Source organism: Pristiophorus japonicus, chromosome 4 (assembly GCF_044704955.1).
Source record: "Pristiophorus japonicus isolate sPriJap1 chromosome 4, sPriJap1.hap1, whole genome shotgun sequence".
NCBI classification, from domain to species: domain Eukaryota; kingdom Metazoa; phylum Chordata; class Chondrichthyes; family Pristiophoridae; genus Pristiophorus; species Pristiophorus japonicus.
In genome coordinates, this window is record NC_091980.1 from 26,090,576 (window position 1) to 26,234,754 (window position 144,179).

The following is a 144,179-nucleotide window of genomic DNA, read 5'->3' on the forward strand; positions in this document are numbered from 1 at the left end:
TCGTGTACGGGGTAGGGAATTCCTCGGAGTGGGTCACCACATACATTACGGCAGACAGTTCAGCATGCTGGGCACTCATGGTGCTAGGGAGCTTGATTGCCAGGGCAATACCTGCCCTTGGGTCGTAGACTCCACACCCAGTGAGTCGTTCGCCAGCAGATACCGTGCTGGACCCGTCCACGTAGATGTCCCGGTCTGTAGGGTGTAACCCCGCCCGAAGGCCAATGTTCACCTCCCATACCCCTTCTATGGAGCACCTGTGGGCTTTCCCTGGATAGATTAGTTTGGCTGCGACTCTGAGGTCCATCTGGGAGAGGAGCAGGGTCCAGCGAGCAATGCGGGCACTGCTCACCGTCCCGCCCTTAATCCTCCCATCTAGGAGCATCTGAGTCGGTGTGTGGTGGGTTAGGAGTGTTAGAGGCGACCCTCCCGTGAAGATCAAGGATCTTTTCACTGCCCAATGTGTGGCTAGGAGGTGTCTCTCACAGTTGGAGTGCCCCTTCTCCACATCTGTGAGGATCCTGGAGGAGTAAACCACCGGCCTCAGCTGGCCGTGCCGCTCTTGAAGCAGCACTGAGCTCAAACTGTCCCCGCTGACTGCCACCTCCAGGAAAAACTCCTTCCCTACATCTATCGCTCCTAAGGCTGGCGCGATCTGCAAGTCCTTCTTGAGCTGATTAAATGCTGCCTCGCAACCCTCATCCCAGTCCCACTCTACCCCCTTGTGTAGGAGCCTGAGCAGAGGGGCTGCGGTGGCTGCATAATCCTCAATCAAGTCTCTGCAGTACCCGGTGAGCCCTAGAAAGGATCTTACCGCTGTCACTGTGTTGGGGGCTGGTAACTCCTGTACTGCCTCCCTTCTAGCCTTGTCTATGACCCTTTCCCCAGCGCGCACAGTCAGCCCCAGGAATTTGACTTCCTTCTGGCCGATCTGTGCCTTCTTGGGGTTTACTTTAAACCCTTCTCCTTTTAGCAGCTCCAGCAGCTCAGCCAGCAGTGGGCCATGCTCCTCCCCCTGATCGGTGAACAGGAGCAGGTCATCCACAGACTGCACCAACTGCTGGGGTCTGCTAAAGCCCTTTAAACAGTTCGCCATGCATTGGTGAAAAATGCTGGGACTATTGTGGAAGCCTTGGGGAAGACAGTTCCACGTGTATTGTTGGCCCTTAAAGGTAAAGGCGAACTTGTACTGGTCCTCCCGTTTTAAAGGAATGGACCAGAACCCATTTGAAATGTCCAGCACCGTGAAAGTGGTCGCGGATGCTGGAATACTCCCTATGAGATCCGCTACGGCTGCTACAGTGGGTGCACAGGCAGGGATATTCTTATTTAGTACTCGATAGTCCACGGTGGCCCTCCACGAGTTGTCCGGTTTCTTAACCGGCCACAGTGGAGAGTTCACATGGGTTGCTATCGGTCTTAACACCCCTTGCTCTACCAGTGATCCCAGCGCCGTTGTCAGGTCTGCCTCTGCCTCCCTGGGGAAGTTATATTGCTTTTGTGGTCGGGTCATGGGGTCCCCTTCTATACTAACTTCTACCCCCGTTACCCTACCACAGTCATGTTTGTGGGTGGCAAATGCTGCAAGGTGTGCCCGTACATATGCCTGGTACTCCACTGGGGTGTTACTGACCAGTAATTCCAAGTCATAACCCTCCTTTGGCTTCACGGTACACAATGTTCCCTTGGCCCCTTTTTCTGGGATCACCGCCACCTCACCTTCCCTGTCAGTCACTATGGCTCCCCATAGACAGTGGTTCCTGAGATCCACTAGGATCTGGTGGCCAATGATAAAATCAGATCCCAGGATCCCTTTTCCCTTCTGCTCCCATTTCATCAGGACACACTTCCATTTGGTTTTGAGTGTCCCTAACTGAATGGTGAGCGGGATGGAAAATGAACCAGTTTGCTCATTGCCTGTGAACCCCACTAGACTGTACGGGACCCCGTTCGATAGAGGTGAGGTAGTTGGGTTATCTGCAAATACAAGGGTGCTGGAAGCACCAGTATCTAGCAGGTAGGTCCCTTTCACTTTCTCCACCTCCATCATAACGCACGGTCTCTTCCAGGCATCGTACTCTAGGGAACACAGGTACACAGGCTGCGCTGGCTCTAGTCATGCATTTGGGTAGGTTGGAGCAGAGGGTTTTACCGTACTGGCTACTTGACCGGTTGCGATGGCTACTGCTCCCTGTCCGTTTATGAGTGTCTGTAGGGCAGCTGCGAGTGTCTCATATGAGTCGGGTGTTCCTGCCCCGGCCTTACGGGCTGGGGCTGGAGTGGCCTTTCCCTTAGTCTCTTTTCACGTGTTCCTACAGTCCTTCGTCCAGTGCCCACTTTTCCCACGCCCAAAACACTCGCCCCCTTTGTGGGGAGGGTTCCCACCTTCCTGATGCCACTCTCTCTTGCCTTGGCTGGGTTTAATCTCATGGACCCTCCCTTTAGAGGAGGGCTCCTCTGTCCCTCTACCGTTCCAGTAAGCCAGTGTCAACTGTCTGACCACTGTCTCCTCGGTGGTTCTGGGATCTTTTGGATCAAACCAGACCTGGGCTTTTGCCTTTACTCCAGGTAAGCTGTTTGCCACCAGGCTGCGGAGCCAGTGAGCAGCTCGTTAGGGTTCAGGTGGGCCCAATGAAGAACCCCACTACCTGTCAGCGAAAGCCTGTGGAGTCTCCCCATAGAGCTGTACTGTCTTCTCCACTCGGGAGAAAGGACTCCCGTCGTTCATACCCATGGCCTCTAGAACCTCCTCCTTAACCGTAGTGTACGTGTTTTGCCCCTTTCTGCTGTCTGCAGAGAGGGAATGGCACAGCTTGGTGTCTAGCGAGAAGAGCAACAGCTTAGCCTGCTCTGAATCATAGCACCCGTTAATATCCCCTGTGTGTTCCACTTCCAGCAAGTGTACCGAGGGATCCCCCTGTTGGGTGAGCTTACTTCGGTGGCCTATCATTGCCCTCAATTTTTGGGTGTCGTGGGGGACTACGAAGTTGCTTTCTAGGGGTCCTGCTGCCCCATTGGCATCAGGCGGGCCAAACTTCTGCTGCCGGACCGGGTGCATTGGCCCTGGTTCCGGCCCTTCTTGTTTTGGCTCGCCCTCTTCCCCCTGCTGCCAAACAGAGTTAAAACTCGGAGCTGCCGGTGTTGGTAGTTCGCAATCCTTGCCTGCCCCGCACTCTGGCTGACACCCCTGCTGCCCCGGACCATTCCTGGGAGCTGCAGGCAGTGACTGAGGGGTTTCTCCTTGCCCAACCAGGTGTTCCTGGGCTAAACCCGGGTTTATCAGGCACACCATGCCTTTAGCCTGGGATAGAGCAATATTCAAGCTTTGGATCTGCTGTTGGCAGGGGCCATGGTCTCCTGACTCAAATTCCCTGGTACTGGCTACGTTATAGGCTACCTGAATGTCTCTCACCCTCTCCCCATACTCTTTAACATGCTTGGCGAGGCGGGAATTCTCTTACCGCAATGCCAGTTCGCTATTCTTGGCTTCAATAATCTGACACTGTAAAAGGTCCAATTGGGATTTGTGCCTTTCTTTAGTGAGCTCTCTACTTTCCTTTAACTGTCCCACCTCTGTCCACAGCCTTTCCCCGACTGTGGCCCTTGCGCTGGACCTCTCTTCTGCCTGTCTCAATACTTCCTTTAATTTCTCATTCTCCTCATCTAGAAGCCGGATCTGTTGCTGAAGGCAAATTAGCCAAATGGCCTTCTCTATCGACCTTTTATGGACCTTGCTCTCGGTCCATTGAGCTGCAGCATCTTCTGGATGCTCAGCATACAATAGATCGAGCACCCACTCCTTAGCCACATTTACCCTCTTAAACACATACGAGGAAATCCCCTCTTCCATTTTGCTTCATTTCCTGAAACCAGTCTCTCTCTTATCACGTCCCTTGTACCAGTGTCCCATCTGGGTCGCCATTATGTAAGGGGTGGTTTTCAGGGGGTCAGCTTTCCTTTCTGACCTTATATGAGCAGCTCTGAATCGCTCCCACACCCTTGGTTCTAGACACTGGAATTATGAAGGGACTGTGACAGACAATCGGTTTCAAGGTAGGAAGCAGGTATGGCTTTATTGTGTTTAAAAAGTAAAAGGCACACCTTTAATAACACACACAGACCAATACACACTGAAGGGTACAACACATTGAATAAATTGTCCAATTACAGTCTGTGGGGAAAATAATACAGCTTAAACTCTAAATGGGGTAAAGAGGCGAATGCAGATACATTTACACAAGTTATCCCAGCCTCCCCCCTCCCAATTCCCCTAACTAACTAACATGCGCCTCGTGCTCGGTCGGTCCTTGACGATTTCTTGTAGTTTCCTTCACTACTCCATTTCTTCACTCCCCAGCTCCAGCTGCTTGTTTCTGTCTGTGTTCAAGTCTGTGCGAGTTACAGTCTGTGTTCTGCTAGCTTTCCTTGTTCTGCTAGTCTGTGTGCTGCTCCTTTCCTTGTAAAAACTGGGGGATAGATATATCCCAAAAAAAGGCTCCGTTATCTCCCATCAAATCTCTTGGGCTCTGTTTAAACTGTCTGTCCATTGATTTTCAAATGTCTCCTTTGTCAGCAGTAACTCGATTAGGGTGTGAGAATGTGCTATCACTGATTTTGCATTGTTTTAGGATTGTCCAGTTTCTTGACCATGATTTTTATTGTGCTTGATTGGGTAATTCAATTATCTCTTAGAGGGTGAATAGTTCCCCAGACAGTCTGGGGTCTTTAATACACAAATTTGCTTCAGACGTTGGCTCCACCTCCTGTATTTGGTAATTCTTTTTCGCAGCCAAAATGTTGTAGAATCTTAAAATTGATATGCTCCTTCCCATAGATGTTGAGGGGATCTCAAGCTTCTGTAATTTAGGTCCATTTTGAATTCCCTTTCTTATGAGTCCAAACACTGATGGGGGGGGGTCTCCATGAATGCATCCCCTTTTATCCCCCGCAGGGTTCGTCTGCCCCTTTAAACTCATTTTAAAAGCCCAGAAAGGGATTTTTCTCCTCTGTAGGGGAAAGGTACCTGGAATCTTTGTGAGATATTGGTAAATTCTACAAAAGGATAGATCTGAGTATGTTTAAACGGTGACAATTTAGGTCAGGGAGGTCCAAAGAGATTTAGGGGTCCATGCACAAAGATCACTAAAGTATAGTGGTCAGGTACAAAAAGTAATCAAAAAGGTTAATAGAGAGACTGAATGGCCTGCTCCTGTTCCTATGTTCCTAACCCGTGTGATTCTGAAATGCAGACAGTCTAATTCTGCTAATTCGGGACATTTTATGCAGATTCCAGAGGATGCAGCAGGGCTTGATCCTAAACAGGAGCAATAAGACAATAACCTTCTAATACTGACCCATCATGTGACCTGTCCTGGACAGTAAAAGCAGCCCATGATGAAGTCTGCGTTACCCTCCCTGTGGGAAAGAACCTTTATTTATATAGTGCCTGTCACTGCTCGGGATGGTCACAGCACTTTACAGCCAATGATTTATTTTTGAAGTGGGTTCACTTGATCCTTTTTGTGGGCACATGTGACAGCTGATTTTCCCACAGTGAGGTCCCACACACACAATCAGATAAATATCCAGTTAACCTGTTGTTGTTGGTGTTGGTTGAGAGATAAATATTGGCCAGGTCACTGGGAGAACTCCTCTGTTCTGCTTCAACTCAAAACTTTTACATCATCTGACAGATGGAAACTCCAACAATGCTGTATTCCTTCAGTATTGTACGGAAGTATAAGCTTAGATGATGTGTACAAGCAGCGGAGGGAGTCTTGAACCTACGACCATCTAACTCAGAAGTGGGAGTGCCACCACTGAGCCCAGGTGGTAACTTAATGGTCCTTATATGAAATATTTTAGCCCAGATATCAGAATTTAATTTGGTAAGTTTTAATTATAACTCAGGATACACAAATGAATAGTCACTAACTCAAATTGAAGATAGGAACAGGGGTAGGTTATTCAGCCCCTTGAGCCTATTAACTGCCATTCAATTAGATTATAACTGATCTCTACATCAGCTCCATTTACCCACCATTGCTCCATATCCGTTGATACACTTACGCAACAAAGATCTTCCATCCTCAGCCTCGAACATTACAATTGAACCAACGTCCGCAAACTATTGGCAGAGTGAGTTGCACATTTCCACTACCCTTTGTGTAAAAAAGGGTTTGCTTGCAGTAACATATGTTTTATAAATGATGCCTCTTTAGCAGAGGAAGTGCTCCTGACAGGTTTCAGAGAAAAGCCAGCACATTGTGGTTGAGAACTCAGCATTGCCACAAACAGAAGACCACATTAGTTATTTTCAAAGATTGTGAAAGTCTTGGTGTATTCTGTAACATCAGGGTCGAAGTACAATGGAAGATGCACGAGGAAAGTGGATCCTTTTAAACATGAATAATTTCCCCAATTTCCCACTTGTGAACTCGTCGTCATGAAGTGACTGACCTCCCCCTCCCTTCCCCCACCTCTTCCCACACCCTCCCCCACCCCCTCTCTCCCTCTCCCCTCCCCCACCTCTCCTCTACTCAACCGCTCCCCCACCCCACCCTCTCCCCTCGCCTACTCCTGACCCCACCAGTCCCCACCCCCTAACCCACACCCTCCGCCACGCCCACCCCACCCATTTTCCCCACACCCTCCCTCACCTGACCCCAGCACCTACCCTCCCCACCCTCTTCCCACCGCTAAACCCTCATCCTCCCCACCCCATCTGCACCCCACCCCCTCCTAATCCCCCATCTCACTGCCTCTCCCACCCTAACCCCACTGCTTCCCCTCTGCCTCCCGCATCCGCTCCCCCACCCCACCCCAATAACCTCCCCAACCTTCATCCCCTCCCCAACCCCCACCCCACTGCTCCTCGTGTTACTGCCCGCCATTACATCTGATTGGCAGCTCCTTCTCCACACACACTCTTTGGTGTTGTCATGTATTTAACCATCTTGCAATGACATAGTCATGTAACTGTAACTCATGTACACTGTACCTGTACCCTAGAAATGCACACCCTGACCACAGGGGGTGAACTTGCGGGGGACACTCCTCACCTGGGTTTCCAGGTGTAAAAGAGGAGGTCCCACCCAGGGTCAGCACTCCTTGGTCCTGGCAATAAAGGTGAAGGTCACAGAGTGACCGTGTCAGATATATCTATGCCTCGTGTGAGTTTGTGGTTAGGTGCAGGGATACTACAAGTGTCAGTCTAATGTAACTGGCAATTGGTGCCTGAGACCAGGTGTACTGATGTTCCTGGTGTTTTTTTTTTGTATCTGCTTCTTAATTAATCCAATTTAAAGGAAATTAGACCCACAGCAATGTGGTTGACTCTTAACTGCCCTCTGAAATGGCCTAGCAATCCATTCAGTTGTACACAACAGCTACAAAAAACAATAATAAGAATAAAACTGGATGAACCACCAGGCATCGATCTCGGCACTGGCTATGGACGACAATGGCACACCCAGCCTAATCGACATCTGGGGACTTGCGCCAATATTGGGAGAGCTGTCCCACAGAATTGTCAAGCAACCGCCTGACATAGTCATACTCACAGAATCATACCTTTCAGCCAATGTCCCAGACTCCTCCATCACAATCCCTGGGTATGTCCTGTCCCATCGGCAGGACAGTCCCACCAGGGGTGGCAGCACAGGGGTATACAGTCGGGAGGGAGTGGCCTTCGGACTCCTCAACATTGACTCCGGACACCCAATTAGGTCTCATGGCTTCAGGTGAAGAACGTGCAAGGAAACCTCCTGCTGATTGTTACCTACCGTCCTCCCTCCTCCCTGTTGAACACCACTTGGAAGAAGCACTGAGAGTAACAAGGGCACAGAATGTACTCTGGGTTGGGGACTTCAATGTCCCTCAAGATTGGCTCAGAAGCACCAATACAGACCGAGCTGGTGGAGTCCTGAAGGACATAGCTGCCAGACTGGGTCTGTAGCAGGTGGTGAAAGAGCCAACACGAGCGAAAAACCTACTTGGCCTTGTCCTCACCAAACTACCTGTCGCAGATACATTTGTCCACGACAGCATTGGCAGCAGGAACCACCGCACATTCATTGTGGAGATGAAGTCCCATCTTCACACTGAGGATAGCCTCCATCATGTTGTGTGTCACTACCACCGTGCTAAAAGGGATAGATTCAGAACAGATCTAGCAGTTCAAATCCGGGCATTCATGAGGCGCTGTGGGCCATCAGCAGCAGCAGAATTGTATTCCACCACAATCTATAACTAGCATATCCCCTCACTCTACCATTACCATCAAGCCTGGGGACCAACTCTGGTTCAATGAAGAGTGTGGAAGAGCATGCCAGGAGCAGCACCAGGCATACCTGAAAATGAGGTGCCAATGTGGGGAAGCTGCAACACAGGACTACATGCATGATAAAAAGTAGAAAGACCATGCTATAGACAAGACTAAACGATGCCTCAACAACAGATCAAATTAAAGCTCTGTAGTCCTGCCACATCCAGTCATGAATGGTGGTGGACCATTAAACAATTAACGGGAGGAAGGGCTCCATGAATACCCCCTCCTCAATGATGGCGGAGCCAACACGTGAGTATGAAAGAAAAGACTGAAGTGTTTACAACCATCTTCAGCCAGAAGTGCCGAGTGGATGATAAATATCGGCCTCCTGCTGAGGTCCCCACCATCACAAAAGCCAGTCTTCAGTCAATTCGATTTACTCCAAGTGATATCAAGAAACGGTTGAACGCACTGCATACAGCAAAGGCTATGGGCCCCGACAATATCCCAGCTGTTGTGCTGAAGATTTGTGCTCCAGAACTACCCGTGCCTCTTCCCAAGCTGTTCCAGTACAGTTACAACACTGGCAGCTATCCGACAATGTGGAAAACTGCCCAGCTATGTCCTGTCCATATAAGGCAGGACAAATCCAATCCAACCAATTATTGCCACGTCAGTCGACTCTCAATCATCAGCAAAGTGATAGAAAGTTTCATCAACAGTGCTATCAAATTCTGGTCTTGCCAGCGATGTGCACATCCTGTGAACGAATAAAAAAAACATTATTTCATGTAGATGAGATAAATTTTTTGCTAATTTTCTTTTCATTTTAACAATAAATAGCAATATGAGCAAAAAGTCTTAAGATTGACAATAACAGCTATGTGCAGGGAATGAAGTTAAACTAGTATTTTCTGTCCCGGCCCCACACCAGCCATTCTGGACAGCAGCCTGGCTACCATGAACGTGAGAGCTGGGCTCAGGATTCCCTCAGATCCATTCCACTGCCTGTTGTTCCTTCTTCCCCTTTGTTTTACTTTCTCAATCCCTCCTCTCCCTAGGAATGTTTCCAATTCTCTCTTCATCCCGTGTTTACCATCTGTATTCAATGGTCTTCCCTGGTATCTGATCCCACCGCTAATATCATTTCAGTGAAAACATTCTCCCTGCTCTCCCTTCCTATGCAAATTTGTGCCACCTGGTATGTCACCCTCATCATACGGAGCAACTTGTACAGATCAATTCTGTCTGCTCTCTTATGATCTTGAATATTTCCGTCTGACAACCTCCAGGTGTGACTTCCTTAACCTTTCCTGATAAATTACACTCCTGATCTCCAAATCATCTTTCTTGCTCATCTCTGTAATCTTCTGTGGGTAATAATATCCTTCCTATAATTGGGTGACCAAAGATGTGCACAGTAGTGCAGAAAGGGTCTTATAGATTTGTGTCCGTATGATTTAAGTCCTTCTGAATTTGATTATAATGTTCCTGATTTTCCCTCTCTCATCTTCTGCTATCTGGAGCCGTCGTCTCCCGATCCTTATCTCCTGGAGTGGATCAAGGGGGAATCATATATTAACCTTACAGGTGTGATGTAATTACCCAAATGTGCAAATGGACCCATCCCCGTGATTTGGGACGGGGTCAGCGCTTATGTCTAGAGATGGCCGGGAGTTCTGTCCCTATATGTAGTGGAGCTGGAACCCCAGAATTCCGACTCCGGCACCTCATGGTACAACACTCCTTTCATTATAACACAGCAGATTCTCTGATTTACAATGAGCTCTGTCATTTGAGATCCTCCAGTAACATTTAAATTACCAAGACTGAACACTTTGCCTCCCACCCTGAAATGTTTTTGAGCTTGATAAGTTCCCATTTTGAGCTACCCTCTGTTTTATTTATTGAGCCAATATCAGCTCGAACGTGCACAACACCAATGATGTCCGAACCCTGAGCTGGAAGGGAAGAGGAAGCTCGCCTGTCCTGTGGTTTCACAAGAGACAAGATCAGTTACTTTGTTCAGAGTAATGCCTGAGAACCTCAGGGTGTTGTGTATCGCTGTGCTGGGAGCTTTGCTGCTCAGTCTCCGGACTCCTTCACTAGTCTCTTCCTACAAGGTAGGCAATCTTACTGCAATCATACTTCTTTTCAAAGGATTGATGTAAATGTGGTTTTAATAACTGATCACATTTGGACATTGCTCAAAGATCTTGTCCCTTTTTGATATTTCACTCTTTCACTGTTGCATCCTGTTCCTCTTTCGACTAAACAAGGGCATCAAGTGCTTATTTATTTGGTTTTGTTTCATTTTTCATAAAGCTCCAAGAAAGAGGTTTCTTACAACTAAATGACTGTCAACTTTTGTCCAAAACTCATGTCTTAAATCTGAACAAAGCAAATTACAATGGAATGAGGGGCGAGTTGACTGAGGTAAACAGGGAACTACATTAAAAGATTTGATGGTAGTTAAGCAATGGCAAACATTTAAAGAAATAATTCACAATGAATATAAATTCGCTTAAGGAATAAAAACCCTACAGGAAATGAGGCCCAACCGTGGCTAACCAGAGAATTTAAAGATAGTATTAGATTAAAGGAAGAGGCTTATAACGTTGCCAAAAGGAGAAGTAAGCTTGAGGTTTGGGAGAATTTTAAAACTCAGTAAAGAACACCAAGAAAAAAAAACAAGAATTTTAGGCGTTGCTTAACTGGGAGGCAATGTAGGTCAGCGAACACAGGGGTGATCGGTGAGCAGGACTTGGTGCGAGTTGGGACACTGCAGCAGACTTTTGGATGACCTCAAGTTTACGGAGCATAGAACGTGAGAGGCTAGCCAGGAGTGCGTTGAATTAATCATGTCTAGAGGTAACAAAGGCATGGATTAGGGTTTCAGCAGTGGATGAGCTGAGGTAGGGGTGGAGTTGGGTGATGTTCTGTAGGTGGAAATAGGTGGACTTAGTGATAGCACGTTCAACTATATGAAGGACACCACCACTAGCGCTATTTAAAATGATCATAAAATACTTGCAGGTTAGTTGCTGAATTATTTCTCCTATCTTGCTGAAATTCTATGGTTTGGATGTTTTTCATACTGGTTAAAAGCTTCAATATTCGACATGGAGTGGTCTGTCTGGTGCTGAATTACTTTTTGGTGACTTAAAGGCTTGTGCACAAACCAGTTGCTTCCAGGCATGAGTGGCCCAGTAGGGCTTCCTCTTGGCATTGAGCATGACTAGGAGAGTGAGCAGAGGCCACGCAGAGCAGGACGTCTGCTGGAAGAGGGTGGAGGGTGGAGGGAGGGAGAAGTGCGCTCAGCAGGAAGCCATATCTGCAGAGAGGCATTAGGGTGTAGGTCTGTTGATGAACAAACTTCTGGAGTGCAGTGATGCCCTGGAAGGCTCTTTGAACCTTGGTATCTATGGCCACGATGGCAGCAGTCTGAGCTTCCATGAGAGCAAGCTGAGATTGCATGACAGCAGTCTGAACCTCCACTGCAGCACTCAGACGTTGGGTGGATGCTGTTTGTGCTGCAATGGAAGCTGAGACATCGGCCATCAGATGTTGCATCCTGGTTGGTTCCACAGGTGTTCTACCACCCGTTCTATGTAGGAAATGATGGGCCCCAAGCTCTGCGCAAAACCCTGTGCCAAGTTAGTGCCTGAGTCGTCCATGCTCCTTAACATTGAATGTCGGCTTACTGGCAGGCTTTCCAGTGCACCAAGCATTTTGTGTGTCCACCTATCAGCCTCTTGTGTAGCCTGGCCCATCAAAGTCATTAGCTGAGTCCTCTGCATCAGAACTAGTGAGTGACCTCAACCTCCGGCGAGCTGGTACCAGAGCTCTCGTTTCCCCCTGCCCTGGCTGCAGCGCACTTGTGCCCGATGTCTCACCGCTTTCAGATCCCGCCTCTTTCCCATCGAAATTACATACAATGTCAGTATGTGAGCTGGTAGCTATGACTGTGAAATCGAGTGATGGTGTGTCTTCATCTTCACGGTCTTCCTGCTCTTCCTCCACTGTCAGGGCAGGTTGTAGTTCTTGGGTATTTGAAATGAAAAGGGACACGCGTCGGGTTGTGGTGAGGGGAGAGGAGAAAGTAAGAAGTGCTTGCTTACACCATCTGCAGCGTCTCAGTCAAAAAGGATTGTGGGATGGGGCAGAAGTGGGACAAGAGAAGGAGGATTAGGTATGCGGATACCCTTATCTTCAATGGCCAGCATCGTACCGCCATAGAGGTTCGAACATGCAGGCGCGCCTCACCCCATCCGGTTAGTTCCTGCTTCGTCCAGTTGTGCATTATCTTCTCCGGCATGAAAGAGGGAAGTGTGTCAGTGAGTAATGTGCAATCTATTCAGGTGATGTGGCTGTCATGGTTGAATAGCTGTCCAACTGCAGTTGTTGGGACATGGCATTTGAAGATGCATTCACTAGCCTTGAACATTCGTGTGAGATCATTAAACTAGTTCCTGCAATGTTCCGCTAATTTGTTAGGTGATTGATAGGGATGTGGTGAATTGAGCAGTGTCTGAGGCTAGTGCATGCTATAAGTAAGGACACACTGCAGTTGGTAGGTTATGGCATTTGAAGATGCATTCGCTGATGTTGAACACACAAGTGAGGTCATTAAACTTCTTCCTATACTACAATCATTTTCTTGGAGCTATACACCTGGCATTGACCTCTGCGGCTATCTCTTGCCACTGCCTTTTGAACAAGTGCCTGAAGGATCTCCTGCCCCCCTGAAGATAAAAGACATTCTCCTCTGCTCCACCTCTTCAACCACAACCACCAGTGCAGTGACTGAAAACCTTGGTACACGCTCTCTCCCATGGATTGTTGATTGTTGCACATAGCACTGTTCGGAGTTTAAGTATTCAGTCTATTGAATTACTGCATACACAACATTTGGCGACGAGGTAACAAGAACCTTCGCATGCAAAAATGAGCATAATTGGAATTCTGGAGCAATTCATGGAGGGAGAAGATTGGGCAGACTTTGTAGCCCGCTTGAACCAGTACTTTGTGGCCAACAAAATGGAGAAAGAGGCAGGCGCAGTTTAGTGCCGGGCGGTCCTCCTCACGGTTTGCGGTCCGAAAATCTATGGACTCATAAAGAATCTCCTCTCACCCTTAAGTCCAACGGACAAGGACGATAAAACATTGTGTGCTCTGGTACGTGACCATCTCAAACCAGATGAAGGCATCATCATCTCAAGATATCGATTCTCGACGCACGTTCCTTCTGAGGGCCAGGATGCAGCAGAATTCGTTGCTGACCTAAGATATCTAGCTGGACCATGTAAGTTTGAAACTGTGTTGGTAGACATGCTGTGGGACTTCTTTGCAATCGGCATCATGCGTAAGCTACTGGCGGCGGAGACTCTGGACTTGAACAAGGCCATCATGAGCAAGGCTGGAAGGGCCGAATGGTCTACTCCTGCACCTATTTTCTATGATTACCCAATGATGCATGATGACGGACAAACGCTTAAAGCAGATATCATTGAAAAATCGGAACTCGGCAAGTACTGTAAACAAGATAGTATCGTGGTTTGGCAGAGCTGCATATGGCAGAGCCTATCTGTCTGCGTATGCGAAACCTGTGACTGCTAAAAGTCTGCCAACGGGAAAGAATCCGATATCAGCATGTTGGCGTTGTGGGGGAAATCATCTGCATCATCAGTGTCGGTTTAAACAGTATATTTGTAAAGGCTGTTCGAGAGTGGGGCATCTCCAGCGCATGTGTCCGCAACTGAGCAAGTGTGCTGCGACACACCATGTGGAGGATGATGACCAGTCTAGCCCGGATCCGGATATGCAATCCGAGATACCAGAGGAGGAAGTGTATGGACTGCATTCGTTCCTAACAAAGAGCCAACCGATAATGATTCATGTAAAACTTAATGGTGTGCTGGTATCGATGGAATTGGACACGGGAGTGAGTCAATCAATAATGAGCCAGAGGGCATTCGACAGGCTGTGGGATACTAATGATGTGATGCCTAAGCTGAGTCCAGTCAATGCCAAGTTGCATACGTACACGAAAGAACTCATAACGGTGATGAGCAGTGCAAGAATCAAGGTGTCGTATGATAGTACGGTTCACGATTTACCATTATGGATTGTTCCAGTCAATGGTCCAACACTGTTTGGCAGGAACTGGTTAGAAAAAATCAAATGCAACTGGAATAAGATCAAAGCGTTGTCATCGGAGGAGGATACTCCATGTGCTCAAGTGCTGAGCAAGTTCCCCTCGCTGTTTGAACCAGGCATTGGCAATTTCACGGGAGCCAAGGTGCAGATCCACGTGAACTTGGATGCAAGACCTGTCCATCATAAAGCTTGGGCAGTTACATACATGATGAGGGAGAAGATCGAAATTGAACTGGACAGACTCCAGTGTGGAGGGATCATATCACCGATCGAATTTAATGAATGGGCCAGCCCCATTATTCCAGTGTTGAAAATTGATGGCACTGCCAGGATTTGTGGAGACTACAAGATTACAATCAACTGAGTTTTGAAACAGGATCAATACCCGTTACTGAAGGCTGATGACCTGTTTGCAACGCTAGCTGGGGGGAAGTCGTTCACAAAACTGGATCTGACATTGGCCTACATGACACAGGAGCTGGTCGACACGTCAAAGAAACTTACATGCATCAACACTCATAAAGGACGGTTTATCTACAACAGGTGCCCTTTTGGAATTCGCTCGGCTGCAGCCATATTTCAGAGGAATATGAAGAGTCTACTGAAGTCGGTTCCCAGAACCGTCGTGTTCCAAGATGACATACTGATCACAGGTCATGACTCTGCCGAACATTTCAACAACCTGGAAGAGGTTCTACATCATCTGCACAAAGTGGGATTCAGACTGAAACGCTCGAAGTGCGTCTTCATGGCACCGGAAGTCGAATTCCTGGGGAGGAAAATTGTTGCTGACGGTATCAGGCCTACAGATTCGAAAACCAAGGCCATCAAAAATGCACCCAAGCCTCAGAATGTGACAGAGCTGCAGCCGTTCCTTGGTCGACTCAACGACTTTGGTAATTTATTACCTAGATTGAGCATCTTATTAGAGTCACTGCACATGCTGCTAAGAAAAGGCGACAACTGGGTTTGGGGTGCATCTCAAGATAGAGCTTTTGAAAAAGCTACTAAGCTGCTTTGCTCTAATAAGCTGCTGGTACATTATGATCCATGTAAGCGTCTAGTATTGGCCTGTGATGCTTTGTCATATGGAGATGGTTGCGTGCTCCAACAAGCTAATGAGTCAGGCAAATTACAACCTGTTGCATATGCTTCAAAAAGTTTGTCAAAGGCAGAAAGAGCCAACAACATGGTAGAGAAAGAAGCATTAGCCTGTGTGTATGGGGTTAAAAAGATACATCAGTACCTGTTTGGTCTTCGGTTTGAACATGAAACAGATCAGAAGCCACTCATTTCATTGTTTTCGGAAAACAAAGGTATCAATACCGATGCATCGTCCCGCATCCAGAGGTGGGTGCTGACATTATCTACCAATGATTATGTCATTTGCCATAGACCTGGCACTGAGAATTGTGCCGATGCATTGAGCCGTCTTCCGTTGCCCACACCGGAGGTGGAAACGCCACAACCGGCAGACCTACTGTCAGTCATGGATGCGTTTGAAAGTGAAAGAACCCCTGTCACGGCCCAACAAGTTAAGACCAGGATCAGCCAGGACCCCATATTATCGGTTGTGAAACGTTGTATCCTTAGTGGTGATTATTCTGCCATATCCAAGCAAATGAGTGAGGAAACCAAACCTTACATCTGTCGCAAAGACGAACTATCCATTCAATCAGATTGTATACTGTGGGGTAATCGTGCTGTTATGCCCAAGTAAGGCAGGAGAAATTTGTGCATGATCTACATAGCACGCTTCCCGGTATTGTCATGATGAAAGCCATTGTCAGGTCTCAACTATGGTGGCTTGGAATTGACTCTGATCTGGAATCATGTGTGCATTAGTGCAACACTGCATGCAGCTTAGTAAAGCATAGAAACATAGAAAATAGGTGCAGGAGTAGGCCATTTGGCCCCTCGAGCCTGCACCACCATTCTATAAGATCATGGCTGATTATTCCCTCAGTACCCCTTTCCTGCTTTCTCCCCATACCCCTCGATCCCTTTAGCCGTAAGGGCCATATCTAACTCCTTCTTGAATATATCCAATGAACTGGCATCAACAACTCTCTGCGGACGGAATCCACAGGATAACAACTCTCTGAGTGAAGGTGTTTCTCCTCATCTCAGTCCTAAATGTATGTATGAATATGTATGAATATAAAGGGGCTGCAGGAGGGGTCAAAACTAAAAATCATGGTTTAAAAACTAGTATTAAAACAATTTACCTAAACGCACGCAGCATTCGAAAAAAAGTAAATGAGTTGACGGCATAAATCATTACAAATGGGTATGATTTGGTGGCCATTACTGAAACGTGGTTGCAGGGTGGCCAAGACTGGGAATTAAACATACAGGGGTATCTGACAATTCGGAAAGATAGACAAGAAGGGAAAGGAGGTGGGGTAGCCCTGTTAATAAAGGATGATATCAGGGCAGTTGTGAGAAATGATATTGGCTCCAATGAACAAAATGTTGAATCATTGTGGGTGGAGATTAGAGATAGTAAGGGGTAAAAGTCACGGGTGGGCTTAGTTTACAGGCCCCCAAATAATAATTTCATGGTGCGGCGGACAATAATCAAGGGAATAATGGAGGCATGTGAAAAAGGAACGGCAGTAATCATGGGGGATTTTAACCTACATATCGATTGGTCAAATCAAATCGCACGGGGTAGCCTGGAGGCGAAATTCATAGAATGCATGCGGGATTGTTTCTTAGAACAGTATGTTACAGAACCTAAAAGGGAGCAAGCTATCTTAGATCTGGTCCTGTGTAATGAGACAGGAATAGTAAACGATCTCCTAGTAAAAGATTCTCTCGGAATGAGTGATCACAGTATGGTTGAATTTGTAATACAGATTGAGGGGGAGGAAGTAGTGTCTCAAACGAGCGTACTATGCTTAAACAAAGGGGACTACAGTGGGATGAGGGCAGAGTTGGCTAAAGTAGACTGGGAACACAAGCTAAACGGTGGCACAATTGAGGAACAGTGGAGGACTTTTAAGGAGCTCTCTCATAGTGCTCAACAAAAATATATTCCAGTGAAAAAGAAGGGATAACCAGCCGTGGATAACCAAGGAAATAAAGGAGAGTATCAAAGTAAAAACCAATGCGTATAAGGTGGCCAAGGTTAGTGGGAAACTAGAAGATTGGGAAAATTTTAAACGACAGCAAAGAATGACTAAGAAAGCAAGAAAGAAAATAAGATAGTTGCGGAAGTAAACTTGCGCAAAACATAAAAACAGATAGTAAAAGCTTTTACCGATATATAAAACGGAAGAGAGTGACTAAAGTAAATGCTGCTCCCTTAGAAGATGAGAAGGGGGATTTAATAATGGGAAATGTGGAAATGGCTGAGACCTTAAACAATTATTTTGCTTCGGTCTTCACAGTGGAAGACACAAAAACCATGCCAAAAATTGCTGGTCACGGGAATGTGGGAAGGGAGGACCTTGAGATAATCACTATCACTAGTGGGGTACTTTTGGACAGGCTAATGGAACTCAAGGTAGACAAGTCCCCTGGTCCTGATGAAATGCATCCCAGGGTATTAAAAGAGATGGCGAAAGTTATAGCAGATGCATTCGTTATAATCTACCAAAATTCTCTGGACACTGGGGAGGTACCATCAGATTGGAAAGCAGCTATTGGAAGACCTCTGTTTAAAAAAGGGGGCAGACAAAATGCAGGTAACTGTAGGCGAGTTAGTTTAACATCTGTCGTGGGGAAAATGCTTGAAGCTATCATTAAGGAAGAAATAGCGGGACATCTAGATAGGAAGATTGCAATCAAGCAGACGCAACATGGATTCATGAAGGGGAAATCATGTTTAACTAATTTACTGGAATTCTTTGAGGATATAACGAGCATGGTGGATAGAGGTGTACCGATGGATGTGGTGTATTTAGATTTCCAAAAGGCATTCGATAAGGTGCCACACAAAAGATTACTGCAGAAGATAAAGTTACGTGGAGTCAGAGGAAATTTATTAGCATGGATAGAGAATTGGCTGACTAACAGAAAGCAGAGAGTCGTGATAAATGGGTCCTTTTCATGTTGGAAATCGGTGGTTCGTGGTGTGTCACAGGGATCGGTGCTGGGACCACAACTGTTTACAATATACATAGATGACCTGGAAGAGGGGACAGAGTGTAGTGTAACAAAATTTGCATATGACACAAAGATTAGTGGGAAAGCGGGTTGTGTAGAGGACACAGAGAGGCTGCAAAGAGATTTAGATAGGTTAAGCGAATGGCTAAGGTTTGGCAGATGGAATAGAATGTCGGAAAATGTGAGGTCATCCACCTTGGGATAAAAACAGTAAAAGGGAATATTATTTGAATGGGGAGAAATTACAACATACTGCGGTGCAGAGGGACCGGGGGGTCCTTGTGCATGAATCCCAAAAAGTTAGTTTGCAGGTGCAGCAGGTAATCAGGAAGGCGAATGGAATGTTGGCCTTCATTGCAAGAGGGATGGAGTACAAAAGCAGGGAGGTCCTTCTGCAACTGTATAGGGTATTGGTGAGGCCGCACCTGGAGTACTGCGTGCAGTTTTGGTCACCTTACTAAGGAAGGATATACTAGCCTTGGAAGGGGTACAGAGACGATTCACTAGGCTGATTCCGGAGATGAGGGGGTTACCTTATGATGATAGATTGAGTAGACTGGGTCTTTACTCGTTGGAGTTCAGAAGGTTGAAGGGTGATCTTATAGAAACATTTAAAATAATGAAAGAGATAGACAAGATAGAGGCAGAGAGGTTGTTTCCACTGGTTGGGGAGACTAGAACTAGGGGGCACAGCCTCAAAATACGGGGGAGCCAATTTAAAACCGAGTTGAGAAGGAATTTCTTCTCCCAGAGGGTTGTGAATCTGTGGAATTCTCTGCCCAGGGAAGCAGTTGAGGCTAGCTCAGTGAATGTATTCAAATCACAGATAGATAGATTTTTAACCAATAAGGGAATTAAGGGTTATGGGGAGCGGGCCGGTAAGTGGAGCTGAGTCCACAGCCAGATCAGCCATGTTGAGTGGCGGAGCAGGCTCGAGGGGCTAGATGGCCTACTCCTGTTCCTAATTCTTAAGTTCTTATGTTCTTATGTAAATGGCCTACCCCTTAGCCTAAGACTGTGTCTCCTGGTTCTGGACTTCCCCATCATCAGGAACATTCTTTCCGCATCTAACCTGTCCAATCCTGACAGAATCTTATAAGTTTCTATGAGATTCCTTCACATTCTTCTAAACTCCAGTGTATAATGAGCCAGTTGATCCAGTCTCTCCTCATATGTCAGTCCTGCCATCCCGGGAATCAGTCTGGTGAACCTTCGCTGCACTCCCTCAATAGCAAAAACATCCTTCCTCAGATTAGGATACCATAACTGAACATTATATATGAGGTGAGGCCTCACCAAGGCCCTCTACAATGCAATAAGACCTCCCTGCTCCTATACTCAAATCCCCTAGCTATGAAGGCCAACATACCATTTGCCTTCTTCACCGCTTACTGTACCTGCATGCCAACTTTCAATGACTGATGGACCATGACACCCAGGTCTCATTGCACCTCCCCCTTTCCTAATCTGCCACCATTCAGATAATATTCTGCTTTCGTGTTTTTGCCCCCAGAGTGAATAACCTCACATTTATCCACATTATCCTGCATCTGCCATGCATTTGCCCACTCACCTAACCTGCCCAAGTCACCCTGCAGCCTTTTAGCATCCTCCTTACAGCTCATACCACCACCCAGTTTAGTGTCATCTGCAAACTTGGAGATATTACACTCAATTCTTTCATCTAAATCATTGATGTAAGTTGTAAAGAACTGGGGTCCCAGCACTGAGCCCTGCGGCACCCCACTAATCACTGCCTGCCATTCTGAAAAGGACCCATTTATCCCGACTCTCTGCTTCCTGGCTGCCAACCAGTTCTCTATCCACGTCAGTACATTACCCCCAATACCATGTGCTTTGATTTTGCACACCAATCTCTTGTGTGGGACCTTGTCAAAATCGCTGCTGAGTCTGTGGTCGTGGCCATCTAAACCATGATCCTGGATCCACATCGACTTTGCAGGTACCCTTCCTGGGAAAGATGTTCTTAGTTGTGGTGGATGCTTATTCCAAGTGGATAGAGTGTATAATCATGTCACCCTGAAACATTCACAGCTACCATTGAGAGCCTTCGTGTCATGTTTGCTACGCATGGTCTGCCTGACATTGTTGTAAGCGACAACGGATCTTGCTTCACCAGTATGAAGTTTCAAGAGTTCATGAATCTCAATGGTATCAAACATGTGAGGTCAGCACTATTCAAACCCACATCCAATGGACAAGCAGAGCGTGCGGTCCAAACCATCAAGCAGAGTATGAAACATGTCACTCAAGTTTCACTGCAAACTCGCTTGTCACGCATATTGCTTAATTACAGGACCAGATACCATACGCTTACCGGGATCTCCCCTGCTAAACTATTGATGAAGAGAGGTCTCAAGACCAGGCTCTCGCTTGTCCATCCTGACTTGAATAATTGTGTTGAATACAGACGTCAAAATCAGCAAGGGTATCATGATCGCACTACTGTGTCACGCAATATTTCTATCAAAGATCATGTGTACGTACTGAATGATGTTCAAGGTCCTAACTGTTACGGCCAAGGAGGGTAACAGAGTGTTTATCGTTAAGCTCATGAATAGGCAGACATGCAGAAAACATGTCGATCAGATAAAGCTGTGGCACACTGATGAACCGGAACATTCTGAGGAAGGCACAATCAGTGACCAACCAACCTACCCTCAGTCATCAGAGGACTCCGCTGTCATCAATGAATCTGGACTTTCAATCCCTGACATGGTCATTGCCAGTCCCATCAGATCAGCTACCCAGCCCCCAGTCATAACAGACTCAGAACACTCGCCCAAGGCTGGAGTTGAACTGAGACGTTCAACTCGAGAGCGGAAAGCCCCGGAGCGTCTCAATTTGTAAAAAGACAGTTACGAATATCTTAAAGGGGGATATTGTCATGTATGTATGCTTGGGTTTACTAGCCACCAGCTGGCGCCACTGTCGAAGATCATTGGGCTGTGCGCACGTGTGTGTGGCCCAGGTATAAAAGGCCAGCCATCTTGTAATGCAGGCACTTTGGGCCCTAATAAAGTAGAGCCAGGTTTGTACCTGTTCGGAGTTTACAGTATTCAGTCTATTGAGTTATTGCATACACAACACGCACATTCTCAGGGGTTATTCAATTTAACTCCTACTAACTTTAAGGAATTCTGTTTGGGAATCTATAAACAGAAGGATTACTTCCCATTTACAGTTATCTGGGCCTTGGCAGTTCAGTGAAGGATGTAAATGTGGTTAATCCGAAACAGTGACACTGAGATAACTATCTGTTGCTTTGGGTCGCTCACATGACTAAGGTCAGGACCAATTAAACAGGCCCACGAACATTTCATTATTGTCCGACTTTTTAAAGATTCATAAGAAAAAAATGTAGCTTGTGTTTCGGAGTTGGTATTATATGTTCTATTTGTAACGCTAAATATAAAAATGATTTGTTTCACATAACTTTCAGACACAGGTAAAGGGTTGGAATTTGGTCGTGCCTCTGTTGCAGCATTAAACCAGGCGGAGGGGAAATTTTAGCGCCTTGAAAAAGTTTGCGCCTCCTGCTGAGAAATTTGTCGGAATTGGAAGAAGAGCTGAAATGGGGCGCTAAATCAGCTGTTACACACCTCACCTGGGGGGATGGGGGGGGGTGGGGGGCGCGAGCAAAAACGCTGGTGGTAACTTTTGCTGAATGATTGCCCGTGCTCCATCATGCGTAGCGCTGATGACGTCATGACGCATGTGCGTCACCACATCTCTCCCCTTCACCAAGGGGAGAGCTGCTGCGAGCTCTGCAATTAATTTACTTAGGTCCGCTGGACCACCAGGGAGGGTTTCGGCTGGGCCAGCGGCCTGGCACCCAAGAAGGGATGCCAGGCTGTCTGTTGGTGGCCAGGCCAAACCCGGGGCTATAATTGTCCACCTGATCTGGCAGTCGGCCGACAATAAAAATAAAATGATGTCCACGGCAGTGCGCCCTCCCCTTTAATGACGGCCGAACAGCCTTGTCGTAAACACTGCAAACACCGACAGAAAAAGCTGTCGGGGGCACTACTCGGCAGCCTGAAAATGTTTTCCCCAGAATTTAGCTGAAGGTGCGGGAGATTGGCAGTGCACGCTTTGATGACGCCCTTAGGAAGGGTCACCAGCAGCGGGGTGTGAAGTGGGGACCACCAGTAAATGCACCTAGGAGAATTTCACGAGCCGCGTCCATTCGACTCCACCGCGTGGCCGCCGCTTTCTGGCATTAAAAGGCATTTTCGGGAGGTGGAATTTCAGCCCCCAGTGTCTCTTCAACCTTATTCCATCCTAGTTCCACACACGCACTCCACATACACATTAGAAAGAAACTTATACTGCGCTTGATATCAAGACAGCATTTAACCAAGGGCAGCAACATGTCGCCCCAGTTAAATTGACATCAATGGGGATGAGCAGGGACGATGGTTGTGGCAATTTCAAGCCAATCATCTCAATCCTATGACATCGCTGCCCACCAAATTGGATGATTAGGAATGCATTTTGTGCCGAAAAAATGGGCACTGCACGATTGAATTTCTCGGCCTATGAGTTTCAGCCTCAAGATAACTTCCAACTCCAGGCTATTTCCGGTATATTGATGAATGTATCAATGTCGTTTCCTGCTCTCACCCTGAACTTGAAAATTTCATTCACTTTGCATCCAATTTCCACCCTTCTCTCACCTCCACATAGTCCATCTCCGACTCTTCACTTCCCTTCCTCTTATTCTGTCTCCATCTCTGGGCATAGGCTTTCGAACAGTATCCCCATAAGCCCACTGACTCCCACAGTTACCTGGACTACACTTCCTCCCACCCGGCATCCTGTAGGACTCCATTCCATTCTCCCAGTTTCTCCATCTCCATCGCAGCTACTCTCACAATGCCACCTTAGACACTAGTGTCTCTGACATGTCTTCCTTTTTCCTCAACCAAGGATTCCCCTCCAGCATGGTTAACATGGCCCTCGAATGTGTTTGTTCTATTTCCCACACCTCTGCTCTCAACCCTTCCCCTTACTCTAAGAGCCATGACAGGGTTCCCCTTGTCCTCACATTTCACCCCACCAACTTCCACATTCAAGAAATCATCCTCCGCCATTTCCACCACGTCCAGCATTATCCCACCACCAATCACATCTTCCCCTTTGCTCTCAGCATTCCGAAGGGACTGCTCCCTCCACGACACCCTGGTCCACTCTGCAGTCACCCACACGACCCCCTCCTCTTCCCACGGTGCCTTTCCATGCAAGCGCAGGAGATGCAACACCTGCCCTTCTCCCTCCTCCCTTCCCACTATCCAGGGCCCCAAATACTCCTTCCAGGTGAAACAGCAATTTACTTGTACTTCTTTCAATTTAATATACTGTATTCGCTGCCCACGATGTGGTCTCCTCTACATTTGGGAGGCCAAGTGTAGATTTGGTAACCGCTTTGCTGAACACCTCTGTTCAGTCCATAAATGTGACCCAGGAGCTTCCTTTCGCCTGTCACTTTAATTCTCCGCTCCACTCCCACTCTGAGATCTCTGTCCTCGGACTCCTGCATTGTTCCAATGAAGCTCAACACAAGCTCGAGGAACGGAACCTCATCTTTCGTTTCGGCACTTTACAGCCTTCTGGACTCAACATCGAGTTCAACAATTTCAGAGCTTAAACTCTGGCCATCTTTGGCTCCCTTCTGCCCCCTCCTCCCTCCAACTTATGTTTTTTTTACTTCTTTTCTTTGTCTTTAATAGCAGCTGGTCATTACTCGGCCATTCACACCCTATCCAGATTAACCTTTTTCTAAATTCTGTCATTACCAGTTCAATTCGGCACATCATCACTTTTGTCTCTCTAATCTCTCCTGCCTTCCACCCTATCACAGACATTCCCTTTGTTCTTTCTTCCCCTCCCCCTTTCAGTGTTTCTTAAGAATATGCTCTTTTCGAACGTTCGCCAGTTCTGACGAAGGGTCATTGACCCAAAACTTTAACTTTGCTTTTCTCTCCACAAGTGCTGCCTGACCCGCTGAGATTTCCAACTCCAGAATGTTTATTTGATACAATCTCATTTACAAAGAGTTTCATTGGTCACTGCGGAGAGCACCAATCTGAGGGACGGCTGCCAAATAGATCACACAACTGAGATGCAAAATGTAGCAGTGGACAGGTGTGATGGAACTCAGTTGACTCTGATTTGGCTCAGTGTTAGTGGTGATCACACTCAGGGCTAGAAATTTGGTTCTCAGCAAAAACGGTATTTTTTTCACCAAAATTACCGTTATCACTTCACTTTCGCTATCAGGCCGTAAATTCAAGCTTTATTTTGCGCAGCGGTAAAGTTTTGCCGTCGAATGAGGATTCTCGGCGCAAACTGCAATCCTTGCCAACTTTAGTCCGAGTTGGGCCTTGGGAGGGTAGAAAAACACCAAAAAATAAATTGGAAAAAAGAGACACTCACAAAACAATTACAAGACACTTATCTATCGAATCGCTGAAAAAGAATTACAAAATAAAAACCTGAACTGACCTTTTTGCGGGTCTTCATACTTACTGCTGGCAGGGCTGCTACGACAGGTTTTTCCCTGTTGGAGCGCAGAATACGGGTGCGGGGGGATAAAAAATGTTAGCGAAAGCGCCATTTCGGCTCCTGCATGGCGGCGCTTCTCTTTCCAGCAGTACGTGTAAAACATCACCGAGTTTCCCACTGACCAGGTTTTTGCCAAATGTGGTAAAATATCGGCAAAAGCACGGTCGCAAAGTCGCGAATTTCTAGCCCAAGTCTTTCCTTTTGCGAACTACTTTTTATAACGCTCATCCTGACCAGTAGTTTATGTTATATTACAGCAGTTTGTGAGATGGTATCCTGCAATAACTTTTCACTGGGGTGCATAACAGTCTGGTAAAGGTCTTTCAAAAAGGCACAATAAACTTTTTTATTCATCATTTATTCTCGGGATATGGGCGTCGCTGGTAAGGCTGGCATTTTTGCCCAACTCTAGTTGCCCTTGAGAAGGTGGTGATGGGCCTTCTTCTTGAACCGCTGCAGTCCATGTGGCAAAGATATTCCTACAATGCTCTGAGGTAGGGAGTTCAAGAATATAGACAGGATGACACGAGACTCGGAGGGGAACTTGGGGGTGATGGTGTTCCCATGCATGAGGAAATAATTTGGTCAGCAGTTTTATCTTGTTTCTTTTCTTCACAGTCTGAAGTGTTAAACATATTGAAGAAATGTGCCTCATTTTTACTTCTGGAGGTTTTCTGGTACTATATCTATGTGTATATTTCTTATAGGGAAAGAGAATGAATCTGTGAAATGTGTCGACGATTTTTCTGCAGCAAAATGCCAGCTGGTTTGATGTTCAGTTTCTTTGTGTTTCTACTTCCGTCTGTTCTCACACAAAGTAAGTGCCTTATTTCCACCAATCACAGTCATATTGTTTTATTTTATCAGAGTGTTTAATGAATTCATGCACTTTGTGTTCAGGACGTACCTAAGGTTTTTATTTTCATGTCCCTACTCCATTAGATTCAGAGAATCATAGAGGGTGAAATTGGCGAGTGCCCCGTTTGGAGGGCTAACTTTCAAAAGTTTGAAAATTTAGTGCCAGGCGCTAATGATTTCAAACTTTTACAACATTCGGCATTGCCCAGTGTGCAGCACTGCTCCACTTCCTTCCTGGAGTGCAATCGGCAGCAGATGGGGCGGTGAGTGGAGCAGCGTACACACCGGGCGGTGCAGCGCTGCCGTGTTGAAATGCTCCTTCCCTCCCTTAAAGGCAACGGTCATCACTGCAGGCTCTGCAAAGAAAAAACTTACCTTCTCCACGATGGCAGCCGTGATCCCGCCCAATCAGCCCGGCACTCAAGCAGACTATATATATCAAAGAAGCATTGGTCCTAGTACCGACCCTGGGGAACACCACTGTGTACCTTCCTCCAGTCTGATAAACAACTGTTCAGTTGAACTTCTCCCTTCAGCCGGTCGGTTAGTGCTTAAGGCCCCATTTATCGCCCCCCAGAGGTAATAACGGGAGGCGCTAAGGTGGCCAATTTCGAGACCGATGTGTTTAAACTTCACCGTGTGTACATTGAGCATGGAGCCCTTTTATTTTTGGTAACTGTGATTTAATCTAGAGTCTCAGATAAATGGAATTTATCACTTTAGCTAAGTTCATTTATGAAAAAGTAAATTTAAAAAATGGTGACAATGAGGATTTTACGGGAAACGGACACGGAGGCACATCAGGGCTCACTGGAAGGAGCACTTCAAAGATCTCCTCAATCGAGACTCTGCTTTTGACTCGAGTGTCCTTGTCATGTATGTATGCTTGGATTTACTAGCTACCAGGTGGCGCCACTGTCAGAGGTCGTTGGGCTGTGCGCACATGTGTGCGGCCCAGGTATAAAAGGCCAGCCATCTTGGTAACGTACCCACTTTGGGCCTTAATAAAGTAGAGCCAATTTTGTACCTGTTCGAAGTTTACAGTATTCAGTCTATTTAGTTATTGCATACACAACATTTGGCGACGAGGTAACAAGAACCTTCGCATGCAAAAATGAGCATAATTGGAATTCTGGAGCGACTTGTGGAGGGAGAAGATTGGGCAGACTTTGTAACCCACTTGAACCAGTACTTCATGGCCAACAAAATGGAGAAAGAGGCAGACGCAGATCGGTGCCGGGTGCTCTTCCTCACGGTTTGCGGTCCGAAAATCTATGGACTCATAAAGAATCTCCTCTCGCCCTTATGTCCAACGGACAAGGACTATGAAACATTGTGTGCTCTGGTACGCGACCATCTCAAACCAATGAAGGCATCATCATCTCAAGATATCGATTCGATACGCACATTCGTTCTGAGGACCAGTATGTATCGGAATTCATTGCCGACCTAAGACATCTAGCTGGACCGTGTAAGTTCGAAACTGCATTGCCAGACGTCCTGCGGGAATTCTTTGTAATCGGCATTAGCCACGAAGTGATCCTGTGTAAGCTACTGGTGGCGGAGACGCTGGATTTGAGCAAGGCCATCGCGATTGTCCAATCATGCATGACGACGGATAAAAGCTTAAAGCAGATATCATTGAAAAATCGTAAACAAGATAGTATCGTCGTTTGGCAGAGCTGCATATGGCAGAGCCTACCCGACTGCGTACGCAAAACCTGTGGCTGCTCAAAGTCCGCCAACGGGAATGAATCCGATATCACCGTGTTGGCTTTGTGGGGAAAATCATCAGCATCATCAGTGTTGGTTCAAACAGTGTATTTGTAAAGGCTAATCGAGAGTGGGGCATCTCCAGCACATGAGTCCGCAACTGAGCAAGTGTGCTGCGACATACCACGTGAAGGATGATGACCAGTCTAGCCCGGATCCGGATAAGCAAACCGAGATACCAGAGTTGGAAGTGTATGGACTGTATTCATTCCTAACAAAGAGCCAACCGATAATGATTCATGTAAAACTTAATGGTGCACCAGTATCGATGGAATTGAACATGGATGCAAGTCAATCAATCACGAGCCAGAGGACATTCGACAGGCTGTGGGATACTAAGGCTGTGAGACCTAAGGTGAGTCCAGTCAACGCCAAGTTGCATACATACACTGAAGAATTCATTATGGTGATTGGCAGTGCAGTAGTCAAGGTGTCGCATGATGGTGTGGTTCACGATTTACCATTATGAATTTTTCCAGGCAATGGTCAAACGCTGTTCGGTAGGAACTGGTTAGAAAAAATCAAATGGAACTGGAATGAGATCAAGATGTTGTCGTCGGAGGAGGATACTCCATGTGCTCAAGTGCTGAGCAAGTTCCCCTCACTGTTTGAACCAGGCATCTGCAATTTCACGGGAGCCAAGGGGAATCGGATGCAAGACCCGTCCATCATAAAGCTCGGGCGGTTCCATACATGATGATGGAGAAGCTCGAAATCGAACTGGAGAGACTCCAACGTGAAGGGATCATATCGCAGGTCGAATTTAACGAATGGGCCAGCCGCATTTTTCCCGCGTTGAAAAGTGATGGCACTGTCAGGATTTGTGGAGACTGCAAGGTTACGATTAACCGAGTTTCGAAACAGGATCAATACCTGTAAAGTCCTGTCCCCTCAGTACAGATTCACACAAGGCATGTAGTGAAGTCAAGGTCACTCTGGACCTGCACCTTTATTTCACAGCTCTGGAATGCTGCACTTGTCCTGAGACCTGTCCTTATATACCTGTCTCTTGCAAGTGCACCCCTGGTGGTAAGGTATACTGGTGGTTACAGGTCATATCTTATTACAGTCATGTATAGCATGTTAGGATAGAGTTATAAATAATAATGTAAGATACATGACAATACCTGTTATCGAAGGCTGATGACGTGTTTGCAACGCTAGCCGGGGGGGACGTCGCTCACAAAACTGTATCTGACGTTGGCCTACATGACACAGGAGCTGGTCGACACGTCGAAGAAACTTACGTGCATCGACACTCATAAAGGACTGTTTATCTACAACAGGTGCCCTTTTGGAATTCGCTCGGCTGCAGCCATATTTCAAAGGAACATGGAGAGTTTACTGAAGTCCGTCCCTAGAACCGTTGTGTTCCAAGATGACATACTGGTCACAGGTCGTGACTCAGCCGATCATCTGAACAACCTGGAAGAGGTCCTACATCGTCTGGACAAAGTGGGACTCAGACTGAAACGCTCAAAGTGCGTCTTTATGTCATCGGAAGTCGAATTCCTGGGGAGGAGAATTGCTGCTCACGGTAGCAGGCCTACGGACTCGAAAACAAAGCACATCAAAAATGGACCCAAGCCTCAGAATGTGACGGAGCTGCATTTGTTCCTTGGGCAACTCAACTACTTTGGTAATTTATTACCTAGATTGAGCACTTCATTAGAGCCACTGCACATGCTGCTATGAAAAGGCGACAACTAGATTTGGGGTGCGTCTTAAGGTAGACCTTTTGAGAAACCTACCGCTCTACTTTGCTCTAACAAGCTGCTGGTACATTATGATCCATGTAAGTGTCTAGTATTGGCCTATGATGCTTCGTCATTTGGAGTTGGTTGCCTGCTCCAACAAGCTAATGAGTCGGGCAAATTACAAACTGTTGCATATGCTTCAAAAGTTTGTCAAAGGCGGAACGAGCCTACAGAATGATAGAGAAGGAAGCACTAGCCTGTGTATATGGGGTTAAAAAGATGCATCAGTACCTGTTTGGTCTTCGGTTTGAACTGGAAACAGATCACAAGCTACTCATTTCATTGTTTTTGGAAAACAAAGTTATCAATACCAATGCATCGTCCCGCTTCCAGAGGTGGGCGCTGACGTTATCTGCCTATGATTGTGTCATTTGTCATAGAACTGGCACTAAGAATTGTGCCGATGCATTTAGCCATCTGCCATTGCCCAATTCGGAGGTGGAAACGCCACAACCTACAGACCTACTGTTAGTCATGGATGCTTTTGAAAGTGAAGGAATCCCTGTCACGGCCCAACAAGTTAAGACCTGGATCAGCCAGGACCCCATATTATCGGTTGTGAAACATTGTATCCTTAGTGGTGATTGGTCTGCCATACCCAAGCAAATGTGTGAAGAGATCAAACCTTAAATCTGTCGCAAAGACGAACTATCCATTCAATCAGATTGTATACTGTGGGGTAATCGTGTTATTATGCCCAAGAAAATCAGAGAGAAATTTGTGCATGATCTACATAGCACACATCCCTGTATTGTCATGATGAAAGCCATTGCCAGGTCTCATGTATGGTGGCCTAGAATTTAAACTGATCTGGAATCATGTGTGCATCAGTGCAACACTTGCATGCAGCTTAGTAAAGCACCAGCAGAATTGCTGCTGATTCTGTGGTCGTGGCCATCTAAACCATGGTCCAGGATCCACATCAACTTTGGAGGTCCCTTCCTGGGAAAGATGTTTTTATTTGTGGTGGATGCATATTCCAAGTGGATAGAATGTACAATCATGTCATCCAGCATATCCACAGCTACCATTGATAGCCTTCGTGTCATGTTTGCTACGCATGGTTTGCCTGACATCATTGTAAGCGACAACAGATCTTGCTTCACCAGTATGGAGTTTCAAGAGTTCATGAAACTTAATGGTATCAAACATGTGAGGTCAGCACCATTCAAAGCCACATCCAATGGACAAGCAGAGCGTGTGGCCCAAACCATCAAGGAGAGTATGAAACATGTAACTCAAGGTTCACCGCAAACTCGCTTGTCACGCATATTGCTTAGTTACAGGACAAGACCCCATCCGCTTCCCGGGATCTCCCATGCTGAATAATGATGAAAAGAGCTCTTAAGTCCAGGCTCTCTCTTTCCACTCTGAGTTGAATAATCGTGTCAAATACAGACGTCAGAGTCAGCAAGTGTATCATGATCGCAGTACTGTGTCACGCGACCTTTCTATCCATGATCCCGTGTATGTACAGAATTATGGTCAAGGTCCCAAATGGATTACTGGTACTGTTTGGCCAAGGATGGTAACAGAGTGTTTATTGTTAAGCTCAAGAATGGGCAAACATGCAGGAAACATGTCGATCAGATAAAGCTGCGGCACACGGATGAACCGGAATAGTCTGAGGAAGACACAATCAGTGACCAACTAACCTACCCTCAGCCATCAGAGGATTCCACTGTCATCAAGGAATCTGGACTTTTAATCACTGACATGGTGAATGAATCTGGACTTTCAATCACTGACGTGGCCTTTGCCACACACATCTGATCGGCTACCCACCCACCAGTCATAACAGACTCACAACGCTTGCCCAAGGCTGGAGTTGAACTGAGACGTTCAATTCAGGAGCACAAAGCCCTAGACCGTCTCAATTTGTAAAAAGACCGTTACTAATATCTTAAAGGGGGATATTGTCATGTATGTATGCTTGGGTTTACTAGCCACCAGTTGGCGCCACTGTCGGAGGTCATTGGGCTGTGCTCACGTGTGTGCGGCCCAGATATAAAAGGCCAGCCATCTTGTCATGTAAGCACATTGGACCCTAATAAAGTAGAGCCAGGTTTGTACCTGTTCGGAGTTTACAGTATTCAGTCTAATGAGTTATTGCATACACAACAGTTCTCGACTCCATTCTACAGCATGCTACCTGCCACGACCTCAGTGAGATCCCAACACTGTACGAGGTAGAAAAAGCCAAAAGGCAGCTAAAAAACAACAAGGCTATGGGAGCAGATAGAATCTCTGCTGAGGCACTGAAGTATGGTGGAGAGGCACTGCTGGGGTGAATACATGACCTTATCTCTCGTGGCTGGAGGAAGGAGAGCATGCTGGGAGATTTTAGAGATGCAGTGATCGTGACCATCTTTAAAAAAGGCGACATGTCCGACTGCGCCAACTACAGAGGAATCTCCCTGCTATCAGCCACTGGGAAAGTCATCGCTGGAGTCCTCCTCAACCGTCTTCTCCCCGTGGCCAAGGAGCTCCTCCCGGAGTCACAGTGCAGATTTCGTCCGCTCTGGAGCACAACAGACATGATTTTTTCAGCGCGACAGCTGCAGAAAAAATGCAGGGAACAGCGCCAGCCCTTATACATGGCCTTCTTCGACCTTACAAAGCCCTTTGATACTGTCAATCGCGAGGGTCTATGGAGTGTGCTCCTCCATTTCGGATGCCCGCAAAAGTACGTCACCATCCTCCGCCTGCTCCATGACGACATGCAGGCCGTGAACCTTACCAACGGATCCATCACAGACCCAATCCACGTCTGGACCGGGGCCAAGCAGGGCTGCGTCATCGCCCCAACCCTCTTCTTAATCTTCCTCGCTGCCATGCTCCACCTCACAGTTGACAAGCTCCCAGCTGGAGTGGAGCTAAACTACAGAAACAGAGAGAAGCTTTTCAACCTTCGCTGTCTCCAGGCCAGGTCCAAGATCACCCCAGCCTCTGTCATCAAGCTATAGTACACAGACGACGCCTGCGTCTGTGCATGCACAGAGGCTGAAATCCAGGACATAGTTGACGTATTTACTGAGGCGTACGAAAGCATGGGCCTTACGCCAAAGATCAGTAAGACAAAGGTCCTCCACCAGCCTGTCCTCGCCGCACAGCACTGCCTCCCGAGACATCAAGATCCATGGCGCAGCCCTGGACAACGTGGACCACTTCCACTGTCTCGGGAGCCTCCTATCAACAAAAGCAGGCATTGACGATGAGATCCAACACCGCCTCCAATGCGCCAGTGCAGCCTTCGGCCACCTGAGCAAAAGAGTGTTTGAAGACCAGGTCCTCAAAACTGTCACCGATCTCATGGTGTACAGGGTCGTAGTAATACCTGCCCTACTGTAGAGCTCAGGGATGTGGACCATGTACAGTAGACACCACAAATAGCTGGAGAAATACCACCAATGATTTCACCGCAAGATCCTACAAATCCCCTGGGAGGACAGACGCACCAACCTTACCATCCTCGTCCAGGCCAACAACCCCAGCTTTTAAGCACAGACCACACTTCATCAGCTCCACTGGGCAAGCCACATAGTTCGCATGCTAGACACAAACCTCCCAAAGCAAGTGCTCTACTCGGAACTCATCCACGGCAAACGAGCCAAAGGTGGGCAGCGGAAACATTACAAGTGTCATGTATTCAACCAGCATTGTAACCCATGTATAATCTGACCTAAGTTGTACACTGTGAGAACAATGACCATAAGGTGGTGAACTTGTGGGAGACACTCCTAACCTGGACCTTCAGGTATAAAAGGGGAAGCTCTACCCACTTCCATCACTTGAGTGCTAAGGAATAAAGGACAGGTCACAGACTGACCTTCTCTCAAGCATGGGCCTCGTATGCATTTATACTGTATAGTAAGGACGTATCAATGGCGACAAGAAACTTGGATTTAAACCACGCGAGCATGGTCACTAGCAGAACAGACGAGAGGTACTGTGTTAAGGAATGGTTGGGACAGAGATTCAACATTGTTAAAGCAGCACACAGTTCTCCAGGCAGACAAGGGCAATCAGGCATGCCCCAACATGTAGTCGAACCCAGAGGGGGAGTTCAACAGAGACAATGGCAAGCTGAATGGCGATTCACGCCATTGCAAGGGACAATGCGGCCAGTAATGGGGCCATCAACACCTGTTAATGGCACACGCAAGGACAGTCACAGGGGCAGTCAGGGACGATCGACTGACAAGGGACCTTTTGTTTCCAACAACAGCTCATGTTGGAGGCGTGGAAGCACACACACAGACGAAGGTTGCAGAGATGAGCAAAATACCTGCAGAAATTGCAGAAATGAACGCTGGGGGAAATTGCTGGAAGCTGAAGTTCAGCGAGTTCATGTGGAGCACGTATACAGTTCATACACCAGGATGCCACCGATAATGATGAAAGTGCTCCTCAATGGCATCCCAGTATCAATGGAGCTAGACATGGGGGCCAGCCAGTCCCTGATGGGTATCAAACAGTTCAAAATGTTGTGGGCGTCCAAGGCCAGGAGGCCAAAATTATCGCCGATTGATGCACAGCTACGGACATACACAAAGGAGATCATTCCGGTGCTAGGCAGCGCCACGGTAGTCATGACCCACAAAGATTCGGAGAACAGTTTGCCACTCTGGGTTGTCCCAGGGTACGGTCCTACACTACTGGAGAGGAGTTGGCTTGCTGTCATGAACTGGAAATGGGGCGATGTCAATGCAATTTCCTCTGGAGCGAGTATCATGCTCAGAGATCCTGGACAAATTTGACTCATTATTTCAACCCGGCATTGGCACTTTCATGGGGGCCAAGGTAGTGATTCACATAAACCCGGACGCCAGGCCAGTACACCACAAGGCCAGAGCGATGCCGTACGTGATGCGGGAAAAGATAGAAGGCGAATTGGACCGCCTGCTGAGGGAAGGCATCATCTCGCCAGTCGAATTCAGTGACTGGGCGAGCCCAATTGTGCCGATGCTCAAGACGGATGTGTCGGTCAGGATATGTGGCGATTACAAGGCCACCATCAATCGGGTGTCACTCCAAGACCAGTACCCGCTACCGAGAGCAGAGGAACTCTTTGCGACGCTATCCGGTGGCAAACCTTTTTCAAAACTGGACCTGACCTCAGCTTACATGACCCAGGAGCTGGCGAGTGAGTCAAAGAAGCTGACCACCATCACAACACACAAGGGGTTGTTTGAGTACAACAGATGTCCGTATAGGATTCGCTCGGCCACCTCGATCTTCCAACGAAATGTGGAAAGCCTCCTCAAGTCGATTCCAAGGACGGTGGTTTTTCAGGACGACATCCTCATCACAGGTTACGATACTGAAGAACACCTCCACAACCTGAAGGAGGTGCTACGCAGACTGGACCGGGTAGGTCTGCGACTTAAAAAGGCGAAGTGCATCTTCCTAGCTCCAGAGGTAGAACTCCTGGGGATGAGGGTAGCAGCAGATGGGATCAGCCCTATTGTGTCCAAGATGGAAGCGATCCAGAGAGCACCGAGACCCCGTAACACGACGGAGCTGCATTCGTTCCTGGGGCTCCTGAACTATTTTGGTAACTTTCTTCCCAAATTGAGCACACTGCTAGAGCCGCTACACGTGCTCCTACGCAAAGGTCGTGAATGGGTCTGGGGGGGCAGCCAGGAAAGGGCTTTTAATAGAGCACGCAATTTGTTATGTTCCAACAATCTGTTAACGCTATATGACCCATGTAAGAAACTTGTGTTAACGTGCGATGCGTCGTCCTATGGTGTCGGGTGTGTGTTGCAGCATGTCAATTCCAAGGGTCAGCTTATGCCTCCAGAAGTCTGTCCCAGGCAGAAAGGGGCTACGGGATGGTAGAAAAGGAGGCGCTCGCATGTGTATATGCTGTAAAGAAAATGCACCAGTACTTGTTTGGCAGGAAATTTGAGCTGGAGACAGATCACAAACCCCTAACGTTCCTTTTGGCCGACAACAAGGCCATAAATGCAAACGCATCGGCCCGCATACAGAGGTGGGCACTCACGTTAGCCGCGTATGACTATACAATTCGGCACAGACCAGGCACCGAAAACTGCGCCGATGCACTCAGCAGGCTCCCACTAGCCACCACTGAGGGGGCTACCGAGCATGCTACTAAGATGGTCATTGCCGTTGAAGCTTTCGGAAGCGAAGGCTCACCCGTGACAGCCCGTCAGATTAAAGTCTGGACAAATAGAGACCCGCTATTGTCTCTAGTCAAGAAATGTGTCCTGAATGGGGACTGGGCAGCCACATACAGGGCATGCCCTGAGGAATTTAAACCATTTCACAAGCGCAGGGATGAACTCTCGATTCAGGCTGATTGCCTATTGTGGGGAAACCGCGTAGTCGTGTCCCAGATGGGCAGAGAGATGTCCATCAGATAAGCCCACAATGAGCACCCGGGCATTGTCATGATGAAGGCAATTGCCAGGTCACAAGTTTGATGGCCAGGGATAGACGCAGATCTGGAACTTTGTATTCGCAGTTGCAACACGTGTGCCCAGCTCGGCAATGCGCCCAGGGAAGCCCCCCTTAGCCCCTGGTCCTGGTCCGCCAAGCCTTGGTCATGCATCCATGAGGACTACGCAGATCCTTTCATGGGAAAAATGTTTTTGGTTGTGGTAGACGCCTACTCCAAATGGATCGAGTGTGACATTTTAAATTCAAGCACATCCTCTGCCACGGTAGAAAGTCTACGTGCAATGTTCGCCACCCTCGGTCTACCGGACATCTTGGTCAATGACAATGGCCCGTGCTTCACAAGCACTGAATTCCAGGACTTCATGGCAGGCAATGGAATCAACCATGTCAGAACGGCACCGTTCAAGCCGGCCTCAAACGGGCAGGCAGAACGAGCAGTGCAGATAATCAAACAGGGGATGCTCAGAATCCAAGGGGGTTCCCTACAAAGCCGCTTATCACACTTCCTGATTGCCTACAGATCCCGACCACACTCGCTCACAGGGGTTCCACCCGCAGAGCTGCTAATGAAAAGGACACTCAAAACCCGGTTATCCCTTATACACCCCACCATGAGAGAAATTGTCGAGAGCAGGCGCCAGTCACAATATGACTACCATGACAGGAATGCAAGGGCGCGATGTATTGATGTAAATGATCCTGTTTTTGTCCTCAGCTATGCTGCAGGGCCCAAATGGCTTGCAGGCACTGTGATTGCCAAAGAGGGAAATAGGATTCTGGTAGTTAAACTTACCAATGGACAAATCTGCCGCAAACACGTGGATCAAACAAAAAGGAGGTTCAGAAACTCCATAGAAGAAGCAGAGGAAGAACACGACATAGAGTTGACTCCACCACAGGAGAGCCCAGTCACTGTGGGCAGTCCGGATAGGCCTGAGGCACCGCAAACAGCAGACACTCAGGCCAGCGCCCAACAACCGGAGCCCCAACTCAGGCGCTCTACAAGGGAGCGTAAACCACCAGAGAGACTCAACCTGTGATCCCAATAAGACTTTGAGGGGAGGTGATGACATGTATTCAACCAGCATTGTAACCCATGTATAATGTGACCGAAGTTGTACACTGTGAGAACAATGAGCACTAGGTGATGAACTTGTGGGAGACACTCCTAACCTGGACCTTCAGGTATAAAAAGGGAAGCTCCACCCACTTCCATCACTTGAGTGCTAAGGAATAAAGGACAGGTCACAGACTGACCTTCTCTCAAGCATGGGCCTCGTGTGCATTTATACTGTTTGTAAGGACGTATCAATGGACACCCTCAAAGCTTCCCTGATAAAGTGCGACATCTCCACTGACACTTGGGAGGCCCTTACTAAAAACCGCCCTAAGTGGAGGCTCCTCAAGTATCGTCGCCGAGAGCATGCAGAAATCAAGTGCAGGCAGCGGAAGGAGCATGCGGCAAACCAGGCTCCCTGCCCACCCTTTCCTTCAACCACTGTCTGTCCCACCTTTGACAGAGACTGTGGTTCTTATATTGGACTGTACAGCCACCTAAGAACTCATGCTAAGAGTGGAAGCAAGTCTTGCTCGATTCCGAGGGACTACCTATGATGGATGATGATGATGATATCCTTGAGTATCCAATCATATTTGTTCACTCCTGTACTTGGAGTGAAGGCACCTAATGAATCAAAGGTGAAAATGCAGTCCAGTGATTGGTAGCGATGAACGATTGGCTGAATGATGTGACCACTGACACCAGAGGCCACCTGGAAGTATCGGAATGCATTAACCTAAAGTTCATTTGTCACCCTCGCAGCCACAGTTGACCAGGAATCATAACGGTAGCAGAGTGGTTATGTTACTGGACTAATAATCCAGAGGCCTGGGTCTGGCCTACATGTGACTCCAGACCCATCGCAATGTGGTTGACTTTTAACTTCCCTCTGCGGTTCAAGAAGGCAGCTCACCATCACCTTCTCAAGGGCAATTAGGGATGGACAATAAATGCTGGCCTTGCCAGTGATGCTCATATCTCAAGAAATAATTTCAAAAACATTTTTACAATTGCTGAAGTACAGAGAATAGAAAGAATAATCATTGGCCACAATTATATAGAAATACTTTGGGGGAAAGATTGCCCTTTGTGCCCTGATTGGGGGCAGTAACCTTCTGAGGCCGGGACTTTTGCGCCCGCAATTGCCCCTCAAAAGAAGCGGAACGCAATCTCACGCGCTGCACTTCCTTTGGGGGTGGTACCAAGAGCACTATTGGGGCACTGAAGGAAGCTCTATGCAGATGTTCCACGCAGTGCTGACACGCTTCAAAGCCCCTCCCCTTGCTTTCTGCAAGGCCTCTGATGTGGTTGACTCTTAACTGCCCTCTGAAATGACATAGCAAGCCACTCAGTTGTAACAAACCGCTACAAAAAACAATAATAAGAATAAAACTGGACGGATTACTTGTCATCGAACTAGGCACCAGCTGTGCACACAACAACGGCACACCCAGCCCTGCAAAATACTCCTCACGCACATCTGGGGACTTGTGCCAAAATTGGGAGAGCTGTCCCATAGACTTGTCAAGCAACAGCCTGACATAGTCACACTCACAGAATCATACCTTTCAGCCAATGTCCCAGACTCCTACATCAACAGCCTCGGGTATGTCCTGTCCCACCGGCAGGACGGACCCACCAGAGGTGGCGGCACAGTGTCATACAGTCGGGAAGGAGTGGCCCTGGGAATCCTCAACATTGACTCTGGACCCCCATGATGTCTCATGGCTTCAGGTCAAACTTGTGCAAGGCAACCTCCTGCTGATTACCACCCATTGCCCTCCCTCAGTTGATGATACTGTAATGCTCCATGTTGGACACCACTTGGAAGAGGCACTGCGAGTAGCAAGGGCACAGAATGTACTTTGGGTGGAGGACTTCAATATTCATCACCAAGCGTGACCACTACTGAGTGAGACGGCCAAGTCCTGAAGGACATCGCTGCCAGACTAGTTCTGTGGTAAGTGGTGAGAGAACCAAGACAAGTGAAAAAACTACTAGACCTTGTCCTCACCGACCTACCTGTCGCAGATGTATCTGTCCATGACGGCATTGGTAGGAGTGACCACCGCACAGTCATTCTGGAGACAAAGTCCCATCTTCACACTGAGGACACCGTCCATTGTGTTGTGTGGCACTATCGCCTTGCTAAATGGGACAGATTCAGAACTGATCTAAAAGCTTAAATCTGGGCATTCATGAGGTGCTGTGGGACATCAGCAGCAGTATAATTGTATTCCACCACAATCTGTCATGGCCCGGCATATTCCTCACTTTACTATTACCATCAAGCCACGGGACCAATCCTGGTTCAATGAGCTGTGCAGAAGAGCATGCCAGGAGCAGCAGGCATACCTAAAAATGAGGTGGTAAACTGTGAAAGCTGCAACAACATGCATGCTACACAGCAGAGACAGCACACTCTCAACAGAGCTAAGCGATCCCATAATCAACAGATCAGATCAAAGCTCTGCAGTCCTACCACATCCAGTCATGAATTAAACAACTGGAGGAGGAGGCTCCATGAACATCCACATCCGCAATGATACCAGAGCCCAGCACGTGAGTGCAAAAGACAAGGCAGAAACATGAGCAACCATCGTCAGCCAGAACTACCGAGTGGATGATCAGCCTCCTCCTGAGGTCCCCACATCAGAGGTGCCAGTCTTCAACCAATCCGATTCACTCCACGTGAGACCAAGAAACGGCTGAGCACACTGGAGAGAGCAAAGGCTATGGGACCCGAAAACATCACAGCTGTCATGCTGAAGACGTGCTCCAAAACTAGCAGCACCTCTAGCCAAGCTGTTCCAGTACAGCTACAACACTGGCATCTATCCAACAACGTGGAAAACTGCCCAGGTATGTCCTGTCCACAAAAAGCAGGACAAACCAATCCGGCCAATTACTGCCCGATCAGACTACTCTCAAGGCTTTTTCGGCAGCAACTCGCAAATCCGCGACAAGTGCAGGAGGTGCATAGGAACACCATCCCCTGCAAGTCCCTCCAAGTCACACACCGTCCTAACCTGGAAATATATCGCTGTTCATTCATCGGCGTTGGGTCAAAATTTTGGGGAGGCTGAAATTGCCCTCTCCGATAAGGCCACGTGCCAGCGCGGAATGGCCGCCGAGTCTCAGCCCAGGCGCCACCATTTTAGAAATTGATGGTCACTCTGCCCCACCCACACTTCCACCACCATGATGATGCCACTTCCGCCCCACTCCATAAAAATCCCCGAAGTGCAGCATTTCGACGGTTAGGCTGCCCCGTGTGTTGGGGCGCCCAGAACACATCGAAAACAGTTGGTGCGCCTTGTTTCGGGCAGTGGGAAATTTCGTCCCCTGGAACCCTCTCCCGAATAGCACTGTGGGAGTACATTCACCTCATGACTAAAGCGGTTCAAGAAGGCGGCTCACCACCACCTTCTCAAAGGCAATTAGGAATGGGCAGTAAATGCTGGCTTTGCCAGCGATGCTCACATCCAATGAATAGATTTTTTGAAAGGAATATTTGACACCTTTATTCCCTGTAACCTGGTATGAACCATGCCCTCGCTTTTTATATGATTATCGTTTGTAGTAATGATGTGTGTTCTGATAACTCTCGTAATAGATACACTAAATATATAATGGAATTGTTCTGTTTTTCTCTGTAATAGTGACTGCAGTGAAGGAAACATGATCAGTTGAATTTCAAAATATAACTGTAAATAAATGAACAAAAATATAAATAATCACTAACATTGAATTAAGGAGATGTGATTTGATATTATAATGCTGACATTGTTTCTCTTTCCAGCAGGAAACACAACTCATATTTATTTTTCGGATGAGGGAGATAACATTCCATTAAAAGGACCAGACAATCCTGGGAATGGCCCTGTTGTCTGGGAATGGAAACCACACTCAGGGCAAGCAATCCAGCGGCTGGTTACTTTTCAGAAAGAGAGTTCAGGCCAATGGGTCGGATTTTGGAACTGTTGGACTGGAGACAAGGACACGTATAATAAAACAGTGCAGGATGGTGATAACATTGACCTGGAAATTAGAAATCCCTCCTTTAAACTTGCGGGATTGTTCACCTTGACTCAAACACAGCTGAGTAATAAAACCCTGAAACTGTACGAAGTATTTGGGGTCAAAAGTGAGTCGGACAAAGTCTGGAAAAAGTTCAATAACATGAATCTTCGTAAATAATTTCATATGTAATGATGAGAGAGTGCCAGGACCACGTGAGATTTATATCACCCAGTGCAGAGAGCAGCTCTCATTAAACCAACCAGGGGAAAGATTTTGTTCATTATTTCTCCTGAAATGGTCAACATGAGTAAAAATGTTTTGACCATTTCACCACAAATAGCAAATCGAGGAATCTACCCGAAAGGGAGTATTATGGTCTGTACACTGGCGCACTCTCTGTGAGATGTACTGAATTGTGTTACCACACCAAAAGATCACTTAGAAACATAGAAACATAGAAAATAGGTGCAGGAGTAGGCCATTCGGCCCTTCTAGCCTGCACCGCCATTCAATGAGTTCATGGCTGAACATGCAACTTCAGTACCCCATTCCTGCTTTCTCGCCATACCCCTTGATCCCTCGAGTAGTAAGGACTACATCGAACTCCTTTTTGAATATATTTAGTGAATTGGCCTCAACAACTTTCTGTGGTAGAGAATTCCACAGGTTCACCACTCTCTGGGTGAAGAAGGTTCTCCTCATCTCGGTCCTAAATGGCTTACCCCTTATCCTTAGACTGTGACCCCTGGTTCTAGACTTCCCCAACATTGGGAACATTCTTCCTGCATCTAACCTGTCTAAACCCGTCAGAATTTTAAACGTTTCTATGAGGTCCCCTCTCATTCTTCTGAACTCCAGTGAATACAAGCCCAGTTGATCCAGCCTTTCTTGATACGTCAGTCACGCCATCCCGGGAATCAGTCTGGTGAACCTTCGCTGCACTCCCTCAATAGTAAGAATGTCCTTCCTCAGGTTAGGAGACCAAAACTGTACACAATACTCCAGGTGTGGCCTCACCAAGGCCCTGTACAACTGTAGCAACACCTCCCTGTCCCTGCACTCAAATCCCCTCACTATGAAGGCCAACATACCATTTGCTTTCTTCACCGCCTGTTGTACCTGCATGCCAACCTTCAATGACTGATGCACCATGACACCCAGGTCTCGTTGCACCTCCCCTTTTCCTAATCTGTCACCATTCAGATAATAGTCTGTCTCTCTGTTTTGACCACCAAAGTGGATAACCTCACATTTATCCACATTATACTTCATCTGCCATGCATTTGCCCACTCACCTCACCTATCCAAGTCGCTCTGCAGCCTCACAGCATCCTCCTCACAGCTCACACTGCCACCCAACTTAGTGTCATCCACAAATTTGGAGATACTACATTTAATCCCCTCGTCCAAATCATTAATGTACAATGTAAACAGCTGGGCCCCAGCACAGAACCTTGCGGTACCCCACTAGTCACCACCTGCCATTCTGAAAAGTACCCATTTACTCCTACTCTTTGCTTCCTGTCTGACAACCAGTTCTCAATCCATGTCAGCACACTACCCCCAATCCCATGTGCGTTAACTTTGCACATTAATCTCTTGTGTGGGACCTTGTCGAAAGCCTTCTGAAAGTCCAAATATACCATATCAACTGGTTCTCCCTTGTCCACTCTACTGGAAACATCCTCAAAAAATTCCAGAAGATTTGTCAAGCATGATTTCCCTTTCACAAATCCATGCTGACTTGGACCTATCATGTCAGCTCTTTCCAAATGCGCTGCTATGACATCCTTAATAATTGATTCCATCTTTTTACCCACTACTGATGTCAGGCTGACCGGTCTATAATTCCCTGTTTTCTCTCTCCCTCCTTTTTTAAAAAGTGGGGTTACATTGGCTATCCTCCACTCGATAGGAACTGATCCAGAGTCAATGGAATGTTGGAAAATGACTGTCAATGCATCCGCTATTTCCAAGGCCACCTCCTTAAGTACTCTGGGATGCAGTCCATCAGGCCCTGGAGATTTATCGGCCTTCAATCCCATCAATTTCCCCAACACAATTTCCCGACTAATACGGATTTCCCTCAGTTCCTCCTCCAGACTAGACCCTCTGACCCCTTTTATATCCGGAAGGTTGTTAGTGTCCTCCTTAGTGAATACCGAACCAAAGTACTTGTTCAATTGGTCTGCCATTTCTTTGTTCCCCGTTATGACTTCCCCTGATTCTGACTGCAGGGGACCTACGTTTGTCTTTACTAACCTTTTTCTCTTTACATATCTCGAGAAAATTTTGCAATCCGTCTTAATGTTCCTTGCAAGCTTCTTCTCGTACTCTATTTTCCCTGCCCTAATCAAACCCTTTGTCCTCCTCTGCTGAGTTCTAAATTTCTCCCAGTCTCCGGGTTCGCTGCTATTTCTGGCCAATTTGTATGCCACTTCCTTGGCTTTAATACTATCCCTGATTTCCCTTGATAGCCACGGTTGAGCCACCTTCCCTTTTTTATTTTTACGCCAGACAGGAATGTACAATTGTTGTAGTTCATCCATGCAGTCTCTAAATGTCTGCCATTGCCCATCCACACTCAACCCCTTAAGTATCATTCGCCAATCTATCCTAGCCAATTGACGCCTCATACCTTCAAAGTTAGCCTTCTTTAAGTTCTGGACCATGGTCTCTGAATTAACTGTTTCATTCTCCATCCTAATGCAGAATTCCACCATATTATGGTCACTCTTCCCCAAGGGGCCTCGCACAACAAGATTGCTAATTAAACCTCTCTCATTACACAATACCCAGTCTAAGATGGCCTCCCCCCTCGTTGGTTCCTCGACATATTGGTCTAGAAAACCATCCCTTATGCACTCCAGTAAATCCTCCTCCACCGTATTGCTTCCAGTTTGGTTAGCCCAATCTATGTGCATATTAAAGTCACCCATTATAACTGCTGCACCCTTATTGCATGCACCCCTAATTTCCTGTTTGATGCCCTCCCCAATATCACGACTAATGTTTGGAGGTCTGTACACAACTCCCACTAACGTTTTTTGCCCTTTGGTGTTCTGCAGCTCTTCCCATATAGATTCCACATCATCCAAGCTAATGTTCTTCCTAACTATTGCATTAATCTCCTCTTTAACCAGCAATGCTACCCCACTCCTTTTCCTTTTATTCTATCCTTCCTGAATGTTGAGTACCCCTGGATGTTGAGTTCCCAGCCCTAATCATCCTGGAGCCACGTCTCCGTAATCCCAATCACATCATATTTGTTAACATCTATTTGCACAGTTAATTCATCCACCTTATTACGGATACTCCTTGCATTGAGACACAGAGCCTTCAGGCTTGTTTTTTTAACACCCTTTGTCCTTTTAGAATTTTGCTGTACAGTGGCCCTTTTTGTTCTTTGCCTTGGGTTTCTCTGCCCTCCACTTTTACTCATCTCCTTTCTGTCTTTTGCTTTTGTCTCCTTTTTGTTTCCCTCTGTCTCCCTGCATTGGTTCCCATCCCCCTGCCATATTAGTTTAACTCCTCCCCAACAGCACTAGAAAACACTCCCCCTAGGACATTGGTTCCGGTCCTGCCCAGGTGCAGACCATCCGGTTTGTACTGGTCCCACCTCCCCCAGAACCGGTTCCAATGCCCCAGGAATTTGAATACCTCCCTGCTGCACCACTGCTGACGCCACGTATTCATCTGCGCTATCCTGCGATTCCTACTCTGACTAGCACGTGGCACTGGTAGCAATCCCGAGATTGTTACTTTTGAGGTCCTACTTTTTAATTTAGCTCCTAGCTCCTTAAATTCGTTTTGTAGGACCTCATTCCATTTTTTTACCTATGCCGTTGGTACCAATGTGCACCACGACAACTGGCTGTTCTCCCTCCCTTTTTAGAATGTCCTGCACCCGCTCCGAGACATCCTTGACCCTTGCACCAGGGAGGCAACATACCATCCTGGAGTCTCGGTTGCGGCCGCAGAAACGCCTATCTATTCCCCTTACAATTGAATCCCCTATCATTATCGCTCTCCCACTCTTTTTCCTGCCCTCCTGTGCAACAGAGCCAGTCACGGTGCCATGAACTTGGCTGCTGCTGCCCTCCCCTGATGAGTCATCCCCCTCAACAGTACTCAAAGCAGTGTATCTGTTTTGCAGGGGATGACCACAGGGGACCCCTGCACTACCTTCCTTGCACTACTCTTCCTGCTGGTCTTCCATTCCCTATCTGGCTGTAGACCCTTCACCTGCGGTACGACCAACTCGCTACACATGCTACTCACGTCATTCTCAGCATCGTGGATGCTCCAGAGTGAATCCACCCTCAGCTCCAACTCCGCAACACGGTCCGTCAGGAGCTGGAGGCGGATACACTTCCCGCACACGTTGTCGTCAGGGACACTGGAGTCGTCCCTGAGTTCCCACATGGCACAGGAGGAGCATAACACGTGACCGAGCTGTCCTGCCAGGACTTAACCCTTAGATAGGCAACAACAATGCTAAAGTTTACTCACTCTTATAGAAGAGAAAAAAGAAAAGCTGCTCACCAATCGCCAGCCAATCACTTACCCCCTTGGCTGTGACGTCACCTTTCTGTTTCTTTCTACTTCTTTTTTGCCTTCTCCCTGTAGCTGCACAAGTACGCCTTTTATAGGCCTCACCAACGAAGTCCAGACACTTCTCCACGCATCTCTCGCTGACATTGGGCCCCGGACTCCCTGCTGTGCCTTTTATAGGCCTCACCAACGAAGTCCTGACGCCTCTCCACGCACCTCTCGCTGACGCTGGGTCCCGGACTCCCACTTGTAGTAATAGGCCTCAGCACTGTGGGGCAGGTATACGTTTGGCCAGTATCACTGCTCCGTTGAAACTGTTAGATGTGTCACTTGCTAGAGGTCCCAGAGGAAGTCAAGTGTCTGTGGAACCTTTACTCTGCCAAAGAGTTAATGGGGCTGAAATTGGCCTCCGCCCGAAACGGAGCGCACCGACTGATCTTTAATGTTCCATCCACACCAATTCATGGGGCGGACAATCCGGGGAAATTCCGCTCTTTGTTTTTTGCTTGGAGCGGGGCGGATGTGGTGTCTTAAGCGAGGCAGAAGTGTGGGCGGGTCGAAGTAGACATCGTCAGCGGGGCAGAAGTGCAGGCGGGTCAGAACTGCCGTGCTCCGAGTCATCAGCGCCGCACTGATGATGTCAGCGTGATGCAGACATACCATCTTGCATTGACTTGTCACAACGTCCCTCCCCTTCAGTTAAAGCGGAGGGCCACTGTGAACTCTGCAGCCACTTTAGTGGCAAACACTAGGCCACCAGGAAGAGTTTCGGCCGGGCCACAGTCCAGGTATCAAAGAGGAGGGACCGGGCTGCCTGTTGACGGCCCGGTCAAACTCGTGGCCACCATTGTCGGGCTGATCTGGCTGTCGGCTGACAATTAAAATAAAATGACGGCTGCGCCAGTGCACCTTCCACTTTAAGGGCGGACGCGCCTCCCAGCCACAAGAAGCTTTCCGCCGGGGAAAGCCATCGGTGACATCGAGCGGCGGCCGATCCACTCCCGTGGGACAGAAACGGGATCGCCGCCGCTCGGTAAGGGGTCAACAGGGCAGCAACACGAGCTGAGCAGAGTTGTCCTCCGCCAGGAAAATTCACGGGGGCAATTTTCAAAATGGTGGCCCCTCCGCGCTGACCGAGCGGTGAGTGCTTACCGACCCGTGGCCGGCTCTTGGTTCTTATAGAAAGGGGCAATTTCGGCCCCGATGCCTTCAAGGGAGCAGGGAGAAACACGATAGAGCAAAGTAGATACATTGGGGCCAAAATTGCCCTTCCTGATAAAGCGTCTGGCCGCCTGAAAGCGTTGGCCAGGGGCCGCGTGGGATGTCCACGACTCTCCATAGAATGGCTGCCATTTTGTAAATTGCACTTCATGAGTTTTGGAGCAGTGTCCGGGATCGCTCCGTCCATTTTCTTGCTGCGGCGTGCACGCGCAGACACCTTACCGACCAACGGGGACCCCCTCGTCAAATTGTCTCTCAGGAAATGGCCCCTTTCCCAGTATTGCCTCATTGGAGTAGCCCTTCTGCCGATCGGTGCCCCCGATAGCTTGTTGTTTCGGTGCACTCTCTGTGGCTTTACAGCACGGGCGCGTTTAAAGGGTGGGCGCACTGCCATGGCCGCTATGTTGTATATTTTTGTCGCCGACTGCCAGGTCGGCCCGACAATTATGCCCCGGGTTCAGCTGAGCCGCCAACAGGCCGCCTTGCACCCTCTCTTGGATGTCAGGCCGCTGGCCCAGCCAAAACCCTCCCTGGTGGCCCAGTGGACTTAAAAGAATGCAGAGCTCGTAGCGGCCATCCCCTTTAACTCAAGGGGAGAGATATTGTGACGCGATAGCGCGACACGGCACATCCATGTGGCGCTGACGTCATCAGTGACGCGCTGACATCATCAACATGGCGCTGATGATTGGTTAGGGCGTCGGACCCGCTGTAAGGGCACTTGCGTCTCTCAGCCGTCACGACTTCCACCCTGAGCCCAATAAAACTACAAAGTGTCGAATATCGACGGCATCCTCATTTCAGGGAAGTCAATTTTTACCACATTGTGTCAATTCAATGATATTAAAAATCTTTAGTATAAATTCTGCCAACAAAATGTGTTGCTAAACAGTTGCATAGCCTGGTTGGTTGATGTGTTTAACATCTAAATCAGGCTAAGGTCACTGTCAAATGAACTTGATACAAAATATCATCCAATCCTGAAAGGTCATAATGGCCTGACTGATCTAGCCTTGGAGCATTACATAGGATAACATCGGATATACAGAACAGGAACAGGCCATTCGGCCTGACCAGGCATGCCGGCAATTATACTCCACTTGAGCCTCCTTCCGGATTTCCTCATCTAAATCTATCAGCAAAACCCTCTATTCGCTTCTCCCTCCTTTGCTGATCTGAACTCCCCTTAATGCATCTACATTATTCGCTTTAACCGCTCCCTGTGGTAGTGAGTTCCACATTCTCACTACTCTCTCGATAAAAAATTCTCTATTGGATTGCTTGGTGACTATCTTATATTGATGGCCTCTAGTTTTGCTCTTCCCCACAAGTGGAAACATTCTCTCTGCATCTACTCTATCAACACCCTTCATAATTTTAAAGACCTCTATCAGGTCACCCCTCAGCCTTCTCTATTCAAGAGACAAGAGAAAAGAAAATTGCTCCTGAGGTGTTGGCTCAAACTGCTCCAGAATGAGTTGACCATAATCGAAAGTCAACTCATTTACATCTTTTAGTGGCACTCATGGTACATAGTGTGTGGTACACGGGGAATGCCACATGGTTCAGGCACCAGAGTGTTGGATGCCAGCGGCTAATGGGTGCCACCATTTTTCAGGCCTGGCATTGGAAATAAAATCCCTGTTGAAGATGTGATTTTTACTTTTTGTGTTGTAGGTGGGACTGAACATCAGGGTGGGCATTTTTAGAACAAGTGTCTCCTGAAGTTCCATTGCTCATCGACACTCAATAATTGGAGCCCTGCTCAATTGCATTCTGGGAGCATACTTATTTACATAACATCAGGGACTATAATGACTTTTGATGTGGGTTTTGTGTGCTAGGCACATTGAGAACAGAGTAGGACTGGAGCCTTCTCCATGTCTGATAATATTTCCATCACACCCTCCTCTGGTGAGATTCCATCATCTATCCATTGTGGTATCGCCATTCCCAAATACCATACAAACTGTGTAACCTTGACCTGACCCCAGATACTCGAGCAGGGTGAGGAGTAAAGTTCACCGACCCCATTCTGCCTCACTTACATTGGTGGAGCAGGACCGAGAAATTTCAGGTGTAATATTATACTGATTAAAATGCACTGTGTGTAATCTGCCCTGACTCTTTAATATAGCAAGATACAAGTGCTGGTGATGGGCACATTGTACGGTCGGTTAGAACTTAATCATTGGATTGTACATGCCATTACTTACACTAAATCTTATTGATCTGTTTTTCACAGTTGAGTCAAGTCCACAGAGTGTTGTGGTGGGCAGTGACGTTACACTCAGCTGTACCATCTCCAAACTCTCAGATACAGTCAGTCTTCAATGGAAACAGGGAGACTCATCTCAGCAGAACAGGAGGAACACTGATCAGATCCGACTGAATAACACAGTCTATCTGATAGTCAGACATGTTGCAGTAGAGGATCAGGAGTTGCATGTGTGTGAAGTGCAGGAAAATGGATCCATTATTCTCACAGGAAAAGCACATTTTTCTGTGTCACACAGTGAGTGCAGTTATCTCACAGTAGATATTAAAGAGTTACTAATATAAAACTGTTACATATAAAGTGGAGTCATACATGTCAACCATCAGCACTTCCTGCTTACAGTCAGCATGTGGAGGCCTGGTGCACATATCAGCATTGAACAAAAAACTGGCCTCTCTCCCCTCAATGCCACTTCTAACCCAGTTCTGCTGCTGTTGGAAGTGATTCCAGCTGCTGCATACTCTCGGCTTCAAATAAGCATTGAGCTGGGAGCAGGACTAAGGGAAGAGGGAAGGGCAGGGAATCAATGGCCATGAACGGGAGAGGGAAGGATGGAAACGATAGGAATGTAGAGGAGAGATGGTGGGCAGAGGGAAATTACAGAGGCTTGGAGTGGGGCTTTTGGGGAGGAAGAGAGGAAAAGCTGAGTCTGGCACTTTGGAACAGAAGGTAAGAATTTGTATTTGTGTGAAGTGTAGAAAAAATACTCTGTTATTAAAATAGCATCAAAACTATTGATGTGGATCAGGGTAAGTCCAGAACTACCTTACAGTAGATATTAAATAGTTACTGAAATAACACTGTTACAGGGAACACAGAGATAGCATTTGCTTTCACTACCTTATTTTCTCTTTAGAACATTGGTGTAAATATAACATTGCAATACAGTGGGCAAATATCAACAACCAGGTTTTGATGGATCTTACAATAAATAGCAAAAATTTGAAGATGGATAGCAACATTCAGTGACCAAAACACAGAGACAATTCTTTTGTAAATATGGTTCACTTTACTCACTGCAAGGGCACAGCATTAAAGACCAGCCTTGAATATCGACTCAGTGCTCTCCCAATACACACACATTGGGGACAATACTGAGTGACTTTGGTTGAACATCATTGGTAACCTAGTGGACTACTGATCCAACTAGTGGACTACTGTGGTAATGCAGCTACTCACGTAAATACAATAAAAGCATCATGTGACAAGGTCTTCTGACAAGTTCCTCTCAAACCATCTTGTGTATGTGTGTGTTTGTGATGCCATAAGGAAGATATAACATTAGTGATGTAGGATGGGATTTCTGGATTCGCTAGCTGAAATTTTTGTTGGTGGATGTTCCAGCCAACCAACAAAGAGAGTTTGAGAGGTTCTTTGTTTTGCAGCACAGCTAAAAATCCAAGGTAAATTTCAAGCACACTGTTGACATTGCCAGAATCCAGAAGGCCGTGCCTATGGGAATAATAGGGTGCTTGGGTGAGTTCCATCATGACCGAAAAAGTTCAGGAGCATATTTGAGTGGCTTGAAATGTTTTTCACCACGAATAGTATCGTCAAAGTCCCCGATGACAAAAACTGTAACCAGGTTGTGTTAGAAAGAAAGCGGGCTATTTTTCTGACTTAATCAGGCCCTGAAGTGTACAAAACCCTGAAAAATGTGTTTGTTCCTGACAAGCCAAAGAACTCGCCACTGACGGAGATTCTAAGCACTAACAATCCTGAGCCCCTGGAAATTGCTGAAAGTTAATGTTTTGGAATATGAGATCAATTCATTAATGAGAGTATCAGTGAGTACATTATAGCTTTAAAAATGCCATCCGTTCACTTTCATTTCAGAAACTTTCATGACCAAGCATTGCATGACTGCTTCGTTTGTGGGATGAAAAATGAAGCAATCAGAAGAAAGTTGTTGACAACCACTAACTTGATTTTTGATTTAGCTTGTCAGACAGCTATGTTGATGGATATGGCCGACCAATCAACCCGAGAATTTCACGCCATTTCCAGTCTTCAGACAGCCGAGGTAAATCGATTTCAAGCTAGAAGTAAAAGGCAGTTGGGCCCAAATGCCTCCGCAACTGGAAACAGCGCATTGAAGTCATGCTATCGGTGTCTGGAACAACACCTTGCTCAAAATTGTCCATATGTGAAGGCAGAGTATTTCTTCTGCAAGAAAACTGGGCATCTTGCGAAGGCATGCCAACTGAAGAATAAATGGCTGTTCAATGCAATAAATAGAAATCGCCAGAGTTTACATAGCATTGAACAGAAACAACAGGATGAGGAGGTTCTGGAGATACACGTCATCAGGAGCACAAGGGTACCTAACAACGTTTCGTGAAGTATCGCTATCCAAGTAGATGTTGCAGGAACCAGGATACCCATGCACTGGTACATCATTGGCCGCGAAAGACCGCTTGCATGGGTTACATGGTGCACACAATTTATTTGAGCATGGTGGGCTCCTGGCCTTCCACGTGGCTGCCCCTTTACCTTTGCCCCAAACCCAGTTGTCTTTCTTGCTGGGCGACACATTCCTCCTTTCCATTGCTGTGACCTTCCGTTGTCTGGACACTCTCTTGTCCCGTGGTCTGGATGCACTCTCGTCCCGTGGTCTAGATGCTCTCTCGTCCCGTGGTCTGGACGTTCTCTTGTCCCGTGATCTGGATGCACCTTTGTCCTGTGGTCAGGACACACCTTCATCCCGTGATCTGGACGCCTTCTCGTCCAGTGGTCTATGCACCCTCTGGTCCATGTCCGTGATGCCTCCTCCCCAGGTACTTTGCCTCTGGCATTGGGCAGACGCATTTGGATCGTTTCGGCCGGAGTCCCACTCTGCATGGTCGACCTGGAGCCTTTTCCGTCATTGCGAAGGGGTCGTTGGCTTCGGGTGGTGGGTAGTGCGCGTACCTCTGCTCGGTTGAATTTTACATCCTCGTGGTTGTGATGAGTGGCCTGTGCCTCGGGGATCTGCAAATGAATCTTCACTTTGATGCCTGATTCAGCTGGAAGAGGGGGTTTGCTCGACCTTTGGGAAAAGGAGACCTCGTTCGCTGGAGAGGGTATGCAGAAGTCTTCCCAGTTCCATCGAATTTTCCCCATCCACCTCCTGCCAAGCAGCATTGGCCCATCACCTGAAACAATCCACTGTAGTAATTTATGCACTGCTCCCTTATGGAATACTCTTATGTCTGCACTACCAATAACTGGTAATCAGTTCCTTGGTGTAGGTGCGCAGCTTTGCCTGAATCAGGATCAGCTCGGGTCATTTGGCTTTGTTGCTTCACAGCCTCTCGAAAACCTTCTGGGTCATAGCTGTTTGTGTCGCCCCCGTGTCTAGTTCCATGGAGACTGGAGTGTCGATAAGTTCAACTTTTAACATTATTGGAGGGCTTTTGTTGGTGAAGGTGTGTTTCCCATATACTTCCTCTTCATTCTCAGGTTCAGTTGCCTCTTCTGTTTGTTCATTGTGATCCATAGAAACATAGAAACATAGAAACATAGAAAATAGGTGCAGGAGTAGGCCATTCGGCCCTTCTAGCCTGCACCGCCATTCAATGAGTTCATGGCTGAACATGCAACTTCAGTACCCCATTCCTGCTTTCTCACCATACCCCTTGATTCCCCTAGTAGTAAGGACTTCATCTAACTCCTTTTTGAATCCTCGCTGGATCGGTCGTCCTCTCCTGACTCTGTCACGTGGTGAGTCAGAGATCGTTTGCACATTCGCTGGAGGTGCCCCATTGTTGCACAGCCCTTGAACACATAGGGCTTGAGTTGACATTGATGAGCTCTATGGCTGTTCCCGCAGCGCCAACATGGTGCTAATTTATACGCATTCACGCCCCACAGCGGACTCTGAGTCACTCTAGGCCGAGATCTGGACTCTGCAGTCAGGTGGGCCCTGCCCTGTGCCGTTCTGCATGCTGAAAACATTACTTTGTGCACGGTGCTCACCGGTGAGCTTCGATTCTGCGAAGATATCTGTTTCGTGTTATTGTTCGTGGATATGAAAGCTTGGGCTATTATGATGGCCTTGCTCAGATCTCGGGATTCGGCAGACAGCAGTTTGCGAAGGATGACCATGTGACCAATTTCAAGCACCAGACAGTCCCGCAACATTTCCCCCAAGGATCCTGCAATGACGCACTGCCCCGCAAGGCGTCTTAGGTCGGCGACAAAGCTCGCCACGTTCTGGCCCTCGTAGCGACGTTGTGTGTGAAAGCGGTACCTGGCCATCAGGATGCTCCCCTTTGGCTTGAGATGTTCTTTAGCCAGCGTACACAGCTCTGCGTAAGATTTATCCGTTACTTTGACTGGTGCCAGCAAGTCTTTTAGGAGGCCATATACCGATGACCCACATTTGGTGAAGAGAATCGCACTGCGCTTGGCCGCCATCTCAGCCTTGTCCAATTCATTGGCCACAAAGTACTGGTCGAGGCGCTCAACGAAGGCTTCCCAATCATCATCCTCAACAAACCTCTCAAGAATACCAATGGCAGCCATTACCGCATGAAAATTTGTGATCCTTTACTCGTCGCTAAATTGTTATGTTCAGAATAAATCCACAGGACTATATCGCAAGCTCAAACTGTTGTGCACTTGGTCTCTTTATTTCAGACTCTATAGAGTGAGGAAGCAGCAAGGTGAGTCACCTTTTATACCTGCTTGTCCCGGGAGCATAAGTAACTCTTAGGTCTCCCACAGGTGTGCCCCATGGTGGCAAGACTTACATTTGGTAAGGTCTACATACATATATAACAGCACTTATCAGCCCAAGCCTGAATGTTGTCCAGGTCTTGCTGCATGTGGGCATGGACTACTTCCTTATCTGAGGAGTTGTGGACAGAGCTGAACACTGCAATCATCAGTGAACATCTCCACTTCTGACCTTATGATGGAGGGAAGGTCAATGATAAAGCAACTGATGATGGTGGGCCGAGGACACCACCCTGAGGAACTCCTGCAGCGATGGCATAGTATTGAGATGATTGATCTCCAACAACCACAACCATCTTCCTTTTTGCTATGTATGACTCCAGCCAGTGGAGAATTTTCCTCCTGATTCCCATTGACTTCAATTTTAATGGTACTCCTTGATGCCACACTCAGCCAAATGCTGCCTTGATGTCAAGGGCAGTCACTCTCACCTCACTTCTGGAATTCAAGACTGTAAGGTCTGGAGCTGAATGAAAACGTGAGCAGGTTATTGGTTGGGCTGCTTGATAGCACTGTAGACAACACCTTCCATCACTTTGCTGAAGATTGAGAGTAGACTGATGAGGCGGTAATTGGCTGGATTGGAATTGTCCGCTTTTTGATTGTAGGACATACCTGGGCAGTTAACCACATTGTCGGGTAATTGCCAGTGTTGTAGCTGTACTGGAACAGCTTGACTAGAGACGTGGCTAGTTATGATAATCAAAACACAAAATAGCTTTATATAATTGTGGCCAATAATTATTCTGGCTTTTTTCTCTACCTTAGGAACTGTTAAATTCTAACACGTTGTTCTCTGTCTCTCTATCGCAGAATTATATCAAAAAAGTTACACACTTTATCGGTCAGGCACAGATCACAGTGAACTCGACCTGATTTGCTATTCTGTTTCTACTAATTACAAAGCTGCTGCATGGACCTGGATTTCACATAATCTACAAAATCAGGAGAAAAACATAGCAACTGCATTGAAATCTCAGCCTATCGATGTAAACAAGACCTACTTTGAGAGTCGACTGGTGCCCACAGTGGGAAATTTTAATGGCATGAACTTCAGTGTGAGGATTGTCCCTGTACTGTTTGATGATGCAGGAGTTTACACATGTTCTCTGGAATCAAGTACATATGTGACCATTAAACTAATCACAGTTAAAGGTAGGAGACAGAATGTTGCTGTTGTTTTCAATGATAAAGTCTTTGTTTAAAATCTAAATGATTTTCCTGTTTCCACAGTCACAGCTGAACCATCTGACGCAGTGACTGAGGGAGACACCATTACCCTGACCTGCTCTGTCTCTGATGTCACTGAATCAATGAGACTTGTTTGGATCAGTAGTGATGGCAAAACTGTTGGAGAGAAAACATTGAATGGACGGAATGGGGAAGAAAAATCATTGAGACTGATTATTGAGAAAGCTGACAGAGGCAGAGGGAACTGGAGATGTGCTTTGTTTTATCAAAACCGGCCCCAGGTTTTAGTCCCGTACAATCTGGAGCCCAGTGGTAAGTGACTCAGGGTTTGTTCTTTAATCTTATAATCTCGGTAGAAAATTCTTGTCACTTATTGTTCTTGTTACCGGGAGTAACCCCTCCTTTATATCCTGTCTGTGAGGCTCTACAGTGATGTAGAGCCTCAGGAAATCTACCCTGAGATAACTCAGCACAGCCTGGGATCGAGCTTGGAACTTTCCTGGTCTGTGTGTCTCAACTACGCTCTTGGTAAACTCACTGAGACAGGGCAAGCATTTAATTTTGACAATCCAGTGGTGTAGAAGTCATTTCCATTGGTTTTCTGACACAGAATGAATTAGAATGCCCAAAAAAATCACTGCAAAAAATAATTCGCAGCTGTAAATATTGCAATTGATTCTCTCCACTGTTTAGGCTCAGAGAAACCCTTCTTCTCTGTGGGTACGGTAGCAGAATGGTTATGCTACTGGAGTAGTAATCCAGCGGCCTGGACTAATGACCAGAGATGGCTGCTGAGGAATTTAAATTCATTCAGGAAGAGCCATATAAATTGGCCAGAAAAAGCAGCAAACCTGAGGACTGGGAGAATTTTCGAATTCAGCAGAGGAGAGCAAAGGGTTTAATTAGGAGGGGGAAAATAGAGTATGAGGGGAAGCTTGCTGGGAACATAAAAACTGACTACAACATCTTCTATAGATATGTGAAGAGAAAAAGATTATTTGAAGACAAATGTAGGTCCTTTGCAGTCAGAAACAGGTGAATTTATAATGGGGAACAAAGAAATGGCAGACCAACTGAACAAATACTTTGGTTCTGTCCTCACGAAGTAAGACACAAATAACCTTCTGGAATTACTAGGGGACCGAGGATCTTGCTAGAAGGAGGAACTGAAGGAAATCCTTATTAGTCAGGAAATTGTGTTAGGGAAATTGATGGGATTGAAGGCCGATAAATCCCCGGGGCCTGATAGTCTGCATCTCAAAGTATTTAAGGAAGTGGCCCTAGAAATAGTGGATGCATTGTTGATCATTTTCCAACAGTCTATCGACTCTGGACCAGTTCCTATGGACTGGAGGGTAGCTAATGTAACACCACTGTTTAAAAAAGGAGGGAGAGAGAAAACGGGTAATTATAGACCGATTAGCCTGACATCAGTAGTGGGGAAAATGCTGGAATCAATTATTAAAGATGAAATAGCAGCGCATTTGGAAAGCAGTGACAGGATCAGTCCAAGACAGCATGGATTTTATGAAAGGGAAATCATGCTTGACAAATCTTCTGGAATCTTTTGAGGGTGTAACTAGTAGAGTGGTCAAGGGAGAACCAGTGGATGTGGTGTATTTGGACTTTCAAATGGCTTTTGACAAGTCCCACACAAAAGATTGATGTGCAATATGAAATTGCATGGTATTGGGGGTAATGTATTGACGTGGATAGAGAACTGGTTGGCAGACAGGAAACAGAGAGCCGGGATAAATGGCAGGCAATGACTAGTGGGATGCTGCAGGGCTCAGTGCTGGGACCCCAGCTGTTTACAACATACATTAATGATTTAGATGAAGGAATTTAGTATAATATCTCTAAGTTTGCAGATGACACTGAGCTGGGTGGTGGTGTGAGCTGTGAGGAGGATGCTAAGAGGCTGCAGGGTGACTTGGACAGGTTAGGTGAGTGGGCAAATGCATGGCAGATGCAGTATAATGTGGATAAATGTGAGGTTATCCACTTTGGTGGCAAAAACATGAAAGCAGAATATTATCTAAATGGTGGCAGATTAGGAAAAGGGGAGGGGCAACGAGATCTGGGTTTCATGGTAAACCAGTCATTGAAAGTTGGCATGCAGGTACAGCAGGCGGTGAAGAAGGCAAATGGCATTTTGGCCTTCATAGTTAGGGGATTTGAATATAGGAGCAGGGAGGTCTTACTACAGTTGTACAGGCCCTTTAGCCGTGAGGCCTCACCTGGAATATTGTGTTGAGTTTTGGTCTCCTAATCTGAGGAAGGACATTCTTGCTATTGAGGGAGTGCAGCGAAGGTTCACCAGACTGATTCCCGGGATGGCAGGACTGAAATATGAGGAGAGACTGGATCGACTGAGCCTGTATTCACTGGAGTTTAGAAGGATGAGAGGGGATCTCATAGAAACATATAAAATTTTGATGGGACTGGACAGGTTAGATGCAGGAAGAATGTTTCCGATATTGGGGAAGTCCAGAACCAGGGGACACAGTCTAATGATAAGGGGTAAGCCGAGATGAGGAGAAACTTCTTCACTCAGAGAGTTGTTAACCTGTGGAATTCTCTACCGCAGAGAGTTGTTGATGCCAGTTTGTTAGATATATTCAAGAGGAAGTTAGATATGGCCCTTACGGCTAAAGGGATCAAGGGGTATGGAGAGAATGCAGGAAAGGTGAATGATCAGCCTTGATCTTATTGAATGGTGGTGCAGGCTCGAAGGATCAAGTGGGCTTCTCCTGCACCTATTTTCTATGTTCTATGTTTCTATATTTAATTAAATAAGTCGGGAATAAAATGCTACCATCAGTAAAAGTGACTGAAACTATTGGATTGTTGTTGGAAACCTACCTGGTTCACTAATGTCCTTTGGGGAAGGAAATTTGAGATCCTTACCTGGTCTGGCCTACAGGTGACTCCAGACCCACAGCAATGTGGTTGACTCTTAACTGCCCTCTGAAAAGGCCGAACAAATACTTAGTTATACAAACATCGTTGCAGAAAACAACAGTAAGAATAAAACCCAATGGACCAGCTGGCAGTGACCTAGCCACCAGCTTTGACCATGGACAGCAGATGAGCCCAGTCAACCCTGCAAAGTCTTCCTCCCTCACATTCAGGGAATTGTGCCAAAACTGGGAGAGCTGTCCCACAGACTAGTCGAGCAACAACCTGTTTTGCAGTACTCTCACCATGTTGTTAGGGAGTTCCAGGATTATGGCCCAGTGACGATAAAGGATCGGCAATATATTTCCAAGTCAGGATGGTGTGTAACTTTGAGGGGAGGTTGGAGGTGGTGGCATCCTTGTGCATCTGCTGCACTTGTCCTTCTAGGCGGTAGAGTTCACAAGTTTGGGAGGTGCTGTCGAACTTAAAATCAAACTTAAATAAACAAAAATCTAAAATGAATTCTAATTTAGGGCTTGTGCATTGTGAGATCAAAAGCAGGGAACTTGAGGCTGCAGAACCAGTGGCTCTCATTATACTATATGTAAATGAGCTCATTTGGGAACAGGCAGATTGTGGGAAGGGGGAAAATGGTCAAGGGGCATACATGGGGATTAACGTTGATATGGAAAGTAAACAACTTCTTCCGCATTTCACTGTCAGAAACATTTACACTGTGAGTGCGGAATTGCTGAGTTTACTCTCAGAGTCAGTGAGCACTGGTTGGGAGGTCCCTCTCAGGTACAAATCTCTTCACCTGTGCAGTGTTCTGAAAGCAGATATAGAAGAGACATATGCTGGCATTGGGAAATGCAAAGACAAGGCCACCCTGGAAACAAGCCTAGCTTCCACCGTTTGTGAGTCTGTGAACACACAGTATACAGATATCTTGTGTTAGCGGTGTGCTGGATTTTACAATGTTTCTGTGCTTTTTGGAATTGGGTGAACAGTTGCCAGAGAGCTGTGCATTTTCCAACCTTGATGCTCCATCAAGCTTGCAGTGAAGTACTGATAGCCTGCATTGGAAGGTCAGATTGTAAAAGAAGGCAAAATGTGAGCACAGTTACCTGAGCAACCCTTGGGAAATCAGCAAATGTCTTCCTCATCTACTCCTAGAATCACTAAGCAGTGTGTAAGATGGGGGAGAGGAAGGAGCAGAGAAGGCAGAGGCTGCCTTGATTTTGGATAAAAAATTGTCAATGAAATTGCACAACAACAATAACAACAACAACTTGTATTTATAGAGCACCTTTGACGTAGTGAAACACCCCAAGGCGCTTCATAGGCGTATTATGAGACGAAAGATTTGACAACGAGCCGCATAAGTAGAAATTAGCGCAGGTGACCAAAAACTTGGTCAAAGAGGTATGTTTCAAGGAGAGTCTTGAAGGAGGAAAGAGAGGCAGAGAGTCGGAATGGTTTAGGCAGGGAGTTCCAGAGCTTGGGGTCTAAACAACAGAAGGCACGGCGACCAATGGTTGAGCGATTATATTCAGGAATGCTCAAGAGAGCAGAATTAGAGGAGCACAGACATCTCGGAGGATTGTGTGTCTGGAAGAAATTACAGAGATAGGGAGACCATGTAGGGATTTCAAAATAAGGATGAGAATTTTGAAATTGAGGTGTTGCTTAACGGAAGCCAATGTCGGTCAGTGAGCACAGGGGTGATGGGTGAGTGGGACGGTGCGAGTTAGGACACGGGCAGCTGAGTTTTGGATTACCTCTAGTTTAGGTAGGGCAGAATGTGAGAGGCCAGCCAGGAGTGCTTTGGAATCGTGAAGTCTAGAGGTAACAAAAGCTTGGATGAGGGCTTTAGCAGTGATTATCATAGATGACGGGGAGGCTTTGGGAAGGTGGGTCTGAAGAGGTGGTACAGGTTCGACCTCCCAAATCCGAATTCCAAATTCCGGCATGTTCCAAAATCAAGACATTGCTCTGATCCATGGAGGAGTCGTCCAGAATACGGAAAATGTTCCGAAATCCGGACATTTTTTTAAATGGTTATCAGTATTTTTTCGCCAAAATTACCGCTAATCACTCCACTATTTTTTAAAGGCCCAGCGGTAAAAATTAACGGAAACTGCGGTCCTCGCCAACTTAGTCCGAGGCCAATTACCGCTGCGAGTTGGGCCCAGGGAGCGGGGGAAAACGCAAAAAAAAATTGCAAAAAACAAAAAATTAAAAATCGCAAAACATTCACAAGCCAATAAATCTTTAACTTACTTTTTTTGCAGGTCTTCATACCTATCGCTGTTTTTGGGGCTGCAACGCAGGTTTTTCTCGGGCTTTTTTTCCCCCACAATATGGGCGCGCCAAAAGTAAAATTTCGGGATGTTGGAAATGCGTGCTGTGTCCTGGGGCTTGCTGCTCCTCTTCACCCCACTGCCTCCAGTGTTCCCTCCTCAGTCGGGTCGGCGCACTGTGTCCTGGGGCTAGCTGCTCCTTTTCTCCCTGCTGCCTCTGGTGTTCCCTCTTTGGTCGGCTCGGCGCGCTGTCGGAAAATACAGGTACAGTTGCACAAAAGTTGGCCCAAGGATTTCCGGATTCGGGACTTAGGATTTCTGTTCTGAAATCTTGAAATACCCAAACATCGGCCCAGGCATTTCCGGATTACGGACGGCAGAAATATGTTCCAAAATCCGGAAATACCCGAAATCCGGAATGGCCTTATTCTCGTGGTTTCCGGATTTGGGAGGTTGCACCTTTAGGTGGTGGAGGAGAAAGAGTTTGCAGGGGTCCAGCATGACCCTGGAGTGTTCGGGATATTTGGTCACAGGGCGATGCCATGAAAAAGTCCAGAATGTGCTGCCCACCATATGGAGGGTAAACATAGAAACATAGAAACGTAGAAAATAGGTGCAGGAGTAGGCCATTCGGCCCTTCGAGCCTTCACCACCATTCAATAAGATCATGGCTGATCATTCCTTCAGTACCCCTTTCCTGTTTTCTCTCCATATCCCTTGATCCCCTTAACCATAAGGGCCATATCTAACTCCTTCTTGAATATATCCAATGAACTGGCATCAACAACTCTCGGCGGCAGGGAGTTCCACAGGTTAACAACTCTCTGAGTGAAGAAGTTTCTCCTCATCTCAGTCCTAAATGGCCTACCTCTTATCGTAAGACTAGGTTCTGGACATCAACATCAGGAACAATCTTCCCGCATCTAGCCTGTCCAGTCCCGTCAGAATCTTATACATTTCTATGAGATCCCCTCTCATCCTTCTAAACTCCATTGAATAAAGGCCCAGTTGATCCAGTGTCTCCTCATATGTCAGTGCAGCCATCCCTGGAATCAGTCTGGTGAACCTTTGCTGCGCTCCCTCAATAGCAAGAACGTCCTTCCTCAGACTAGGAGACCAAAACTGAACACACTATTCCAGGTGAGGCCTCACTAAGGCCCTGTACAACTGCATGAAAACCTCCCTGCTCCTACATTCAAATCCTCTAGCTATGAAGGCCAACATTCCATTTGCCTTCTTTACCACCTGCTGTATCTGCGTGCCCACTTTCAGTGACTGATGAACCATGACACCTAGGTCTCGTTGCACCTCCCCTTTTCCTAGTCTGCTGACATTCAGATAATATTCTGCCTTTGTGTTTTTGCTCCAAAAATGGATAACCTCACATTATACTGCATCTGCCATGTATTTGCCTACTCACCTAACCTGTCCAAGTCACCCTGCAGCCTCTTAGCGTTCTCCTCACAGCTCACATCGCCACCCAGTTTAGTGTCATCTGCAAACTTGGAGATATTGCACTCTATTCCTTCATCTAAATTGTTAATGTACATTGTAAAGAGCTGGAGTCCCAGCACTGAGCTCTGTGGCACTCTACTAGTCACTGCCTGCCATTCAGAAAAGGACCCGTTTATCCCCACTCTCTGCTTCCTGTCTGTCAACCAGTTCTCTATCCACGTCAGTATATTACCCCCAATACCATGTGCTTTGATTTTGCACACCAATCTCTTGTGCGGGACCTTGTCAAAAGCCTTTTGAAAGTCCAAATACACCACACACTGGTTCTCCCTTGTCCACTCTGTTAGTTACATCCTCAAAAAATTCCAGAAGTTTCGGCAAGCATGATTTCCCCTTCATAAATCCATGCCGACTTGGTCCGATCCTGTCACTGCTTTCCAAATGCGCTGCTATTTCATCCTTAATGATTGATTCCAACATTTCCCCACTACTGATGTCAGACTAACCGGTCTATAATTACGTGTTTTCTCTCTCCCTCCTTTTTTAAAAAAGTGGTGTTACATTAGCTACCCTCCAGTTCAAAGGAACTGATCCAGAATCGATAGATTGTTGGAAAATGATCACCAATGCATCCACTATTTCTTGGGCCACTTCCTTGAGTACTCTGGGATGCAGACTATCAGGCCCCGGGGATTTAACGGACTTCAATCCCATCAATTTCCCTAACACAATTTCCCGCCTAATAAGGATATCCTTCAGTTCCTCCTTCTCACTAGACCTACTGTCCCCTGGTACCTTCGGAAAGTTACTTGTATTTTCCTCCGTGAAGACAGAACCGAAGTATTGGTTCAATTGGTCTGTCATTTCTTTGTTCCCCATTATAAATTCACCTGAATCCGACTGCAAGGGACCTACATTTGTGTTTACTAATCTTTTTCTCTTCACATATTTATAGAAGCTTTTGCAGTCAGTTTTTATATTCCCTGCAAGCTTTCTCTCGTACTCTATTTCCCCCCTCCTAATTAAACCCTTAGTCCTTCTCTGTTGAATTCTAAATTTCTCCCAGTCCTCAGGTTTGTTGCCTTTTCTAACCAATTTATATGCGTCTTCCTTGGCTTTAACACAATCCTTAATTTCCTTTGTTCGCCACGGTTGAGCCACCTTCCCAGTTTTATTTTTACTCCAGACAGGGATGAACAATTGCTGGAGTTCATCCATCTGATCTTTAAATGTTTGCCATTGCTTATCCACCGTCAACCCTTTGAGTATCGTTTGCCAGTCTATTCCAGCCAATTCACGCCTCATACCATCGAAGTTACCTTTCCTTTGTCACTCTCCATTTTAATAAGGAATTCTACCATATTATGATCACTTTTCCCCAAGGGGCCTCACACAACAAGATTGTTGATTAAATTTGACAGAAATAGAGAGTTTCTTAAACAATAAGGGGATAAGGGGTTATGGAGAGCGGGCAGGGAAGTGGAGCTGAGTCCATGACCAGATCAGCCATGATCTTATTGAATGGTGGAGCAGGCTCGAGGGGCCATATGGCGTACTCCTGTTCCTATTTCTTAAGTTGCTTTGTTCTTATGTTACCCTTCTCCTTTGTGAAAACAGAAGCAAAGTATTCCTTAAGAACCATACCCTCTTCGTCCATTTCCGCACACAGATTACCTTTAAGGTCTCTAATAGGCCTTACTCTTTCTTTAGTTATAATCTTGCTCTTAATATATTTATAAAACATCTTTGGGTTTTCCTTGATTTTACTTGCCAAAATGTTTTCATGCTCTCTCTTTGCTTTCCTAGCTTCCTTTTTAATTTCACCCCAGCACTTTCTATACTCCTTTAGGGTTTCTGCAGTATTGAGCCCTCGGTATCTGTCATAAGCCTCCCTTTTTTTCTTTATCCTACCCTGTATGGCCCTTGACATCCAGGGGGCTCTAGATTTGCTATTCCCAGCATTTTTCTTTAAGGGAACATACTTGCTCTGAACCCTCAGGATCTCCTCCTTGAAAGCTTCCCTCTGCTTTGTCACTGATTTACCTCCAGTAGCTGTTTCCAGTCCACCTTGGCTAACTCACCTCTCAGCTTAGTAAAATTGGTTTACCTCTAGTTGAGAATTTTTAATCCATCTATCTTTGTCCTTTACCATAACAACCCAAAATTTCACTGATCAAGGGCGCTAACGTTGGTGTGTCTGTCCTCCCAGAGGATTTGCAGGATCCTGCAATGGATTCGCATCCTCGACCAGGCCAACATCCCCAGCATCGAAGCACTGACCACATTCGATCAGCTCCGTTGGGCTGGCCGCATTGTTCGCATGCCTGACACAAGACTCCCAAAGCAAGTGCTCTACTCGGATCTCCTACACGGCAAGCGAGCCCAAGGTGGGCAGAGGAAATGTTTCAAGGACACCCTCAAAGCATCCTTGATAAAATACAACATCCCCACCGACACCTGGGAGTCCCTGGCCAAAGACCGCCCTAAGTGCAGGAAGTGCATCCGGGAGGGCGCTGAGCACCTCGAGTCTCGTCGCCGAGAGCATGCAGAAAACAAGCGCAGGCAGCGGAAGGAGCGTGTGGCAAACCAGTCCCACCCACCCTTTCCTTCAATGACTGTCTGTCCCACCTGTGACAGAGACTTTAATTTCTGTATTGGACTCTTCAGTCACCTAAGAACTCACTTTTAGAGTGGAAGCAATTCTTCCTTGATTTCGAGGGAGTGCCTATGATGATGAAATTTCCCTGAATTATGATCACTAGCACCAAAATGCTCTCCCACTGTCAACTGCCCGGCTTCATTCCTTAACACTAAGTCCAGAACCACTCCCCTCCCTTGTTGGGTTTGCTACATACTGGCTAAAAAATTTCTCCTGAATGCAGTATAGAAATTCTGCACCCTCCATACATATCACAAAACATTTATCTCAGCTAATAGTAGGGTAGTTGAAATCCCCTTCTATTTCTGTCCTATAGATTTTGCACTTCTCAGAAATTTGCCGACATATTTGCTTTTCTATCTCCCTCTGACTACTTGGGGATCTATAGTATACACCCAGCAGTATGATCGCATCTTTTTTGTTCTTCAATTCAACACATATGGCCTCCTGATGATCATTCTAACATATCATCCCCCCTCAGCTCTGTAATTGTTTCTTTAATCAATACTGCTACCCTTCCTTTTCTCCCCCTCTCTATCCCGTCTGAAAACCCTGTAACCAGGAATGTTGAATTGCCATACATGCCCTTCTTTCACCCATGTCGCAGTAATAGCTATAATATCATACTCCCAAGTGTCTATCTATGCTCTCAGCTCATCTGCCTTATTCCCTATATTCCTTGAATTGAAGTATATACAATGTGAAACTGCCACACTCCCTTGCTGTCTATTTTCACTCCGTTTCCGCTGCCTTCTAAATTCACTTCCTATTTTCTGCTTTCCACTTCCAGCTTTCCTTCTCTGCCTTCTGAATCTACTTTCAGGTTCCCATTTTCCTGCCAAGCTAGGTTACACCCTCCACCACAGCAGTAGCAACCCCCTGCCCTCACGCGAGGATATTGGTCCTGGCTCTGTTGAGATGTAACCCGTCCGGCTTGTAGAGGTTCCACCTGCCCCAGAAACAGTCCCAATGCCTCAAGAATCTAAAGCCCTCCTTCCTGCACTATTTCTCCTGCCACGCATTCATCTGCTCTATACTCCTATTTCTATACTCACTTGCACGTGGCACTGGGAGAAATCCAGAGATTACTACTTTTGAGGTACTGCTTTTTAAATCTCTCTCCTAACTTCTGAAAATTTCCCTGCAGGACCTCATCCCTCCTTGTACCTATGTCATTTGTGCTGAGCTGGACCACGACCTCTGGCTGTTCACCCTCCCCCATCAAAAGTCCTGTAGCCGCTCGGTGACATCCTTGACCCTGGCACCAGGAAGGCAACATACCATCTGGGGTCACGTCTGCCGCCGCAGAAATGCCTGACTACTCCCCTAACTGTTGAATCCCCAACCACTATTGCTCTTCCACTCTTCTTCCTGCCCCCCTCTGCAGCTGAGCCACCCGTGGTGCCATGGACTTGACTCTGGCTGCACTCCCCAAAGGAACCATCGCCACCACCAGTACTCAGAACAGAATACTGGTTGGAGAATGAGATGCACTCAGGGGACTCCTGCACTATCTACCTGTTCTTCCTCTTCTGTCTAGCAGTTACACATTCCCTTGCTGCCTTCACACTCTTAAGCTGTGGGGAGAGCATCTCCTGAAATGTGCTATCAACAAAGTTCTCAGCCTCCGGTGTCGGGCCTCCTCTGCCGCGCTCCTTTCTGGCCACTCCACCTTTTTTCACGTCCCGCTGCTGCTCCCTCACAGGTTCGCCTCCTGCTCTTGACTTTGTGCGATCGTGTAAAATGGGTGATAGCGAGTAGGCAGCCTGTTTTACATCTCTCTCCATTTTTATTCCCATCCGATTTACACTATCGCACTGAGACAGGATCTACCTCCTGAGTTCAGTTCTCATCCAAATAGCTGTTATTCAACAAAAACCTGGACAATCAGTTTCATTCACCGATTGTAGAGCGGAAAGCATCACAGCTGAATCAGACCCTTTACTTACACGTTATCTGCCCACATCTCCATTCCAGAAGGATTCACCAGATTGAAACCAGGAGCTAGAACCCTGTGTGACTTTCCCCCTGTCCCTAACTGAAGGGCAGTGAGGACAGTTGTAGCTCCAATGTTCCTGAGTGAGGTCAGTGAACTTGGATCAGGAATGAAACCTGGGACCTTCTGGCCTGTATGGCTTAATGGTAAATCAGGCAGTAGGTTTATCCACTGGGTCATTAGGGGAGCTTATTTTTGTTTAAGAAGTTAATCTATAAACTAAATATGAAATCTATGCTTATTCTTCTGACAGATGATTACACTTTTAAACCCACCAATGTTGTTATTTTCGGGAGTCTGGCTCTTCTCCTGATCATTATCCTCGCAGTGGTGCTGTGTCTGAGAAAGCGCAAGGTTGCAGGTAGGATATGGAAATTGCTGCCAACTATTTTGGATTTCAAACATGTAATAAAATGTGAATGTTGCACGTGATTCCAAAAATTAGGAATGACAATTATATCCTTGTGTGAACTTAAACAATTTAATCCATTAGGATTAGATTAATCAATGTGTTTGCATTTCTATGTGTCAAATATTCTAGGGAGGCAATAGTTCCTGAAGTGCCAGAATGATGGGAGTTCGAGACTGGGTTATCCAACTGGTCACAGATAAATAACAACAACAACTTGCATTAATATAGTGCCTTTAATGTAATAAAACCTCAGAAGGCATTTCACCAAAGCATTATAAAATAAAATTTGATAGCGAGCCACATAAGAAGATATTGGGACAGGTGACAAAAAGCTTAGACAAAGAGGTAGGTTTTAAGGAACATCTTAAATGAAGATAGACAGTTGGCACGGCGGAGAGGTTTGAGGAGGAAATGCCAATGCTTAAGGTCTAGGCATGGCCGCCATAATGCAGAGATGATAATTGGGGATACGCAAGCGGCCAGAATTGGAGGAGTGCAGCGATCTCGGAGGGTTGTAGGGCTGGTGGAGTTTACCGATGTCGGAGGGGCGAGACCATGGAAGGATTTGAAAAGAAGGATGAGAACTTTAAAATCGAGGTATTGCCAGACTGGACATTGCATAGGTTACAAGATTTGACGGGTATTCTGGATATTTTCTCAGTTATCTTTGAAACTAGGGGAAACATAATTTGGGATATTTAGTTAGTTGGCTGGATTTGACACTGAAACCGTCTGCACATGGTCTACCGGAGGAATGGGTTTAATGGGCTGAATGATCCTCATATTATCTTTGGCACTTATTTTGGTTATATCTGGTAATGAAAAGATTTGTATGGCACTGGAATAAACCAATATATTATAATATTCTATCTAGCTCTATTCATTTTCTGACTGTAGGAAGTTGATCCATGAGATGTAGAATGTTGCCTTGAATAATGTTGATTATGTCCGAGAGTTTTTCATGAAATGTGTGGATGGGCACGTTTGTAGAGAAGAAGATTGGGCTCAACTGTGAGGCACCCTGATAACCTTGACTCTCCAGGTTCACACATGAAGGCTGGTTGCTGAGTTGAACAGGATCCCTGGTGAGAAAGTGGAAGCACACAGGGGTCAAAATTGGTTATGGCCGTTTTTGAGACGGTGTCACTGCCTGAGTGTTGATTTTAGCGCTGGACGTTAGGCGCAGCCTCAAAGTTCTAAATTCAGTTTTTACGTCGAAGGATGAGAAAGTTCCGTTCACAAGTGGTGTTGCACACTCATCCTCGGGTGGCAGTTCAGGAGGCCGACTGAATTTCCCGACGGGAGGCTGCCGCTGTGCTGGAAAAAAAGGAAAAAAAAACACGAACATTTCTGCGATCCACGCACACACTTTGCCACTCTTCAAACTAATGAAAACATGTAGAAATGAATAAAGATTCTACCCGAGATCCACTCTTTTATGACCACTTTTTCCTGGCTGTACGGCCACCTCCTGTTACGGCAGCTGTACAAAGCAACTCTCGCAACAGAGGCAAAAAAGAGGTATTGTACGCTGGATGACGTCACTACGCGGGTGACGTTAGCCGGTGCAGCGTTGCCTCTTGGCACCTCTGTCAAAGAGCTGACTGAATTTAGGGTGAGGCGTCAACGCTGCTTGCCGTCGAAGGTAGCCCTTTGCCACCCGTTAGTCGCCTAGCACCGGGTGCTAACGGACAGCGTTATTAAATGAGTTTCACGCTGTTGTGTTCATACTCTATTTGTTTGTTACACGAACCCTGACTAGACAGGCATTAGGACCCTGCGGGAGTTATTCACACAATGCTGTAAACATGCTGGTTTTGGGGCACCGTTTCGGGAGTTGCTATAAAGGACACAGTTAAGTTACATTACTCCTATTTCAGTTAGTCTGTTATTTATGTACACAACACACTCCTATACTATTGATTCATTCAAAAGGAGATTCATTTCAGAAAATAACATTTTGTGATGCAGTATGTAATTTGAGACGTAACATCTGGTAAGTTTAGCATGCTTGGGAGGAACTGGTTACCTTGGACCTGTGGCTCCCAAAGTTCTCAACCACTGGGGTTCTCTTTACCTCATGTCTGTTGCAGACTAATTGATACAGATTGATTTCTATGATCAGTCAACAACTCCATTATTGGTAACCCATGGCTCCCAGGCTAATAGGTGAGCTAGATGTGCCTATATTCTTACCTTAGGTATTGTAGGACTGATTTCATCATCAGAAGCAACAGTAAGCACCTTCAGGAAAGGGAGATCTATAAAAACATGAAGGCTGATGCTTATAACTCACATTTATATAGCATCATATAAAATTATAACTCTCAGGATGTGGATGTCGCTGGCATATACTGCCCATCCCTAGCTGCCCACGATACAATGAGTGGAATACTAGGCCACTTCAGAGGGCACATAAGAGTCAACCAAGTTTGTGGGGGACTGGAGTGACATGGACCAGACTGGGTAAGGATGGCATGTTTCCTTCCCTGAAGGACATTAGAGAACCAGTTGGGTTTTTACAACAATCCGATAGCTTCTGTAAGGGATGGTTTGCAGGGGGTCAGCTTTCCCTTCTGACCTTATATGAGCGGTTCCGAATCGCTCCCACACCCTTGGTTCTAGACATTGGAATTATGAAGGGACGGTGACAGACTTGGACAGACAATTGGTTTCAAGGTAGGAAGCAGGTATGGCTTTATTGTGTTTAAAAAGAAGTAAAAGGCACACCTTTAATAACACACACAGACCAATACACACTGAAGGGTACAACACATTGAATAAATTATCCAATTACAGTCTGTGGGAAAAATAATACAGCTTAAACTCTAAATGGGGTAAAGAGGTGAATGCAGATACATTTACACAAGTTATCCCAGCCTCCCCCCTCCCAATTCCCCTAACTAACTAAGTTATAGCTCTCAGGGTTCAGGGGCTATGCTCACCAATCCCTTTAGACAGTTGCTGGTGAATCACGGTTTCGGGGTTCGCTGCACTTGGCCTTCTAGGTGAGCCGTACCCCGGACGGAGGAGAGGACTTCGGACTGCGTAGTCTTCAGTTGAGGTGCGTCCGTTGATGCGCTAAGTTGCGTTTTGGATGTATGGGGTAAATACCCACTTTCTTTGGTTAGGAATAGTTTTAGTTAGTCCTTTTTGGTAATTTCTCACCCGTTGGTCGTTCCGAAGTAGATTGTAGAGTGGAAATAAATGTCGATTCTTTGGTTTTTGCTGAGTTGGTTTCGGTTGGTCGTTTTGCTGGTTGTGGTGGCCCGGGTTGTCAATTTGGTTGCTGACAACCTTCCATTTCGTGGGCCTCATGCTCAGTCAGTTCTTGATGAGTTCGAGTAGTTTCCTTCACTGCACCATTTCTTCACTCCCCAGCTCCAGCTGCTTGTGTCTGTGTCCGTGTTCCAGTCTGTGTGCTGCTCCTTGCTGGTCTTTTTGTAAAAAAACTGGGGGATAGATATATTCCAAAAAAAGGCTCCATTATCTCCCATCAAATCTCTTGGGCTCTGTTTAAACTGTACTGTCCACTGATTTTCAAATGTCTCCTTTGTCAGCAGTAACTCGATTAGGGTGTGAGAATGTGCTATCACTGATTTTGCATTGTTTTAGAATTGTCCAGTTTCTTGACCATGATTTCCATTGTGCTTGATTGGGTAATTCGATTATCTCTTAGGGGGTGAATAGTTCCCCCAGACAGTCTGGGGTCTTTAATACACAAATTTGCTTCAGACGTTGGCTCCACCTCCTGTATTTGGTAACTCTTTTTCGCAGCCAAAATGTTGTAGAATCTTAAAATTGATATGCTCCTTCCCATAGATGTTTAGGGGATCTCAAGCTTCTGTAATTTAGGTCCATTTTGAATTCCCTTTCCTATGAGTCCAAACACTGGGCGGTGGGGGTCTCCATGAATGCATCCCCTTTTATCCCCCGCAGGCTTTGCCTGCCCCCTTTAAACTCATTTTAAAAGCCCAGAAAGGGATTCTTCTCCTCTGTAGGGGAAAGGTACCTGGAATCTTTGCGAGATATTGGTAAATTCTACACTTCATGGTCACTCTTATTGATACCAGTCTTTTATTTCCAGTATTTCCTTTTAAGAACATAACATAAGAAATAAGAGCAGGAGAAGGCCATTTGGTAACTCGAGCCTGCTTTGCTATTTCATCATCATAAGCAGACCCATGAACGAGGATGACTTGCTTCCACACCAAAAGAGATGAGTTCACAGATGTTTCAATGAAGGACCCCAGTCCTGAGCTCCAATTGAAGGGTGGAAGATGCCTGTGCGTGAATTTTTTTAATGTGTGGTGACCGTTGAACATCAGCCACCACACGGGCTTGACAGAGCTAGGCCTTTATCCAGTGGCAAGGGTTAACCAGGACGACTGGATACCAGATTTGCTGCACACATATCGCAGTGTGGGCTGGCCCATGCTGCCCCTGGGCCCTCAGCTCTTCTGGGGCCCATACCCGCAGCTCCGCCAAGATCTCTCGCCGCATCTCCACCACAAACCATATGCTGCTTCTCTGCCAAGATCTCTCGCCTCTCTGCCGCCACAAAACATTCGCCGCTCCTCCGCCACAAACATTTGCCGCTCCTACTCCACGATCTCTCGCCGCTCCTCTGCCACGATCACTCAACGCTCCTCTATTCCGATTTCTCACCGCACCTCCACCACGATCTATCACCGCACCTCCGCACCAAACATTTGCTGCACCTCCGCCGCGATCACTCGCCGAATCTCAGCCACGATCCCTCACCGCTCCTCCACACCGATCATCCGCCGCACTTCTGCCTCGATCTCTTGCCGCTTCTCCACCTCAAATGTTCGCCGCTCCTCCGCCAAGATCTCTCCCCGCTCCTCCAACATGATCTCTCATCGCTCATCCACCCTGACCTTCCCCCTCCTCCGCTGTACCAGGGCCCCGCCGATGTTCCTGCCCACGCTCCAAACTGCAACCTGGGTTTGGTGACGTCATCCAGTCGCCCACTTTGAAGCCGTCGCACATTTGGAGCGGCTCACGCTGGACATTGCAGTGGCTCCAGCTATTTCATCCTCCCGACCCGCGGTGGGGTCCTCTCACGATGTTCCAGGGCCCGCACTCCATTACAGCAGTGACTGCGCTCGAAAAGTATTTCATTGGCTGTGGGATGTGCTAAGGTGGGTTCAAAGTGGGGTGACCCCCCACACTCACACACACTTGCCCACAGTACAATTGAGTGCAGAGGTCACAGTGCCAGCCACTGACCCTCTGCTGCCACCACTCTCCCCGCTACCACCACTCATTCACTGCCTCGCCGCCCCACCTCCCGTCAGGCTCTGCTATTTAATAAGATCATGGCTGATCTGATTTTGGCCTCAACTCCACTTTCCTGCCTGTTCCAGATAACTCTTGTCTCCCCTATCATTCAAAAATCTGTCCATATCGACCTTAAATATATTCAATGACCCAGCCTCAACGGCTCTCTGCGTAGAAACTTACAAAGATTTATGACTCTCTCAAAAAGGAAATGACTCCTCTTCCCCATTTTAAATCAGTGACGCATTATTCTGAAACTATGCCTCCTATTTTCAGATTCTGCCACTGGTTGGCAGACAGGAAGCAGAGAGTCGGGATAAACGGGTTCTTTTCAGAATGGCAGGCAGTGACTAGTGGAGTGCCGCAGGGCTCAATGCTGGGATCCCAGCTCTTTATAATATACGTTAATGATTTCGATGAAGGAATTGAGTGTGATATCTCCAAGTTTGCAGATGACACTAAATTGGGTGGCGGTGTGAGCTGTGAGGAGGATGCTAAGAGGCTGCAGGCTGACTTGGACAGGTTAGGTGAGTGGGCAAATGCATGGCAGATGCAGTATACTGTAGATAAATGTGAGGTTATCCACTTCGGTGGCAAAAACAAGAAGGCAGAATAATATCTGAATGGTGACAGATTAAGAAAAGGGGAGGTACAATGAGATGTGGGTGTCATGGTACATCAGTGATTGAAAGTTGGCATGCAGGTACAGCAGGTGGTGAAGAAGGCAAATGGCATGTTGCCCTTCAGTAGCATAGTAGCTTGAGTACAGGAGCAGCGAGGTCTTACTGCAGTTGTACAGGGCCTTGGTGAGGCCACACCTTGAATATTGTGTACAGTTTTGATCTAATCTAAGGAAGGACATTCTTGCTATTGAAGAAGTGCAGTGAAGGTTCACTAAACTGATTCCCGGGATGGCAGGACTTACATATGAAGACAGACTGGATCGATTACGCTTATAGTTACTGGAATTTAGAAGAATGAGAGGGGTCTCAAAGAAACATATAAAATTCTGACAGGATTAGACAGGTAAGATGCAGGAAGAATGAACCCGATGTTGGGGAAGTCCAGAACCAGGGGTCACTGTCTAAGGATAAGGGGTAAGCCATTTAGGACCAAGATGAGGAGAAACTTCTTCACTCAGAGAATTGTGAACATGTAGAATTCTCTACCACAGAATGTTGTTGAGGCCAGTTCATTAGATATATTCAAAAGGGAGTTAGATGTGGCCCTTACAGCTAAAGGGATAAAGGGGTATGGAGAGAAAGCAGGAATGAAATACTGAAGTTGCATGATCAGCCATGATCATACTGAATGTTGGTGCAGCTGCGAAGGGCTGAATGGCCGACTCCTGCACCTATTTTCTATGTTTCTATGTTTCTATCACCTCTCATTTTTCTAACTCCAATGAGTATAGGCCCAACCTGCTCAACCTTTCTTCATAAGGCAACCCCTTCATTTTAGGAATCAATCTCGTGAACCTTCTCTGAACTGCCTCCAATGCAAGTACATCGCTCCTTAAATAAGATGACCTCATTAACGCCCTTTACAGTTGTAGCAGGACTTCTCTGCTTTTATATTCCATCCCCTTTGCAATAAAGGCCAACATTCCATTTGCCTTCCTGATTACTTGCAGTACTGCATTTTAACTTTATGTGTTTTGTGTACAAGGATCCCCAGATCCCTCTGTACTGCAGCATTTTGTAGTCACTCTCCATTTAAAAAAATATATATTTTTATGCTTCCAACCAAAGTGGATAAGCTCACAACCTTTTAAACTGAATTCAAGTTCTCAAACTGCCATTCTGGGATTTCAATGCACGTTCTCTGGATTATTATTCCAAGTTTCTGGATTCCTAATCTCAAAAGATACTATCAGTTCCTTAAGATGTCCTGTAGCACTTCACAGCCAATACATTGCTTTTGTTGTGTAGTTACTGTTGTTATTGAGGCAAACAAAGCAATTAAATGGAAATAATGAAGATTCTGCAGCAGCAAATGAAAGGAATGATCACTTAGTCTGTTTCTTGGTGCTGTTGGGTGATGAAGAAATTTTGGCCGGGACACTGGAAGAATTCTGTGCACTCGTCTGCCCCCTCAGGTGGACGTAAAAGATCCCATGGCACTATTTCGAAGAAGAGCAGGAGAGTTCTCCCCGGTATCCTGGCCAATATTTATCCCTCAATCAACATAACAAAAGCTGATTATCTGGTCATTATCCCATTGCTGCTTGTGGGAGTTTGCTGTGTGCAAATTAGCTGATGTGTTTCCCACATTACAAGAGTGACTACACTTCAAAAGTACTTCATTAGCTGTAAAACCGCTTTGAAACATCCGCTGGTCATGAAAGGCACTGTATAAATACAAGTCTTTCATTTTTTCTTTCTTTTGATCATTGACGTCCAACTGAACAGGCGGACAGAGTCTCGGTTTAATATCCTATTCACCTCTGACAATGCAGCACTCCCTCAGTATTGCACTGAAGTATCAGCCTAGATTATGTGCTCATGTCCTCGGGCTTGAACCAAGTCAAGTAGCTCCAAGTCTGTGTCAAGTGCCTCCAGAGATATTTATTATGTCTTGTCAGGATATCTCATATCTGTACTAATGGTCAAATGGAGTTGATTTATTAGAATGTCTGAAATTTATAAGGAAAGCTGAATGCATTTTATTGGTGATTTCTGTATGAACAGGTTTGGGAAATCAAAGACAAAAACCTCTACAACCAGGAGAAAATATAGAAGATGCATCTCAGCTTTATTCAAATGCTAATGAAATACAGCAAATGCAAGGTAACATTTAAACACCAATAATATAGTCGTTTTACAAGTGCTGTGCTCCATTTGTTCATGGCATTTATGAATCCCCTTTGTAAATTTCTGTTACATTTAAAAAGTCACACAGGCACAAACATGTTGTGCTTTTGTGCTGTTACATCCAAATATCCTGTAGGATGCAAGAGCATTTTCTTATCCTTCATAATCACTGCTCATTTTATTGTTAGTTCTTCATTGCAAACTCTTGTTGTTCAGATACTTTCTTAAGCTTAGATCCTAGGATGCTATAACATTAAAAAATCATAGAAATTTATGGTACAGAAGGAGGCCATTCGGCCCATCGTGTCAAAAAAGGAGCTATCCAGCCTAATCCCACTTTACAGTTCTTGGCCCTTAGCCTTGCAGTGTACAATACTTCAAGTGCATATCCAAGTACTTTTTAAATGTGGTGAGGGTTTGTGCAAATTAGCTGATGTGTTTCCCACATTACGAGAGTGACTACACTTCAAAAGTACTTAATTAGTTGTAAAACCGCTTTGAAACATCCGGTGGTCATGAAAGGCACTGTATAAATACAAGTCTTTCTTTTTTTCTTTCTTTTGATTATTGACGTCCAACTGAACAGGCGGACAGAGTCTCGGTTTAATATCCTATTCACCTCTGACAATGCAGCATTCCCTCAATATTGCACTGAAGTATCAGCCTAGATTATGCGCTCATGTCCTGTGGTCGGGCTTGAACCAAGTCAAGTAGCTCCAAGTCTGTGTCAAGTGCCTCCAGAGATATTTATTATGTCTTGTCAGGATATCTCATATCTGTACTAATAGTCAAATGGAGTTGATTTATTAAAATGTCTGAAATTTATAAGGAAAGCTGAATGCATTTTATTGGTGATTTCTGTATGAACAGGTTTAGGAAATCAAAAACCTCTACAACCAGGAGAAAATATAGAAGATGCATCTCAGCTTTATTCAAATGCTAATAAAATACAGCAAATGCAAGGTAACATTTAAACACTAATAATATAGTCGTTTTACAAGTGCTGTGCTCCATTTGTTCATGGCATTTATGAATCCCCTTTGTAAATTTCTGTTACGCTTAAAAAGTCACACAGGCACAAACATGTTGTGCTTTTGTGCTGTTACATCCAAATATCCTGTAGGATGCAAGAGCATTTTCTTATCCTTCATATTCACTGCCCATTTTATTGTTAGTTCTTCAGTGCAGACTCTTGTTATTCAGATACTTTCTTAAGCTTAGATCCTAGGATGCTATAACATTAAAAAATCATAGAAACTTATGGCACAGAAGGAGGCCATTCGGCCCATCGTGTCTGCGCCGGTCGAAAAAGGAGCTATCCAGCCTAATCCCACTTTACAGCTCTTGGTCCTTAGCCTTGCAGTGTACAGCACTTCAAGTGCATATCCAAGTACTTTTTAAATGTGGTGAGGGTTTTTCCTCTACCATGCTTTCAGGCAGTGAGTTCCAGGCCCCCACCACCCTGGTTGAAAAAAAATTCTCCTCAAGTGCTCTCTAATCCTTCCTCCAATTCATTTAAATCTATTTCCCCTAGTTATTGTTCCATCTGCTAAGGGAAATAGATCCTTCCTGTCCACTCAATCTAGGCCCCTGATAATTTTATACACGTCTGTTACAAAGAAAGCAACCCCAACCTATCCAACCTTTCCTCAAAGCTAAAATTCTCCAGACCTGGCAAAATCCTCATAAATCTCCTCTGCACATCATCATAGGTCGTCCCTCGGAATCGAGGAAGACTTGCTTCCATTCCTGAAAGGAGTTCTTTGGTGGCTGAACAGTCCAATACGAGAGCCACAGATGCTGTCACAGGTGGGACAGATAGTCATTGAGGGAAGGAGTGGGTGGGACTGGTTTGCTGCACGCTCTTTCCGCTGCCTGCGCTTGATTTCTGCACGCTCTCGGTATTGAGACCACTCTTTAATGTAATCACATCTTTCCTGTAATGTGGTGACCAGAATTGTATTGTATGCTGTACTCTAGTTGTGGCCTAACTAGTGTTTTATACAGTTCAAGCATAACCTCTCTGCTCTTATATTCTATTCCTCAGTTAATAAAGAAAAGTAACTCAAAGATCACAATTACAACTGGCACAGGCATGATGGGCCGAATGGACTCCTTCTGTGCTGTATCATTCTATGATTCTATGAACAGCTTTTCCTAAACAACACCCCAGAGTAAGACTGGTGGTGAGACTAGTCACAGTTACCCACCTAAAAACCTGTTGAAGCTCATTCATTGAGAGTAATTGGAACTCAAATATGGGAATTAATCTGGAATCTTGTACAATGTAATTCAATATTATTTTATCTCATGATGTGATTTGCATTACTGTCATATTTCATGCATGACATTGTAACATATTCTAATCTTCATTTGAAGAGTACATAAAAACATAAGAACATAAGAAATAGGATCATAGCTGATCTTCAACCTCAACTCCACTTTCCTGAACTATCTCCATATCCTTTAAGTTCCTTGATATCAAAAAATCTATCGATTTCTGCCTTGAATATCTTCTAATTCTTAGGCAGTCCCACAAAGTCAAGGATGACTTGCTTCCACATTAAAATGAGTTCTAAGGTGACTGATGAGACCAATGCGGGATCTACAGTCTCTGTCACAGGTGGGGCAGACGCTGGTTGGAGGGACGGGTGGGTGGGGTGCTTGATTTCTCGTACACTCCGTCTGCTTTTTATGCTTGGTTTCCACGTGCATCCAGCGAAGCGACTCAAAGTGTTAGGTGCCTTCTCGGATGCTCTTCGTCCACTTTGGGTCTTTGGCAAAGGAGTCCCAAGAGTCAGTAGGGATGTTGTATTTTTTCAAGGAGGCTTTGAGGGTGCCCTTGAAATATTTTCTCTGCCCTCCTGATGCTCGCCTCCTGTGACGCAGCTCGGAGTAGAGTGCTTGCTTCGGGAATCTAGCATCGGGCATGCAGACGATGTGGCCCGCCCAACGGAGCTAGCCGAGTGTGGTCAATGCCTCGATGCTGGGGATGTTGGCCTGAGAGAGAATGCTGATGTTGGTGCGCCTATCCTGCCAATAGATTTGCAGGATCTTGCGGAGACAGAGTTGATGGTACTTCTCCAGTGCTTTGAGGTGCCTACTGTACATAGTCCATGTCTCTGAAGCATAAAGGAGGGTGGGTATCATTGCTGCTCTGTAGACCATGAGCTTGGTGCTGGGTTTGAGATCCTGGTCTTTGGACATTCTTTTCCTCAGGCGGCTGAAGACTGCACTGGCGCACTGAAGGTGGTGTTGGCCTTCGTCATCGATGTCTGCCCTTGCTGATAGTAAGCTCCCAAGGTATGGGAAGTGGTCCACATTGTCCAAGCTCTCATCACGGATCTTGATAACCGGGGAGCAATACTGTGTGGCAGGGGCTGGTTGGTAGAGGACCTTTGTCTTACTGATGTTTAATGTGAGGCACAGACTTTCTTACGCTTCAGTAAAGGTGTCAACGATGGTTTGGAGTTCGGACTCTGAGTGTGCACAAACGCAAACATCATCTGCATATTGTAATTCAATAGCGGAGGTTGGAATAACCATGGATCTGGACTGGAGGCGTCGAGGGTTGAACAATTTCCTGCTTGTCCTGTAGATTAACTCCACGCCAGCGGGGCACTTGTATTGGGCCTGTGGTAGATCCGTTGGTCAGGATCACAGCTTGCATGTCATCATAAAGCAGGCGGAGAATGGTGATAAATGTTTGAGGACAGACAAATTTGAGAAGGACACTCCATAATCCTTCGTCGTTGACAGAGTCAAAGGCGTTTGTGAGGGCAAAGAAAGCCATGTACAGAGGTTGATGCTGCTCCCGACATTTTTCTTGGATTTTTTGCGCGGTGAAGATTATGTCCGTTGTGCCCCTTAGTGTGCGGAATCCACATTGCGACTCTGGGAGGAGCTCTTCAGCCATTGGGATGAAATGATTGAAGAGGATTCTTGTGATGATTTTCCCTGCGGCAGACAGCAGGGAAGCTCTTGTTTAATTACCGCATTCAGACTTGTCCCCTTTCTTCAATATGGTCACAATTACGGCGTGTCTGAGATCCCCTGGCATGCTCTCCTCCTTCCAGATCAGAGAGAGGAGATCATGGATTTTCACCGAGTACTTCTCTGCTTTCAACTTCGGCACAGATTCCATCTGCTTCTGAGGCCTTGTTGTGTTTCAGTTGTCAGATGGCCTTTTCAACTTCATGCCAGGCTGGGATTGTGCTGAGGTGGTGATGGGTAGCATGTTGTGGGATGGAGTCAAGGACACTCACGTCAAAGACAGAGTCTTGGTTGAGAAGATCCTCAAAGTGCTCTTTCCAGTGGGCACTGACCTTTGTAACCTTGATGAGCACCTCTCCTTGGCTCTCAGTGGAATAGGACCTTGAGTGCTTGGGCTATAGGTGGACTTGACTGCACTAAAAAATCCACGCACCTCGTGATTTTCGGCTAGATGCTGGATCTCCTGCGCTTTTTTCACCCACTGTTTGTTCTTTAGGTCACGAGTTTTTCATCGGACCTCGGCTTTCAGTTGTCTGTAGGTTTGCTTTTTTTCGCTCGAGTTGTGGAGTCGTTTCCAATTCACAAATGCCTTGTGTTTGCGGTTTATTAGCTCCTGGATCTCCTGGTCGTTCTCATCGAACCATTCTTGATGTTTTCTGGTAGAGTAACCAAGAGTCTCTTCGCAGGTGCTAATTATGGTGGACGAGGGCAGACCAGGCACTGTGGACACTCTGTGGCTCCGGTTCATTGGAGGTCACCAGGTTGTCTATGAGGCATTGGCTGACTAGGGCTTTCTTTGCAGAGTCTTTGAGTGCTTCAGTATTGATCCTTTTGCGGCAGTCTTTGAGTTGCCGCCGGCATTGTGAGGCTACATTGATGGAGATATCGGAGTGGATTAGCCGGTGGTCAGTCCAGCAGTCGTCAGCTCCTTTCATGGCGCGTGTGATGCTGATGTCCTTGCGATCCCTCACTCAGACGATGACATAGTCTAGCAGATGCCAGTGCTTGGCGCGAGGGTATGGCCAGGAGGCCATGTACTTACCAAACAAGGTGTTGATTATGACAAGCCCATATTCTGAGCATTTTGTCAGGAGGAAGATACCATTAGAGTTGTTTTTCCCTACCCCTTCCCTGCCAAACACCCCTCTCCATAGGTCTGTGTCCTTTCGAATTCTGGCATTAAAATCACCAAGGCGAATCAGATTGTCGCCCGTTGGGACTCGGGACAGGGATTGTTCAAGGCTGGAGTAGCATTCCTCTTTGGCCTCGTCCATAGCTTCCAGGGTTGAGACATATGCACTGATGACCGTAGCACACTGATTCTGGTTAGGGTGAGCCGAAGGTCCATGAGGCGTTCGTTTATCCCGTAGGGGGAATCTCTAAGGTAACAAACTAGCTCATTTTCGAAGGCGAAGCCAACGCCATGGAGACGGTGTTCTTCTTCTGCTTTGCCTTTCAAGAAGAAAGTGTATCCACCACATTGTTCCTTGAGCTGACCTTCTCCTGCCCGCCGTGTCTTGTTCAGGGCAGCGATGTCTATGTCGTAGTATCTGAGTTCCCGGGTAATGATACTAGTATGGCGTAAGTCTTGGAGTACGGATGGCGGTGGCCCCAAGCTGGTGGCGGCCAAACGAACGAGTGTCCCCAATCCAATGACATCAGGCGGCGAGGTACGAGGAAACCTGTAAAAAATGCGGCACCGGGAGCCGGTGTGCCATGGGCGGTGATAATCGCCGTGCGGCAGGAATTGGAGAATCGGCAGGAATCGGTGGACGACGAGGGGCGGAGGTTCAGCAGGAATCAGCGGGTGGCGAGGAGCGTAGGATTGGCGTGAATTGGCAGGCAGCAAGGAGCGGAGGTTCGGTGGCAATCGACGGGTGGCGAGGAGCGTAGGATTGGCGCGAATCGGCAGGCAGTGAGGAGCGGAGGTTCGGTGGGAATTGGCAGGCAGCAAGGAGCGGAGGTTCGGTGGCAATCGACGGGTGGTGAGGAGAGGAGGATCGGTGAGGATCAGCGGGTGGCAAGGAGCGTAGGATCGGCGTGAATTGGCAGGCAGCAAGGAGCGTAGGATCGGCGTGAATTGGCAGGCAGTGAGGAGCGGAGGTTCGGTGGCAATCGACGGGTGGCGAGGAGCGTAGGATCGGCGTGAATCGGCGGGTGGCGAGGAGCGTAGGATCGGAGGGAATCGGCGGGTGGCGAGGAGCGTAGGATCGGTGTGAATTGGCAGGCAGCGAGGAGCGGAGGTTCGGTGGGAATTGGCAGGCAGCGAGGAGCGGAGGTTCGGCGGGAATCAGCGGGTGGCGAGGAGCGTAGGATCGGCGTGAATCGGCGGGTGGCGAGGAGCGTAGGATCGGTGTGAATTGGCAGGCAGCGAGGAGCGGAGGTTCGGCGGGAATCGGCAGGCAGCGAGGAGCGGAGGTTCGGTGGCAATCGACGGGTGGTGAGGAGAGGAGGATCGGTGAGGATCAGCGGGTGGCAAGGATCGCCAACAGTGAGGTGGGAACCCAGGAAAGACTCAGCGAGGGCCATCAGCGAGGTCAGGAGGCTGAGGCCAGCAGCAAAGTCGGGACTCAGGGAAGGCTCAGCACGGACCAGCAGCGAGGTCGGGACACGAGGCTAGAATACGCGTGGTCACTAGCAAAGACCTAACGGCCAAAGCGTGAGCGGCTGGAGAGAGTGGAAAAGCGCATGAGAGCAGTGCGCTGGAGCTGCAGCCGGTGGGCCCAGGGCACAATGTCTGTATTTTATGGACAAATTCACAAGCTGCTCCAAGCGTTCACCTACACTGCGATTTCTGAAAAGCAGAGAGAGAGGACCTAAGGGTGGGTGGGAGGGGCTCAGTAGGAATGTAGGCCAGGCTCACAGTAGGAGTATGTTTGTTTTTGTGTACTAGGCTGATGTAGCAGAGCCTGGTCTCCAATTGTGTTGGATCCCCTTGCCATTGGACCAAGACCTTGCTCTGTCAAGTTCATGTGGTAGCTGATGTCCAAAGGCCACCCCACACTAAAAGAATTCACGCACAGGCATCGTCCACCCTTTAAAATGAAGTTCGGGACCTGGAACATCAGGACCCTCATAGACATCCCCAATAGCGACATACCAGAATGTTGTACTACTATCACTGTCTTGAATATACTCACCGACTGAGCCTCCACAGCCCTCTGGGGTAAAGAGTTCCAAAGACTCACCAACCTCTGAGGGAAGAATTTGCTCCTCATTTCAGGCCTAAATGGCTGACCTCTTATTCTGAGTCTGTGACTCCTGGTTCTAGACTTCCCAACCAGGTTAAACATCCTCCCTGCATCTACCCTATCAAGCCTGGTAAGAATTGTGTATGGTTCAATGAGATCACCTCCCATTCTTCTAAACTATAGAGAATATCGGCCTCGTCTGTTCAATCTCTCTGCAAAGGACAATCCTCCCATCCCAGGAATAGTCGAGTCAACCTTCATTGCTCTCCCTCTATGGCAAGTATATTCTTCCTTAGGTACTGAGATCAAAACTCTACACAATACTCCAGGTGTGGTCTCACTAGAGCTGATTTAAAAAATACTTCCTTATATTTCATGTTAAAGTGGATAACATCACATTTCTCCACAATATATTCCATTTGCCATGTTCTTGCCCACTCACTTAGCCTGTCTATATCCCTTGAAGCCTTTTTGAATCCTCCTCACAACTTACATTCTTACCTAGCTTTGTATCTTCAGCAAACTTGGATATATAACATTTAGTCTTCACATTCTAATCATTGATTTCAATTCTGAATAGCTGGAGCCCAAACACCGATCCTTGTGGTACCCCACTAATTACAATCTGCCAACCCGAAAATGACACAGTTATTCCTGCTCTCTGTTTTCTGACGGTTAACCAATCCTCAATCCATTTGAGTATATTACTACCCGCAATGCCATGAGCACTAATTTTGTTTAATAACCTCTTGTGTGGCAACTTATCGAATGTCTTCTGAAAATTTAAATACACCACATCCACTGGTTCCCCCTCATCTATTCTGCTAGATACAACCTCAAAAAAACTCTAGATTTGTCAAACATGATTTCCATTTCATAAATCCAAGTTGACTTTCCCCAATCCTATTAATATTTTTTCCGAACCCTGTTACTATATCCTTAATAATAGATTCTATATTTTTCCCTACTACTGATGTCAGGTTAACTGATCTGTAGTTCCCCGCTTTCTCTCTCGTTTCTAAAAAAAATGGGGTTACTTTGTATAGATTCTAGAATCTATGGAATCTTGGAAGATGACAACCAATGCATCCACTATCTCTATAGCCACCTCTTTCAAAACCCTAGGATGTAGGCCATCAGGCCCAGGGAATTTATTGGTTTCCAGTCCCATTAATTTCTCCAGTACTATTTTGTAACTAATATTAATTTCTTTATGTTCCTTATTCTCGCTAGACTTTTGGTTCTCCACTACTTCAGGGAGGTTTTTTGCGGCTTCTTCTGTGAGGATGGACACAAAGTATTTCTTTAATTTCTCTGCCATTTCCATATTCCCCATTATAATTTCTCCTACCTTAGCCTGTAAGGTACTCACATTTACTTTTGCTAATCTTTTCCTTTTTACATACCTATAAAAGCTTTTACAGTCTGTTTTTATGTCTCTCGCTAGTTTACTCTCATATTTGATTTTCCCTTTCTTCACCAATTTCTTGATCCCCCTTTGCTGAATTCTAAAATCCTCCCAATCCTCAGGTTTACTGCTCCTTTTTTGATCTGATACTATCTTTAACTTCTCTTGTTAGCCACGATTGGACCACATTTCCTGTGGTGTTTTTGTGCCTTACAGGAATGTATATTTGTTGTAAATTATGTATTAATTCTTTAAAGGCTAACCATTGCTCATCTACCATCATACCTTTTAATGTAGTTTCCCAAAATACGTTAGCCAGTTCGACCCTCATCCCGACGTAGTTTGCTTTGTTTAGACTGAAGACTCTAGTTTCGGATGTTACGAAATCACAATCAAAATTAAATTAAAATTCTATCATATTATGGTCTTCCCTAAGGGCCCTTTTACTACAAGGTTATTAATTAACCCTTTCTCATTGCACAAACCATAAACATTCAGAAATCACATCATACAACAATGCAACCTGCATTCGTTTAAATCGCACTTATATTTAGCTGTGTATCTGAATTAATATTCGGATTAATAGCTGTATTTTGAGTCCTCTTCCCCTCTAAAAGCGTGGTCACACATTTACTGAGCTATCACGCTACAACCCTTAGATGCCTCGAGCACACGTCACAAATACTCTAGTGTTTCTAAAACCACTCGCAACAACTAACGCCAAAGATTCAGTATAACTTGAATATCTTTTCTCGGCAATATTGTTTTCTCTGAAGGACTGATCCCACTTTGCTGATCATTCGAATCTATTAGCAATGGAGCAGGTTTTGTAGAAATGCCTGATGCAACTTTCTGAAAATCAGGCCAAGCTACTGTCTTAATCAGAAAAATATATTTTCCAGGAGATAACGAGATGCCGGTGCCTGAGACAAGTCATTTTGCTGAACATGCAACTGTCAATAGAAAGGCAAAAGAAGACGGTAAGTAGATAAATCATATTATGTGGCTCTCTCTGTGTAGGTATTGTTAACATAGAAACTGTTAAAGTTCATTGAGTTAAAATGTTGGTTCCAGTTTAATACTTTGACTTGGAAGCTCTTCAGATATGTAATGTTAGATTCTGAAATACTTTAACCATCTTCAGTAAAATAGATCTTTGTGATGTTGGTCCAGTATAAAAGACTTCAAGCACAATACAGATCTATTTATTCAGTCACTTTATTGATTGTGTATATCTCAAGTTTGCAATAGGCATGGCTGTTTGGAAATAATATGAATCTTTAAAAGAAAGTAAACAAGTAGCAACAAGTGCAGATGTCAGGATCACATGCGGCTTTGAGATTCCACATGATCCTATAGCTTCCCAACACTTCATATCCAGGCTCACACATGAAGAATCCACATTTGTTGGCCTTCATTGCAAGAGGGATGGAGTACAAAAGCAGGGAGGTCCTGCTGCAACTGTATAGGGTATTGGTGAGGCCGCACCTGGAGTACTGCGTGCAGTTTTGGTCACCTTACTTAAGGAAGGATATACTAGCTTTGGAGGGGGTACAGAGACGATTCACTAGGCTGATTCCGGAGATGAGGGGGTTACCTTATGATGATAGATTGAGTAGACTGGGTCTTTACTCGTTGGAGTTCAGAAGGATGAGGGGTGATCTTATAGAAACATTTAAAATAATGAAAGGGATAGACATGATAGAGGCAGAGAGGTTGTTTCCACTGGTCGGAGAGACTAGAACTAGGGGGCACAGCCTCAAAATACGGGGGAGCCAATTTAAAACCGAGTTGAGAAGGAATTTCTTCTCCCAGAGGGTTGTGAATCTGTGGAATTCTCTGCCCAGGGAAGCAGTTGAGGCTAGCTCATTGAATGTATTCAAGTCACAGATAGATAGATTTTTAACCAATAAGGGAATTAAGGGTTACGGGGAGCGGGCGGGTAAGTGGAGCTGAGTCCATGGCCAGATCAGCCATGATCTTGTTGAATGGCGGAGCAGGCTCGAGGGGCTAGATGGCCTACTCCTGTTCCTAATTCTTATGTTCTTATGTTCTTATATTGAACTTATGGAACCAGAGCCCAGTGGGAATCACGAGAGGTGGGGTAAAGATAATTAAATTGGAAAAGACATTATGATTCGTGAGCTATGTTTTTCGTTTACATTATTTAGTAAATCTGCAACCACAGAATTATTGATTCTCCAATTTATGAGTCAACTTGGCAGCATTGTCATTTTGGAAACAGACATTTATGGGTTCAAGCCCCACTTCAGACTTTCATAGAATCATAGAATCATAGAATGGTTAAAGCACATAAGGAGGACATTCTGTCCATCGAGCCTGTACTCTTTACTGACACTTCAGGGGATTTTTGAAAGTGCTGTCTTTTAGTTGAGACCTTTTTTGGTGAATGTTAAAGATATCATTGTATCTATTGACGGTGAGCACGGTGTTATCCTGACAAAATTCTTCCCTCAACCACCATCCCCACAAGAGATTAACTGGTTGTTGTCTCATTTCCTGCTTTCGGGACCTTGAATGGTGTTTGTTTATCTGCCAACAGTACTTCCACTTCGAAAGTAATTCATTACTTGCTTTGGAATATGTTCAGCCACGATATATATAGATACACATTCTTTATTTCCTTCTTATTCCCTGCAGGCACAGAAAGAGAAGATATTCATTACGGATCGATCGCTTTTCAGAAAAATTCACCAGGTAGTGAAACCGAATATTGCAATTTTTTTTTTTCTTATTTTTGTGTTCTTCAAGGTGACGAATGTTAATGCTGGATAATAAAACTCATTGGGCTATATTTTCAGTCCATTGCCACCTCTGTTTTTGCCCCGGAGGGATGGTAATGGTGCAGGAAGCATTTTCGGGCAGACGGCCATCGTCCAGTGTCCCATCGGGACATTTGGAGCCTGGGTTGTGGGGGCGCGGAGCAGTACCTCCCGCGAGAGGCGAGCTGGTGTGCAACACCCCTGGTTGCAACACCAAGTCTAAATTTGAACCTTGCCCGATCTGTAGCGCCCCACAGTGCCCCCTAGTGAGATCGCCTGTGAAAGCTGGCGGTTCCAGCTGTATCATCCGCAGTGAGGGAAGGAATGTCTACCTGAGGTAAATGCGATTGTTTTAATTTTCTTATTTTTGCGAATCATGTGGATGTGGCGTCAGTAAAATACTGGGACTGTTTTTGGTATTTCTTTTCAGATTTCTTTTCCCACTGAATCCTCTCTAAGAGTGCTCAGAGGCCAACTGTTTACCTCGGGATTTTCATTTGCTCAGCCCAAAAAGAATTATGGAACGCCTCCCTTAGTGCTCCGCTCCACACTCAGGGCTCAGCTGGTGAATTTTGCGGCTGGGGACGCAAACCATTTCCCGGTTCAAACATTTACTGCTCCTCTTCTTCTTAGGCAATCCATCGGAAACGAGGATGACTTATTTCCACTTAATATGAGCTCTCAGGTGACTGATGAGTCCAATGCGGGACCTACATTCTCTGTCACAGGTGGAGGAGACAGTAGCTGGAGGGAAGGATGGGTGGGGCTTGGATTGTCGTGTGCTCCTTCCGCTGTTTGCGCTTGGCTTCGGTGTGCTCCCGGCGAAAAGACTTCCCGGATGCTTCTCCTCCATTTTGGAAACAGACATTTGTGGGTTCAAGCCCCACTTCAGACTTTCATAGAATCTTGGGCCAGGGATTCCCAGTGTCGGTGGGGATGTTTCACTTTTTCAAGGAGGCTTTGAGGGTGCACTTGTGGTGTTTCCTCTGCCCACCTGGGGCTCTCTTGCCGTGTTGGAGCTCTGAGTAGAGCACTTGTTTTGCGAGTCTAGTATCGGGCATGCGGACGATGTGGCCTATCCATCAGAACTGAACTAGCGAGGTCAATGCTTCGATGCTGGGGATGTTGGCCTGAGCACCTATCCTGCCAATGGCAGCATTGGTGGTACTTCACCGGTGCTCTGAGATGCCTGCTGTACATAACCGATATCTCTGAAGCATATCGGAGGGTGGATAACACCACTGCTCTGTAGAGCATGAGCTTGGTGCTGGGTTTGAGGTCCTGCTTTTGAAGCACTCTCTTCCTCAGGTGATCGAAGACTGCATTGCCACACTGAAGGTTGTGTTGGACTTCGTTATCTATATCTGCCCTTGTTGTCAATAGGCTGCCGAGGTGTGGAAAATGGTCCACATTGTCCAAGGCCTCGTCATAGATCTTGATAATCAGGGGGCAGTACTGTGTGGTGGGGACAGGTTGGTAGAGAACCTTTGTCTTACTGATGTTTAGTGTATGGCCCATACTCTCTTATGCTTCGGTGAAGGTGTTGACGATGGTTTGGAGTTCGACCTCCGAGTGCACAAATGCAATCGTCATCTCCATACTGTAATTCAATGAGAGATGATGGGATGACCTTAGACCTGGACTGGAGGGGACGACGGTTGAACAGTATCCCGTTTGTTCTGTAGATTATCTCCACTCCAGCGGGGAGCTTATTGAGGTTGAGATGGAGCATTGCAGCAAGGAAGATTAAGAAGAGCATTGGTGCGATGACACAGCTTTGCTTGACCCTGGTCCACTCGTGTATTGAGTCTGTGTTGGATCCGTTGGTCAGTATCACGGCTTGCATGTCATCGTGAAACAGCTGGAGGATTGTGCCGAACCTTTGAGGCCAGCCGAGTTTGAGGAGGACAATCCATAATCCCTCCCAGTTTGTGAGGTCAAAGAAGGCCACGTACAGAGGCTGGTGCTTCTCCCTGCTCTTTTCTTCAATTTGGTGCACGGTGAAGATCATGTCCATTGTGCCCCTTAGTGGGCGGAATCCGCATTGCGACTCTGTGAGGAGCTCTTCAGCCATTGGGAGAAAGCGATTGAGGGGGATTCTTGTGAAGACTTTCCCTGTGCCAGATAGCAGAGAAACTCCTCTGTATTTACTGCAATTGGACTTGTCACCTTTCTTGAAGATGGTCACAATTACAACGTCTCTGAGATCCCCTGGCCTACTCACTTCCTTCCAAATAAGATAAATTAATTCATGGAATCACGCCAATAGTGCTTCTCTGCCATGCTTTAATGCTTCGGCGGGGATTCCATCTGCTCCTGAGACCTTGATGTTCTTCAGTTGTCAGATGGCTTTTTCAACCTCATGCCGGGCTGGGGTTGTGCTGACGTGGTGACGGGTAGCGTGCAGCAGGATGGAGTCAAGGCCACTCACGTCAAAGACAGAGTCTCGTTTACGGATATCTTCGAAATGCTCCTTCCATGGGCACTGACTGCCTCTCTGTCCTTGATGAGTACCTCTTCCTTCTTGACCCTCAATGGGGTAGAACGTTGGGTGCTTGGGCCGTAGGTGGTCTTGACTACAATAAAGAATCCACGCACGTCGTGGTTGTCGGATTGTTGCTGGATCTCCAGCTCTTTTTCCACCCACCATCTGTTCTTTAGGTCGCGACTTTTAAGTTGAAACTTGGCTTTCAGACGTCTATGGAGCTGCTTTCTTGCTCTTGAGTTGTGTGGCTGTTTACAGTTCAAGAATGCCTTGCGCTTGCGGCTTATTAGCTCCTGGATCTCTTGGTTGTTTTCGTCAAGCCAGTCTTGATGTTTCCTGGTGAAATGACCAAACGTCTCATCACAAGTGCTAATTACGGAGGCCTTGAGGGCAGACCAGGCACTGGACCCAGGAGCGAGGTTCGGAGGGCCAGCAAGGTCTGGTCCCAGGAGCAAGGTCAGGACCCAGGAGGGAGGTCAGGATCCAGGAGCAAGGTCGGGACCCAGATGCGAGGTCGGGACCCAGGAGCGAGGGCGGGACCCAGGAGAGAAAGCAGGACCCAGGAGCAAGGTCGGGAACCAGGAATGAGGTCAGGACCCAGCAATAAGGTCGAGAGGAGCATCGAGGTCGAGACCCAGGAGTGGCGCAGCCTGGACTAGCAGTGGGGTCGTGGCCCACGGAAGAGCGAGATCAGGAGTCCTACACTGCGTCCTATGAAAGCCAGGGAGAGAGGACCTGTGGGAAAGAGGAAGGAGGACAGAAGGAGTATGTGTGTTTGTGTGTACTAGGCCCATGCAGTGGAGCCCAGTCTCCAATCATCTTTAATCCCCTTGCCACTGGACCAAGACCTTGCTCTGTCAAGCCCGTGTGGTAGCTGGTGTGCAAAGGCCACCCCACGTTAAAGGAAATCACGCACAGGCATCTTCCACACTTTAAAATGAAGTTTGGGACCTGGAACATCAGGACACTCATGGATAACACCAACAGCGACAGACCGGAATGCCGTACTGCTATCGTTGCCCGGGAACTCAGACAATTCGACATAGACATTGCTGCCCTAAGCGAGACTCAGAGGGCAGGGGGAAACCAGCTCCAGGAACAAGGTGATGGTTACACCTTCTTCTGGAAAGGTAAACCCGAAAAAGAACACCGCCTCTATGGGATAAGCTTTGCCATGAAAAGTGAGCTAATTGGGCATCTCAGAGAATCCCCTTGCAGGATAAACAGACGCCTCCTGATCCTTCAGCACACTCTAGCCCGGAACCAGTGCGCTACAGTCATCAGTGCGTATGTCCCAACACTGGAAGCTACAGACGAGACCAAAGAAGAATTCGACACCAGCCTCGAACAATCCCTGACCCGAGTCCCACCCGGTGACAGCTGATCCTCCTCGGCGACTTTAACGCCAGAGTTAGAAAGGACACAGACCTCTGGGGAGGTGTGATCGGCAGAGGGTAGGGAAAGCCCAACTCCAACGCTACCATCCTCCAGACCAAATGCTTATAACATGCTCTTGTCATATCCAATACCTTGTTCCATTGGAGTGACAAGTACAAGGCTTCATAGCAACACCGTCGTTCCAAGCACTGGCATCTGCTAGACGACATCATCATCTGAACGAGGCACGGCAAGGATGTCCACATCACCCACGCCATGACATGAGCTGACAACTGCTGGACTTACTACCGCCTGATCCGTATTGTCATTTCCATCAATGTAGCCCCAAAATAGCGGCGGCAACAGAAATGCTGCCGTAGGAAAATCAACGCTGGAGCACTCAAAGACCTTGCTAAGAAAGCCCTATTCAGCCAGCGCCTCACAACCAACCTAATGACTTCCAGTGAACTGGAGACGTAGCATGTCCACAGTGCCTGGTCTGTCCTCACCTGGATTAACGCCGCAACAGAGGCGTGACCGAATTTCCAGCCCATTACATTTCGGCATGTAATGTCAGCCTCAGGCACTCCTCGTGTAAAGCTCCTCATAATGTCAAAGTGCCCCATCACCAACCTCAGACGATCACCCATTGATGCCCCAGTGAGCCATTTTTCCATTTGCCACACACATACAGCTTATGGCGTCTCTGAGTAGATTGTCAATTATTGTCAAATTAGAGAAAAAATTGTGCTATCGGTCTGTTCCTAGTCGGAACTGCTTTCAGACTGCAGAACTAGAAACAACAAATATTAAAGTAATTCAACAGGCAGAAACATTATTGTGCTGACTACAGTACTGGACTACCAGCCTGAAAGTCATGAGTTCCAATCCTACCATGGTATGTTGTGGAACTGAATCTAATAATCTCATAATTTGTAGGCTAGCACCAGGGAATTCGAGGTAACTGGGTTTATTTCAGGGAAAAGCACCTGCCTTGTGGCTGAAATGAAACTCTAATCCCCACTGTGGAGTTAACGCTACTGCTCTCTGAATGTACAATTGGTTCAAGAAGAATGTCCATGGCCTTCTTAGGGCAACTAGGGATGAACAATAAATGTGATTCTGATCAGGGTCATGCACATCTTGAGAACAAACATATAAAATGGCGTAGGATGGTGTCGGGCCCTTATGACCAGAGCATTCTCCTGCACAGACAATACAGCACAGTAACTATTGGTGATATTGCATACTTTATTCATAGAATAATTGGTAGTGTCTTTCCAATTGGAACTTTAAAATAAAAATGTTGTTGTGAGAGGCAACCACTTTATTGTAACTAATTTAGAACTAAAGGTTGACGTTATTAACAATATGGAACCACAGCAAGAAGAAAACATCGACATTTTGAATCATATCACATCAAATATTACACAGGTGGTGTAGAAAGAAATTTCTTCCAGCCTCCTGTGGGCCAGATTGGCTCAGGGGGAGCACTCTCACCTCTGAGAAAGAAGGTCATAGGTTCAAACTTTGTTTGCTGCAATCCACGCTGAGGGCGTGTTTCATTATTGGAGGTGCATTACCTAGAACAATGCCTAAACATAAAAGTGTTTCATTTGCTTCGGATTTCCTGAAGATGTGAAAGGCACTGTGAAAATTCTTCTCAAGTTGATATAAGTAAAGCTGATTTTCCTATCAGTGGCTATGAAAACAATTATTCCCTGGGCCGAATGATAGAAAAAGGGGAGATGATCTGTTACAAGGGACCTCCATCCCTTTGTGTTGCCCGCATGCATCAAAGGTGATAAGACTGGAGGAGCAGTTCGCTCTTCCTCCAGCCTCACTCTCTGTGGTTTTAGCATCCACTTACAAGAGCACCTGAACAAGCTAGCAGTGGGTCATGCAATCTTCCAATCATCACAGAAGGAGCTTTATTCATTAATGACCATTCCTGTGGCTCACTGTGTAAATGCAGGGCTCAGTGTGGATCTGAGTCATACAGAGGACAACTGGGTTCACTGTCAATCAATGTCTTGCTGATTATTGGCTGTATCAGTGAAATACAGTAAGTTGAGGACATTTAGTTATCATTAGTCAGGTTTTGTTGTTAGTGCAATCCATCAATGTTATTCTTTAATTGTGATGTTTGCAATTATCACAGGGTCCAGACATGATACGCAGTGCAATAAGCAATCTTCCGATACTGTAAGTATATTGAGTCTGATTGGCAAAATCACACAACCTACAATATTAATATCTGCAACAAATTTGTAAAGTTGTTATCTGATGTAAAGAGATGCAATAATAGATCACATTATTTTAAATAGTTAATTTCTCTCTTGCAGAACCTGGCTCCTTCAAAGGAAGATGATTCATCTGTCATCTATGCACAAATAACACAAGCAGAATATAAATGAGCTGCAAAGGACAGAGAGGAAGAGCTTGGAGTTCGATATGTGGAATATAACATTTTGGGGAATTGATATTTTTACCTGAGAACAGATATGGAGCTTTATTTCTATGTATCTGCTCTGATTTATCACGCTTTTCAAACATGAACATAACTTATGAATGATAACTTGCAATAGAAATTGTTCTCTTAATAGTGTTTCAACAATCCTTCTGCAGATGCTATGTAAACACAAAACATCAGCTACATTATGAAAATTAATTGGACGTTACATGTAATTTTGTTGCCCACTCAACTAATATCTCAGAAATGTAACACCAACGATGATGACTCAACTATGCAATGTATTGCTTAAGCTTGAACTTTTCTGTCTCCGACTGGGTTAATGTGGATAAATTCATCCCATTAATAGCCACCAGCATTTAATTAGTTCACTGAACAATGCATCTACTGCTCTTATCCTTGTTTACCAGTGTGAGTTTGATCTAATGCGGCCATTTTTCAGTACACCGTGGCTAAACACTCGAAATTAAAAATCAACTTTTTATATAGAATTACATAGAATATTCAGCACACAAACAGGCCATTCAGTTAGACTCCTCCTCAATCGTATTCTCCCCGTGGCTGAGGAGCTCCTCCCAAAATCGCAGTGCGGATTTTGTCTCCTCCGGGGCACAACGGACATGATTTTTGCAGTGCGACAGCTGCAGGAAAAATGCAGGTAACAGCGTCAGCCCTTATACATGGCCTTCTTCGATCTTACAAAGGCCTTTGACACTGTCAACCCGAGGGTCTATGGAGCGTCCTCCTCCGTTTCGCATGCCCCAAAAATACGTCACCATACTCCGTCTGCTCCACGACGACATGATCCTTATCAACGGATCCATCAGAGACCCAATTCATGTTCGGACCAGAGTCAAGCAGGGCTGCGTCATCGCCCCAACCCTCTTCTCAATCTTCCTCGCTGCCATGCTCCACCTCACAGTTGACAAGCTCCCCGCTGGAGTGGAGCTAAACTACAGAACCAGTGGGAAGCTGTTCAACTTTCGCCGTCTCCAGGCCAGGTCCAAGACAAATCCAACCTCTGCCATCGAGCTACAGTACGCGGATGATGCCTGCGTCTGTGCACACACAGAGACTGAACTCCAGGACATAGTCGATGTATTTACTGACGCATATGAAATCATGGGCCTTACGCTAAACATTAGTAAGACAAAGGTCTTACACCAGCCTGTCCTCGCCGCACAGCACTGCCTCCCAAACATCAAGATCCACGGCATGGCCCTGGACAACTTTATCAGACAACTTTATGCATCATCTGTATATATTTGGTAATGCTATAAGTTCTTTTCAGAAGAAACAAATGGCATAACCTGATCAACACATATACTTAACTACAAAGAATATTGTATATTGGAGTCAGGCTCATATCCATGGGCGAAAATGATCGACAGCACTGATGCTCAGATTATCATGTGTAGTGGATTCTGGGTCACTGTACTATTTCCTCATGTTACATTGGAGTTGACGAAATGTAACTCCAAAATTAGACCATTCCCCAGACCTGCCTTAGCTGATGGTCTATTGGTGATGCAGCATTGTGACAACTCCAATCTTAGATGAGGCAATAGCACAATGCTCCATGAGTTTTCATCCCTTATTGTCCCATTTATCCCCAGACCTACCTTAGTTCCAAATGGAACAAGGAGGGTTGGATAAATCATATTTCCATGAATGTGGTGTGAAATTTCATCTAATTAGCAGGCCATAAAGATCTTACCAGGCATTGCCTGGGCTGAAAATCATACGAGGGCTGAAATTCCTGGGGGCTCCTCCCCCTGATGGAAGTACAGGGGGTGGGATTTCCCATTGTCAGCATGGCCCAGCATTGACCCTGTTCCAAGGGCCTGTACTATTTACAGCTCCTCGTGGGCATCCACCCCACATGGTGGCCGGAAGAGAGAGAGGGGCACCTTCCCACTCTCTCGGGTTGCTGGCCCCTACAGCCAAGGATATATTTTATTCAAAATTATCCTCAGATTTCTCCATTTTTAGATGTAAAGAAAAATCAATGCTCATTTTCACTCTAGAATCTAAAATTCTGAAAATTGGATAATGGTCAAAAGATCTTGTGCTTTCTAAACTTGTGCCTCTCCTAAAATTTCATAAACTTCTGATTTTCTCTTTCAACATGAGTAATAATTTTGGGTGCACTTTGCAGCATAAATTACAACACACATTGCAAACTCACATTCGGGGTGGTTTAGGAGTTGTCGCTCTTTCTGATGGTGTGCCAACTTTCTGTTGAAGCTGTTGGTCAGTTTCTCATCAGGTACAATGTATTTATATCTTGACTTCAACACATTGAGGACGTGAGTAAGAGGCAGATTGAGTCAGATGGCAAATGTGTAACTTCGGAGGAACCAGAGAGAAAAGCTCAGAGAAGCATTGACTGCAACAGTATGATTGAGATAGAAAGACAAGAAATGTTGCAAAGGGGTTTCAAAGTTGGGGTCTATGCTGGCCTTTGGATTTCCCATCAATGCTGCAAGAATGTTTGCTACTTCTGATAAGTGTTTGTTCCCAAAATCCAGGTCTGTACCATCATAGAAACATAGAAACATAGAAAATAGGTGCAGAAGTAGGCCATTCGGCCCTTCGAGCCTGCACCGCCATTCAATGAGTTCATGACTGAACATACAACTTCAGTACCCCATTCCTGCTTTCTCGCCATACCCCTTGATCCCCCTAGTAGAAAGGACTACATCTAACTTCTTTTTGAATATATTTAGTGAATTGGCCTCAACAACTTTCTGTGGTAGAGAATTCCACAGGTTCACCACTCTCTGTGTGAAGAAGTTTCTCCTCATCTCGGTCCAAAATGGCTTACCCCTTATCCTTAGACTGTGACCCCTGGTTCTGGACTTCCCCAACATTGGGAACATTCTTCCTGCATCTAACCTGTCTAAACCCATCAGAATTTTAAACGTTTCTCTGAGATCCCCTCTCATTCTTCTGAACTCCAGTGAATACAAGCCCAGTTGATCCAGTCTTTCTTGATATGTCAGTCCCGCCATCCCGGGAATCAGTCTGGTGAGCCTTCGCTGCACTCTCTCAATAGCAAGAATGTCCTTCCTCAAGTTAGGAGACCAAAACTGCATACAATACTCCAGGTGTGGCCTCACCAAGGCCCTGTACAACTGTAGCAACACCTCCCTGCCCCTGTACTCAAATCCCTTCGCTATGAAGGCCAACATGCCACTTGCTTTCTTAACCGCCTGCTTTACCTGCATGCCAACCTTCATGTCTGTGTACATGTTATTCTAGCAGGCTGGTAAAAACTGACTCAGCCCCAAAATAGATGACCGCTCCAAATAATGGCCTTGTGACCTGTGACGATGAGAAGTTGGATTGAAAGTGAAGTGGGACACAGGTCTATCATAACTTAAACAACATCTCCTTTAATGTAAGAGAAAAGCAGTGATGGATTTAACAATTTACCGAAGGGAAATACAAGTGTTCTGGACATGTGACTTTGGGGGATTTTAACTTGGAGCATGTTTCTAACAGGCAGGGGCAGGGCGAGCATCAAACCCTTCCCCCACGCCCACCCCTCCACACACCTCCGATTTTAACCTCCGGGCCTCATATACATCTCACCAGCCAGCTGCCCACCAGCAATGAGAGAGCTGGCTGCCCACTGGCAGGTGAAGATCGCGTGGCCTAGAGACAACCCGCTGGTTGAGCAAAGTTGCAAGGGAAGGGTGGCGGGGGTTCCGTGGGGTATAATGGGTTAGAAAAGCAGAGCCCAGGACATCAGAGGCCTAGACCTGCCTCCTAAAGATGAGTTAAAATCGATTTTTTTAGGGCTTTTGCTTCTTCCTCAAGAATGGTTCACTGAGCTGACTCATACCTATAGATTTTGTGCTTTCAGCTGTCGAAAATCGTAACCATTTGTTTTCTCCAAAGCCACTGAGCCTTGCTTCTGATGCAAATTTTTGCTGTGAAAAATATTAACATTATATCTGAGTTTACTCAGGACAGTAACTGCTCCATTTTCATAAAACAATTCTTTTAGAATTTGACCATGATTGAATGTAAAATTCTGAGGTTTAAATTGTTTTTCTGTTTAGTATTTGGGCTACAGGAACATTATGGGGTGCATATTGCAGTCCATGACTCTGTAGTGCTTCAGAGGTCAACGTGGTTGACTCTTAACTGTCCTCTGAAGTGGCCTAACGAGTGACTCAGTTAACGGCAGCTAGGGATGGGCAATAATTGCCGGCCTTGCCAGCGACGCCCACATCCTGAGGATGAATAATAATTAAAAAATGTCACCAAGACCAGGTATAATTAGGGGTGGAGATCTAGCCTACTGTGCACCCATTTCGAATGCAGACAGACAAAACTTAGCGCACTAGAAGCCTGTGAACGGACTGTGTGCATGGCTCTTTAAGATCTCACTTATTATTTAAATTAGGCCAAAGCCCTGGAGCAGTTCTCCATTGGAAACAGGGGAGGCCTAACATTAAAATTAACATGTTGCCCTTGGATGTCTCTATCCTTCTAATACAGACACCCTTTGTCTATGTATCTTACTATGCACCATTACCTCTACAGTTCCACAGGCATCTATTCTTGGCCCCTTGCTGCTTCCCATCGACATGCTGCTGCTCAGCGACATTATCCGACGACATGGGGCTGGATTTTTAGCTTGTGATGCACCTGGTTTTGCCACGGAGGGGTGGCAATGGAGGCGGTAAGCTCTTCCGGGTGGGCGGCCAGCTACCGGCACCCCACCGGGATGTTCAGGGCCATTTTCGGCGGGGTGCGGAGCATTACCACCCGGAAGAGGTGAGCCGGTGTGCAACGCCCCTGGTTGCAACACCGGCTCGATTTTTTGCTGCCGCTCGATCTGTAGCACTCCGTCGAGCTCCCTGCTGGGACCGCCTGTGAAAGCGGGCAGTCCGACCTGTAGCAGCAGCAGTGAGGTAAGTAAAGTCAACCTCAGGTCAGTGCCTTTGTTTGTTATTTTATTTTTTTTGTGATTTACGTTGTGGTGGCGTGAGTTATTTATTGGGAATGTTTCTGGTGGGTTTTTCAGGTTTTCCCCCCGCTGCAGGCCTCTCTTAGAGTGCTCTGAGGCCGACTGTTGAGCTCAGGATTTTCACAGACTCAGCCGGCCTAGTGCCCTAAGTGAGGTGTTCAAGCCTCCCTCAGCACTCCGCCCCAGACTCAGGGCCCAGCTGCTGAATATTGCCAACTGAGTCGCAAACTATTCCCGGGCGCAAACTTTACCGTCCGCTACCATTACTGCCCCTGTTAAATCCTGAATCTAATGTACTGACTTACACGAGACACATGCTGCAGTCAAGGTCACTCAGGACCTGCACCTTTAATTCCAGCTCTCCAGTCCTGCACTTGCCTGAGACCTCCCTTTATATACCTCAAGGTATGGAGTGTCTCCTGCAAGTGCACCCCTCGTGGTAAGGTATGCTTATTGTTACAGGTCATATCCAGTTACATGTATAGCATGGTAAGATACAGTTATACACAGTAATGTGAGATGCATGACATCACCCTCCCCCAAGGTCTTATTGCCTTTATAGATTCTGTCTCTCAGGTGGTCTGCGCTCTCGCATGGAGCATCTTAGTTGTGGTTCAGTTGTTTGCCTTGGAGCCTGTTTTTCGTTCGGTGTGATTGCTGCTATCTCGCCTCGGCTGTCTGTTGAGACTGCCCTTTCCTCAGGTTGTTCCACCTGTCTGTACATCAGGTGTGGTGTGAGTTCCACATTGTAGTCTGCTTCTGGTTCTTCGGTGTTATCAGTGAATCTACTTTTTGCTTGGTCTACATGCCTTCGGCAGGTTTGGCCATTGTCCATTTGTACAACCATTAGCCTGTTTCCCTCTTTGTCTGTTACGATCCCTGCAAGCCATTTGGGACACCTGCCATAGTTTAGCACAAGCACTTTGTCCCCTATCTCATTCCACCTCCTCCTCGAATTTCGGTCATGGTACTCAGTTAGCTTTTGACGCTTAGCCTCAACAATTTCATGAATGTCTGGGAGGATTAACGAGAGCCTGATCTTTAAGGTTCGTTTCATCAATAGTTGCGCGGGGGGAACCCCAGTCAAGGAATGCGGACAAGATCTGTATGCCATCAGCAGTCGCGACAGGCGGCTCTGCAGCATGGGACCTTAGATTCTGAGCATGCCTTGTTTAATGATCTGCAATGCTCGCTCTGCCTGGCCATTGGAGGACGGCTTGAAAGGTGCCGTCTTAACGTGATTTATACCGTGGTCAACTATAAAATCGTGAAATTCTGCGCTGGTGAAGCACGGACCATTATCACTGACCAATATGTCAGGAATGCCATGCGTTGCAAACATGGTTCTCAGGCTCTCCACAGTGGTGGAGGTGGTGCTCGAGTTTAAAATGGTGCATTCGATCCATTTTGAAAATGCATCACGACTACAAGGAACATTTTGCCCATGAATGGGCCCACAGAGTCTACATGCACCCGCGACCACGGTTTGGTGGGCCAGGGCCAGTGGCTTAGGGGGGCCTCCCTGGGGAGTTAGGCACGAATGGTGCACCGCCGGACGCAGAGCTCCAAGTCCGCGTCAATGCCAGGCCAGCAGACATGAGATCTGGCTATGGCCTTCAGAAGGACGATCCCCGGGTGCTCGCGATGGAGCTCCCGGACAAACGCCTCCCTGTCTCGTAAGGGCATAACTACTCGGCTGCCCCACATCAGGCAGTCTGCCTGTAGTGAGAGTTCATGCATGCGCCTATGGAAGGGTTTGACCTCCTCAGGGCAGGCATCGCGAGCCTCTGCCCAGTCACCGGTTAAAACGCATCTTTCAACTAGAGATAACGTGGGGTCGCTGGTCGTCCAGGCTCTGATTTGGCGAGCCATCATGGGCGAACCTGTGGATTCAAAGGCATTGATCGCCATGACCATCTCACAGTCCTGTTCGTCAGACCCTTCCGTGGTCGCCAGGGGTAGCCTGCTAAGCGCGTTGGAACAGTTGTCTGTGCCTGGTCTGTGCCTTATCGTGTAGTCGTAAGCCGCCAGCATGAGTGCCCACCGCTGATTGCGCGCCGAGACGTTGGCGTTGATTGCCTTGCACTCGGATAGTAGGGATGTGAGGGGTTTGTGGTCGGTTTCTAATGCAAACTTGGCCCCGAAAATGTATTGGTGCATCTTTTTGACACCGTACACGCGAGCGCCTCCTTCTCAATCATACCGTACTTGCGCTCCGCCCGCGAAAGTGACCTGGAGGCATAAGCAAGGGACTGCAATTTACCCGCATCATTGACGTGCTGTAAAATGCACCTGACCCCATACGCTGACGCATCACACGTAAGGACTAACTTTTTACCTGGGTCAAAAAAGGCTAAAACACTCTTGGAACATGGAAGGTTGCGTGCCTTATTGAAGGCGCGTTCTTGGGCGTCCCCCCAAAACCAATTGCACCCATTTCTGAGTAGCACGTGGAGAGGCTCCAGCAGCGTGCTCAAGTTCTGCATAAAGTTCCCAAAGTAATTGAGTAGCCCGAGAAAGGCGAGCAGTTCCGAGACATTCCGGGGCCTGGGTGCCAGGCGAATCGCTTCGGTTTTGGATTCGGTTGAACGGATTCCATCAGTGGCAATCTTTCTGCCCAAAAATTCAACCTCAGGCGCGAGAAACAGAACTTGGATTTCTTAAATCTTAGGCCTACCCGATCCAATCGACTTCGTACTTCTTCAAGATTGCGGAGATGAGAGTCGGTGTCCCTGCCCGTGATGAGTATGTCATCTTGAAACACAACCGTCTCCGGGATGGACTTGAGCAGACTCTCCATGTTGCGCTGGAATATAGCAGCTGCCAACCTGATGCAGAATGGGCATCAATTGTACACAAAAAGGCCTCGATGTGTGTTGATGGTGGTGAGCAGCTTAGACTCTTCGGTTAGTTCTTGCGTCATATACGCAGATGTGTGGTCAAGTTTCGCGAAAAGTTTTCCTCCAGCCAACGTGGCAAATAGGTCCTCCGCTCTGGGCAGCGAGTATTGGTAGCGGGTAGGGAGACTCTGTTTATGGTAGACTTGTAACCCCACAGATTCGCACGGATCCATCAAGCTTCATGACGGGGATGATGGGGCTTACCCAGTCGCTGAATTCTACGGGAGAAATTATGCCTTGCCGCAGAAGCCGGTCCAGTTCGTTTTCAATCTTTTCCCTCATCACACAAGGCACAGCTCTAGCCTTGTGATGGACCGGTCTGGCATTCTAACTTTAGCCCCTTTGAAGGTGCCCACACCTGGCTGAAAGAGATGTTCAAAACGGCTCAGAACTGTTGAGCAGAAGGTCCGTTCCTCTGATGACATGGCGTGAACAGCATCCCATTTCCAATTAAGTTCTGCTAGCCAGCTTCTCCCCCAACAGGGCTGGGAGATCCCCGGGGACAATCCACAGGGAAAGTCGGTGCACCATCCTTGTGTGTGTGACTGAGAGCATGGCGCTGCCAAGGACTTGGACGATTTCTTTAGTATAGGTCCATAGTTTGGTGTCAATCTTTGTGAGTTTTGGTCTGTTGCTTTTGTGCGGCCACAGCTGTTCAAATTGTTGAACGCTCATGAGGGATTGACTGGCCCCCGTGTCCAGTTCCATGTTGACGGGTATCCCGTTGAGTAGAACCCTCATCATAATTGGAGGTGTCTTGGTGTAAGAACAGTGGACATTGATCGTGTTAACCTGCTGTACCTCGGCGTCCCGTGCCCTGTTCCAACCGCCTTCTGGTCTGCTTTCTGACCCTTCCGATTCGTATACCAGCCGAGCTGCTGTTTTTCTGCACATGCAAGCCAGATGCCCTGCGTTTCTGCAAACGGCATGCTGAAATCGACACACCCTGGTTGAGTGCCTTCCCCCACATCTCCAACACAGACCGTTTCCGTTGTTTCCGAAGGATGAGCTGCGTCTGGCTGGAATCCCTTGAGCTTCTTTCAATCTGTTGTTGATTGCTCGCATTGTGGGTTGATGAGGTGTGATCGGCCGTTCATGTGACCCTTGATTTTGATGGCTTCTGGTGCCACTTCTGCTGTTGAAGGCCTGCTGTCCTGCCTTTGTCTGTGTGTAGGGGTAGCGATTTGTTTCACAATGTGAACCCCTTGTTCTGATGCCTCGTTGGTTGTCGTACCCGAAGTATAGGTTTGCCTCGTTTCTTTTCGCCTGCCAAGAACGTCTGTGCGACCAGTGCTGCTGCCTCTAGTGTCAAGTTTTTAGTCTCTATAAGCTTTCAGAATATGCCTGCGTGGCCTATTCCTTCAATAAAAATGTCTCTCAGTACTTCTCTCCTTAGTTCATCGGGGAACTCACATGAACTAGCCAGCCTTCGAAGTTCCGCCACGAAGTCGGTATGCTTTGGCCCACACAGCGTCTGTAGTTGTAGAACCTGTGTCTGGCCATGTGTAGGCTGCTCACTGGCTTCAGGTAGTCTCTCACCAGTGTGCTCAACTCCTCAAACGACTTGCTTGCTGGTTTCTCGGGCGCCAGCAGGTCTTTTATTAAAGCGTATGTTTTCGAGCCACAGCTGGTCAAGAGATGGGCTCTTCTCTTCTCTGCCTTATCGTCGCCCAGCCAGTCTTTGGTCACAAAGCTTTGATGGAGCCCTTCTATAAAGTCATCCCAATTGTCTCCAGCATTGTATTTCTCATCTGAGCTTTTGGTAGCCATTCTGTGGATTCTGTGAAAACGTAAATGGGTCCTTTTTGGGGGGTTGGAAATCAATGGTTCGTGGTGTGCCTCAGGGATCGGTGCTGGGACCACAACTGTTTACAATATACATAGATGACCTGGAAGAGGGGACAGAGTGTAGTGTAACAAAATTTGCAGATGACACAAAGATTAGTGGGAAAGCGGGTTGTGTAGAGGACGCAGAGAGGCTGCAAAGAGATTTAGATGGGTTAAGCGAATGGGCTAAGGTTTGGCAGATGGAATAAAATGTCAGAAAGTGTGAGGTCATCCACCTTGGGAAAAAAAACAGTAAAAGGGAATATTATTTGAATGGGGAGAAATTACAACATGCTGCGGTGCAGAGGGACCTGGGGGTCCTTGTGCATGAAACTCTTTTTGGAAAAAATGCAGTGCTCCCTCAGTACTGCATTGGAGTGTCAGCCTAGATGTTTGTGCTCAAGTCTCTGGAGTGGGATGTGAACCCACAACCTTCTGACTCCGAGGCAAGAGTGCCAAAAAGTTAGTTTGCAGCTGCAGCAGGTAATCAAGAAAGCGAATGGAATGTTGGCCTTCATTGCGAGAGGGATGGAGTACAAAAGCAGGGAGGTCCTGCTGCAACTGTACAGGGTATTGGTGAGGCCGCACCTGGAGTACTGCGTGCGGTTTTGGTCACCTTACTTAAGGAAGGATATACTAGCTTTGGAGGGGGTACAGAGACGATTCACTAGGCTGATTCCGGAGATGAGGGGGTTACCTTATGATGATAGATTGAGTAGACTGGGTCTTTACTCGTTGGAGTTCAGAAGGATGAGGGGTGATCTTACAGAAACATTTAAAATAATGAATGGGATAGACAAGATAGAGGCAGAGAGGTTGTTTCAACTGGTCGGGGAGACTAGAACTAGGGGGCACAGCCTCAAAATATGAGGGAGCCAATTTAAAACCGAGTTGAGGAGGAATTTCTTCTCCCAGAGGGTTGTGAATCTGTGGAATTCTCTGCCCAAGGAAGCAGTTGAGGCTAGCTCATTGAATGTATTCAAGTCACAGATAGATAGATTTTTAACCAATAAGGGAATTAAGTGTTACGGGGAGCGGGCGGGTAAGTGGAGCTGAGTCCATGGCCAGATCAGCCATGATCTTGTTGAATAGCGAAGCATGCTCGAGGGGCTAGATGGCCTACTCCTGTTCCTAATTCTTATGTTCTTACGTAACTCGTCGCCACTTTTATGTCCTGACTCTAATGTACTGACTTACACGAGACACATGCTGAAGTCAAGGTCACTCAGGACCTGCACCTTTAATTCCAGCTCTCCAGTGCTGCACTTTCCTGAGACCTCTCTTTATATACCTCAGTGGGACAGGTATGGAGTGTCTCCTGCAAGTGCATCCCTGGTGGTAAGGTATGCTTATTGTTACAGGTCATATCCAGTTACAGTCATGTATAGCATAGTAAGATACAGTTATATACAGAAATGTGAGATATATAACAGCGAGTATGATTTATTATTGATAGTGGGTATAACCAGCTCCTGGGAATCATGATTGTGGGAATAGGATGGAATCAGACAAAGTAGATGCTCTCTCGACCAAGTCTGTCTCTTTGAAAATTTATGACTGGGCCAAAATCAAGGGGGGTCCTTACAGGGTTTTCAAGGATATTTTAAATGGGAGCTGGGAGGAGATTGAGCAGACTCTGGAGAATGTGTGTCTGCAGAGACAAAAAGATCGTAGACAGAAAATGTTCCTGTTTCAGCAGAAACTAAATAACAGGTGACAGAGAACATAATTATTGCAAGAGTCCTTAACTCTTAAACACAATCACACGAGGCATGTACTGCAGACACAGTCACTCTGTGACCTTCATCTTTATTACCTGCACCAAGGAGTGCTGGCCCTGCGAAGGACCTCCCCTTATATAACTGAATCTCCAGGTAAGGAATATCCCCCACAAGTACACCCTCTGTGGTCAAGGTGTGCATTATCGTAAGTATGTACAGTATGCAGTGGTTACATGAGGGTTACAATTGTATCAGGATTACAGTAGTATGCTGGTTACATACATGACATCACCTCCCCCCTCACGTCTTTTTGACTCAAAGGTTAAGTCTATCAGGTGGTCGACGCGCTCTCATGGAGCGCCGCAGTTGAGGCTCTGGTGGCTGAGGCTCGGCATGCGTTTCTGTCACCTGAGGTGATTCCGGCCTGTCCGGCTGGCCGCAGGGACTGTGCATGCTAGTGATTGTCCTTGTCGCTGGTCCACTGGCAGTGGTGTGGTTGACGTCTCATGCTCTTCTTCACGTTCATCAGTGTCTATGCTGAATCTTTTCTTTACTTGGTGCAAGTGTTTGCGGCATATCTGCCCATTATTGAGTCTGACCACTATGACCCTGTTTCCCTATTTACCAATTAAGATGCCCTCCAGCCACTTGGGTCCCAATGCATGGTTAAGTACAAATACCGGATCATCCATTTCGATACACCTCTCCCTTGAGTTACGATCGTGGCATTCGGTTTGGGACTGGCGCTTGCCCGAAACAATGTCTGCCAGGGTTGGGTGGATGAGGGACAGCCGCGTTTTGAGTATACGTTTCATGAGGAGTTACGCTGGTGGCGGAACTCCCGTGAGCGAGTGTGGCCAGGACCTATAGGCCAGCAGGAGGAGCGATAGGTGGTACTGCAGAGAGGTTTCTTGGATGGGGAGCATGCCTTGCTTTATGACTTGGACCGCACGTTCCGCCTGGCCATTCGAAGCCAGCTTGAACGGCGCCGTCCGGACATGTTTGATGCCATTACCCGATATAAACTCCTGGAATTCATGGCTGGTGAAACACGGGCCATTGTCGCTGACCAGAATGTCCGTTAAGCCGTGGGTCACAAAAACCGGGCGCAGGCTCTCCTCGGTGTTGGATGTCATGCACGAGTTTAATATGATGCACTCGATCCATTTCGAGTATGCATCGACAATTATCAAGAACATTTTTCCCATGAACGGGCCCGCATAGTCCACGTGAATGTGTGACCAAGGCTTGGTGGGCCAGGGCCACGGGCTGAGCGGGGCCTCTCTGGGGACGTTGCCCAGCTGGGCACACGTCGTGCACCTGCAAACCCAGTGTTCCAGGTCTGAATAAATCCCCGGTCACCATACATGTGACCGGGCAATGGCCTTCATTAGCACAATGCCAGGGTGCTCGCTGTGGAGTTCCCTGATGAATGCTTCCCACCCCTTCTGTGGCATGACCACGCGGCTTCCCCATAGCAGGCAGTCGGCTTGGATGGAGAGCTCATCCATCCGTCTCTGAAACGGTCTGACCTCCTCGGGGCACGCCCCGTATGTGGGAACCCAATCCCCCATCAGGACACATTTCTTTATCATGGATAGGAGGGGGTCCCTGTTGGTCCAGAGTTTGATCTGGCGGGCTGTGATGGGGGGGCCTGCGGTGTCAAAAGCCTCAACGGCCATGACCATCTCAGCGCTTTGCTCCGCCGCCCCCTCGGTGGTGGCAAGAGGAAGCCTGCTGAGCACGTTAGCGCAGTTTTCGGTGCCTTGCCGGTGCCATATGGTGTAGTCATACGCAGCCAGCGTGAGAGCCCATCGCTGTATGCGAGCTGACGCATTTGCATTGACCGCCTTGCTGTCGGACAACAGAGAATTAACGGCTTGTGGTCCGTTTCTAACTCGAACAGTCTGGCAAAAAGGTATTGGTGCATTTTTTTCACACCGTAAACACAAGCAAGTGCTTCCTTTTCGACCATGCCGTACCCACGCTCTGCCTGGAAGAGCGACCTGGAGACATAAGCCACCGGTTGGAGTTGTCCGTCTCCGTTACCGTGCTGCAACACACACCCAACCCCGTATGATGATGCATCGTATGTTAAAACTAGTTTTTTACAGGGGTCGTACAACGTTAACAGTTCGTTAGAACAAAGCAGGTTCCACGCCCTGTTGAAAGGCCGTTGTTGACAGTCCCCCCAAAACCATTCGCAACCCTTACGCAGGTGCACGTGTAACGGCTCCAACAATGTGCTTAAGTTCGGCAGGAAGTTCCCAAAATAGTTCAAAAGTCCCAGGAACGATCGCAACTCCGATGTCTTGCCGGGCCGTGGCGCACGACGGATCGCCTCTGTTTTGGAATCGGTAGGCCGGATCCCATCTGCGGCAAACCACCTGCCCAAAAACCCGACCTCTGGGGCCAAAAACACACACTTGACCTTCTTCAGCCGCAGGCCTACCCGTCCAATCGGCGTAGCACTTCCTCCAGGTTGTGGAGGTGGGGTTCCTCGGTGTCTCGACCCGTTATTAGGATGTTGTCCTGGAATACGATTGTGCCGGGAATGGATTTCAGCAAGCTTTCCATGTTTCTCTGAAAGATGGCGGCCGCCGAACGGATGCTGTTGTAGATGAATAAACCTTTGTGTGTCGTGATGGTGATCAGAAGCTTAGATTCTTCAGCCAGTTCCTGAGTCATGTAGACCGAAGTGAGGTCGAATTTAGTGAACAGCTCGCCACCTGCCAATGTGGCATAAAGGTCCTCCGCCCTCGGGAGCGGCTATTGGTCCTGCAGGGGCACCCGGTTGATGGTGGCTTTGTAGTCACCGCAGATCCTAACCGAGCCGTCTGCTTTACGGACAGGAACAATGGGACTTGCCCAGTCACTGAATTCAACTGAGCAGCCTGTCCAGTTCACTATCAATTTTCTCATGCATCACATATGGCACCGCTCTGGCTTTGTGGTGCACTGGTCTGGCGTCCGGGGTAATGTGCATAACTACTTTTGTGCCCTTGAACGTTCCGACACCGGGTTGAAACAGTGACCCGAATTTTTGTAGTACCTGTGAGCATGAGCTTCGCTCCACAGATTAAATGGCGTGCACATCCCCCCATTTCCAGTTCATCTCAGCTAGCCAGCTCCATTCCAAAAGCGCGGGGCCATTTCCCGGAACAATCCAGAGTGACAGCCGGTTCTGTGACCCATTGTGGGTTACCACCACGTTTGCACTGCCGAGCACTGGAATGATCTCTTAGGTGTATGTCCGTAGGTGCGTATTAATTTGTTCCAGTTTGGGCCTGCTAGCTCTGTGTGGCTATAGTTTCTCAAATTGTCGTGCACTCATGAGTGACTGGCTCGCTCCCGTGTCCAGCTCCATGCACACCGGGATGCCATTCAATAAAACTTTCATCATCATGGGTGGTGTTTTGGTGTATGAGCTGTGGACATCAGCCACATGAACCCGCTGAACTTCAGCATCCATGGCTTTACCCCAGGCATTGTCCTGCACTGCAAGCCCCTCGCTTGATTCCTCTGTTTCATAGATTAGCCTCACTACCGGCTGTTTGCAAACCCTAGCCAAATGTCCTCTGGCATTACAATTCCTACAGATGAACTGCTGAAATTTGCAGCTTTTCGTATAATGTCTGCCCCCGCATCTCCAGCATTGGTTGAGATTGTTGTTCACAAAAGGACTGTTAGCAGGCATTCCTCTCTGATTGTTCCCTTGGTTGTTTCTAAACACTCTGATGGTGGGTGTTAATGGTCCCCTTGATGGCGTGAATTGCCACTCCCCTCTCCATTGTCCCTGTCGGGGGCCCACCTTAGAGTCGGTTTCAGCTTGGGCAGTTTCAAAATGCCTTTGTCTGACTGCTGCAGTTTCAAAATGCCTGTGCCTGACTGCGTGATCTTGAGCCGCATTTTTTCACGTTAATTCCTTGGTCTGTTGCCACGTTGGACCCAGAACTATTTGCGTAAATTAGCTTGGTCTCTTCTTCCCCTGCTATGAAAGTTTGAGCTATCAATGCTGCCCATTCTAGGGTTATGTCCTTGGTCTCTATGAGCTTCCTAAAGATCCCAGCATGGCTAATGCCCTCAATGAAAAAATCCCTTAACATCACCCCCCTGCAGGTGTCTGAGAACTTACTGAGGCTGGCCAAGCGCCGCAAGTCTGCCACGAAGTCCGAGATGTTTTTCCCTTCCCGATGTCGGTTTGTGTAGAACTGGTGCCGGGCCATGTGTATGCTGCTCGTCGGTTTTAAGTGTTTGCTGATCAGCTGGCTGAGCCCTTCAAAAGACTTGTCGGCCGGTTTGTGGGGTGCGAGCAGGTCCTTCATCAACGCATATCTTTTTGTCCCGCAGCTTGTTAGTAGATGCGCACTCCGCTTGTCAGCCGCATCCTCTGCCAGCCAGTCCTTCGTGACAAAGGTCTGCTGCAGTCTCTCCACAAAATCCTCCCAGTCTTCACCCACACAGTAACGTTCCTCTGAGCTACCAGTGGCCATCCTCTGGGTTCAGCGATTCCCGTTTCCCGTCGCCAGGTGTTGAGTCCTTAACTCTTAAACATAATCACACGAGGCACGTACTGCAGACACAGTCACTCTGTGACCTTCACCTTTATTACCTGCACCAAGGAGTGCTGGCCCTGTGAGAGACCTCCCCTTATGTACCTGAATCTCCAGGTAAGGAGTGTCTCCCACAAGTACACCCTCTGTGGTCAAGGTTTGCATTTCTCTATGTATGTACAGTATGTAGTGGTTACATGAGGGTTACAATTGTATAAGGGTTACAGTAGTATCCTGGTTACATACATGACATCACCTCCCCCCTCACGTCTTTTTGACTCAAAGGTTAAGTCTATCAGGTGGTCGACGCGCTCTCATGGAGCGCCGCAGTTGAGGCTCTGGTGGCTGAGGCTCGGCATGTGTTTCTGTCACCTGAGGTGATTCCGGCCTGTCCGGCTGGCCGCAGGGACTGTGCATGCTAGTGATTGTCCTTATCGCTGGTCCACTGGCAGTGGTGTGGTTGACGTCTCATGCTCTTCTTCACGTTCATCAGTGCCTATGCTGAATCTTTTCTTTACTTGGTGCAAGTGTTTGCGGCATATCTGTCCATTATTGAGTCTGACCACTATGACCCTGTTTCCCTCTTTACCAATTAAGATGCCCTCCAGCCACTTGGGTCCCAATGCATGGTTAAGTACAAATACCGGATCATCCATTTCTATACACCTCTCCCTTGAGTTACCAATGTGGCATTCGGTTTGGGACTGGCGCTTGCCCTAAACAATGTCTGTCAGGGTTGGGTGGATGAGGGACAGCTGTGTTTTGAGTGTACGTTTCATGAGTTGTTCCACTGGCGGCGGAACTCCCGTGAGCGAGTGTGGCCGGGACCTATAGGCCAGCAGGAGGCGCGATAGATGGTGCTGCAGAGACGTTCCTTGGATGCGGAGCATGCCTTGCTTTATAACTTGGACCGCACGTTCCAGCTGGCCATTCGAAGCCGGCTTGAACGGCGCCGTCCAGATATGTTTGATGCCATTACCCGACATAAACTCCTGGAATTTGCTGATCAGCTGGCTGTGCTCTTCAAAAGACTTGTCGGCCGGTTTGTGGGGTGCGAGCAGGTCCTTCATCAACGCATACATTTTTGTCCCGCAGCTTGTTAGTAGATGCGCACTCCGCTTGTCAGCCGCATCCTCTCCCAGCCAGTCCTTCGTGACAAAGGTCTGCTGCAGTCTCTCCACAAAATCATCCCAGTCTTCACCCACACAGTAACGTTCCTCTGAGCTACCGGTGGCCATCCTCTGGGTTCAGCGATTCCCGTTTCCCGCCACCAGGTGTTGAGTCCTTAACTCTTAAACATAATCACACGAGGCACGTACTGCAGACACAGTCACTCTATGACCTTCACCTTTATTACCTGCACCAAGGAGTGCTGGCCCTGCAAGGGATCTCCCCTTATATACCTGAATCTCCAGGTATGGAGTGTCTCCCACAGGTACACACCCTGTGGTCAAGGTGTGCATTTCTATTAAGTATGTACAGTATGTAGTGGTTACATGAGGGTTACAATTGTATAAGGGTTACAATACTATGCTGGTTACATACATGACACCTTTGTCTGGGTATCTGTGCTTTGTGAAGAAAGCATGCTGAGACACAGGCTGAAAATAGGGTCTTGAAAGCAGAAATAGTGAAGCTTAAAGAGCAGTTTGATGCGGTCAGGGACCATACTGTGCAAGCTATTAATTCCTTGCTGGTTTGTCACGATGTTGTGGTGCAAATGTGCAATGAGAGAGTGGAATTGGAAGATGAAGAGCAGAGCTTAGAAGTCGATGTGGGCAGACTACAATTAGAAAACACACTGGAAATAGTGTGCTTACAGAAACAGAAACAAATACAGAAACTGGAACAGAAGCAGTGGCCTTGTACTAATGAACAGTGTGAGGTGTTGCTCATCAAATCGATGAAGGAAGCCTTGGAAACTGGTACGGAAACAGTTAGAGATGAAAGGAGTGGGAGAAGCTTACTCAGAAGCAATGAGGGCTGGATTTTCCACTGCTGTCTATCTTAGTTTTCGCCTCAGAGGGATGGCAATGATGGTGGTGAGCCCTTCTGGGTGGGTAGCCAGCTTCCAATGCCCCACCGGGGTTTTATTACCGCCCGGAAGAGGCGAGCCAGTGTGCAACGTCCCCGGATGTGACACCGGCTCGACTTTTGACTGCTGCCCAACACGAAGCGCCCCGCAGCACGTCCTGGTGGGAACGCCTGAGAAAGCAGGTATTCCAAGCTGTAGCGGCTGCAGTGATGTAAGTAATGTCGACCTCAGGTAAGTGTCAATGTTTTTTCGTTTATTTTTTTTGTGAATTATGTTGTGGTGGCATGGTCTATGTATTGGGAATGTTTTTGGTGGGGTGGTTTCAGGGTTCTTTTTCTCCCAGACCTCTCTCACAGCGCTCCTAGGCCGGCTTTTTAGCTCAGGATTTTCGCATGCTCAGCCAGTCTAGCACCTTAAGAGAGTTGTGCAATGCGTCCCTTACCACTCCACCCCACACTCAGGGCCCAGCTGCCCAATTTTGCTGACTGAGGCACAAACTTGTTCCAGGAGGTATCAGGATCACGTCATTAACACTCCACAATCCTAAAAGCCAAAAATCCAGCCCTAAGTTTCTGTAGCAATGGGCTTTCTTAGAACTGATGAGATGTTCAGTGCAAAGCTAAAATACGTGAGTTGTAAGCATGGTCTAAAGGGATACAGGTCGGAGGTTAGAATGTTGAAAACGTTGAGAGAGAGACAGTTATAGCAGTTCCAAAGGGTGAACTGAAAAAAGGGTTTGGACTCTCAACTGAATATTTAGCATTCCCTTCAACCTTTCCTCTATGTCGGTACACACCTCCCATACACCAGAGAATAGTGTTAAGAATTGTGAACGAGGTAACAGGCTTGGTTGAGGACAGCGACTGTGAGCTTGAAATTTTGAATCAGTACAGAATGGGATTCAGTAGAAAACATCAGAAATTGAAAATTGGTTTAAACGAGAAAGGATAAATCAGTTTATGATGGAATAAAGAAGAAAAGGGAAGTCTCTTTTCTACTGATCTGCAGGTTTTTAAAGCTGTGAGAAGCTGTATGACACAGGCTGACATTGGTTGATTGTGTCTCCGTTTGTCTTTGGAAATGAAAAAAAGAAGCTAATACTTTTCACAAGCAGCTGTGTGTTTTTTGTTACTTTCTGGTATCAGATTAAGAACATAAGAACCTGAGAACATAAGAATGAGGAGCAAGAGTAGGACATTCAGCCCCTCGAGCGTGCTCCACCATTCATTAAGCTCATGGCTCGTCTGATCTTGGCCTCAACCCCACTACCCTGTTGTTCTCCAAAACCCTTTGACTCCCTTTTCGTTCAAAAATCTGTCTATCTCCACCTTAAATATATTTAATGACCCAGCCTCCGCAGCTCTCTGGGGCAGAGAATTTCAAAGATTAACGAGCCTCGGAGAGAAGAAATTCCTCCTCATCTCCGTTTTAAAAGAGCAATACCTTTATTCCCCCACGAGGGGAAACATCCTCTCTCCATCCACCCTGTCAAGCCTCCACATAATCTTATACGTTTCAATAGCACCTCTCATACTTCTAAACTCCAATAAGTATAGACACAACCTGCTCAACCTTTCTTCATAAGACAACCCCTTCATCTCAGGAATCAACCTCGTGAATCTTCGCTGAAATGCCTCCAATGCAAATATATCCTTCCTTAAATAAGGAGACCAAAACTGTACGCAGTACTCCAGGTGTGGTCTCACCAACGCCCTGTAAAGTTGTAGCAGGACTTCTCTACTTTTATATTCCATTCCCCTTGCAATAAAGGCCAACATTCCATTTGCCTTCCTAATTACTTGCTGCAACTGTATGCTAACTTTTTGTGTTTAATTTGCAAGGACCCCCCAGATCCTTCTTTACCATAACATTTTGTAATCCGTCTCTATTTAAATAATAATTTGCTTTTTTATTTTTCCTGCCAGAGTAGATAAACTCACATTTTCCCACATTATACTCAATCTACCAAATTTTTGCCCACTCACTTAACCTATCTATATCCCTTCACAGATTCTTTGTGTCATCCTTATAAATTGATTTCCCACCTATCTTTGTATCATCTGCAAATTTGACTATATTATGCTCAGCTCCTTCATCCAAGTCATTAATATAGATTGTAAATAGTTGAAGCTCCATCACTGATCCCTGTGGCACCCCACTAGTTACAGTTTGCCAACCTAAAAATTGCCCATTTATCCCGACTTTCCATGCTAATATATTACCCCCAACCCGTGAGCTCTTATCTTGAGCAGTCACCTTTTATGTGTCACCTTATCGAATGCCTTCTGGAAATCCAAATGCACTACATCTATTGCTTCCCGTTTAGCCACCCTGCTCATTACATCCTCAAAAAACTCCAGCAAATTTGTCAAACATGATTTCCCTTTCATAAAACCACGCTGAATTAGCTTGACTGTATGATGATTTTCTAAATGTCCTGCTACTACTTCCTTAACAATGGACTCCAGCATTTTCTCAATGACAGATGTTAGGCAAACTGGTCTATAGTTTCCTGTTTTCTGTCTCCCTCCTTTCTTAAATAGGGCTGTTACATTTGTGGTTTTCCAATCCACTGGGACCCCTCCAGAATCCAGGCAATTTTGGTAGATTACCGCCAAAGCATTCACTATCTCTACAGCCATTGCTTTTAAGATCCTAGGATGCAGGCCATTAGTTCCAGGGGACTTGTCCACCTTTAGTCCCATTAGTTTGCCGAGTACTTTTTTCTCTAGTGGTAGTGATTGTTTAAAGTCCCCCCTCCCTATAGCCACTTAATTATCTATTATTGGGATACTTTTAGTGTCTTCCACCATGAAGATCGATACAACATGTTTGTTCAAAGTCTCTGCCATTTCCATTTCCCATTATTAGTTCCCCAGACTCATCCTCTAAGGGACCAACATTTACTTTAGCTACTCTATTTCTTTTTATTTGCCGATCTGGTTTTATATTTCTTGCTAGTTTGCTCTCATAATCTATCTGCTCTCTTTTGTTTAAATTGTCCTTTGCTGGTTTCTAAAAGTTTCCCAATCCTCTGGCCTACCACTAGTGTTCGTAACATTGTATGTCTTTGTTTTCAATTTGATACCATCCTTTACTTCCTTAGTTAGCCATGGATGGTTCATTCTTCTCTTACACTCTCTATTTCTCACTGAAATGTATCTTTGCTGAGAGTTATAAAATAGCTCCATAAATGTCTGCCACTGCTTGTCTACCGTCTTACCCTTTAACCTATTTTCTCAGTCCACTTTAGCCAACTCTGCATTCATAGCTTTGTAATTGGTTTCATTTAAGTTCAGGACACTAGCTTGAGACCCAACTTTCTCACCCTCAAATTGAATTTGAAATTCTACCATGCTATGATCACTCTTCCCTAGAGGATTCTTTACTGTGAGATCATTAATTAATCTTAGCTCATTACACATTATCAGATCTAAAATAGCCTGCTTCCTAGTTGGTTCCACAATGAATTGTTCTAAGAAACCATCCCGAATACACTCTATGAACTCTTCCTCAAGGCTACCTTTGCCAATGTGATATGGCCAATCAATATGAAGATAAAAATCACGCAGGATTATTGCAGTACCTTTCTTACAAGCATCCATTATTTTTTGATTTATACTCTGTCCTACAGTGTAACTACTGCTATGGGGGCTAAAGATTAAAGTGACTTATTTCCCTTACTCTGCTCAATCCTATTATTATTTTCTAAGTACCTTGTTATCACATCTTCAATAATTGATTCCAGCATTTTCCCTACAACTGATGTCAGGCTAACTGTTCTGTAGTTCTCCATTTTCTCTCTCCCTCCTTTCTTATATAGCAGGGTTACATTAGCTGCATTCCAATCTGCGGGAACCATTCTAGAATCTATGGAATTTTGGAAGATGACAACCAATGCATCCACTATCTCTATAGCCATCTCTTTAAGTACCCTAGGATGTAGGCCATCAGCTCCAGGGGATTTATTGGTTTTCAGTCCCATTAATTTCTCCAGAACTATTTTGTTACTAATACTAATTTCTTTCAGTTCCTCATTCTCGCTAGATCCTTAGTTCTCCACTATTTCCGGGAGGTTTTTTGTGTCTTCTTCCGTGAAGACAGACAAAAAGTATTTGTTTAATTTCTCTGCCATTTCCTTATACCCCATTATAATTTCCCCTGTCTCTGTCTGTAAGGGACCCACATTTACTTTTGCTAATCTTCACCTTTTTACATACCTATAGCATCTTTTACCATCTGTTTTTATGTCTCTCGCTAGTTTACTCTCATATTCTATTTTCCCTTTCTTAATCAATTTCTTGGCCTCTTGTGCTGAATTCTAAAATCTGCCCAATCCTCAGGTTTACTGCTCTTTGGCAACATTACAAGCCTTCCTTTGATCCAATACTGGGGCTGAAATTCAGCCTCCCGGTAAGGATTGTTACTGCCTGAAAGCGGCGGCCACGCGACTGTGTCGAATAGCCGCTGACTTGTATTCGAGAAGCCACCATTCACAAAGTTCTCCCTGGTGGTTTTCCCGGCGGTCGCCACTTCTGCCCGACTGCTGCTGAACCCTCCGAAGTGAATTATCAAATCACGCACCGCCAATGGCCCTCCCTGCAAGCAGAATTCACCTTAGAAAATCTTCCGGCCACTGCTTGGTGTCCCCGACAGTATTTTCCGTCGATGCATTGTGTTTGCAGTGTGTGTAAAATGGCGGTGCGGCCTCCATTAAAGGGGAAGGCACACTGCCGCAGCTGCAAATTTATGTCCCGGGTTCAGCTGAGCCGCCAACAGGCAGTTCGGCACCCCATCTTGGGTGCCAGACCATTGGCCCAGCCGAAACCCTCCCTCTATAGATATGTAAAGAGAAAAAGGTTAGTAAAGACAAATGTAGGTCCCCTGCAGTCAGAATCAGGAGAAGTCATAATGGGGAACAAAGAAATGGCAGACCAATTGAACAAGTACTTTGGTTCGGTATTCACTAAGGAGGACACAAACAACCTTCCGGATATAAAAGGGGTCAGAGGGTCTAGTAAGAAGGAGGAACTGAGAGAAATCCTTATTAGTCGGGAAATTGTGTTGGGGAAATTGATGGGATTGAAGGCCGATAAATCACCAGGGCCTGATGGACTGCATCCCAGAGTACTTAAGGAGGTGGCCTTGGAAATAGTGGATGCATTGACAGTCATTTTCCAACATTCCATAGACTCTGGATCAGTTCCTATGGAGTGGAGGGTAGCCAATGTAACCCCACTTTTTAAAAAAGGAGGGAGAGAGAAAAAAGGGAATTATAGACCAGTCAGCCTGACATCAGTAGTGGGTAAAATGATGGAATCAATTATTAAGGATGTCATAGCAGCGCATTTGGAAAGAGGTGACATGATAGGTCCAAGCCAGCATGGATTTGTGAAAGGGAAATCATGCTTGACAAATCTTTTGGAATTTTTTGAGGATGTTTCCAGTAGAGTGGACAAGGGAGAACCAGTTGATGTGGTATATTTGGACTTTCAGAAGGCTTTCGACAAGGTCCCACACAAGAGATTAATGTGCAAAGTTAAAGCACATGGGATTGGGGCTAGTGTGCTGACATGGATTGAGAACTGGTTGTCAGACAGGAAGCAAAGAGTAGGAGTAAATGGGTACTTTTCAGAATGGCAGGCAGTGACTAGTGGGGTACCGCAAGGTTCTGTGCTGGGGCCCCAGCTGTTTACATTGTACATTAATGATTTAGACGAGGGTATTAAATGTAGTATCTCCAAATTTGCGGATGACACTAAGTTGGGTGGCAGTGTGAGCTGCGAGGAGGATGCTATGAGGCTGCAGAGTGACTTGGATAGGTTAGGTGAGTGGGCAAATGCATGGCAGATGAAGTATAATGTGGATAAATGTGAGGTTATCCACTTTGGTGGTAAAAACAGAGAGACAGACTATTATCTGAATAGTGACAGATTAGGAAAAGGGGAGGTGCAACGAGACCTGGATGTCATGGTACACCAGTCATTGAAGGTTGGCAAGCAGGTACAGCAGGCGGTTAAGAAAGCAAATGGCATGTTGGCCTTCATAGCGAGGGGATTTGAGTACAAGGGCAGGGAGGTGTTGCTACAGTTGTACAGGGCCTTGGTGAGGCCACACCTGGAGTATTGTGTACAGTTTTGGTCTCCTAACTTGAGGAAGGACATTCTTGCTATTGAGGGAGTGCAGTGAAGGTTCACCAGACTGATTCCCGGGATGGCGGAACTGACCTATCAAGAAAGACTGGATCAACTGGGCTTGTATTCACTGGAGTTCAGAAGAATGAGAGGGGCTCTCATAGAAACGTTTAAAATTCTGACGGGTTTAGACAGGTTAGATGCATGAAGAATGTTCCCAATGTTGGGGAAGTCCAGTAAGCCATTTAGGACCGAGATGAGGAGAAACTTCTTCACCCAGAGAGTGGTGAACCTGTGGAATTCTCTACCACAGAAAGTTGTTGAGGCCAATTCACTAAATATATTCAAAAAGGAGTTAGATGTAGTCCTTACTACTCGGGGGATCAAGGGGTATGGCGAGAAAGCAGGAATGGGGTACTGAGGTTGCATGTTTAGTCATAAACTCATTGAATGGTGGTGCAGGCTCGAAGGGCCGAATGGCCTACTCCTGCACCTATTTTCTATGTTTCTATGTTTCTATGGTGGCCTAGTGGATTAACTTTAAAAACTGCAGAGCTCACAGTGATCCTCCCCTTTAACTGAAGGGGAGACGTGTTGACGCGGCAGTGCAATGATGTCACCAGCCCTGTGCTGATGACTGACAGTGGCGGACACTCTGCCCGCCCTCACTCCCTCCCCTCTAATGAAGGACTCTTTGATCCCGCTCCCACTTCCACCCCTCTTATGATGTACATGCTGATCCCGCCCCCCACTCCCACCCCTCTAATGATGGATACTCCGATCCCGCCCCCATTATGACCGACTTCGGCCCCTCTCGAAAAAAACCAAAGAGCTGAATTTTGCAAGATGGGCCGCCGCATCCATTGCAGCCAAAACAGAAGAAAAACGGTAATTGCGACCCGTTTTTGGTGGGGGTGAATTTCGGCCCCACTATCTTTAAGTTCTCTTTTTAACATGGATGGACCACTTTTCCTGCGGGGATTTTGTGCCTTAAAGGAATGTATGTTTTTTGTAAATTATGTATTAATTATTTAAATACTAGCCATTGCTTGTATTTTAATGCAGTTTCCCAATCCACCTTAGCCAACTCGCCCCTCCTAATAACGTAGTTTTCTTTGTTTAGATATTAGACTCTAGTTTCGGATTTAACTGAATCACTTTCAAACTCAAAATAAAATTCTATCATATCATGGTCAATCTTCCCTAAAGGCCCCGTTACTACATAGAAACATAGAAACATAGAAAATAGGTGCAGGAGTAGGTCATTTGGCCCTTCGAGCCTGCACCGCCATTCAATAAGATCATGGCTGATCATTCCGTCAGTACCCCTTTCCTGCTTTCTTTCCATACCCTTGATCCCCTTAGCCGTAAGGGTCATATCTCACTCCCTTTTGAATATATCCAATGAACTGGCATCAACAACTCTCTGCGGCAGGGAATTCCACAGGCTAACAACTCTCTGAGTGAAGAAGTTTCTCCTCATCTCAGTCCTAAATGGCCTACCCCTTATCCTAAGACTATGTCCCCTGGTCCTGGACTTCCCCAACATCGGGAACATTCTGCCCACATCTAACCTCTCCAGTCCCATCAGAATCTTATACGTTTCGATGAGATCCCCTCTCAACCTTCTAAATTCCAATGAATAAAGACCCAGTAGATCCAGTCTCTCCTCATATGACAGTCCAGCCATCCCTGGAATCAGTTTGGTGAATCTTCGCTGCACTCCCTCAATAGCAAGAACATCCTTCCTCAGATTAGGAGACCAAAACTGTACACAATATTCCAGGTGAGGCCTCACTAAGGCCCTGCTCCTATACTCAAATCCCCGAGCTATGAAGGCCAACATACCATTTGCCTTCTTCACCGCCTACTGTACCTGCATGCCCACTTTCAGTGACTGATGAACCATGACACCCAGGTCTTGTTGCACCTCCCCTTTTCCTAATCTGCCGCCATCCAGGTAATATTCTGCCTTCGTGTTTTTGCACCCAAAATGGATAACCTCACATTTATCAACATTATACTGCATCTGCCATGCATTTGCCCACTCACCTAACCTGTCCAAGTCACCCTGCAGCCTCTTAGCATGCTCCTCACAGCTCACACTGCCACCCAGTTTAGTGTCATCCGCAAACTTGGAGATATTACACTCAATTCCTTCATCTAAATCGTTAATGTATATTGTAAAGAGCTGGGGTCCCAGCATTGAGCCTTGCGGCACTCCACTAGTCACTGCCTGCCATTCTGAAAAGGACCCGTTTATCCCGACTCTCTGCTTCCTGTCTGCCAACCAGTTCCCTATCCACGTCAGTAAATTACCCCCAATACCACGCGCTTTGATTTTTCACACCAATCTCTTGTGCGGGACCTTGTCAAAAGCCTTTTGAAAGTCCAAATACACCACATCCACTGGTTCTCCCTTGTCCACTCAGTTACATCCTCAAAAAATTCCAGAAGATTCGTCAAGCATGAATTCCCTTTCATAAATCCATGCTGACTTTGTCCGATCCTGTCACTGCTTTCCAAATGCTTTGCTATTTCATCCTTAATGATTGATTCCAACATTTTCCCCACTACTGATGTCAGGCTAATCGGTCTATAATTACTCGTTTTCTCTCTCCCTCCTTTTTTAAAAAAGTGGTGTTACATTAAATACTCTCCAGTCCACAGGAACTGTTCCAGAGTCAATTGACTGTTGGAAAATGATCACCAATGCACCCAATATTTCTAGGGCTACTTCCTTAAGTACTCTGGGGTGCAGATTATCTGGCCCTGGGGATTTATTGGCCTTCAATTCCATCAATTTCCCTAACACAATTTCCCGCTCAATAAGGATATCCTTCAGTACCTCCTCCTCACTAGACCTGCTGTTCCCTAGTACAATCGGAAGGTTATTTGTGTCTTCCTTTTTGAAGATAGAACCAAAGTATTTGTTCAATTGGTGTGCCATTTCTTTATTCCCCATTATAAATTCACCTGAATCCGACTGCAAGGGACCTACGTTTGTCTTCACTAATCTTTTTCTCTTCACATATTTATAGAAGCTTTTGCAGTCAGTTTTTATGTTCCCTGCAAGCTTCCTCTCGTACTCTATTTTCCCCCTCTTAATAAAACCCTTAGTCTTCCTCTGTTGAATTCTAAATTTCTCCCAGTCCTCAGGTTGGTTGCTTTTTCTAGCCAAATTATATGCCTCTTCCTTGGCTTTAACACTATCCTTAATTTCCTTTGTTAGCCATGGTTGAGCCACCTTCCCAGTTTTACTTTTACTCCAGACAGGGATGTACAATTGCTGAATGTGATCCATGTGATCTTTAAATGTTTGCCATTGCTTATCCACCGTCAACCCTTTAAGTATCCTTTGCCAGTCTCTTCGAGCCAATTCAAGCCTCATACCGTCAAAGTTATTTTTCCTTAATTTCAGGACCCTAGTTTCTGAATTAACTGTGTCACTTTCCATCTTACGAAAGAATTCTACCATATTATGGTTACTCTTCCCCAAGGGGCCTCGCACAACAAGATTGCTAATTAGTCCCTTCTCATTACACATCACCCAGTCTCGGATGGCCAGCTCTCTAGTTGGTTCCTCGACATATTGGTCTAGAAAACTATCCCTAATACACTCCAGGAAATCCTCCTCCACTGCATTGCTACCAGTTTGGTTCGCCCAATCAATTTGTCGATTAATGTCGCCCATGATAACTGCTTTACCTTTATTGCACACATCCCTTATTTCTTGTTTGATGCTGTCCCTAATCTCACTCCTACTGTTTGGTGGTCTGTACACAACTCCCACTAGCGTTTTCTGCCCTTGGAATTCCGCAGCTCCACCCATACCGATTCCACATCATCCAAGCTAATGTCCTTCCTTACTATTGCATTAATTTCCTCTTTAACCAGCAATGCCACCCCGCCTCCTTTTCCTTTCTGTCTATCCTTCCTAAATGCTGAATACCCTTGGATGTTGAGTTCCCAGCCTTGGTCACCCTGGAGCTATGTCTCCGTGATGCCAATGACATTATACCCGTTAACTGCTATCTGCGCAGTTAATTCGTCCACCTTATTCTGAATACTCCTTGCAATGAGGCACAGAGCCTTCAGGCTTGTCTTTCTAACACACTTTGCCTCTTTAGAATTTTGGTTTAATGTGGCCATTTTGGTTTTTTCCCTTGGGTTTTTCTGCCCTCCACTTTTACTATTCTCCTTTCTATCTTTTGCTTCTGACTCCATTTTATTTCCCTCTGTCTCGCTGCATAGGCTCCCATCCCACAGCCATATTAGTTTGACTCCTCCCCAACAGTACTAGCAAAAACTCCGCCTCGGACATTGGCTCTGGTCCTGCCCAGATGCAGTCCGTCCGGTTTGTACTGGTCCCACCTTCCCCAGAACCGGTTCCCATGCCCCAGGAATTTGAATCCCTCCCTTCTGCACCACTGCTCAAGCCACATATTCATCTGAGCTATCCTGTGATTTCTACTCTGACTAACACGTGGCATCGGAAGCAATCCTGAGATTACTACCATTGATATCCAACTTTTTAATTTAACTCCTCGCTCCTTAAATTCATCTCATAGGACCTCATCCCGCTTTTTACCTATATCGTTGGTACCTATATGCACCATGACAACTGGCTGTTCACCCTCCCTTTTCAGAATGTCCTGCACCTGCTCCAAGACATCCTTGACCCTTGCACCAGGGAGGGAACATACCATCCTGGAGTCTCGGTTGCGGCCGCAGAAACACCTATCTATTCCCCTTACAATTGAATCCCCTATCACAATCGCCCTCCCACTCTTTTTCCTGCCCTCCTGTGCAGCAGAACCAGCCACAGTGCCATGAACTTGGCTGCTGCTGCCCTCCCCTTATGATTCATCCTCCTCAACACTACTCAAAGCGGTGTATCTGTTTTGCAGGGGGATGACCGCAGGGGACCCCTGCACTACCTTCCTTGCACTGCTCTTCCTGTTGGTCTTCCATTCCCTATCTGGCTGTGGACCCTTTACCTGCAGTAAGACCAACTCATGAAACGTGCTATTCATATAATTCTCAGCATCGTGCATGCTCCATAGTGAATCCACCCGTAGCTCCAGTTCCGCAATGCGGTCTGTCAGGAGCTGGAGGCGGATACACTTCCCGCATTTGTAGTCGTCAGGGACACTGAAAGCGTCCCTGACTTCCCACATAGTACAGGAGGAGCATAACACGTGTCCGAGCTCTCCTGCCATGACTTAACCCTTAGATTAACTTAAATTGGCAACAACAATGCTAAAGGTTACTTACTGATATAGTAAAGAAAACGAAAAACTACTCACCAATCACCAGCCAATCACTTATCCCCTTTTGATTTCTTTCTGCTTGTATTTTGCCTTCTCTCCCTGCTGCAGCTGCACAAGCCATGCCTCACCGATACGTTGGGCCTTTTATAGGCCGCTCCTTCACGCATCTCCCCGAACTCCTGATTGGTGCAAAAATACTGCTTAATTGTTTATCAAAATGGACAAATCAGGAAGTAACTGTCTAATCCTCCAGGTATTGGGAGTTTGAGCTGCTCAGGGAAATATTCACATGCACAAACAGAAGGAAAGAACTGCAGGGAGGGTTAACTGAGCTTGTGCAAGGTTTTGGCCTGTAAGGCACATCTTGGACATTTCTCACCTCAGGGGCCCAAAATTCCACATTGCCATTTTTTGGTGTTATTTCAGATTAACGGCCATTTTTTTAGTTCGAAGTAACGCCCCCAAAAAAGTCTGAAGTTTCGGCAAAATTATTTTAAATTTTGGCTCAGCGCAGAATCACCTCTTGTTTTGAGGGTGGAACTAATTTTTTGCAGCGAAAAAGTGAAGCCTGTTCTGCGGGCATTTAGGTTTCCAGGGTAACGCGAAGCAGGGAATGATCTGTCTCTCTCCGATTCTCGGGCGTGGGAGGAAGGAAATGTGGGCTGAGGGCTGCTTTAACATAATTTTTAGAGGGAGCTTTACTCTGTAGCTAACCCGTGTTGTACCTGCCCTGGGAGTGCTTTGATGCTGAAATGTGAACTCCCCCTCCGAGGTGCCAGACCCTGCCGACGGCTTGCAAGTGGCCCACCATACCTGGCCAAATGGCCCATCGCGGTCGCCCCTATCCTCATCCAAATTGTTCCATCATACCCACCCCTATCCCCGGCAAAATGGCCCATCGCACCCGCCCCTATCTCTGGCCAAATGGACTAATGCAATCGCCCCTATCTCTGGCCAAATGGCCCCACCGAGTGTTTTATCACAGTAAATATTAAGTCCTAAAAATAAAATAACTACCTTTTATAATGATTTAATTCAAAGATAATATTGCATCACTACATTCAATAGGAACATAATAAATACAGATCAACACAACAAATCAATCCTAAGCCCCGGGGTAATGGCTGAGGTCCCCTCGTTAACGTTGATTTCAATCGGACTCCGACTTGGTAAGGCAAGGTTTTAAAAAGTGATCCTTAGCGCTGTCCCTAAAAATATCCTTATTGATGAAACTCACAAAAACGGGCAAAAATGGCGTTATAGGTGCGTTTGACCCCGAGTGACGTCAGAAAAACGGTACTTAAAAAATCGGCCGTTGTCTGTTAAGGACGGCGTTATACCATTGGCAAAACTTGCAAAATTAAGTTAGCTCCAAAAAACAGTTAGCTCAAAAAAAAATAGAGCTAAATGGTGGTGAATTTTGGGCCCAAGGTACTTTACAGAAAATCTTTGCAAAGTGACACATCAGTAACTAATCTTTACTGTAAGATAAACTTTGCACTTACCCCAACTTAAGTACAATTCTATATAAACAGTGAGAACATTTCTTCCATTAACTTGTATTCCACATGCATATCGTTCTGCATCATCCACTTGGAAATCCTGGACCATCAGATAGACTGTGTCATTCAACTCAATCTGCTCATTGATCGTCCTCCTGTTCTGCTGAGATGAGTTTCTCTCTTTCCATTGAAGATTGGCGGTATCTGGGAGCCTGGAGATTTTACAGCTGAGTGCAACGTCACTGACTATAGACTGATAGCGGGGATCTCGCTCAACTATGTAAAAACAATCATAATGAGAAAGACGCAGAGAACATGTAATGGAAGGGAATAAAATCAATTAGAATTACTGCCGCGGGTGATGGTTCATTTCAATTTATTCCTTATTACTTTAATCTCATCTATTATTGGTAACATCATTAAAACTTTGTAATGACACAGGAACATGGGTAAATACAGGATGGGAAAGGACGTTACAGTCCATCTGGCCAGTCCCACACACTGAAGCCTCTTAATCCCCCACTCTCTCTAATGTCAATCCAATTCTCCCTTAAACTTAGATGTGCAGGTCAGCGGAACCCAAAGCATTTTCCAACCATTGATGGTGAAGGAAATTCACTGACCGCCACACAGGAAATCCTGATATAAACTCTTGGTGTGCGAAGCTCCAACAAGGGTATGAATTAATTATATCTATCCTAAAAAGGTCTGTTAAAACATTGTTAGTCCAACAACAACTTGTACTTATATAGTGGCTTTAATGAAGTTGTTGTGTATGTGTAAAGCATGCACTCCCATGTTCTGCCACCAGGGAGCTCATCCCCTGAAGTCCCAAGGGATCCCAGCATCCCTTGGGAGCACTATATATAAACCGGCCCCTAAGGCCTGTTCCTGACTCTGGAGTGTCTTAATAAAGACTGAGGTCACTGTTACTTTAACATCCCTGTGTGCAGTCTCATCAATAACTGGCGACTAGTATACAAATCCAACGCAAAGATGCAGCAAACTGTGGGCATCCTGGAGAAGTTCTCGGAGGGTGAGGACTAGGAAGCCTATGTTGAATGGCTAGACCAGTACTTTGTAGCCAACGAGCTGGATGGAGAAGGAAGCAATGTAAAAAGGAGAGCGGTCCTCCTCACCATCTGCGGGGCACCAACCTACAGCCTCATGAAGAATCTTCTGGCTCCAGTGAAAGCCACAGATAAGTCATATGAGGAGCTGTGTACACTGGTTGGGGAGCATCTTAACCCAAGGGAGAGCGTGCTGATGGCGAGGTATCGGTTCTACACGTGTCAGTGATCTGAAGGTCAGGAAGTGGCGAGCTACGTCACCGAGCTAAGGCGACTTGCAGGACAATGTGAGTTTGATGGTTACCTGGAGCAGATGCTCAGAGACTTTTTTGTACTGGGCATTGGCCATGAGACCATCTTACGAAAACTTTTGACTGTAGAGACACCGACCCTCCGTAAGGTGTTTATGTCCACCAGTGATAACACCAAACAAATCTCTCAGCACACTAGTGCGAGCAATGTTCATAAATTAACTGGAACTGTGCATGCGAGCAGAAATGTACAGGGCAGAAACCATGAGTCTGCAACTGCCAGCAGGCCTCAGGTGACCCAGATGACTCAGAGTCTGCAACAAACAATGAATGCAAAGCTATTGACACCTTGTTGGCATTGTGGAGGCTTCCATTCAGCCTATTCATGCCGCTTCAAAGGGTATGTTTGCAAGAGCTGTGGAGCAATGGGCTACCTCCAATGAGCTTGCAGACGAGCTGTAAGCTCTGCAAAACCTGCTAACCACCACGTGGCAGAGGAAGATCGGTCCATGGTGGATCAAAGCAATTTCGAGCTTCAGAGAGAGGTGGCAGATGCTGAAGTACATGGGATGTACACATTTTCGACGAAATGTCCACCTAAAATGCTAAATTTAAAATTGAATGGCTTACCCGTAGCCATGGAACTGGATACTGGCGCTAGCCAATCCATCATGAGTAAAAAGATGTTTGAGAGACTGTGGTGTAACAAGGCACTCATACCATCCCTGACCCCATCCACACGAAATTGAGAACGTACACCAAAGAGCTCATCATTGTCCTGGGCAATGCCATGGTCAAGGTCACCTACGAGGGCACGGTGCACGAACTGCCACTCTGGATTGTCCCAGGCAATGGCTCTACACTGTTTGGAAGGAGCTGGCTGGGCAAAATCTGCTGGAATTGCAATGACATCCGAGCGCTATCACATGTCGATGAGGCCGCATGTACCCAGGTTCTTAACAAATTTCCTTCCCTTTTTGAGCCAGTCATTGGAAACTTTTCCGGGGAGAAGTTGTGGATTCACTTGGTCCCAGAGACACGGCCCATTCACCACAAGGCGCGAGCGGTACCTCACATGATGAGGGAGAGAGTGGAAACCGAGCTGGGCAGGCTGCAACGCAAGAGCATCATCTCCCCAGTGGAATTCAGCGAGTGGGCCAGCCCGATTGTTCCAGTACTCAAAAGTGATGGCACGGTCAGGATTTGCGGCGATTATAAAGTAACTATTAATCGTTTCTCGCTACAGGACCAATACCCGCTACCTAAGGCAGACGACCTATTTGTGATGCTGGCAGGAGGCACGACGTTCACCAAGCTCGACCTGACTTCGGCCTACATGACGGAGAAGCTGGAGGAGTCTACGAAGGGCCTCACCTGCATCAACAAGCACAAGGGACTGTTGATCTACAACAGATGCCCGTTTGGAATTCGGTCGGCTGCAGCGATCTTCCAGAGAAACATGGAGAGCCTACTCAAGTCGGAACCACACATGGTGGTTTTTCAGGACGACATATTGCTCATGGGTCGGGACACCGTCGAGCACCTACAAAACCTGGAGGATGGCCCACAGACGCCAAGACAGAGGCTATCAGGAACGCGCCCAGGCCACAGAACGTCACGGAGCTGCGGTCGTTCCTGGGACTCCTCAACTATTTTGGTAACTTCCTACCGGGGTAAAGCACCCTCTTGAAGCCCCTACATGTGTTATTGTGTAAAGGTGACAATTGGGTATGGGGAAAAAAAACAAATAATTGCTTTTGAGAAAGCCAGAAACATTTTATGCTCGAACAAGCTGCTTGTATTGTATAACCCGTGTAAAAGACTTGTGCTAGCATGTGATGCATCGACGTACGGAGCCGGGTGTGAATTACAACAAGCTAACGTTGCGGGGAAGTTGCAACCTGTCGCCTATGCCTCCAGGAGCTTGTCTAAGGCCGAGAGGGCCTACAGCATGATTGAGAAAGAGGCATTAGCGTGTGTGTGTTCGGGGTAAAGAAAATGCATCAGTACCTGCTTGGCCTCAAATTTGAGCTGGAAACCGATCACAAGCCCCTCATATCCCTGTTCGCTGAAAACAAGGGGATAAATACGAATGCCTCAGCCTGCATACAAAGTTGGGCACTCGCGCTATCAGCGTATAACTACACCATCCGCCACAGGCCAGGCACCAAGAACTGTGCAGATGCTCTCAGTCGGCTACCATTGCCACCACGGGGGTGGAAATGGCGCAGCCTGCAAAATTGTTGATGGTGGCGCAGCACGCAGACTTGTTGATGATCATGGAAGCATTTGAAAATGATAAATCACCTGTCACGGCCTGCCAGATTAGGACTTGGACCAGCTAAGATCCTCTGCTGTCCCGAGTAAAAAACTGTATACTGCATGGGAGCTGGGCCAGCATCCCCGTTGAAATGCAAGAGCTAATCAAGCCGTTCCAGCGGCAGACTGCCTGTTGTGGGGTAACCATGTAGTGCTGCACAAAAAGGGCAGGGAGACGTTCATCTCAGATCTCCACAGTGCACACCCTGGTATAGTAATGATGAAAGCGATAGCCAGATCCCACGTGTGGTGGATCGGTATCGACTCTGACTTGGAGCCCTGTGTATGGCAATGCAGCGTGTGTGCTCAGTTGAGCAACGCGCCCAGAGAGGCACTACTAAGTTTGTGGTCCTGGCCCTCCAGACCATGGTCAAGGATCCATGTCGACTATGTGGGCCCGTTTCTCGGTAAAATGTTCCTGGTGGTGGTGGATGCTTTTTCAAAATGGATTGAATGTGAAATAATGTTGGGAAGCACCGCCACCGCCACCATTGAAAGCCTGAGGGCCATGTTTGCCACCCACGGCCTGTCTGACATACTGGTCAGTGACAACGGACCATGTTTCACCAGTGCTGAATTTAAAGAATTCATGACCCGCAATGGGTCAAACATGTCACCTCGGCCCCGTTTAAACCAGCCTCCAATAGGCAGGCAGAGCAGGCAGTACAAACCATCAAACTGAGCCTTAAACGAGTCACAGAAGGCTCACTCCAAATCCGCCTGTCCCGAGTACTGCTCAGCTGCCGCATGAGACCCCAGTCGCTCACAGGGGTGCCCGCGGCTGAGCTACTCATGAAAAGGACAGTTAAAACCAGTCTCTCGCTGTTTCATCCCAACCTGCATGATCAGGTAGAGAGCAGGCGGCAGCAACAAAATGTAAACGATGGTCGTGCCACTGTATCATGGGAAATTGATCTGAATGACCCTGTTGTATGTGCTAAACTATGGACATGGTACCAAGTGGATCGCGGGCACGGTGATAGCTAAAGAAGGGAGTAGGGTGTTTGTAGTCAAACTAGACAATGGACAAATTTGTAGAAAGCACCTGGACCAAACGAGGATGCGGTTCACAGACTACCCTGAACAACCCACAGCAGACACCACCTTCTTCGAGCCCACAACACATACCCAAAAGATCAACGACACCACCCCAGACCAGAAAATTGAACTCATCACACCCAACAGCCCAGCAAGGCCAGGCCCACCCAGCAGACCTGCCGGGCCAACAACACGCCAGCCCAGCGAGGGCACAGACAACACATCAGAACAGACATTTGTACTGAGGCGGTCCACCAGGGAAAGAAAGGCTCCAGACCTCCTCACCTTGTAAATAGTTTTTACTTTGACTTTGGGTGGGGAGTGGTGTTGTGTATCTGTAAAGCATGCACTCCCATGTTCCACCACCAGGGAGTGCATCCCCTGAAGTCCCAAGGGATCCCAGCATCCGTTGGGAGCACTGTATATAAGCTGGCCCCTAAGGCCTGTTCCTCACTCTGGAGTGTCTTAATAAAGACTGAGGTCACTGTTGCGTTAAACTCCCTGTGTGCAGCCTCATCTGTGTTCGGAACACAATAGAAATAAAATGTCGCAAGGAACTTCACAGGAGTGTTATAAAGAAAAAATTGACACGAGCCACAAAGGAGAAATGAAGGCAGATGATCAAAAGCTTGGTCAAAGTGGGAGGTTTCAAGGAGCATCTTTTAGGAGAAAGGAGAGGTTTAGGGAGGGAATGCCAGAGCTTAGGGCCCAGGCAGTTGAAGGCACGGGCACCAATGGTTGATCAAGTAAACTCAAGGATGCTCCATGGGCCAGAATTAGAGCAGCGCAGATATTACGGGGGCGGGGTGGGGGAGCGGGGGAGGTTGTGGAGCTGAATGAGATTACAGAGATCGAGAAGGGCAAGGCCATGGAGGGACGAGATCAATGGTGCAATGTCCTTTGTGTCAATATTTCCAGAAATTATTTGTCTCTGGACACCAGGGGCTGAAATTCAGCCCCCCCGAAAAGACCCCCTCCCGCCGGAAAGTGGCGACCAAGGAACGGAGTCGACCGGCCGCCGATTTGCGGTCGAATGGCCACCTCCAGCGAAATTCATCGCGGGGGTTTTTTTGCAGCAGTGTTCACTTCCGCCCCGCCCCCACAACTTCTGCCGCGGTCTTGTGGATGCGGCCTTAAAGACGTCATCAGAGCGCGACCCGCTGCCCCTCCGCCCGTGGGCTATATTCATTGTAAAAAATTGACCTGCCTCCTGACGATGCCCCCGACAGCTTTTTGTGTCGGAGCACTGTGCCAGCCGGCTCAGGACCACCAGCGGAGGTGAAAGGAGTGTTGCGTGAATCGCCATATTTTTGGTCAAAACATTTTCGGACTTGTAACTTTTTCGGATGTGTGAAAACTTTATAGGACTTGTGAAAACATTCTCACTCTTCCTTTTGAGATTGGCATTGAATACTAGTGGCCTGGGAGTATCAATCTGTACTCCCCATAGGTCTCATAGTGAAGATTGAGCCCGCAGACGCAATGCATGGCAGGGAGGCAGCGGGCAAGGGAGGCAGCAGACATGGCTACCCAACATAGAGAAGGGCCTGGAAATGGCGACAGACCTCAAGGCAGAGAGGTTGGCCAGGAAGGAGCTGGTGTGAGGAGGAGGGTCAGGTACGCTGAGCCCCTGCACCAGATAGTGGGCGATGAGGCAGATGCTTGCCAGAAGCAGCCTGCAAAGACTGAGGATCATGAAGAGGATGAGGGAGAAGGCATTCAGCCAGCTGCCATATGAGAGGCCCAGCATAGAGTTGGGGACAGAGGGCCCGATCGTGCAAGGGTCTACAGGCACCAGCTTTCCTTCATGGAATTCACAGATGAACAATGTTTCTGCAGGTTCCAATTCAGGAATGCCATCCTCAGGGAGTTGTGCAATCTCCTGTGCCCAGACCTGCAGCCTCAGACAATGCTAAAGACAGCTCTGAGTGTGGAAACCAAGGTAACCATTGCACTAAACTATTATGCAACTGGCTCTTTCCAGTCTGCAACTGCAGACATCTCTAATATTTCTCTGTTCTCTGCCAATCGCACCAAGTGACAGATGCTCTCTACAAGAGAAGTCTGGAATACATTTATTTCCCGATGACCAGGGAGAAACAGATGGAGTGGCAGACCGGGTTTGTGTGGATTGCGGAGTTCCCCAGGATGCAGGGCGCCATCGACTGCATACACGTCGCACTGAGGGCGCCACAAACCCATGCGGAGACGTTCATCAACTGAAAGGGATTCCACTCCCTCAACGTGCAGCTGGTGGGCGACCACCAGCGCAGGATCGTGGCAGTGGATGTCCAGTATCCAGGCAGCAGCCACAGTACCTCCATCCTGCGCCAGAGCAGTGTGGCCGCTATATTCCCAGGCCCAAACCAAGATTGTGGATGGCCACTTGGTGACAAGGGATATCCACTGTGTCCTTGGCTGCTCACTCCCCTTCGCAACCCCAGGACTGCTGTGCAACATGCCTACAACTCTCTTAAAGTAAACAAAACAAACATGAGATCAAGTGCCCCCCAATCTGGGGGACACTACAAACATTTCCCAAGGCCCTTTTTTTTGTATTTTTGTAGGTTTTTTTTGTGTTTTTTTTGGGGCTCTAAAACCATAATTTACAAGTGCCCCCTATAAAAGGGGAGGGGGACACTAAAACCGGCATTTAAAACAAATTAAACTTTAAAACATATAAAATCAAATTAAAATTTGGTTGCCGGGGGTGACAATGCACTCCAGTCCCTCCGGTGCCCACCTCTCGCGGAAGGCCGCGAGTGTACCGCGTGCTCCATCTCCAAGGACACCCTGGCCTGGATGTAGGTGTGGAAGAGAGGCAGGCAGTCGGGCTGAACGACCCCCTCGACCGCCCGCTGCCTAGACCGGCTGATGCAACATGCCTACAACAACTCTCATTCCGCCACCAGGTGCATAATTGAGCAGTGTATCGGGATCCTTAAGCAGAGGTTCGTTGCCTGGACCGCTCTGGTGGAGTTTCAGAACTCGCCTGAGCAGGTCTCCCTATTCGTGGTCATCTGCTCCATGCTTCACAATCTGGCAATCATGAGGGGCCAGCCGCTGGAAGTCGATCCAGCAGTAGCAACTCAGGAGGAGGAGAAGGAGGACCACGATACGCGTCGCGCCATTTAGGAGGCATCATCGCCATCCCAACGCTGCAAGGGAACTGCAGACGGTCTCATTGCTGCTCGTTTCTGATGAGTTAATGCCCATATCACCCTCCATCTTTGCATTTCCATGGCCATCCCAATGAATCCTTTCTCCCATCATTGCCCACAGACACCTGCCCAGATATAGCAACACAATATAAAGATTTATTACAGAGTAAAGAAAGGTGCAAAAAACATACACATAATCATTTCTCACCCTTGTGCATCTCCTTATAACCCCTCATAAGCAAACCTATTCTACTAATACGTCACAGTGTCTCCCCTGTGGCTGCCTCATGAGTCTGGGAAGGCTGCTGTGTTTCCTGTGTGGAAGCGATAGATCCTGCTCGGACACTCTCAAACAGCTCTGGCCCAGGAAGGGCCGGCTGTAGACTGGTCAGCACCCTCCTCGGATGGTTCAGTCGGTCTTGGATCAGGCGACTGCATACTTGGGGGCAGTATAGGAGTGACAGGTCTGGGGCCAGAATTGGTGTGATCCTGAGAGACCATGTCTGAGGAGCCTGTGCTACGCCCTGACACATTACCGCCGGCACCAATCTGAGGGAGCTCAGGTCGGTGCTGTGCACCACACCAGAAGGCCCCCATGGCCTGTTGTGGACCCAGCCATAAAGGCAACACTGAGGTGTCACGTGGCATCAGCTGCATGAGAGCAGCCACAGTCTCAAAGCCACCAGACATGACAGCAGTAAGACGCTCCGTGGCCTGTTGCCCAGAGTGCATGAGCATTCTGAGCATCCAGGGCCATGGCCATCCTCTCCAAAGCAGCACTGAGATGCTCGTTCACTTGCACCTGTGGTATAATACCAGCTGCCACATCCCCAACGAGGCCCGGCATCACAGCTGGATCTTCACGGTCTCTCTGGGAGTCCACCATCGCCTGCACACTGGCAATGATGGGTTCCATGGTGTGCGCAGAGCTGTCGACAATGCGGGAGGTGGACTCCTCCATGCTCCTGATCACTTCCAACAGCCTCTCTGGCACACTTGCCACTGCGCCCAACATCGGGGAATGCATGGCCTCCACCCTTCTTTCATAAGCCCCAACATCGATGGGCTCATCTGAGTCTTCTTCAGCAGAACTCCCATGCGCACTCGCCCTCGGAGAGATGGCACCAGAGATTACCTATACCAGTCACCATGTTACAGCCCACTAGACCCCAGTGGAACACCCAGTGCTATGTCTGCTATGTCTAATTGATCCGACCGCGTACTCCCAGTATCTGAGCTGGCGTGTGTGACTGTAGGAAGCAGTGACGCAGTATCCCCCTCTTCCTCCTCCTCATCTGACATGGTGCCAGCAGATGGAGCAGGCTCCAGGATATCATCCAGGCTCGCGCCCGCAATGTTCTCCAGGGTGTCAGGATGACCATGGCTGTCATTTCTCTCTTGGCTGTCCTCCAGACTTGGCCTCTCATTGTACACATCAGCCTCTCCCAGGCCTCGGCTGCCACTGCCCTCAAGGCTGTTGTCCTGCCTTGCACTCCCACTCGCACCAGCTCCAGGACTCCTCGCCTTGGCTCTCACTCGGCCTCTCATCTGCAAGCATAAATGGCACAAATGCTGCCGTGAGGCGAAGGTACGGAGTTGACGCATGGAGGCTGCAACTTGCACACTTTCAGAGGAAAAGCACAGTAGGCGCTGGTGCTTTCAGGGAGACATAGCATTAAAGGAGGGCCTTCACTTACCCATGGTGCACACAGTGGGATCGTCAGTTCCAGAGGCCATGGGAAGGCTGCATGTCTGCCCACTAGCTCCTGGACTCTCTTCCAATGATGTGAGAACCTGTATCTCAGCCTCCCCACCACCAGTCCTCCTTAGCTCCTTACCGTTGTGAGCAACCTTGGCCTGCAAAACAAAGAATGGTTACTGAGTAGCAGTGTCATGAGGCATCAGAAATGAGTGCACGAGAGAGTGTCCCTGACATGTAGCTGTAACTGTGACATGAACGGGAGCCTCCATTGCGAGAAGACCCACATTTATATACAGGCCTCAACAATGAAATGCTGCTTCAGTGACTGCATAGTGAAGGTGGGAAATAAGAGAAGGGTGAAGGAGAGGCTCGCAGATGGAAGGTCAGCAGTTAGTGGAACAGGTATTCACTTTCATCAGACGAATGATGTCTTTCATCCTTTTCCGGCATTGGGCGGCGGTGCGATCATGAATGGAGGTCCCTGAGACCTTCAGAGCTATCTCTCTCCAGGCATTAGCAAAAACTTCCCGAGTCGGTCTGCCTGCATCGGGGTACAGAACACGCCTCCTTCCCTCCACAGCCTGCATGACTGTCTCAAGTTCGGCATCAGAAAATCAGGTTGCCCTCCTTGCTACTGGTGCAGCAGCCATGGCCTTAACTGAAAGGCCTTCCCTCCCCAGGGACCAGCTGGCTTGTTAGCAGCTAATGTCAAGTCAGAGAAGGCCACTCCCTGCTCCCCACCCACACCACTGAAAACTGCCAATTCCCGCCAGACAATACCGCTGGCTGCCTTTTTGTTTACTAAAAAAGCTGAATTTCGATTGAATGGCGGCCAAAAAGCACTAGGTGCTCCCTGTTTCAGGCAGACCTGAATTTCTACCTCAGATGTATTTCTAAGCTGAAAACTCTACATAATAGGAACCCTCTCTTTTTGGAGTGGAAGCAAGTCATCCTCGATTCGAGGGCCGAAGAAGAAGAACAGAGGAAGGGCGAGGCCATGGAGGGATTTGAAAACAAGGATGAGAATTTGCTCCTTCATATCTTTCCCACCATTTGGTGGTCTATAGATTACACCGAGTACTGTAATGGCACCTCCATTATTTCTTAACTCTTGCCATATAGATTCTGCCCTTGAACCCTCCAGGACATCCTCCCTCTCCAGCACTGTAAAATTCACCTTAACCAATACTGCCATATCACCTTCTATTATTACTTCCCTATCTTTCCTGAACACCTTATAACCAGGAATATTTAATACCCAATCCTGCCCTTTTTTGTGCCAGGTCTCAGTTCTGGCCACAACAACATATTCCCATGTGGCTATTTGTGTCTGCAGCTCGTTTGCTACACTTTGTGTGTTCATATACATACATTGTAAACCCATCTTACATAAGAACATAAACATAAGAACATAAGAATTAGGAACAGGAGTGGGCCATCTAGCCCCTCGAGCCTGCTCCGCCATTCAACAAGATCATGGCTGATCTGGCCGTGGACTCAGCTCCATTTACCCGCCCGCTCCCCATAACCCTTAATTCCCTTATTGGTTAAAAATCTATCTATCTGTGACTTGAATACATTCAATGAGCTAGCCTCAACTGCTTCCTTGGGCAGAGAATTCGACAGATTCACAACCCGCTGGGAGAAGAAATTCCTTCTCAATTCGGTTTTAAATTGGCTCCCCCGTATTTTGAGGCTGTGCCCCCTAGTTCTAGTCTCCCTGACCAGTGGAAACAACCTCTCTGCCTCTATCTTGTCTATCCCTTTCATTATTTTAAATGTTTCTACAAGATCACCCCTCATCCTTCTGAACTCCAACGAGTAAAGATCCAGTCTACTCAATCTCTCATCATAAGGTAACCCCCTCATCTCCGAAATCAGCCGAGTGAATCGTCTCTGTACCCCCTCCAAAGCTAGTATATCCTTCCTTAAGTAAGGTGAACAAAACTGCACACAGTACTCCAGGTGCGGCCTCACCAATACCCTATACATTTGCAGAAGGACCACCCTGCTTTTGTATTTCATCCCTCTTGCAATGAAGGCTAACATTCCATTCGCCTTCCTGATTACCTGCTGCACCTGCAAACTAAATTTTTGGGATTCATGCACAAGGACCCCCAGGTCCCTCTGCACCGCAGCATGTTGTAATTTCTCCCCATTCAAATAATATTCCCTTTTACTGACTCTCTGCTTTCTGTTAGCCAGCCAATTCTCTATCCATGCTAATACATTTCCACTGACTCCGCGTACCTTTATCTTCTGCAGTAACCTTTTGTGTGGCACCTTATCGCATGCCTTTTGAAAATCTAAATACACCACATCCATCGGTTCACCTCGATCCACCATGCTCGTTATATCCTCAAAGAATTCCAGTAAATTAGTTAAACATGATTTCCCCTTCATGAATCCATGTTGCGTCTGCTTGATTGCACTATTCCTATCTAGATGTCCCGCTATTTCTTCCTTAATGATAGTTTCAAGCATTTTCCCCACTACAGATGTTAAACTAACTGGCCTATAGTTACCTGCCTTTTGTCTGCCCCCTTTTTTAAACAGAGGCGTTACATTAGCTGCTTTCCAATCCGCTGGTACCTCCCCAGAGTCCAGAGAATTTTGGTAGATTATAACGAATGCATCTGCTATAACTTCTGCCATCTCTTTTAATACCCTGGGATGCATTTCATCAGGACCAGGCGACTTGTCTACCTTGAGTCCCATTAGCCTGTCCAGCACTACCCCCCTAGTGATAGTGATTGTCTCAAGGTCCTCCCTTCCCACATTCCTGTGACCAGCAATTTCTGGCATGGTTTCTGTGTCTTCCACTGTGAAGACCGAAGCAAAATAATTGTTTAAGGTCTCAGCCATTTCCACATTTCCCATTATTAAATCCCCCTTCTCATCTTCCAAGGGACCAACATTTACTTTAGTCACTCTTTCACATTTTAAAAATCTGTAAAAGCTTTTACTATCCGTTTTTATGTTTTGTGCAAGTTTACCTTCATAATCTATCTTTCCTTTCTTTATTGCTTTCTTAGTCATTCTTTGCTGTCGTTTAAAATTTTCCCAATCTTCTATTTTCCCACTAACCTTGGCCACCTTATACGCATTGGTTTTTAATTTGAATGTTCCTTTATTTCCTTGGTTATCCACGGCTGGTTATCCCTTCTCTTACTGCCCTTCTTTTTCACTGGAATATATTTTTGTTGAGCACTATGAAAGAGCTCCTTAAAAGTCTTCCACTGTTCCTCAATTGTGCCACCGTTTAGTCTTAGGCCATCGCGTATTGTCTTAGTTAGACCCCACCTAATACCTTACCATTTATTACTTTAGAGCCCTCTGCCTCTCCCAATTCTTTGAGCACTTTATTATCTCTTTATAATGTTACACCCTGGTGCCCATCCCCCTGCCAAATTAGTTTAAACCTTCCTCAACAGCACAGCAAACCTCCCCGCAAGGATATTGGTTCCAGCCCAATTGAGGTTTCCAGGACAGAGGAAGTGTCCTGGATTTCCCACATGGCACAGGATCTGCATTCCATGGTACTGAAATGCCCTACCGTGCCTTTATATATTCGACTATTAAGTAATGTTACAGCAACTTAAAGCCTGTCCAAGTCTAACCTCCCCCAGAACCGGTCCCAATGCCCCAGAATCTGAAGCCCTCCCTCCTGCACCAGCTCTCGAGCCAAGCATTCATCTGCTCTATCCTCCTATTTCTATACTCACGTGCGCGTGGCACCGAGTAATCCGGAGATTACTACCTTTGAGATCCTGCTTTTTAATCTCTGTCCTAGCTCTCTAAAATCTGCCAGCAGGACCTCATCCCTCTTACCTATTGTGGTACCAATATGGACCACAACCTCTGACTGTTCATTCTCCCCGCTCACAATGTTCTGCAACCACTCAGTAACATCCTTGATTCTGGCACCAGGGAGGCAACATACTATCCTGGAGTCACATCTGCCCCCGCTGAAATGTCTGTCTGCTCCCCGAATTATCGAATCCCCTACCACTATTGCTCTCCCAATCTTCTTCCTCCCCCCTGTAAAGCTCAGCCATCCGTGGTGCTGCAGAATTGGCTCTGGCTGTATTCCCCAGAGGACCCATCGCCTTCACCTGTGCTCAAATTGAACACTGGTTGGAGGGAGAGATGTACACAGGGGACTCCTGCACTACCTGCCTGGTCCTCCTTTTCTGTCTGGCAGTTCCCTCTCTGCCTGCGCACTCCTTATCTGTGGGGTGACAACCCCTTGAAACGTGCTAACCATGAAGCTCTCAGCCTCATGGATGCACCGCAGTGACGCCAGCTGCTGTTGCAGCTCCGAAACACAGAGCTCAAGCTCCTCCAGCTGACGACTCCTCCTGCGCATGTAGTTGTCCAGGATATGGGAAGTGTCTTGGAATTCCCACATGGCACAGGATCTGTATTGCATGGTACCGAACTGCCCTGCCATGCCTTTCTTTATTCGACTATTAAGTAACTTTACAGAAACTTAAGATACGATGTATCTAATTCAAGATATTAATATAATTTAGCATTAGCAATTACTAATTTATATAGTATTAACGGTTACTCATCTCCAAGCTTCTGCTTTATCACTAACTGGCTGTTTAACCCCGGCCTCTAACTTGAAAAGAAGAAAAATGGTGAGAAACCCTCATCACATTTAAAACTTTCTTGGATGTGCACTTAAAGAGCTGTAACCCACAGGGCTACTGAAATAATGCTGGAAGTTGGGATTAGACTGGGGAGATCTTTTTCGACCGGCACGTACGCTATGGGCCAAATTTTGTGTCGTAATTTTTCAATGATTCTATGATTCTATACACCACATCAACTGCATTGCCCTCATCAACCCTCTCTGGTACCTCTGTAGCATTGGAACTCCTGACTTTCTGGTTTTTAGTCCAGCACCGAAATCACCACAATAATGTGTCTGACTGCTGAGGTACTTCAATATTTGTTGTTTCTAGTTCTACAGTCTCAAAGCAGTTCCTACTAGGAACAGACCTACAGCACAATACTTTCTCTAATTCATTGGTGACAATTTCACTCAGATGTACATGTGTGGCAAATGGAAAATGTCTCACTGGTGCCCTTCTAAAGATGTAAAAAGCGATTTATTTGTGAAAAATGCAATATGAGAAAGAACAACTGAAGCACGTTGCCCCAAGCTATCTACAGATCTGGTCTAAAATGACTGGTCGCTTACCTTGTGTGAAAACAGACCCATGTCGCAGAACTAAGCAACACATCATCAGCCCTCCCAGCATTGTGCCGCAGGTACTCTGAATCTTTGCTTGTTGCTGTCTTTGTCTACAACAGCTGTGTCTCGACTGGTGGGAAAACCTGTAACGGCCAGGAAACCCACAAGAACAAACCTTTTACTTCACTTCCTTATTCCATTCAACACATCAGCATAATACTTTTCTTGTAATTGCACTGACATAAACTGTCAATTCAAGATTATTAGTCCAAGTGTCCGAACTATTCCATAGCTGAGTGAAGAACATTGTGCACGTCCATTAGAGAACCGAGCAGCCCTCGTCGATGGATGCAGCCTGTAAAGTATGTTGCCTGCATCTTCTAACTGACTGCAGCGGCTTTGGGGGAGCCATAAAAGCCACAGTTATAGTCATTTGCAGCACGTCTGATCGTTCCACGTCTGAGGCGATAGACCTTTACTCACAGATGGTGAGCAAGATCACAACCAGAGGGCTGGATTGTTGAACTTGCCACTAATAGACATTAGTTAAACTTGAAGCTTGCTCTTTCCACCTAGTATGCCATCTGGAGTTGGTATCTCGGTTCCTCAGACAAATTGTCCAAACAGAATTGTCCTGGAGCTAAAATGTGCTTGCTGGTTTAAACACATCTTTAATCAGGGTAGATGCGGCATGTCTTGCGCTTTAAGGCCAGGTTATCGGTCCTGTAGCATGTATTGTTAGACACATGGTCAGTTCTGATAAAAGGTCACTGACCTGAAACAATGGCCCTGAATTCACGGCCCCTACTGGAGCCCATAGGGGCCCCGCAAGTTCCGGGTTTAGGCACGCATTGCTCATGCACCTAAACCCCGATCTGTCAACAATCGTCTCGACAGATCGCACACATCCGAAAGTAAAGGGCCTCCACGGGCGGAGAGTTGGGCTATTTGCCTAATTTCTGCCCAGCGAATGACCGTGAAATTCTTACGACTGATGAAAAGCAGACGCAAGGCTTGCTTTTATCAGCAAAAGACTTTTAAAGGACAGAAAACTATATTTTTTCAATAATTTAAACATTTAAAAACCTGCAAAATAAGATAAGTTTATTTTTAGACCCTTTAAATATGTAAATTTATTTTTCAAAAAAATTAAATTTTTGTTTTAAATAATTAATTACATTACATTTTGACTAATTTTAAATAAGTGTCTTAAAAAATGTTTATTTTATGTGTTTGTGTATTTGTGGGGGTACTCACCACAGTATGAATGGGAATAGCCCTGCTTTTATTGGTTGGGCTGGCCCACATGATCCCAGGGATTCATGCGAAGTTCCTACGTCCCTGGGATACGTGGCCTCTAGCAGGCCTTCACATAGAGGCTCAGGAACCCAAGTCTCCGAACCTCCCAGACCAACCAGCTAAATTTATAGATATTTTTCAGGTCGGAGGCACCCGATCATAAATTCTGTACCGTTAACTCTGTTTCTCGCTCCACAGGGGCTGCCCGACTTGCTGAGTCTTTCCAGCATTTTCTGTTAGACTAAGGAAGAATCTGGATGCAAGGGGCCTTTAGAAGCCTGAAGAGGATAGGGGAATTCAGTGTCCTCCGACCAGAAAAGCCACAATGAGCCAGAAAATGCTGATCTTCAGAAGAAGAAGATCCCGTGGTTCATGTGGATATCAGTCAAAGTGACCATAAGTCGATGTCATTTGATGTAAGCAAATGCAGAGAAGGTTAGCGAGCAACTAACTCATCCTGTCATTGAATAAATAATAAATAATCAAACTCAGTGATTCCCGCTGTCCTTTAGTAATTGAGAATCAGACATTATCTATCTTTAATTACTTTTGCTAATTGCATGAATTTATAAAAGGCCAATGAGAAACAAAGACCAGCTTACAACTTTAGTGAGAAAATTGAGAGGAACTATAAATTATTAGTTAACCAAGAACTGTTTCACTATCCCAGACTGTCTCAACTGCTTCAACCTCAATCACATGTAAAGGCAAACTGCACTGCAAACAGATTGAGGGACATGCCTTTAGCTGGAGGTGCTCAGTGACAGTCTGAACCTCAATTCAGCTAATCAATGCTGATGCATTTAATGCTCCTGGACTAGTAATGTAACTGGACTAGTAATCCACAGGCCTAGAATAATGATCCAGAGACATGAGTTCAAATCACACCACGGCAGCTGGGGAACTTAAAATCAATTAATTAAATACATCTCAAAAGGAGTGTTGTACCATGAAGTACCTAGGGTTGAAATACTCAAGGTGAAATAGGGCACAACATGACTCCTTAATGTATCTTGCCACGCACACTGATCCTGTCCCAAATCCCAGGGGATGGGTTCATTAGCATATTTGGGCAATTGCATCACACCTGTAAGGTTAATCTGTGATTCCCCCTCGATGCACTCCAGGAGATCAGGATCAGGAGACGACCATTCCAGATAACAGAAGATGAGAGAGGGCAAATCAGGAACAAATTCAGATGGACTTAAACCTTATAGGCACAAATCTATAAGACATTGAGTAGAACTCTTTCTGCACTGCTGTGTACAGTTTTGGTCACCCAGTTACAGGAAGGATCATTTTGCCTTTGCACGATTAGAATGCAGAGCAACGCAGATGATTCTGGAAATCAGGAATTTAATTGATCAAAAGTTAAGCAAGTCACGCCTGGAGGTGTCAATATTTGAGGCTGAGTCAGTTTTTACCAGCCTGCTAGAATAACATGTCCACAGACATGATGGTACAGAGCTGGATTTTGGGAACAAACTCTTATCAGAAGTAGCAAACATTCTTGCAACATTGATGGGAAAGCTTGATTTTACAGCAACCCAAGCCTTGAATGGACCAGAATTTGAATCTCCTCATTCTCCTTTGAGTACAGTTTTGGTCTCCTTATTTAAGGAGTGATATACTTGCATTAAAGGCAGTTCAGAGAAGGTTCACTAGGTTGATTCCTAAAATGAAAGGGCTGTCTTATGAGGAAAGGTTGAGCAGGTTGGGCCTGTATTCATTGGAGTTTAGAAGGGATGAGAGATAATCTTATTGAAACATATTAGATTCAGTGGGGGCTTGACAGGGTAGATGCAGACAGGATGTTTCCCCTTGTCGAGAACTAGGGGGCATAAATTTAGAATAAGGAGTCGCCTAAATATGACGGAGATGAGGAGGGATTTCTTCTCCCAGAGGCTTGTGAATCTTTGGAATTCTCTATTCCGGAGAACTGTGGAAGCTGAGTCATTGAATATATGTAAGGCTGAAATAAGCAGATTCTTTAACTATAAAGGAGTTAAGGGTTATGGGGAATAGGCAGGAAAGTGGAGTTGAGGCCAAGATCAGATCAGCCATGACCTTATTGAATGGTGGAGCAGGTATGGCCTACTCCTGCTCCTATTTCTTATGTGCTTATGTTAACCTTTCTTGTCTTTCTATCTTATTCATATTGTTCTGTTTAATGCTTCACTGAGCTTTTCTCTCTTGTTCCTCCTAAGGTACAAATTTACCATCTGACTCATTCAACCTCTTATCCACATCCTCAATGAGTTGAAGTCAAGACAAAAATACATTGTTACTGATGAAAAGCTGACCAACAGCTTTAAAAAATGTTGTCACACCATCAGAAAGACCGGCAATTCCCAAACCACCCTGAATGGAAGTTTGTAATTTGTGAACACTTGTATTTAATGCTGCAATGTTGCCAAAATTATTACTCATCTTGAAGGAGAATAATCAGAAGTTTATGACTGTTTTAGGAGAGGTACAAGTTTAGAAGGCATGATTTGACTTTTTGACCCTTGTTTAGTGCATTTTTGAGCATTTTTGATTATTGAGTAAAAATGGGCATTGAATTTTTTACATCGAAAAGTTTAGAAATCTGAGGATCATTTTGAATATAATATATCCTTGGCTGTAAGGGCCGGCACCACGAGAGAGTGGGGAGCTGCCCCTCCGATTCTTCCAGCCACCCTGTGGGGCGGATGCCCACGAGGAGCTGTAAATAGCACAGGCCTGTAGGGGGTGGTGGGTTTGTCAGCCTTTCCTGACCTTGACAGTTCAAATCGTCCCACTCCCTGGTTCTAGGGCGTGGAATTATTTAGTGGATGTGATAGATGTAGACAGACAACTGTTTGGTGCAAGAACAACTATCTTATTTAGAAAATAGCACACCACACTAATTAACTTAATAGCATAGAACAAAATGTACAGAAAAAGGGGGAAAACGTATACGTAATGGGTACAGAGGTTTTACAGTGAAAACAAACCACCTCCCACCACTACACTAACTACGTTAGGCTCTGAAATTGCAGGGACTATACTCACCAAAGGATTTCTCCAAAGTTTAGACCAGTTGCACACTGCTTTCTCACTCCTCAATCTTGTGGATTCTTTGGCTGGTTGCGGTGTCTTCGGTATTAGCACTGGTCGACGTTTTGATGGTAAATAAGTTTTTTCCTTGAGTCAGCGCTGGATGATTATTGGTTTGTCAGTGACTCCGAGGCTTCATGTTAGCCGTCTTCTTGTTGCGTTGCTGTTACCTCGTGTGGCAAGTTAGATGTTTCAAAGCCAGAGTCAAAGAGCCCAGAGTCCTAGTGCTTTTCCAGAGTGTTCTCCGGTATGTTTCTTCAAAAGTGTTTCCTCGGCCCAAAGTTTACCCCACAAGCTACCAGCAAGGCCCCCAGTTATACCTGAGAGGCAGCTGAAACATTCGCGCCAAAACTTGGGTGCACAATTGATTTTTGATGATTGCTTTTGTTTGATTTTGGCAGGCTGATCAACTCTAATGTGATCCCTTTGTGAGAAATTTGGTGGCCTGATTGAGCATTAGCAAGATACAAGATTCCCAAAGGTATTGATGGGATTTTCGAATGGTGCTGTTAGAATGTAATCAGGTCTTGATACTGTCCATTGTGTGTTTTGCTGATGCCGGGGTTTTCTGTAGCGCTTTTTAAGAACTATTAAAATATGCATGTAGCTGGGTCCCTGGTAAGTGGGCTTTTGTTAGACTACTAATGTCTCCCTGGGGCCTGCCTCCCAGGTGGGTTAGCAGCCCTATAAGGATCCCATTTCGCTATGCAGACCCAGCATACAATTTAAAATGTCCAAACTCAATCTAAAAGGCCCTAGTTTAGTCCAAAGGTGCCTAATAGTGAGATATTTCTGTCCACATTTCTCCTCCAAAAGTCGAACACAGTTCCTTTTAAATTCCAGACACATATCCATTGAGTAGGGGGTCCCAGAATTTTGTGAAACCTACAGTCCCGCCTGATAAGTCCTTACGATATAGTATAAATGCACACGAGGCCCATGCTTGAGAGAAGGTCAGTCTGTGACCTGTCCTTTATTCCTTAGCACTCAAGTGATTGAAGTGGGTGGAGCTTCCCCTTTTATATCTGAAGGTCCCAGGTTAGGAGTGTCTCCCACAAGTTCACCATCTTGTGGTCATTGTTCTCACAGTGTACAACTTAGGTCAGATTATACATGGGTTACAATGCTGGTTGAATACATGACATCACCTCCCCCCCTCAAAGTCTTATTGGGATCACAGGTTGAGTCTCTCTGGTGGTTTACGCTCTCTTGTAGAGCGCCTGAGATGGGGCTCCGGTTGTTGGGCGCTGGCCTGAGTGTCTGCTGTTTGCGGTGCCTCAGGTCTGTCCGGACTGCCCACAGTGACTGGGCTCTCCTCCACTTGGTTCCTGTGTTCGGTCACCTGTGGAGGAGTGAACTCTACATCGTGTTCTTCCTCTGCTTCTTCTATCGGGTTGCTGAAGCTCCTTTTTGTTTGAACCACATGTTTGCGGCAGATTTGTCCATTGGTAAGTTTAACTACCAGAATCCTATTCCCCTCTTTGGCAATAACAGTGCCTGTGAGTCATTTGGACCCTGCAGCATCGTTGAGAACAAAAACAGGGTCATTTACATCAATACATCGCGCCCTCGCATTCC

At 46.7% G+C, this 144,179-nt stretch overlaps 1 protein-coding gene across 3 annotated transcripts; it reads left to right on the plus strand.

The window, feature by feature from the left end:
* The first annotated feature begins 10,316 nt into the window (after positions 1 to 10,316).
* LOC139262848 (vascular cell adhesion protein 1-like) lies at positions 10,317 to 92,844 on the plus strand. 3 transcript variants are annotated; one of them, XM_070878041.1, is made up of 13 exons: positions 10,317 to 10,392; positions 25,837 to 25,946; positions 40,809 to 41,153; positions 49,050 to 49,319; positions 54,615 to 54,956; positions 55,035 to 55,304; positions 66,560 to 66,667; positions 74,713 to 74,811; positions 75,706 to 75,798; positions 84,330 to 84,407; positions 86,089 to 86,145; positions 92,234 to 92,277; positions 92,418 to 92,844. In XM_070878041.1, the coding sequence occupies exons 2-13, from the start codon at positions 25,859 to 25,861 to the stop codon at positions 92,487 to 92,489; spliced, it is 1,866 nt and encodes a 621-aa protein (XP_070734142.1). In that variant the 5' UTR covers positions 10,317 to 10,392; positions 25,837 to 25,858; the 3' UTR covers positions 92,490 to 92,844. The 3 variants fall into 3 exon arrangements, with proteins under 3 accessions (XP_070734142.1, XP_070734143.1, XP_070734144.1); XM_070878042.1 differs by having other exon boundaries at positions 54,708 to 54,956; XM_070878043.1 differs by lacking the exon at positions 49,050 to 49,319.
* The last annotated feature ends 51,335 nt before the right edge of the window (positions 92,845 to 144,179 follow it).

Excerpts from the sequence above, each read along its gene's own strand:
- LOC139262848 (XM_070878041.1), top strand. The coding sequence starts at position 25,859 with ATGTGTCGACGATTTTTCTGCAGCAAAATGCCAGCTGGTTTGATGTTC. Across the intron at positions 41,154-49,049 it reads CGAAGTATTTGGGGTCAAAA|TTGAGTCAAGTCCACAGAGT; the intron begins GTGAGTCGGACA and ends TGTTTTTCACAG. Across the intron at positions 54,957-55,034 it reads TAAACTAATCACAGTTAAAG|TCACAGCTGAACCATCTGAC; the intron begins GTAGGAGACAGA and ends CTGTTTCCACAG.